The sequence below is a fragment of the Amblyomma maculatum genome, chromosome 4 (genome assembly GCF_055883805.1).
Source record: "Amblyomma maculatum isolate TAMU_Amacu chromosome 4, ASM5588380v1, whole genome shotgun sequence".
Classification (NCBI taxonomy): domain Eukaryota; kingdom Metazoa; phylum Arthropoda; class Arachnida; order Ixodida; family Ixodidae; genus Amblyomma; species Amblyomma maculatum.
In genome coordinates, this window is record NC_139347.1 from 165,494,080 (window position 1) to 165,638,258 (window position 144,179).

The window sequence follows — 144,179 nt, forward strand, 5'->3', positions numbered from 1 at the left end:
GCTGCTCGAATGCTTGATAATGCGGATGAGGAGCAAACGGCTTTATGAGCACCTGCGCAAGGAGAAGATCATGCTGCTGCCCGGCAGAACGTGTCTCCAACGGTACCTGCGCGGATTTCGAAGCGGATTCGGCTTCAACAAACGGGTGTTTGCTGCCTTGAAGGAAAAATGCATATGCATGACGGAGCAGCAACGTCATGGCGGCATCATGATGGATGAAATTAAACTTTCCGAGAACCTGACGGTCAGTCACTACGGGAAAGTGTACAGTTGGTGGACCTCGAAAAATTTTCATCTAGCTCCAGCTCAGAATTGGCGGATCACGCCCTAGTTGTTCTCTTCCAACCATTCACGGGAAAGTGGCACCAGGTGCTTGGCGTTTTCGCCTCGAAGGGGAACGTGAAAGCTGATGTGCTAGCAAAAATACGGTGGAGGGTGTGATAATGGCAGAAAACGCCTCACTTTTTGTGGATTTCATAACAACAGAGGCTGCTAGCTGGAATCGTTCCATGTGGCGTATTTTTGGAATTTCTGGGAAAGCAGGACAAGTTGTCTGCAAGTCGCCGCACCCTGTGGACAAGAACCGCTCCTTGCACTTCGTCTCCGATTTTCCCCATTTGGTGAAGAATGTAAGAAACAGCTTTCTCCAGCACCCTTTAACAACTCCTCAGGGCGTGGCATCCATCAGTCACGTTGATGCCGCATGGCAGCTAGATCAGCATAGCCATGTCGGTTTGAAGGCTTTGCCCAGGGTGCACAAAGCTGTTGTAAGGCCCGACACATTCGAGAAGATGCGCGCAAATTATGCGTTTTTCTTGTTCTCTGATGATGTCCGGCGTGGTCTTTTCACGTATAGACAGCAAATTGAGCCAGATTGAGCACAACCGCGGTTCAGTTCACGCGACCGATGAACTTGTCAAATTGATGCAGGAGATCATCAGCATCATGACTTCAAGATTTCCAGCTGCCGCCCTCCGCCCGAACTCTGCGAAAGCTCGGCGACTTCGTGACTTCCTCCCCTATCTTGATGAGTGGCAACGCTCTGCTCAGAAGGAGGGATTCTTATCAGGGAGTCACGCTGTCGAGCACTCTTTCCCTCTTGGATTATCTGTCGTCCAAAATAGGCTACAGGTACTTAATGACCGCCAGACTAAGCCAAGACATCTTGGAGCAACTGTTTGGGGTTCTGCGACCAATGACTGGAATTGTAACGACCATCCAACCCCCGTTCAGTTCTTGATCTCCATAAACACTCTGGAGTTCATGAACTTGGCCAAGTCACCTGATCATGGGAATGTTTCACCCGGTCTACTCAACAGCTTGCTTGACACCGATGATGTCATAGCAAAAGCAGAGTCCCAGCAGAGGTATGTGGACGACTTACTGGACATAGGGAATGTGCAGGCGGCACACGAAATGCTCAGCGCTGGCCAGCTTGACAACGGCCACAGCAGCCTGGCGGTAGGAAAAAGTGATTCGCGGCTGATTTTCTATTTGGCAGGATACGTGGCGCGAAAGTTTCTTTCAAAGACTAAATGTGCCGATTGTGCCACTGTTTTGCTGGCATCGCCAGAAGCTCCCCTTCCGCCTGTGGCCGCTCTCACAGCCCACGTAAGCATGGGGAACTTAATATTCCCATCTGATGCTTTGAACAGTCTCGCGACATCTCTCGAGGAGACCTTCAGTCACTGCTTCACAGTCACTGAACTGAGGCGAGAAAGTCTCGCAGGCTTCGCCTCTTTTCTGCAGCTCAAACCTCCGCCTATGATCGGTTGTGAGGAGCATAAGATTGAGATCACTAACAGCGTCGTCAAGTTTTACTCTACCATGCGCCTCCACTTCTTGGTCAAGAGCAAGAACCTGGCCCGTGAAAACGCGCGAAAAAAAAAAAAAAGAATACACCTGAAATTGAGACGCGTGCTTTGAACACATAGGCATGATTTTGGGGTGTGTTACTTCACTGACTCGAAAACACTAATGTGTGCATGTCATTTATTGCACTTTCAAAAGTTCAGCTAGAAGATACCGTTTTGCAATACAAGCTTATGCACTCGTTTTATTTTATTTATTCGCAAGGTCTGCTTACGCCCATGCACACGCATAAATCACAGCTGAGCACTGTGTTAATATATATTCGCGTTGCCTTGTGATGGCGTGGAACATTTAATGAAAAAAAAAAATTAAGAACGAGGAAGTGACATAACAGTGTTTGGAGTTGCTTGCCTGAAAAATCGGGAACGCAGCAAACACGCTGTACGTAAAAAAACAGCCTTAAACTCGGCTCCCCTGCCTTTGTAATATGTTTACATCCCTTCCCTATTCCCGTAAGACAGCTTGTTTGCAATAAACTCATTTGCACTTGGAAAAAAGTGAAGCGAGTCGCTTTCTGTCATGCGTGGCGACGGCCGGAGGAAACGGTCATGAACCGGGCTTTCGCTGGTGGCGCCACTGCGGCGTCATGAAGTAAAGGCACGCGTTACCCCCGCCGGTCGGCACACCTACCCATCTAGACACCGTATAAGTGGTGATCGCGGCAAATTCTTCACGTGCATGGAGCATTTTCCTTCCTCCATGGCTCACGTGTGTTTCCCTTATTCTAGCATAGTTTTCTTGTGGTCGCCGTGTTCTTGCCGCTGTGTTGCATTGCGGCTTCATAAGAGTTCAGCTGAAATGACGGAGGCCTGCACAGAGGATAACATCAGTGGTGAGTGATTTCTAACCTACGTTGTTGAGCTGTGACACGTGTTGCCTGGCACAAAGCCAGTAGTGCATGTGTTACCCATGCCCTTCGTGATAGTTTGGTAAAGTGCTACATTCATTGTATCATGAAGAGAGTGAAGTGTTCGCTAAGCGAAGTGTCGATCCGGCAACGACGCCGAAGAATAGCAGAAGCTGTTAACGACGACTCGAAAACTGTTCGGCAGATGTCAGTCCTGATAATGGTCGTGACAGCAGATAATGGTCGTGACAGCTGTCTATGTCTGTGTTAATAGAGCAGCGTAAAAATTTTGTAATTAGAGATGTGCCCACCAAGATGCTTAGCTTAGCAATTCGATTTTGTTTTTTTCCAGGAATGCAGCTTCACTTGTGACAACATCATGATTTGGAAGAGACCCTCATCGTGACCAGCTGGAGGCCACCAGGGCACAAGCATTTTTAGACATGCTAAATTGTTCAGTCAAATGCTGACAATACTTCTTTGTAGTTTTCCAGTGCAATGGCGCATGTCCAAAAAAGGAAGGATTAAACTAGTTGTAATGACTCTACTGTTCATAATACGTCTGCTTGTTTCTGAATACCGAACTAGGTTGTACTCCTACTTTGTATATTTGTGTCAAGTTTCTGCACAAAATAGTGCTACATTGTGCTATAGTGTTTGCGCAAATAGTTTACTGAAGTGTTTTATATTTGTAAATGCAAGTTGGGTGGTGGGTGCATTTTCATGCTATGCTTTTGTGCCCAGTAACTGTTCAAACCATTATCTCTGGTTCTTGTTCCTGAGTAGCCTGTGTGTTGTTTTGTAGCTTTGTTGCAAGTTACTTTATAAAGTAATTAAATAAAATAAATCTTGTCTGTGAAATGTAGGCCCATGTGGCACATTTTTCAATCTATGCCAATGTGCCTGTGTAAATGTTCAGTATGTTATATCTCTGCTTCCTTTTTCTGAATAGGCAGTACTGCTCTTTTATATTTTGTTGCAAGTTTCTGCAATTAATAAGTTAATAAAGTGTTATGTTTGTAAAACTTAAGTTGAGGGACATGCACATTTTAAAGCTATGCTGATGTGCTTAGTAACTGTTGACATTATTTGTGCTTCCTGTTCTTGAGTAGCCAAATCGGCTGTGTGCTATGTATGATTGTTGCAAGTTTCTGCATAAAACGATAGTCATGAAGTAAATGTCTTACATTTGTGAAACTAGCTGCTGTATGTCAAGCTAATGAGTATACTGGAATCAAGCTTGCTGTTAGGCTAATTGAATAAATTCTTGACAAATAAAATGGCACTAAAAACAAATGATGGTTATTTGTAATGCACAGGCATATACATAGATCATTTTAATTGCCAGAATAACCACTTTCAGTGCCATTTTCAGGTCACAGCAGCTTATAGCATCTAAATGAGCACTGGTACAGAGCTGATGGATATTACATTTAAGGTCTCATTCAGAGCAAGCGGCTTGAAAATTGGAGAACAGCTGTGTTGTCCAGTGCAGCCTTTTAGGTATTCGTAATCCTCTGCACCGCACTGTCGTGTGGCAACGAGTAATGTTCAGTTGCTCATTCTTGCAACATTAAGCTACCATAATCATTGTGGTACGACGATACCATTGCACATGGTTTAGCCTTTCACAAGATAAATTTATTGAACAGCAAGCATCGATAGCTAGTGGACATCAATGCGGCGGAATATTTCAGTAGCTTGGAATGCTGCCTGAAAGTTTCTGAAACATTACAATAGCTTTGCAGCAATATTGCATTAACGTTGTCATGGGAATGTTGCATGTGTGCAAATAAAAAGTTGTACCAATATTAAGAAAATGTTGCAGCCATGTTGCATTAATATCGTCTTCAGAAGTGGCTTTAACATTGACTAAAGGTTGTTGTAACATTGGTGCAATGTTGCTTCAATGTTGTCTTATGTATGCTGCATCAACGTGGCAAAAAGAGGACACTAGCCACGTTAAGGCAATGTTGAAAGCAAACATTGCGGCCACATTGAGGCAACAAAGTGTGCTACTACGACGACCCATTAAGAGTTCTCCTGATGAAAACCCTTCCACGCTGGGTGTGGCCCTGTAGGCAAGCAGCGCTTCGTGTATGTTGGAATACTTCCTCAAAAGCTGCTTTGCTGTCTGCACAGCCCTTTCAGCCATACCGTTGCTCTGCGGGTAGTAAGGGCATGAGGTTGTGTGTTAGGCTCCTCAGTGATGCACTAGTTCTTTGAACTCTGTGGAAGTGAACTGCGGCCCGTTGTCTGTGCGTATTGTCCGTGGAACACCGTACCGTGCAAACATTGGCTCCAAGACTAGGACTATGTTTTTGTAGCTGTCCTCGGCAGCTGTTCCAGCTCGAAAAATCGGGAGTAGTAGTCTACTACTATACAACATACTCTTTTCCCCTCCAGCGTGAAGAGATCCATGCTGATTGTGTCCTAAGGGTGTGCTGGCAATGGGGTTAGAAGCAGGGGTTCTGTTTCTGGCTTTCTGTGCTTTCTGCAAGTTGGACACTTTTCCACGCAGTCTTGTGCTTGCCTATGCCTGGCCACCATATGCATTCTCTTGCCCTCGCTCGGCACCTCGTTGTGCCCAAGCGGCCTGCATGGAGTTTTTCCAGAACCTGTACTCTGATGTCTGGCGGGATGATTATACTGTCGCCTTTGAATAGAGGGTTTACAAATGTACGTCTGGCAACCATGAGCGGCACCCTGATCCCGCGCTGGTCGCCATATTTTGTTCGCTCCATCCGTTCGCTTCGTGTCCGTCCGTCAGCGCTCGCCGTTCTGTTCGCGCTTTTCACGTTTTAACCTAGTGTGCTGTGCTTGGACCTCTGTTCGGTCCCTGGCTGTTTCTGTTAGAGACGCCTAGACGCGTGTTTTGACAGCCGAGACGTTGCGGGGCCCACCGGCTGCGCTACCGAGCGCAGTTACAAATTGCTCTACGAGTCGTGCATGCCCCTCCCCCCCCCCCCCCCCCCCCCGGCAATCTGCAGCGTCATTCCTATCCAGGTACAGTATCCAATCTGCAGCGTCATCCCTATCCAGGTACAGTATCCAGAGTTCTGTAATGTGGATTTTTTTTGTCTGTGCGCCTTTGCTGTTTACTTAAATGCTTATGAGAGATCATCGCGAGTTTGCTTGGTTTGCGCAATCACCGTCGCTCATTCCACTGGAAGATACTTGGTTGGTGAAATGAGCGAGGATGCATTTTATTTTATGATAAAACATCATGTCTAATTTGACGTAAGTTGGACTGGCGCTTAGCACTTTCCTTCCTATGCCGTCGACGCAGTAGTTGGCATTAGTCTCGGAAATAATCGGGGGCTGCGTAAAAAAAAAGTGCCATGGTAATTTGTGCTTCCAGTGATTGAATATTGATTGGTGTGCGATAGGCGATGGCGAGTTAATAAAATCTTTGTAATTAATTGATCAACTGATGAAATCAAGAAACAAAAAAAAAAGGAAAAATTGGAAATAAGGGTTTAAAGGTGTCAGAATGAAAAACCATTGCTTGGTGATGCTAAGGAAGAAAATTTAGAATGTGTAATTGATTAATTGAAATTATTGAAGAATGTGTTCAAAAGTGTCAAATTGCTCAGAATGGAAAGCCGATTGTTGCTGACGCATGCGTATTGGTGTATAAAAATATAAAACGTCAAATAAAAATAAATAAAGAAGTGATAGAAATATAACATACATAACAACATATAACATACTACACTTGTTTGTATTATGTTACTTTTGATGAATTCATATTTCACTGCATTGTATTCTTTTCGCCCCTCCTGCCAGGGCCCAGTTAGGGCCTGCAGTATTTGGTAAATAAAATAAATAAATAAATAAAAGAGCTAAAATATAACACGCGAAGAAAAAAACATCGTATGTGTGTGTGTATGAGAGAGAGAGACTATCGCGTTATATCTTTAACTGCGGAGCTTAAGCGACCCCCTAATTTTTCTATAACGATATGATATAATATAAATCTGATTTTATGAATACAGCCAGTTGCACAAAGCACAAACACTTCGCAGTAATGTGAGTTGACTTTTCAAATTTCTTTTCGTTTCAGCTGAGTTCTTCCTCTCCCGAGTTCCTCGAAGCTTCCAATGTCGGCGCTTTCATATGAGATTATGGCTTCAAATGTTTACTTTCTGACAGAAGAATAAACAGGAAATCGACATATTTAAAAATTCCAGTGAATTTCAGGTAGCTGTGAATTAGCGAACCATCGGGTGACTCGAAAAAAACACAAAAGTGAAGCTCACGCTTCGTTATTTTATCGGCCGCGCTGGCAGGTATAAAACCTGAGCTGCGCGCTCTGGACGTGGACCGGTTGAAACAGGCTGTACGTGAGCATGTTACAACATACTAGTGGGATGTCATCTTTTCCTGCTTTTATAGACGTCGCGGGTTTGGCAGCCGCTTGCTTTTGCAGCGTGAAACACGCTCCTCGGGCGCACTATAGACAACCGTATTGCTCTCTGCACCAAGCACTACCATTTCGTACTACTGTAAAAAGTAGTTTCGGTAATCATGCCCGTGTCTTAAATCAAATACACAATGGTAAATGTAACCTACGTACAAAATGTTTCAAAGAACGTATTTGCACAATAGCATTCGTTACACATGCATTGCTCCTTCTCCCGTGTCCTCCATCGCAGCATAAGTTTATCCTTCAAGTTCACAAGGCTCCATAGCGCGCAAAACAATTAACCTTGCTGTTTTAGGTGATAGCACATTCTGTGAGCTAGCTCCCAGTCAGAGGGACGTATAGTAATGCTTTACATGATGCAAGTGACCCTTGTAAAGCCGATTAGGATTGCAAACGAGCGGTTGCATACACGTATACCTTGATTCCGTGCGCGTCTATGACGGTGCGCTGGCTGCAGAAGGGCACACAACAACATGCTGGCACCATTCCGAATACAGCTTGAAGCTAACAGCGCCTGCTGTGATGTTAAAAAATGAAACAATTGCTTGTGAGCATTCCAATGCACATTTCGGTGCATGCACGGGTTCTACGAAGGCGCTCGTTGACAGCGTACTCGATGGGAGGCGCGGGCGGACTGAGCAAAACATGGTCGCCGCGCACAATTTCTCTCTCTTTCACTAGATGGCGCTAACTTTTGTAAAGCCTCTATAGCAGATCATCAACTAGCGAAATCTCACTAGCTACCTCGACGTACCTTTTCAGGTCAGGTGACAGCCCATGCACAGTTGGCCATGAAGTAGTGCAGAAGGTAGCCGCCCTGGAAAAAGTTTCGTCTGACTGGATGCTCGCCCTGATTCTGTCCAGCATTTGGTTTGAAGCAGGCAGCTGTTCAAGTGCTAATTCTTCAAACTCGCGCACTGCACTCTAGAGAGTCCTTTCTTTGTTCTGCTGGTTTCCCAGATGGCTTCCGGGACAGAAGGTCAGCTGTGTACAGCTTTTTGCCGGGAGTGTGAGACATGGCGTAGCCGTACTCCAAAAGGCGCATCCTGAAACGTTGAAGGCGAGGACTCAGCTCGTCAAGTCGTTTAGTCGTCAGCAGTGGTATTAACGGCTTGTGGTCCGTTTCCACGTGAAAGGTTGATCCCAGCAGGCATTTGCGAAAATGTTCGCAAGCCCATGTGATTGCCAGTGCCTCCTTTTCGATTCGGGCATATCTTTGTTCTGTATCTGTAAGGGAGCGTGATGCATATGCCACAGGTAGGAGCTTTTCGTGCGACTGCTGTAGAAGTACAACCCCAAGACCGCATGAGGAGTAATGACAAGGACAGGCGCTGTCCTTGTCATTACTCTCTCGTTGTTGTTCTCCGTCGCAGCGCTCGTAATTCGCAGCTGTTGCGTTGACTTGATGGGTACCATGACGGTTCTGTCGTACTGGTCGTGTGCGAATGCAGTCACATCCGCGCCGGTGTCGACCTTGAAGGTAAAATACAAGTTGCTCACGGTAGCAGTAATCCTCCACGGCGTGTTCGCTCCCACTTTGATTTCGCCTAGATATATATAGCTCTCCGAGATCTTTTGGTCGTTGTCGGATACTCGACGTCTCGTCCTTCGGCACATGCAGACGCGGGTGTAGTGGCCTTTTTCCCACACTGGTTGCACGTCTCGTCTATCGCGGGACACTGTGTCTTCGTGTGGTCACACACATCACTTGCAGCGTTCGTCTCCCATCTTGTGTGTACGTTGAGGGCGCGACTTGAAAGGCACCTTCGCCTCGTTCCGGCGAGTTTTGACGTTTGTCTGGCCGCGAACTTCTCCCATGTCGAGAGCTGGCTGTTCGATGGATCGAATTTCCTTGTGTTGAAGTTTCACGCTCTCTGAATTGCGGGCAGCTGTTATTGCTTTTTCGAGAGTGAGTTCTGCATCAAGCTGCAGGCTCTCGCTGAGTTTTACGTCTCGCAAGCCGACCACGAGCCTGTCCCGAATCAGTTCGTCTTTGAGTTCCGTATTCGGATCTTTCGGCCATCTTGAACAGTTCAGTCGCAAATGCGTCGACGTTTTCATGCTGCTCTTGTTTCCGAGAGTTAAATCGCGCTCTCTCATAGATGACATTCTTTAGAACTAGGAAATGCTTTTCCAAAGCACTCACCACGGCGGAGTATGATGCCATCTGTTCATCTGTCAGTTTCAAAGCAGCGAGCACGTCCTCCGCTTCTTCGCCCATGGCGTAGAGTAATGTGTTGATTTGCGTCGTCTCGTCCTGTCCTGTCAGACCGGAGATGAGTCGGTAGCGTTCCCACCTGCAGTGCCATCGTGTCCAATCTTCGGGCTTGCGGAAATCGAACTTTGTCGGCAGTTCCACGGCGTGCGGGTTGAACGTCATTCTCGGAGTGCCGCGCTCTTCGTTCGCGCCGCGAGTGTCTGGCATGACGCTGCGGCCGCTTACGTTGGGCACGCTGTCCTGGGTGTCACGCTGCGTTGGTTATCTCACCGCTGCTTCCATGTGGTAGACGTAGCCGGTATAACAAGCAAAACTGTTTATTTATACATCAGGTAATAGCGCCCGTTTTCGCTCTCCTTGGCGCGGTCGCCCATGCCGGGGTCTGCCGGCGGTCCGCCTGGTTAGCTTGCCGCTTGGGCGCGCTGTCGTCAGTGGCGCCCACAACTGTCGAGGTATGCAAATGACTAAAGCAAGGATGTTCGCTATCACCACTGTTCATGATTTATATAACGAATATGGAAAAAAATCTGCAAGAAAGCAACTTTCGTTTTAATCTCTCATATAAGCTAGGTGGAACGGACGCACACGAATCGCTTCCAGGAGTAATGTACGTGGACGACATTGTTCTATTGTCCAATAGCCAGGGAGATTTACAAGCAATGGTTAATATATGAATACGAAGGAGGTGTAGTCGGCTTTACCTTCAGCACACTTAATTCTGGTCTGATGGTATTAAACGATTTCAGTGATAAAAAGCTGGAAATACGAGGGAGTGAGATACCAAGACCAGCAGAATATATGTACCTTGGAATATGGATAAACGAAGGACAGGTATGCATGGAAAAACATGAACAGGGCAAAGGGGCGAAGGGATGCCACAATAATGAAGCACTGGGCGTTATGGGGGTACAAGAGATACGAATTAATTACTTAAAGGCATTTGGAAAGGAATAATGGTACCAGGGCTTACTTTTGGTAACGCGGGTTTGGGCTTAAAATCTAGTCGCGGTTAGAAATAACTAAGATCTGTGGGAAGGTTAGCACATGGAGCCCACGGCAAAACTACCAACGAACCGGTACAAGGAGACATAGGCTGGGCGTCTTTCGAGGCACGAGAAGCTCAGAGTGAAATATTGTATGAAGAACACCTTGGAAAAATGGATGGCAGTAGGTGGGCAGCTAAAGTATTTTTAAATACTTATATCGAAAGGGCATTGCCTCACTGTGGCGGAAAAGGACCAGAAAACTAAATGTAGGAAGGCAGGATGGAGAAATAAAACATTAAACGACAGGTAAAGAACAGAGATGCTAAAAACTGGAATACTTCAATGGAAAAGAAGCTGACCCTAGACATATATAGAAAATGGAAAAATCTGTTTAAGAAGAAAACCTATGACAACACGAGCGGCAGCGACCTTTTTGAGGCTAGATAAGGATGCCTTAGAACTCGAAGCTATACAAGGAAGTTTAATCAAGAAGTAACTTGTGCTATGTGCGGTGTATGCCCAGAAACAATTGAACATCTTATAGTGGAGTGTGGCAGTATCCATCCATATGTCGATGCGGACACGGGCACTCTAGCCGAGGAAGTAACAAAGGAAGTGTGAATGAATCGGCTGTAGACATGCTTGGCAAGAGATGTTTTGAAGATTGGTGGATAAATAGCAGGGAGGGGACGCATAGAAGCCAAATCGAAATTAAACACTGGTATTATATAAAGATAACTAGGGACTAAAAGGAAAGTGGTTAAAGTTGGCGGATTATCTAAGTTAAAGAACATAAAAAAGAAAGGTTGAGCATGGGGATGACTATCACCACCCCATTTCCAAGGAAAGCTCCAAACAACCATCCATCTATCCACCGTTGAGAGAACGGAATCACTCGGACTCGCCGCAGCAGCTGCGGCACGACTGCTGTCACCCATTAATAATTATTAGGTATTTTTAACGATGCGCCCTTAACGGTGCCCACATGCACTCCCAGACACCCTTAGATATAGTGAGTGGGGGCAGCTGTTCCGGTCGCAAAGGAGATGCCCTCGACTTGCGTGGCAAGCTCTACCGGAATTCAACTACCTTGTAGTGACAGAAGGGGGTGGCCGTTTAGTGCCCAGATGTCGCCGGTTCAAGCCAGAGTAAGGGTCGGAGTGAGAAGTAACAAGAAAACGCACTTTACACACAGCAAGAGACGATACAGAGGAATACACAAAAACACTTGAAATGCACAGACGAGAGGCTCACAAAAACAACGCTAAGCATGCAACTACAGAAGTATTCAATAACACAGAGGCTTACAACACAAAACAATACACGAGAGAGTCACAAATACAAACAACAAATTGTTCACCGGGCACTGCTGTAGTCCGGCGCCTCGAGACTCACGATGTGGCCGCCATACAAGACGAGCGCCGCTCCCTCGCAGGTCTGTGGGCTTGCCAGCGGCGGGTGATCCCCGGGAGTCCAGATGCCACACTTGCGAACACGCCGCAACCACTGACTGACTGATTACACAAGCGGCGCGGTCTCAATAAATAGGGCGCGCCGTGTCTGTCAAGGCGCGCTAAAGCTAGCGCGCACACACACTTCGTTGGTTAGAGCGCTCCCTTTTCCTCCCGTCTAACCACGCGTCGTCATTGGATAGGACCCGTAGAAAATTCTGAAGAGCTCTGGCATACTCCAGACTGATGAATCATCGTCATCGCCGGGTGATAAGAAAGAGGGTGACGGCGACGCGTACAAAGCTACGCGCGCTCTCGCGCTGGGAAGGAGGCTTTTCTCGAACTTTGTGGAAATTTCCATGCGGCGCCGCACCGGCCTCGCGCCGCGCCGGCTTAATAAAAATGTGCGCCGATTTCGTGACAACTGCTCACAGCGCACACCCGTGGCTCCGGAGCAACTATTTGCCATGGTAACGGCGCAGTAGTGGTCTCTGCCCAGCTCAACAAACGACGCTTCTGCTAGCCTAGTGTAGCTCTCGTTGCAAAATTCGGTAGAAACTCTTAGCACAGCTTGTATGTATGGATTCAAAGGTGGCTTGCGCGATGCTGCACCACAGCTGCCATTCTTTATACGGTTCCTATGGTGCGCGCCGCTACTCGACTAGTAGCACGATTGCCTTTGTAATATTTCTGCTTCTCTGACGGCGCTTGCTGCGCCAGGTCACGTGTTCTATTGAGATGAGGTGCGCATGTTGTCGGTACGAATTCCTATCGCATACTAGCCTCCAACTTGGCTAGCAGATGTACATGCTAAATGGGAAGGGAAGAGGTGTGACACCACCCTGAATGCTTCACTACGAACGATTGTATCACAATATTGGTACGAAAGAAGGGAAATCTTTGTGAAAAGGAGGTCCGTTCACTGTGGCTTATGCAGACACTATCTTTCGGGGCCTGCCGTTTGTTGACAACGCCATATGGATTTTGACGTAATGGGGCTGCTTAGGCTTTCGCCTTAAAATATGGGAATGATGTAGAGAAGCAGAGTCGCGAGCCAAAGTTTAGTCACTGCTGCAATATTCCCATGCATAACCGGGATTGCATGGTGGTCGCTTTGTGTTCATAAGATATGTTGCCATAATTACAATTAAAATCCAATCCTTGTAGATTTGCTGCTATTTTCTCCTATTTCTAGCTAATATATACCCTTCTTAGCTGTCTTTGTTTCCTCCCACTCGAATCTATTCCTGCAACCTTGCACCCTATGCTGAATTTATTGGTCCTGACTCTTCTATTGCTTCTCCAAATGGCTGTTTAAGATCGGGTCTCCTGGTTGCCTTGCAACCTATCTAGCTCAATGGTGGGCGTCGGTCTTGTACAATACCCTGAAAACTTCCATTGCACCCTAACCAAGTGTTCAGCTCAGACCCTAATGACGCAGCCAACCACCCTTCTTTACGCCATCGTCACTGCTCCTGATCCTCCGGGAATATGCATAGGTCAGTTCAATCGTTCAGGCATGTCCGACTATTCGTGACCCTATGGACCATGTCACGCCACGCTTTCCGGTCTCTCACTATCTTCCTAACATCACATAACTTCATCTGCGGTGCCTCGAGGATGCCATCTAACCATCGCGTTCGCTGCCTACCCCTTCTCCGGCGACCCTCAACCTTTCCCAACATCAAATATTTCTCCAGCGACTCCTCTCTTCTCATCAGATGACCAAAGTAGATGACCAAAGTAGCCCCTCACAGGTTCATCTGACATTATGCGCATTCCCGACCCCACATAAAACTTTCAAGCTTCTGGCTCTTTCGGATTCTACCATTTCGTCTACCTTGCATTTCCCTGAATGGGCAATGACTATGTGATTTAACTAGGCACGTTATGGACAACGAAAAGATGGTCTCTTATAGGGGAGATGCATGAAAAGGAAGATACCCAAAAACAATATATCATCCAGCATATCATATACAGCTACCCTGGTGTAAGGCCGCGAAAACAGTAGCATTTTTTGTTTATTGTGCTTTCACGCGTAACCCGCGCTGGGTCGACAGGCGGCCGGACACTGCTCGTTAAAGCCAGGATGCTGCGTTTTTCATTTTTTTTTTCTCAATTCTTCCGGTACCGGCCGCGCTCCGATCCCGCTTGGGAATGCAGGATTCTATTAGCTTTTTTTCACCTCTCCCGCGTTTTGAAGACGCGACAAAAGCTGAGCAAACCCAAATACGGAGCCCGGGAGGACCCTTTCCCCGAAAATACTCTGCAGCAGATCTTCCTTGATGGCCCCCCGCTGTGCGGCCGTTTTAAGCTTTCTCCCAAACGCAAGCGCGATCCGGCCAAGCACAAGTGCGATGACCTCAAGCTGACGAGCTTCCAGCTACTACACGTTGCAGGAAATGCATGTGCATTACATTTGAATCTGTCTCCAAGAGCACACAGCAATGATTACAATCGGATAATCCGCATCAAAGCACATGTCCAAACGAGAGGCGCCACAATTGGGTCCGTCCCCTCGCCAACTTTGTTTAGTCTTGTCATGCGCGAGCTCCAATTAGTTCAAAGCAATCTGAGGCCTAAAAACGCGCTGTACAGATGAAATCAGCATCGGAACCATGTTAGGTTCTGATTGCGCCATGCAATATGCCCTACTAACTGTAACCAATACTATCCACGAGCACGCAAGCAGAAAGGGCCTCAGCGGTTCTCCAGAGAAATCAAATCTCATTTTATTCCACCGCGAAAGACGAGGCCACCATCACCTGGCACGGGACGTCCGACTAACACTGCAGGCAGTACTCCCATCTCATACGGCACCAAGCTTATGAATCCTTGACCTCCACGTACAGCAAGACTACCCACAGCTAAGTGTTACCCACAGCTTCTCAAACAGGGCACAGCACAGGCCCTCTGGGGGATTACAAGGGTTTCCAACAGAAATCACAGACCATCATCACGATCATTCTACGTCACCGACGCCTGAAATGCCTATGAATGTCGAAGACGGGCTAGCTCGCCGACGAGGGCTGCTGCGTAGTCTGTATGTTGACATAGAGCCAACGGTGCGTTTGCGTGCCTTTCTTTTCGCTTCGCACCAACTCCGGATTGTCGGAACACCTGGCTAGGACATTTCCAAACCTAGCAAAGTACCACAAATCTGGCCCGAAAAGTTCAAAAATAACACGTGCACTACATGCGGTGAAGTCTCGGACATCCTTCACATGATATGGAACTGCAAATAGCAATTAGAGAAATATAAAGCTCGAGCGCTCGGCCAAGCGGAGTGGGAGGCAGAGCTGGCTCACAAGGGTCTCTCTGAGCAGCGCAGCCTGCTCACCAGGGCCCGGAAGACAGCCCAGGCCAATGGTATCCTGGGCTGAGGAAACCACCCGCGCTATTCCGTTAAACAATTAAAGCTTACTCTCTCTCTCTCCTACTCTTTCTGGTTTGCAGTCTTCGACGTGCTGCCCGTAAGATGACCTTGGGCGAAGGTGGCGCCAGCATATCGATATATAGCAACATAACTGAGAGGAGGGGACACTCAGGCTCGAGCTCTTCGTCGATCGAGCTCAGCGTTCCTTGACTTTGCCAAACGGCGGTGCGCCTACAAAAAATGGGACTGGGAGACAAAAAATATACTGTTGACTAGCAGAAAAAAAAATTACGGCCAATTTGCATGCGAAGTAGGTGCGTAACACTGCTTAGGCGTGAAGGTAAGCACAAGCTGCTTAACAACGCGGCGAGCGGCGCGGAGCCGAGGTCCAGGGAGCACCGCGCGTGCACGTCTGCACATGCGAGGGGAGAGATGTCGAAGTTAAGGAAGCGCCAGCAATACGCCCCTGTTCACTCCGGGGTAACACGTGCTTGTGCAACGCTGCCCTGGCTGCCCATCGACGGCCATCACGTCCGAAACTGACACGGCCCTCTCTCACCGCCCCGCCGGGGTGGTGCAGTGGTAAGACGCCCGACTACTGTGCCGGAGTTCCCGGGTTCGAACCCGACCGCGGCGGCTGCGTTTCGATGGAGGCGAAACGAAGTGGCGTCCGTGTGCTGTGCGATGTCAGCGCACGTTAAAGATCCCCAGGTGGTCGAAATTACTCCGTAGCCCTCCACTACGGCTCCTCTTTCTCTCTTTCCACTTTCATTCCCACCTTCCTCCCTTCCCTTACGGCGCGGTTCGGGTGTCCAAAGAGCAAGTGTGACAGTTACTGCGCCTTTCCCTTCCTGTGAACCAATTTAACTTTAACTCTCTCACTGTCTTACTCTCTCACCGGGGGCATCTATGGGGCCGCTCCACCCCCTCAGTGTTAAGTCGCGTGGTGCGGGCGTCGCCACTTCCCCTTCAAGTTCAAACAGAGACGGATGGACAGAGAGAGGGAGCAAGCGGCTTGTGTTGCAGTTGTGCGGCCACTCCGCCTCCTCAATGCTGAGTCGCGCAACGCGTGCGTCGTCACCTTCTCTTTCACGAAGTTCACAGACATGGGCGAAATCCGTGATTGCGGTTAGTAGTGCTACGCACTAAAATATTAGACGCGTTCAACTCGGCTGCACCGAATGTGGAGCGAAAGCTTTGGCTGCAGGCGGACGAGCGTTGCATCGAACACAGCCACCATTCCTTTCAACGCATCAAAGGTCACCGTCGTTCTAGGCAGAATTCACTTTCACGCGCTGCGCATGCAATGCCAGCAGACGCTTTTCTGCTCCACTCGGTCAGCACTCCGCGGCGGGGCACAGATGCGCAGTGCGGAATAGGGTGCCTGGATAAGCGCCCCCTTGCCCCCGATGGGGTTGGGACAAGTAGGTCACCGCCACTTGCGGCGGGGGCTAGCCTGTCACTGAATTTTTTATCTGTTGTAGGCCGTCATTGCACCCGCCACCGCTTCAGTGGTGGTGGACGACGGCTGTTCTTACGGCGCGCGTCTTTCTCTCCTTCTTTTTTTCTTTCTGCTCTATTTTCTCTTCTGTCCGCACGAGGCAGCGGAGGTGGCTCAGCTACAGAGCTAGTAGCAGGCCCGTGCATTTTCTTTTCTTCTTCCTGCAGCCACAACAACCCCCATCCGCCGCTTGCATCATTACCCTTCTCCTCTCTGCACCGGTGAGCGCATCTGCTGGGATGGCGCCAATGGCGCTACCCTCCTACTCCTCGTCGCGGCGGAGTCGGCGGCACACCACACAGATATAAACCCCGCTTTAGCTAAAGCGTATGAATGTGCCTGCGTGGTATAAGGGTAACGTGAATTCAAATGTCAGGGTAGGCTGATTCTAATATCACCCTCCCACATGAAAGGGCCCGAGGGAAAAGCTCAAGGTTAGCGTCGTGTAGCTTTCGCTACAAAAAAAAAAGTTATCTGGTTGCTGTGCCGACATGCGTCTGTATTCGAGTCATGTGACAACCATGTCGTCATTGCGCCTGTATATATTTGGCTGGAATAAACAGACGGGCTTCTTCTGCTCTGGGCTTGCACACGGGTCTTGCTGCTTGTTGATGCGTCTCCGCTCCGTTGGAACGCTAAAGCTTATATCGGCCGGACGCCGCTACGACATGGTGTCAGAAGTGTAAAAGCTGTGACCTGGGATAGAAGCGGAACATCGAACTTTGGACGGAGCCAAAATCTTCGCTGTAACGGGCCTTCAACAACCGCCATCGCTGGACTTCGACAATATATCAGAGTAACCGGTATGGATTCAGAATTTCGATGACTATCGCTTTGCGTCGGGCCTCAACGAGCGCTCAGAAGCACAGGTACGAACGCGTCTTTACACTATGGGACGGCAAGCTCGGGACATTATTGCCACCTTCGGTCTTTCGGTCAAGGACTCGAAGAAGGTCCACGTCGTCAAGCAGTTAGACGCGTATTTCGTAAAGGAGATCAAAGTCGTGTACTAGAGCGCTTGCTTTCACAAGCGGTATCAAATGCCCGGTGAGTCAGTATAACAGGGCCCGTATCGAAGTATCGCTATCTCACAGAACCTCGAGCCATCTGATTGGTTTAAATGCCGGAAAAGGGTGTTGCTGCATTTTCGGTTCCCTAGTGGCATCACCTGGTTTCGGCGTTTCGACCAATCACAATCACCAGGTCATGCGAGATAGCGACACTTCGACAACGACGCAAACTCGGAATACGGGCCCAGTTATTGACTGCGTTGCATGTCTTAGCGAACCGAAGCAACGCCTTATCAGAGACAGGGCCCGTATTCCGAGTTTGCGTCGTTATCGAATTGTCACTATCTCAGGTGACCTCGAGTCACCTGATTGGTCTAAACGCCGGAACATGGTGTTGACACCTGTGCTGGTTCCGTAGTGAAAACATTCGATTCCGGCGTTTCCACCAATCAGATGACTCGAAGTCACGTGAGATAGCGACAATTAAATAACGACGCAAACTCGGAATACGGGCCCAGGTTCGTCGTCGGACTAAGAGACGAAAAGCTCTCAGAGTCGCTATAATGATGTACTCCAAGCTGTCTCTAGCGTCCCCCTTTCAAAAGCACGCCTTTATGAAACTGTTCAGCAGCAGCAGGAAATTCTTCGCAACTCCACGGCAGACCAGGCCTCGAAGGTACCTCTTCCGTGCGAAAACGTGACAGTTGGCTCCGCAGCAATAGTCGACGCCTTGGGACGTCACAAAAAGCCTCAACGTGGGCACGCCAACTCTTCAGTGCGTCATGACAGACGCTGCATCTACTGCAGTGGTTCCCTGCATCCCCGAACAGTTTGCTTAGCGAGGACAGTTAAGTGCAGTTACTGCGTCGTAAAGGGACACTTTGCTAAAGCGTGCATCAAAAAGACTTCGAGAGGCAACGAACGCAAGGTACAAGTTTCTTCCTTGCAAGCGGACACGGGACAAGTTTTGCATGGGAGAGAGCTGGTGTTGATTTGTGTCTTATCAACAATCGCCACTATTTGGTGCTGGTCGATTATCTGTATCTGTAATTTTAAGGTCCTTAGAGTCCCCTTTCTTGTGAATGAGGATAATGTTTGCATTCTTCCATGGTTCTGGTACCGTCGATGACACCAGGCACTGCGTATACAGGGTGGCCAGTTTTTCTAGCACGATATTCCCCCCGCCCTTCAGCAAATCTGTAGTTATCTGATCCTCTCCAGCTGATTTCCCCCTTTTCATAGTTTCTTGTGCTTTCTTGACCTCGTCCTTCGTCACTGGTGGAACGACTGTTTTTCTCTAGCGCCAATCTCATTACGGTCCTGACTACTTTGGCTACTGTAGAGATCTGTATAGAACTCCTCGGCTACTTTGACTATCTTGTCCATATTAGTGATGACGTTGCCCGCCTTGTCTCTTATCGCATACATCTGGTTTTTGCCTATGCCCAATTTCTTTTTTACCGCTTTAAGGCTTCCCCCGTTCTTTACAGCATGCTCAATTTTCTCCATGTTATACTTCCTTATATCGGCCACCTTGCGCTTATTGATTAGCTTTGATATCTCGGCCAATTCGATCTGTTCTGTTGGATTGGAAGCTTTCATACTCTGGCGTTTCTTAATCAAATCTTTCGTCCCCTTAGACAGCTTACCGGTATCCTCTCTATCCTACCGCCTACTTCTACCGCGCACTCAGTAATGATATCTCTGAAATTATTGTTCCTTGCCTCTAGGGTAATGTCGCCATCCTCTGTTAGAGCTGAATACCTATTCTGTAGCGAGATCCTGAACTCTTCTGCCCTCCCCCTCACCGCTAATTCATTGATGGACTTCTTTCTTACTAATCTGTTGCGTTCCTTCTTCAGATTCAGCTTACTGTCTGTTACGTATAAGGTATTTACTAAGGTAATCGCTAATAGAATCAGGACAACCTTAGACTGCAATCAAGCTAAGGATCAAGCAGGGTTTCGGAAACGATACTCTACTATCGATCATATCCATACCATCAATCAGGTGATTGAAAAATGCTCGGAATATAACCAGCCCTTATACATAGCATTCATTGATTACGAAAAAGCATTTGACTCAGTTGAAACCTCGGCGGTGATGTAGGCATTGCGAAATCAGGGGGTAGACGAGCCGTACGTGAAAGTGCTGGAAGATATATATATATAGTGGCTGCACAGCAATCATAGTTCTGCGTAAAGAAAGTAACAAAATTCCCATAAACAAAGGTGTTCGGAAAGGAGACACAATCTCCCCAGTACTATTCACAGCTTGTTTAGAGGAAGTATTCAGAGACTTGGAATGGGAGCAGTTAGGGATAAGGGTAGATGGAGAATACCTCAGTAATCTGCGATTTGCTGATGACATTGCCTTGCTAAGCAACTCGGGGGATGAACTGCAAATAATGATTGATGACCTAGACAGAAAAAGTAGAAAGGTAGGCTTGAAAATCAATATGCAGAAGACTAAGGTAATGTTCAACAGCCTCGGGAAGGAACAGCAGTTTACATTAGGTAGCGAAATACTGGAAGTAGTAGGCGAATATGTCTACTTAGGACAGGTAGTAACCGCAGATCTGGACCATGAAAAGGAAATAACAAGAAGAATAACATTGGGATGGAGCGCATCTGGCAAGCACTCGCAGATTATGACTAGCAGCTTACCGGTATCGCTCAAGGGGAAAGTATACAACAGTTACATCTTGCCTGTACTCACCTATGGGGCTGAAACGTGGAGGCTAACTAAGAGAGTTCTACTTAAGTTGAGGACAACCCAGAGGGGTATGGAACGAAAAATGGTAGGGGTAACATTAAGAGATAGAAAGCGTGCAGAGTGGGTCAGAGAAATAACTCAAGTTACCGACATTCTAGTGGAAATTAAGAAGAATAAATGGACATGGGCAGGACATGTAGTGCGAAGAGAGGATAACCGATGGTCGCTGAGGGTAAAAAACTGGATTCCAAGGGAAGGAAAGCGTAGCAGGGGGCGGCAGAAAGTTAGGTGGGCGGATGAGATTAAGAAGTTCGCAGGGGTCAAGTGGATGCAGCTAGCACAGAACCGGGTTAAGTGGAGAAATATGGGAGAGGCCTTCGCCCTGCAGTGGGTATAATCAGGCTGATGATGATGATTATTATTATCTGTATCGCTGCCCGGAAATTGCGCTTCTTCCATCAACTACAGTTGGAACCGTTATAGAAAGAAGAGCATTTCTGATCGTCATGGAATTCCGGAGACGGTATAGTGACAGATAATGGACCACAATTTTCATGCTACGAGTTCGAACGTTTTGCTGTGTATGGTTTCAGTCACGTGACTGTAAACTCAAGGCACCCTCAAGAATGGGGAAGTGGCAAGGATGGTGCAAACATCAAGCGACTTGTACTTAAATCAAAGCACCCCTACCTTGCACTTCTCGCATACAGGCCTACACCAGGAGTGCTGGGCTACAGTTCTGCAGAAATCCTGATGGGTTGACGCGGACACGCGTTCCGATGGCACCTCAGCTGCGGGGCCCAGCACAGAGAAGAATGATGTTATAGCAGAAGGCTCGACTTTTTTACGAGGAATTGCACACCGCCAAACCATGCGACGCAGGCTCTTTCACCATCCAGAGTCCGCAAGACAAACCAAATGTGGATGGAACATGGCTTACAGAAGAACAACTGTTTGCAGCTCTCAAGTTCATGTAACCGAACAGAAGTCCAGGGACAGACGGCCTACCACCTGCCTTCTACAAACGTTTCTGGTCGCTTCTGAAGGTGCCATTCTCCAACCTACTTAACCCTGTTGGAGGAAGGAAAACTTAGCACTAGCATGAACGAGGGCCTGCTGACACTCCTCTGTAAAGACCAAAACAGAGCTATGGATCTCAAGGCATGGAGACCCATATCTCTTTTAAATACAGACTACAAAATTTTGACGAAATGCCTTGTAGAGCGCTTGACACCAGAGCTGTCTAAGATCGTCGGACCACATCAGGCGTGCTGCGTGCCTTGCCGATCAGTCGAACTTCATGGTCTCGCATTAAGCAACAGAATCACCTGGCTAAAGTCCCGTAGACTAGGAGGCATCGTGCTCTCCCTTGATCAAGAGAAAGCATTCGACAGGCTCAACTATTAATACCTGTTCAGTCAATTGCAGCACGCAGGAATCGATGTGATTTGTGCGCACAGTGCAAACATTCTATGCAGAACCGCGCTCTGAAGTGAGAAACCAGGGGAGGATTTCCACTCCCTTCATGGTCACGAGGGGTGTCAGAAAAGGGTGCCCGCTCTCCCCCCTGCTATACACAATAGCGATTGAGCCGTTGCTGCAGCGCTTTGCTACAGACCCCTTCATAAGCAAAATTCCTTTACCAGTTGGTCCACCGAGCCCACCAATTTTTTCCTATGCCGACGACGTTATCATCATAGTTCCGGATGCGCGCTCGGCCGAACGGATTCTGCCAATTACAGGCGGCTATGCAATGCAAGTGGTGCACGCCTGAATAAACGGAAGAGCTCTGTCATGCACCTCGACTACAGCATCCCCATGGTTGCAGACATCCTAGCATTCCATGAAACCAGGATGCTGGGCTTCTACTTTGAACCGTGTGGCGCCTCCACGCGCAACTGGGAAAAAAACGAAAGAGAAGGTGATCAGGAGGATACAAGATTTGAGAGCATTAAAATAGCCCCTCACCGCGCTAGCAACGATCATTCGTACCCTCCTCATCACCTTAAGCTTCACGGCAAGCATCATGGACATACCTACTGACACCAAGAAGACTCTGGACAAGCACATATTCCGCTTCCTATGGCAGGATACTCTAGATAAAGTCCGAAGATGCGTCATAAAACAGCCAAGGTACAGAGGGGGCCTCAGCATTCATAGCCTCTCCGCTCCGACTAGGGTACTGCATGTTAGGTTGACAGCGCCTGCAGTGGAATGTGATAGGCATTTGACAAAGATGCTCACCAACTTCTTCCTTTCAACCAGGCTCACAGCCTTCACACAAAGGCCCCCATCACACAGCTGCCCTCGCGCAGGGACGCTGCTAGATTTCTACCGCATGGCGGCAGAAGACTTGATGCTTCTAAGAGAAAAGTCTGCCGAAGACCCTCTCGGTATTGAATTTAAAAGTGCACTTGACTTACTGACACCAGCACTTCCGAAACACCTATAACTAATGCCCGCCCAGCGTGCCCAATGTGGAGTTTCATCACTGCTCATTTCCTCGTTGCGCGTTCCGCGTCGTTTATGTGGCGATTCGTGCGAGGCATATTTCCGACCCGCCGACGAGCATTAGTGTCAAGACTGTCGAAACAAGTCGACACCTGCCCATTCTGTGGAGTACGTGAGACTGCAGAGCACATTTTTTATGATTGCATCCGGCCAACCGCACTCCTCGATCGGCTGAGAGATTTGTTTAGGCTTCCAGGCATCCCGTACTGCACGGCGAGGTATCTCAATCCGCTGCCCAGTGAAGCACGGAAACAATTCGTCTTGGCACTCGCAGAAATTAACTACCAAATCTGGATAGCGAGATGCCGCGCTGCCTTCAGCTCCAAGACGCCGTGTCTCCTGGAAGTGAAGAATAAGATCAGAAAGGAGCTTTGGTTCCACTTTCAGCGAGAACTACGGCACCTTGGCACAAATAAATTTTACGAAGAATGGGGACGCCCAATAATAATATTCAAAGAAGAAAATCGAAAAATAGAAGTCTGCTATTAGGAGTCTTGCTCGCGTCAGGCTTCAATCTGCTGAGGCGTTGCGGAGGCGGTGCATTGGCACTGCAAACCCGCCTCGGCGGAATGAATCCAGATCGCATGAGCCCCTTGGCTGGGATAACGCCCGCTCCTCGAAACAAAAACCTCCCCACCCATGTGGTGGGGGAGGGGGGGGGGGGCTTGCCCGGGGTTGCCGTAGGATGATGATGGTTGTTGGTTGAGGTCTGTACCTTCACAGGAGGGCTGCACCCAGTGCACCCTCCCTTCCATCTGACAAGCAAGGATCATTCGAATCGAAAATCGCAAGCGCGTCATCGTGCTAGGGTTCTCGTTCGGTTGGAGGCCGGTGATCCTGTCTGGGTTCAAGACTTGAAAACCAAGGCAATTGTAGTTAGTGCTGCAGCTACTCCGCGGTCCTTCGTAGTACGCACAGAACAAGGTGCTCTGCTGCGCCGTAATCGACGAATGTTAAACCGCTTGCAAATTTTTCGGAAAGCAGAAGGAAGTTACGAGTTCTCCAATGAACATGTTCAGGAGGAGCCAGGTGAGTCAGTCAGGCACGCGCCTGCTAGTGTAACTAGCTGTCCGGCCGAGGCAAACGCCAAACACCAGGTGCTTTCGGCTCCAGTCACGGTGACCAAGTCGCGAAGAGAAATTCGCCCTCCTGTTCGCTGGGGATATGATGAGTGATCCTTTGTGTGTGTGTGTGTGTGCGGGCTGGGTCTGAGCCATGCGGATTGTTTTCTTTTTCAACAGAACAAAGCTGTCTGTTACCTGGTTGTAAAGTTTGTAAATTTTCCCGTGAAGAAGTTAGTGCCTCAAATGTGTGATAACGGGATTTCTGATCTTGTCCGAAAAGGGGGATGTGCTGACATGCGTCTGTATTCGAATCACGTGACAACCATGACGTCATTGTGCCTGCATATATACTTGGCTGGAATAAACAGACGGGCGTCTTTCGCTCTGGTCTTGCACACGGGCCTCGCTGCTCGTCAGTGCGTCTCCGCTCCTTTGGAACGCTAAAGCTGATAGCGGCCGAACGCCGCTACGACAGTTGCTAAAATGAAGAAATAATAAGAGTTATTTTAGCAGTAACGGCTTATACACCCCGAGCATTGTGGAGGTTGCGCTTCCTAGCGGCGGCGTCACAAAACTCAGGCGGGTCTTCCCGGCGGCCTTTCTCCTTGGGTTTCTATGCTGCAGTCGAAGGTTTTGGCTCACGACAATCGCGATTGTTCCGTTCAGCTAGGGCCTGAGCCATGTCTAAAAACTACAGTTGTGTAGTGTGGTGCTCTAAACTCTATAAAAGCTTCCCGGAAACGCATTTCTTCAAGTTTCTTGGCCGGCGTTACAAATAGGAGCGAAGGCAACAGTGGATTGTTCTGTGCGGAGAAAGAAGTGCTACTCACATCTCGTTGCTTTTGTTATTATTTACTACATCGCTGTTATGGTGCTGCTGTGAAATGCTAATTCTCCCGTTACGTGTACCCCGTCAAGCAGCATCAGTTCGTTATTGACTGCTTTATTTGTTAGTTGTTTGCGAAAGACAGTTGCATGCTTTTTGCCAAAACAGAGGCCGCATCATGTGCACAGTAATGTTTCTCAAAGTGAATGCAGCACGGATCGGATCATGTTTTACGCGTGGCTTTGGATCGTTTCTGAAATACTTATACACGTGCCTGCTTGTTTAACTGTGCGGGAGCTAGGAAGCTTTGCTACTGTACGCCCGCTACTCGTTTGAGGTTTGCTGCATTTCTTTATTTGCGCAAATTTTCTAGTCTCTAGCTGATATGAAGTCAGCACATTCGTGCATGTTTAACAGCATTCTAATTGTTTGATTCTGACGAGAAAATTAGGTCATGGTTGTGACATTTACTTAATGTCCCCTTGCTTTAGCGTCGCATTTGCAACTGGAAATATATACTCGCCTGGATTTATTCAGCAGAATCTGCGCTAGCATTTTGTGAATGCCGAAAAATCAAATGTCTCGAGGAGCCTATCGTATTTCCGATTGTTTACAGACGCTCGAAGGAAAGGACATCTGAGAGGTATCGAAGGTAATTCCGTTAACGTTTAGTGGCGACATGAATCGCACGTTTCACGTATGGCATTGCTTGATTTGTGAACTCATTGTGCACATCTGTGTTTGCACAGACGACGCGCGAGCCGTAAAGCATTGCTAGTGTGTGCATGCTAATCATTCTATATTTTGCACAACTGGCTTTAAGTTTTCAGTTATAAAATATGATTCGGTTCATGCACTTGCCGAATGGGTATGAGGCAGCTGTCTTATTTGTGGAAACAATGTTGTTTCTAAGAGGCATAAAGTTGGAACGTTGCCGCACATGTAATAACGCCTTTGCGACGGTTGGATGTTAACTCTACGCCGCGACGGTGACGTTTACTTGTGCTCACCTTAATTCACCTTCCCCTTTTGTATCTAAATGGGAAGAATTTGGCTGGACAGTTATTTGGCAGTTGTGATATTTCATTCGCCGGAACTCATTTCGTAACTAATAGCTCTTGCAGCTTGCTGGACGCACGCTTGCTTTGCTTTCAAATTGAGTAAACATGGGAGTTCGTGGAAAACAACAAGAACAGCAACTTGCCGCCAGCATTTCGTTAATGACTAGCAAAATGACTCGAAGAACCCAGCATACCTACCCACATTATTTTAGCAACTTACAGATGGTCTCCCCTTCATGAATCACTGCCTTGTCGTGGCGGAGGGTCTTGCGAAACTCGATGAAATCGTGAGCTCTGCTGTGTAGGGCCACCCAAGGTAGGTCACGGCAGAGAGTTCTGACAAAATGTAATTCACTGGAGAAGGTAATGGCAACCCACTCCAGTATTTCCTGCCAAGAAAACCCTGTGACCAGTCACAATAGCATTAATGATATGGCGCCGGAAGATGAGCCCCCCAGGTTGGAAGGCGTCCCACATGTTACTGGGTATGAACAAAGGGCGATTTCTAGTAGCTCCAGGACGAATGACGTGACTCGGCTAATGTCAAAAGAACGCTCAATTGTAGATGTGTCGGGAAGCGACCGGAAAGTCCGATGTTGCAAGGAGATATATCACATAGCAACATGGAATGTAAGATCTAAGACGCAAGGTAAACTGGATGTCGTCAAGCGAGAAATGAATAGATTGAACATTGATATCTTGGGTATCAGCGAGCTCAAGTGGACCGGAATGGGAGAATTTAACTCCGGCGACCATTATGTCTTTTATTGTGGGCACGAATCCAAGAGAAGGAATGGGGTCGCTCTCATAGTAAACAGAAGAATGGGCAAAGCAGTGCTAGGGTACAACCCCAAAAACGACCGAATGATTTCACTTCGGATCCAAGGTCACCCTTTCAACATAACAGTTATCCAAGTCTATGCACCGACCACTGCTGGTGAAGAAGCTGACGTTTAGAGATTTTATGCGGACCTACAATGCCTTTTAGACCGCACCCCATCATCAGACGTCGTTTTTCTCATAGGAGACTGGAATGCTAAGGTCGGGAGTGAAGAAATATCCGGAATTACAGGCAAGTTCGGTCTTGGTGAGCCAAATGAAGCTGGGCAGAGGCTAGTAGAGTTATGCCAAGAAAACAACCTGACCATAGCGAATACTCATTTTCAACAGCACAAGAGGCGCCTGTACACATGGACTTCACCGGACGGTTTGTACAGGAATCAGATTGATTATATTTTTTGTCGGCAGAGATATAGAAGCGCTATACAAGCAGTACAAACAAGGCCTGGGACCGATTGTGACCCCGATCATCAGCTTCTTGTTGCCAAATTTAAGCTTCGATTGAGGAAAACGCAGAAAACTTGAAGGCCTTTCAGGTATGATCTGGATCAAATTCGATCAGAATATGCTGAGGGAGTGAGGAATCGATTTTCAAGAATTATATCTAGAAGACAGAGAGCCTGAAGACATGTGGAGTGATGCTCGTGGTATAATACAAAAAGTTGGTACGAAGGTAGCTCCAAAGCAAAAGAAATGCAAGAAAGTAAACTGGTTATATGAAGAGGCTTTGCAAATAGCTGAGAAAGGAGGACGGCCAAAGGTATGGGGGATAGAGAAAGATACATGGTTCTCAATGCGGATTTTAGAAAATAGCAAGAAGAGATAGGAATGCCTTCCTGAACATACAGTGCCAAGCAGTTGACAACAGCCAATCGAGGAACACAAGAGCTCTTATAAGACAATCAACGATATCAAAGGAAGCTTCTGTGCTAAGCTGGGCGTGATAAAGGACCAACGAGGCAGGGACCTCCCTGAAGCCTCAGAGATAAAGAAGAGGTGGCAGGAATACACAGAAGAACTGTACACGAAGGACTCGGATGTGCAAACCCAACATAAGACGGTTGTGATTACTGATCTCGAGGCGGGCATGCTGAAGAGTGATGTTGAATGGGCCTTAGCCAGCCCTGCGATGAACAAAGCTAGCGGAATTGATGGCATTCCAGCTGAGTTGCTTCAAAACCTCAACCATGACGATGCTGTTAACATTCTGTATACATTATGACAGAAAATTTGGACAACCCTGCAGTGGCCATAGGATTGAAGGAGGACAGTTTACATCCCCATTCCAAAGAAAGGCAGTGCCAAAGATTGTTCCATCTACCGCACGATCGCGCTTATTTCGCATGCTAGCAAGGTGATGTTGAAAATCCTCCAAGGTAGGCTGCAGCAGTATGTGGATCGGGAGCTTCCGGACGTGCAAGCTGGGTTTCGCAAGGGCAGAGGAACTAGAGACTAGATTGCCCACCTTCGCTGGATCATGGAAAAAGCAAGAGAGTTCCAGAAACCCATCTACTTCTGCTTTATTGATTATGCGAAAACGTTTGACTGCGTAGATCACAGCAGATTGTGGCAAGCTCTCCAAGAATAAGGAGTTCCAATTCACCTCATTTGTCTCCTCAGGAACCTGTATGAAGGGTAAGAGGCCACAGTGAGAACTGGGCATGGTCTTACTGATTGGTTTCCGATTGAGAAATGAGTGAGACAAGGCTGCATATTGTCGCCCTGCCTATTTAACCTATATGCTGAGTGCATCATGAGGAAGGCCGGTCTGGACGAGTCTTCAGATGGAGTGAAGATTGCTGGGAAACGGATCAACAACCTTAGATATGCGGATGATACCACTTTAATGGCAGAAAGTGAAGTGGAACTCAAGAGACTTCTGATGCGCGTACAAGAAGAGAGTGAGAAGTTTGGGCTTAAACTGAACATTAAAAAGACAAAGATCATGGCGTCTTGCCCTATTAAGTCCTGGAGCATCAAGGGACAAGAAGTGGAAGCTGTGACAGAAGGAGACTGCAGCCATGAAATTAGGAGACGCCTGCTTCTGGGAAAGAGAGCCATGGCTATCCTTGACCGCCTAGTAAAGAGCAGAGACATTACACTGCCAACCAAGATCCGTATAACTCGTGCTATGGTCTTTCCATTTGTGGTTTATGGATGCGAGAGTTGGACTGTGAAGAAGGCTGACTGCCGAAGAATTGACGCGTTTGAATTGTGGTGCTGGTGGAGACTATTGAGAGTTCCTTGGACGGCCAAAAGATCAAATCAGTCGATATTGTCGACCATAAACCCTGACTGCTCATTGAAGGGTCAAATTATAAAGTTAAAGCTCAGCTGCTTTGGTCATTTGATGAGAGGACAGGAGTCGCAGGAGAAAGATTTGATGTTGGGAAAGGTTGAGGGTCACCGGAGAAGAGGTAGGCAGCGAACGCGATGGTTAGATGGCATCCTCGAGGCGCTGCAGATGAATTAGTTATGTGATGTTAGGAAGATAGTGAGAGACCGGAAAGCGTGGCGCGATATACTCTATAGGGTCACGAAGAGTCGGACACGACTGAACTGAACTGAACAGATGGTCTACTTGAGGAAGATATCTAAGAAGTAACAAGTTTAAATTTATGTTTGATGGCTTTCCAGGTTTTCATTTTAGCCTAGGCCATGCAATTTAGGTAATGGTATGGCACAAAAGTTTCAAGCGAAGCTTTTCAGCTGTCACAGATTAGGCGAAAATTCTGATTGCAGCCTTCTAAAGAAAAAACAACGAAAAGAAACCTTGCGTTGAAATACAAACTTTAGCATGTAAGTTGGAGAGGTGAAATAATTACTGAATGCAGTGTAGATATCATGTTTGATGCCAAATAGCTATAGCGTTGGGCGATACGATATGTATGATAACGTAAGAAGGTACCTCTGAGCAGCTGGGGTTGCCGCACTCGCTTCTTAAGCTTAAATTCAAAAGCAGTAGCACTTAACGCGACAATCGTGACGTCATGTGCGATTTTCATCCGCCGTGGTGGTTGTTCAGTTCAGTCCTCTCCACTACAGTATCCAACGGAGCTCGAGAGGAGACGTCATGCGTTGAAGCAGTCGCGCCAAATACTAGCGCTACTTAAATTATTCCTACTTTGAGTTACAAACGTTCCGCTCTCGCTATTTCAATGACGCATTACAATCGTATCGAATTTAATAAAGATGGTGTAAGTTATTTCAGATTAGTTGAACACGTTTTCCTGTACACAAGTGTGCCACCAAAGCGTCTATTCCGCTCACCCCTCGACGGCTGCTTGATCGGGCGCGCGAAACAGCACCATTTTGCACTCCAGGAAAACAAACTGAACTTATCAGGTTTTTCTCCAAACAGCGAAAACGTGGGTATTGATTTTAATGCGCAAAAAGAGGGATGCCCATGATATGCTTTACGGCGTAGCTGCTCTTGGTGACGCTTGTCTGCGGCCAGCATTTCGCGTGGACGCACGTCGGGTCTCCCTAATTTGGACAAAATTCCGCCTGCGACTTTGGAAAGAAGTCCACTTTCGAGCAATTGAAATCATTTTCGGACGCTGGCGCGGCAGAAATAATCGCCGCACATCTGCACAAACGGCAGATCACATGTATGAACGGCTCTTTTATGTAACGCCTGCCACGCTTGCTGCAGAATTGGGAGAGCAGGGCAATGTACTCCGCCTATGCATCCCTAACCCGCCAGTAGGTGGCTTTCAGCGCCGCCTCTACAGGCGGTGCACGGGGTGTTTAAAAGGTTTAGCCGTCGGCGCCTAGTCGGCGTCGCTGCAGCCTTCAACAGAGCCTAAGAGGCGTGCGCATCGTGAAACAAACGTGACAACTGTACTAGTTGCCCTCGCGGTCTTGTAGACCCAAATGTTACTCCAACTCTCGCTTTTAGAGGTTGAGTAAAGCGAGTGGCGTTGACATCGGTGCGTCATGCTCCTCTAAATTCAATTGGAAAATCCCAGTAATGATGAGCCATTTAAGAATTTAGACATCTTGTGTTTTATTTACCAGTTGGAATAAATGTGAGTGAAAAAGATTGATTCTACAATATTCTCTCATTGTTTCTACAAATTGCATTAACGTAATGACGCGTCTTAACGCCGTCTGGATTTTGCCATATTAATAGCGTTATAGAGGAACCGTACATAAGATGTCTTAGAAAAGCTTGAGCAAGCTTGTCCCTACGTCTATGATACATTTGAGTCATGTGGATCTGTTTCAAGCAGTTCATGAGACGTGTCGTGTTCGGGTTCCGGTCAAAACGTCCCCGGAAAAAGATCTGAAAAAAAAAAAAGCCCAGCTTCTCCGGTTGAAATGTCCCTGAAAGAAAAGTCCCCATTTGCGAAGAAGGAAATGTGACCTCAAACGGGTGCCATCAACCATACTGTGATGTCAAGCTTCGCCTCGCATGATGCCTGGATTATCAGTGGTACTGATTTTACCATCACCGGGTCTTACTGACTTTACATCTTCTATTGTTTCAGCTTGAACATAGTTTGTATTTTGTTTCACCGTTCCTTTTTATTTCCACATGCTGTAAGCTGCGACCCATTTCACTCAGAGAAAACTACGGGAAAGTAAAAAATCAACGCCTCCTCTGCTTGAGCCGGTCGGCCTTAGCTCCCTCCATATGAACTCGGCTAACCGAGCGTCCAGCTCAAAACAAGTTGCACGCTCCACCTTGATGTCCCCTTCTGGAGAGGAGGAAAACGTTAATCTCGGTATTGGCGAGGGGATTGTTGGGCGGAATTCCTAATGCGGAATCCAGTTGACTACCGCAGTCGTCTGAGGTCGGTGGTGCTCATGATATCCTCTGAGCAGGTGGTTGAAAACTTGTTGAGAACAATATGACACAAAATGGCAGCAGTCCTTTGTTAACGTGATTTCAGCCTTTTTCAAAAATCCATTATATATAGTACCAAAGCGCAGCAGTTCATTCCATTAAGATAACAGGGAAACAGTGGATTAGTAAACACTAGTACAAGAAATGAAACTGGTAATTATATAGTGTCCAATGACATTTCTATTGAACCGGCATTGAGAAAAATAGCGAGAACACTTTAGGCTGAAAGCCTAATTCGAGATGAGATGAGCGCACTACACAAATATACAATGCTTGCAGACGCGCATCCGCTACACGCATTCGCCACTCTCATGCACCATCGAAGAATAAACATTTTTCAACCGGGTTCATTTTGGTTCCTTCTCGACAGCCGTACACTGTGGCGAAAGCCTTCGAATTCTGTAACATCTTGTTACAATCCACCGAAAGAGGGTTCACTGAGCCCTTTGTCGCGCACGTCATAAAGCAAACAGTTATGAAGAACACTTTATCTTCTGGTAGTTGTGGACCAAGCGGGGCATGCTCGATACCATCACTAAGAGTCGATACCTTGAATGCGGAGAAGGCGACCTCCACGGCAGGTACTTCCGGAAATATGCTTTTGGTGCCGTTGCTACCAAAGCACCTTTCCCTTCTGCCGTACGACTGTGCGCTTGACTCCGACAAGATGGAGTGGACGATACTTTTGTTGGGCGCCCATTTTAATCCCTCGTTGTCTATTGATTGTACAAGCTGCAATGCCATCAGGAAGCCAAGTCCGCCGTAGAACATTGCGGCTGTGCCGTCGCTATAGTACGCAGGTGCGCTAGCTGCGCCAATAGCGATTTCGACATTGTTCTTCACGTAGTCGTAGGCAAAGTACAAAGGAAAGTTGCTCCCAAGTAAGCTCATGGCGTCTCTGTATTCCTGTGTTAAGTTCATTTGCACGGTCATATTCCGCGAGGCGACCCAGTACTCAAAAGTGGACGATGCATTTTCGGATATATCCGAGTAGGTCTCGTCCAGATAATTACCGATCAGCAGCGACTCCGGAGGCCACATCTGCATCTGAACGAGGGCCAGTTTCTGCGCTACCCGCGCCTTGCTCTCGATGTCCATCCAGTGGGAGTCATTGACCTTGCCTACAGCCGTGGAAACGAGGTTGCCGAATCCAGTGCTGATTAAACGGCGGTCTTCCACAGTCAGGCGAGAGATAGCGCCGAGAGATAGGACGAGCACCTTGAAGGATGCTTCCACATTATGCGCACAATATGACGGGCGCATACTGTCTGCTTTTTCCTTGCTTCCAAAGCGTGCCGTCATGAGACTGATTTCAGCGAGTGGCGAGTAGAACTGCACCAACTGCCACGCCAAGAGTGCCTTCAAATTTTGGTCTCCGTAAGCGACCGTTAAACTGTTGATAGTTTGAAGCAGAACAATATCCGTAACAAGGACCTCGTCATTCGGAGTCAACTGCGGCTGCAGCTGAAGACCTTCCTCAAAGCGCGGTAGCCAGTAGGCAGTAGAAGCGTTTGGGACACGTCTGTCGACTTCGGCTAAAGAGAAGAGAGACGGTGTTCGGCTGGGAGACCTGATGACACTGTATAGTTTGGAAAGCACCGTGTATTCCAAGACGCGCATCTCATCAACCGCCGTCACATTCACATCGCGGTCAGCGTCGCTATGCGGAGAGTAGGCTGAATAGAAACTCTTGTAGTAACTCAGGTAAGATTGCTCTACGTTCTCGTAGTACCTCCATAATACTGGCACATATTTGCCGGGACCAACAACGACGCGCCGTCTACTGGATGAGCTGTGTTCGAGGACGGTGACTACAACCCAGAAGGACACACGCCACCGGTAAGCGAGTGACAGTGCCACACTGAATGCCGAATGTGTTGTGTTGGATGGTTCCGGCCATGTGAGGTGCGCCTCTTGGAGGAAGGCACGAAGCAGAGGGAGATGGGATTCGAGGACAGGGCGGCGACCGATGCACATTTCGTACATGGCTATCGGCTTTCTCCCTGCTTCAAGTTTGGCCGTGCCTCGGCGCAGTGTATCGTCAAACGCGCGGTACCACGTGGAGCGTAGGCTGTCTATGGTGGACCTGACATCGTGATCAAACTTCGCTTGCTGCCATCTGGAGCAGACGAAAGCCGAGAAGTCGTCGCAAGGATCGATTGTCTGGTCGATGATTCTGGCGAGTAGATCTGCGTGATGGAGACAGCCGTCTGTGTCGCAGAACGTTTCGCTCATTGGGTGAGAGAGCAAGATAAAAAAGATGACGAAGAAGGCTCCTACGACCAGAATGGCTCCTGTGATGACGCGGTATGCCACAACCTTTCTTGGAGCAGCAATTTCGGCTTTCGGATCTCTCTGCGAACAAAAGAAAGTCGAAGCTGAAAGGGGCGTAAAATAACTTTGTAAGAACTCTTCTGCTTGTTTATACTTCCGAAGGTTAACTTTCGGAACTTGTAAGTAAAAATAAACTCGCATTTAGGAGCACTTTGTTCTGCAAACACCTACGCACCTCATTATCTGCGTTTTCTCAGAAAAAAACCGAGCAGAGCATTTGAAGGATGACATAACCAACCCTGGACAGCTTGCAAAACTAATAATACACTCTTAATCTGGTTCCACATACGTGTCTAAAAGTTCCATTTATAAGTGGAACTTGCATTTATATAAGTGGAAGTGCAACATATAATTATTTTACCTAAAAAAAAGGACGTCGCTCCTCATTGTAGAATTATAGAGCACGACAGTGCATCGCAGTGAACTCAATAGAATTTTCGTCCTGCTGCCACTACCGCTGCTTAGCAACCAAGAAAGGCCTTTGCCTTAAAAATGGACATAGCTGAGAACGGGTGAGAACACATTTATCAAAGCCTCGAACATCAATGGTAGTGCCTACTTGAGTGAAAATAACCCCCGTAATTTTGATACCCAAAAGTGAGGACAATGTAAAACTGGTATTGGTCGGGGGCATATCTATATATTTATTTATTTATTTATACAACATACCCCTAAAGGCCCTCAGTTCGGGGGTATTACATAGGGGGGGGGGGAGAGGGCATGGCATATAATAAAAAGTAAACAAATAAACCACAATTACAAGAAACAACAAAACAGATAAAAGCATATTGTATTTGCAAAAATACAAAACACAAATTTAGACATTGAAGCTTAAAAGGGTAAAAAAACAAATAAAAAAAAACATGAACAGAGCTGCAGAGAGTAACGTTGATATAAGTTATACAATGGTCTCACAAATAACGGCATGAAAATAAAGCGAGAATTATCATTAACAGAAATAAAGACAGAAACCTGATGCAGTGGTAAGTGAACAATGAGCACAAAAAGTTTAAGCAGAGGTAGTGGCAGAGCGTATATAAATTATATAAAATAAAATTTATCCCCATCAGTGACGCTAGCAACATGTGAAGGCAGAGCGTTCCAGTCAGTTATAGTACGTGGTGTGAATGAATGTGCATAGTTAGACGTACGACATGACAAGCGCTTAACTTTAAATGAATGGTCGCGGCGGTCAAAACTGGAAGAAGGCGAAGAAAAAAAGTCATTATGAAGCGTCGAGTGATGATACAGTTTATGAAAAAGTGATAAGCTTGCAAGTTTACGACGTAGACATAGATCCTGAAGATCGGCGCGTTTCTTCAAGGCTGTGATGCTGGTATGACGCGAATAATCAGAGAAGATAAAACGAACTGCGCGATTCTGCAATGAGTCGATGTTACTTATTAAGTATGCTTGCCATGGTGAGGGTCCCAAATAGCCGAAGCAAATTCAATTTTAGGTTTAATAAGAGTGGTGTAAGCACGTAATGGGAGGTGGGAGGGAGCATGCTTTAAGTTATGTTTTAAGAAACCTAAAGACCGATTAGCGGATGCAAGAATAAGGTTAATATGGTGGTTCCATGTTAGATCTGAAAGAAGGTGAAGACCGAGTTATTTATACGTGGTTACCGACTCTACTCGAGTGTTATTAAAAGAATACGCTGTTTGAAGTCTGGACATTAGCTTAGTAAAACACAAACTTTCTTTCAGAAAGGTCAAGTTGCATAAGCCAAGTAGAGCACCAGACTTTTACTGTGTCGAGGTCTGATTGGAGGGCTAGGCGATCGTCGTTAGCATAAATTTTGCGATAAATCTCACAATCGTCAGCAAAAAGTCTGATTTGAGAAGAGAGTGAGTTAGGTAAATCATTAATAAATATCAAGAAAAGCAAGGGGCCAAGCACGCTTCCTTGTGGAACGCCGGAATGAAGTGAGTCTTATCGTCCGATAAGGCTCACTAATTATTTAATGGAAATGATCGCCAGTAGAATGCAAATAGCTATGGACAACACCGAACGTGTGGTATTAAAAAACCATAATATTGGTGCCGAATAATGCGCACTTCGCAAGGACTGTTTTGGACCTTGCGAACCTTCCGAGTGTCACTTGAGGTTTTTTTTAGTTGTCCTGGAGTATGTAAAATTCGAATCTGTTGCGCGTTTATTGTGAATAAACTGTCAGAATGTGTGGCTGTCAGTTCTTCACTTAGGCAAGGCTGTGCGCTTCCACACCTCCTCTTTGCTATTTATATTGAGCTGTTATACCTTTTACGAATTGATCAAATCTGCAGTTTCACTATTATGTTTGCACAGGTAAAATGGCCTGCTTGCGCGCACGGCGTCACTGTTTCTTGCACAGACGACTATCGCAAAAAGACCAAGCGCGAAATTACCCCAGAGAAATACATTGGATTCGGGCACAGTGATCGGGAGACTACGCCGTCAATGCTTCCTAACACACTGTTGACGAATTTACCTATAAATTACTTGGAAGTACTCTCAGTTCTAAAACTATTTCAGAAATGCGGGACACGAATCCAAGGCTAAAAACGGACGGATGGAAAAGACGCAAAGTTTCAGTTTTTGCGCGTGCAATACTCGAGAACGTGTTTCCGACAGCCAGAATTTGGCATTGGTTGCAATTTCTGTACATCGCCCGCGGAGAAGTACTTTCTCCTAGTTCTCTAACCTGAACATGCGAGCATCAACCGCCTAGCTGAGTCTTTACGACGAAGCATAGCGGCGAAATAAGCGAACCTATGCGCATGCGCGCAATGAACACTCTAGTGGAGCTTTCCTCTGTCAGGCTGTTAAGGGAACTGGACCCAACCCCACTTTCATTTTTCTTTCGTCCGTTATCGATTGTTCTTCAGTTTTTTTGCCACACCGCTGAGAACAGATTAGGAAAGGTGGAACGGTACCGCCTTCAATCCTGTAGGAGAAGTAGGTGCGATTGAGTGAATTTATTTCACGAAGAGGGCCTGAATACCATGCGTGTAGGAATTACGGCAGTAGAGTTAGGAAAAAAGTCTTTTGTGGCCGTACTGCACATTACAGTTCGTTGTCGCTCTTCACTACACACTGTGTATCAGTAGAGCTTGCAAGCCCGGCCTGAGCAGAAATGCTGAGCGAAATAATACGGTGAGCTATTGCTATAGCGCCTCATGGCATATGACGTCTCTAACACGATTCATCAGAGCGAGCGAACAAATCCTTATTCAGGCTTTTCTTTTTATGATTGCTCTCGAGAAAAGCTTTATTGCTTTTCTGGTAAGGTATTGACAATACGTCTGTGCTATTGTTTTGCAAAATGGGAGTTAATTTTCTAAGCAGCAGGTCTGGAAGTGATATCATTAATGCGGCATGAAGAAAAAGCACGGAAAAGGAGTAAACCAATTTTGATCCGCCCGTAGCATAACAAGCGGGTATATATCGCATTCCATACAGTTCAAGAGCTAACGCTTATCGCTTCATTTGGAACTCCATGACAGCGTTCAGAAAAGAAAAATGATGAAGACGATAACGGTGCATTTCCCTCTGTGCTCCGTTGTACTGCGCATACAGACCTGGCGGTCGAAGCTCGTCCTTTCAGGTTAAAAAAATGGGGAGTGTAGACAGTTTCCCGTTTCGGTTTCGAGCTCGAATAGGAAATGAGTTAGTCGTATTAATTTGACTTTTTTTTTTCAACCTGAGGGGGCGGCTTTCGACTTTCCAGTTTGTTTCCGAGGGAGAGAGAGCTGTTGCGCCCAATATTGCCCTTACGCTGAGAAAAGGTGTTACCAAAATTTTTGGTATCTAGTTTTGCGGTCTAAAAACATGCTGTCACGAATATTATGCCAGATGTTATGTATTCTTTTTAAATACTGAGTGTGCAGCATTTGCCAACAGTTTACCGTCCAGGTGGTGGTAAGATGTTTTGCCCTACCCTCTTCAAGGGGAATTATTTCTAAGAACATTAAAGCAGCGTCACCACGCGGCTTAGAAGCAGACACCTGGCCTCAAAACTTTACATAAACCGTACATTTTAAATTCTATTCGCTAAATGCCGTACCCACCAAAAAATGTTTATACATAAGGTAAATGTCCTTATACCTGCACCTTCACTCCCATGCACTTACTGCGAGACCCGTGAGAAGATGTATTGAAATTAGTTAAGAAAGTGCCGTTAAGTCCTACGTCGAAGTCTTTCTTTGAACTTCAATCAGTCCCCTCCCGTCAAAATATGGTTGAAAGGCATATTTTTTTACCCTGAGTTATAAACTGTATACTCTAAGCAAAAAATAGCGGGTCATTGAAGAGTTTTTTGCGGACTACTAGGAATGCTTTCGGCTAGAATATTTTACAAAGTTCTTTAAGGACGTTACTCTTTACGGCATCCGGTTTTAGCCATAGAAAGTGACCAAGACATGCCCATGGTGTCAGGCCTTCAGCACTCCACAGAAACGCGTATGAGCTTAGGAACGTCAACGTAAACAAATGACCACTCAAGGAAAATTTAAAAGGTGTGTAACGTGTCAGAGATCGTCCTCCGCATTCGATCACAGCCACCACAGTGGATGGAAATCATGTATTGGTTCATGACGAAATGATTTTAGCAAGAACTTGGCTGTTGATGTTAGTTCCTGCGCCTGCTTTAATCATCAAGAAGAAGAAGAAGAAGAAGAAGACGAAGAAGAAGAAGAAGACGAAGAAGAAGAAGAAGAAGAAGAAGAAGAAGAAGAAGAAGAAGAAGAAGAAGAAGAAGAAGAAGAAGAAGAAGAAGAAGAAGAAGAAGAAGAAGAAGAAGCAGCAGCAGCAGCGGCAGCGGCAGCGGCAGCGGCAGCAGCGGCAGCAGCGGCGGCAGCGGCAGCAGCGGCAGCGGCAGCAGCGGCAGCAGCGGCGGCGGCGGCGGCGGCGGCGGCGGCGGCAGCAGCGGCAGCAGCGGCGGCAGCGGCGGCAGCGGCAGCAGCGGCAGCAGCGGCAGCGGCGGCGGCAGCGGCGGCGGCGGCGGCGGCGGCAGCAGCAGCAGCAGCAGCAGCAGCAGCAGCAGCAGCAGCAGCGGCGGCGGCGGCTGCTGCTGCTGCTGCTGCCGCCGCCGCCGCCGCCGCGCGGCGCCGGCGGCGGCGGCGGCGGCAGCGGCAGCGGCGGCAGCGGCAGCAGCAGCAGCAGCGGCGGCGGCGGCGGCGGCGGCAGCAGCAGCAGCAGCAGCAGCAGCCTGACTATACCCACTGCAGGGCGAAGGCCTCTACCATATCTCTCCACTTAACGCGGTTCTGTGCTAGCTGCATCCACTTGACCCCTGCGAACTTCTTAACCTCATCCGCCCACCTAACTTTCTGCCGCCCCCTGCTACGCTTTCCTTCCCTTGGAATCCAGTTTGTTACCCTAAGCGACCATCGGTTATCCTCTCTTCGCACTACATGTCCTGCCCTTGCCCATCTCTTCTTAATTTCCGTTAGAATGTCGGTAACTTGAGTTGTTTCTCTGACCCACTCTGCAGGCTTCCTATCTTTTAATGTTACCCCTACCATTTTTCGTTACAAATCCCTCTGCGTTTGTCCTTAACTTTATTGGCCTGCTTTATTGGCTGTCACTAAAGAGAGGAAGACATTTCTATGGAGCAATCGGTTAGTGCTCTGCTTTTGAACGCGTATGAAAGTAGCTCGAATCCCATGTCACCTTTCACTTTTCAGTTAGTTTCCTTTTTAAATTTAAAACTTGCACGTACTTAGCCTTTTATATATTACTGTGTGTTCTCTTTTAGGTTGCATTTTCAGGTACATTTAAATCAAATTTGTTCCTTAAGCACAACGGTATTTGTCGCACTTTTTTCTAACGAAAAATAATTTACAGTTTTCTTCTAGATGCGTTTACGGGTTTTCTCTCATTAGATGAGTTTTACAGCAAAAATTGTGGTTTAAATCTTTGAGATGGCCAAGTGCTTTGTAGCAATAGATTCACCATTTAAAGTTGAGAAGTATACCTGGCCTATAATTTCAATGGCCTTCGGTGTGTCTACCTTTTGTGTGCTTTCTTAAGAGGTTTAGAGTCGAAATAGCTACTACAAAAACTTTCACGCGGCTCGGGACGCCAGTGCACTCAATACTGTCGACAGCTCGAAGTGCAAGTTTCTAGTGCTTCGAACATAATTTTTAATACGCGCGAAACATCCCACTGGTTAGCGCATCGTCTTAGCCAATGTCGACGAGATAACCGGAAAAGCTATCGATGGTGACTATTTTTTGTCAGGTGATGCGAGCTATAACATTGATATTTCGGAAGGCATTAGTTCAAAATGAGCAGGAAACTTGGTGGCGAATTCTGCTTTTGGTGCATAGCCGTTGTCGTGTTTTCTACCGCCGCAAAATTTACTGTGCGTGCTCTATAACAATTCCCGCTACATCTCGATAATTGTTGCAATTACTCATCCGTATTAACAAAATTAGATCAAATTTTAGTCATTGTGACTAGCGTAGGGTTTTCTTAGACAAGGGCGAGTGTATTCCCAGCGTCCTACCCTACCGAATTCTTGCAGCACCTATGGAAAAACGGCGGCCTGCCCGTAAGAAAAAGGAGCAGACATCCAAAGCGCCGACTCTCAACTGAGAGTCTAACCACAAGACCAAAAAACGCACATATCTTCGGAAAACGTGGGCCTGGAAAAAAAAAATCTGCCAGGCACGTCCAGATACGTCGTCTCTCCTCCATGAGAGAGAACTGATGGGCCCCAACATGCCCTTGTGTTAACAAATATAGTAGGTCACTAACACCTTACGAGTCAATTACGATGCCAAAGCAGAATTGTTTGGCAAACAAAAGGCTCACACCCGCAGAATTCGCTAGACTGCTTTGCTACAGCTGAAGATTGTTTGCCCACAGATGCTGGCGTACTCTTTCTTCTCCTTGTGCTGCATTTTTTGTCAGGGGTGCATTAGAAAAACTAGCTGTTTCTATTATTCGCATAACCCCGTTAAGCACGGCATCCACCTCTAAATCACAAATCACTCGCTATGTGTTTCACGCACCCAAAGCGGAACAGTTGCTGGGTGGCTAATATCAAATGAGACATTGCAGTTGCGTCTACTCTTTTTGATCTTCACTCGCCGAAACCAATAGTTGAGACTGACTAAGTAGTTTACTGCAGTGTACATTTCTCACTGCCTCATTTCACTATCTACGTCCCCTCACTTACGCATCGAGCTGTTCAGGCTTCCGTCTAGAGAGAAATACCATGCCTCTCCTCCAGAATTAAAAACAAGTATATATATATTGCATATAATGAATGCTGAATGTAAACATAGAAGTTTGGGCTTTTTGCCACACGTGATGAAAACCGTTTAGCTCACGCCTAGGCGAGGACGGATAAAGAAAGGGGACACATGAGCGCTCGCGTGTCCACTGTTCTTCCTCGGTCCTCGTCTAGCTGTGGGCTAAACTTATTTTATGTCAATGTAAACATATGACCTTTGCGGTGCTGTTCAGAAAAGGTGCGTCTTGTGATGTTCGCACTTGTTTCTTCACAAAAGTTATAAGGCTCAGGCTGTGGCTCCCAGTTTTGAGGAAATGCAAGCTCTGATGCGATCTCCTAGCAAATTACTAAACAATGTTAAGGAGATTTGGCACAGTATTTTAAGTCATCAACTTCGTCGCCTTGAGCCGGCAAGTAAGATTCTAGAAACGGGGACTCAAACGCTTACGATGTCGATGCTTTGGAGCAAGCACTCTCTTAGCTGCGCAGATATGGGACCTGCAATTCCGGAGATCCTGGATCCTCGGGAGCGCATCGCGGGGGTCGGCTGAATGTCTGCCACTGACGACATTAGCGCTGCTTCCAGAGAGGAAGGCCGTGTGAAATTTGTCGAAGGCTGTGCGACATCCTCCTCTTTTGATAACAGAGACATCAGCTCGCCTGGTCCCTGATGTTCTACCGAAGATAATGGAGCCGACGTCAATGATAAAGATATCGCGGCTTGAGCTACGTCACATGCGGGTTGTCCGCTGTCCGTGGGAGCAGGACTTGCGTCGGCACTGGTCGAATTGAAGGCACTGCCAGAGGCGGGATTCCTCGGTGTTATAACAGCAGGGCCTGTCCAGGTTTCGTCCTTTGCTGCCCGTGTTCTTTCTTTCGTTCGCTTGGCCTGCGACGTTTAGGGTGAGATGAGAGAAAACGAGAAGATGGACGAAATGTTGCGGCTAGCGTAGCGACATTGGGAACATATAGTGCTGGAGAGGGACACCAGTGATTACTGAGAGGTCAGAGCATCACAAGGAACTTTCAAACCTCCGTGAAGCAGTCGCATGGACTGCCTGATAACACCTCGAACATCAATAATATTTAGAAGCCTACAGAAAAAGAAACGGCTATTTTGTTTTGCAGAAAACAAGGCGCCAGTTTTGCCTTGGCGAAAAGCAACGGCAGTGTGTTCAGAATTCGCAAGCATAGGACGGACTGAGAGGATGTGCAAGCTCTATGGCGGCGAAAAATGACAAGGGTTAGCATCACGGAAACATTAATGCGCCGCCTACAGGCCATGTCAAAACGAAGCACAGTGCAATCTAACCTGCAACGGTTACTATTTATTTCAGTGAAACCTGTTAAATAAATTGTAAAACTGCAGAAGCTAGATAAATTTGCTAAAAACACGACACACACGAGCGCAATCCTTCAATGCGAGTTTTTGGCGCACTTTCAATGGCTTCTGCAGACGATCACTAACTGGCCACTGTTCACTGTTCACGGTTTGGGGTAGGGATTTTGATACGAAAACTCGTAGTGCACGTTAAAAAAAGGTGCTTCAAAATTTTTAGTCTTCGCACTCAATTTCGAATTCTTCTTTTCAGGTCCGTCAACGTTAAAGGTTGGCTTCCATCTATAGAGAGAAGACGACATGTGTTATGCTTTGAGATGGATGTCTAAAGCTGCTAGTTGGTTACGAGTGACGCTTTCCTGAGCAAGTTCGACGTCTTGCGGAAATAGCGCGTTGATACCGCATAAATCAGGTGTTCGTGAATAATCTTTGTCGAAATACTGTCCCACGGCTGAGATTTGATCTCGGTACGTGATGTATGAGAGGTGGTAAACACGTCTCACCGTCGTCGTCTCCTTAAAAGTGCGCTTCTTGGTCTCTAAAGTCGTGGAAGCTGAAGACTGTTTAGCCCCGTCACTGCCGCGCTTCCTGGTCCTCGTGCGTGTGCTGAGCCGCTGTTGGGTCGAGGGCGCTGTCGCGTCCACCGTTGATGGCTGTCGGGGCACCGAAGAGGTAGACTTCGCGGCTGAACCGTGTTGAGCAGACTGCGGCGTCATAGTCGGCGACGGCTCACTAATCTGCTGACGCTGGTTTTCTGGGGCAACGTGTTGGCTAGTGGCTGGTCCTGGAACGGCACATCCCGTCGGAGGGCTTGAGATATTCCCGGTAGGGCAGAGCCCATCAGAGGGTCTGCCTGGCGAGGCCGATGTGCCTGATTCGGATGCCTCGCTTCGTTGAGGGCGCTTTTGGCAGGACTTCCCGTTGTGCGTCTTCCTCTCGTTTTGGTTCAACATGGCGAGACGCCTACGAGCGCACGAGACAAGGCGTCTACTGAAAGAACGCTCACAATAATATTTGGCCAGAGAAGCCAAGAAGAGATGCTGGATGCCTAGTTTTGATGGCGGCCACCGTTCTTCTACAGCGTGCGCTCGCGAAGCGATCACGCGAGATTCTTCTTCCTCCTTGCATCATGGCACATACCCACGAGGGGGAATGGGCCAGGGTTAACCGAAGACTGCCAAAATAATCCATATGCCATTTTTGTTTATAAATCGATGATGGACAGAATATACAAAATTTTGATTCAAGATCGTAGAATTCAGTGAAAGCAAACAAATACTGAGCGAAGGTTTGAAAGTCTGTAAATTTTGAATAGAATCAGCAAGGGAATCTGTCCGTAGCTGTGATTCAGTTGGTGAGTATTTTGAACTTTGAGACAGCGCAAATACCCAAGCACTCGCAAAGAAGGAGAGAAGAAGCGCGACCGATAAAGTTAATCCCAATTGTGTTACGGGAAGCTTCCAAATGTATAATTCTCTGAAGCGAAAACTTTCGGCAGGCGAGTATAAAATGCTCAGTCTTTTCGATTTCACCACAAGCTTCACAAATATTTGTGAGACTGAACCAAGATCTACATAAGGAAAGCTTTAAATTAGGTATCCGGCATCGCATAAGAGTCAGCGCTACCTCACACTGCCGTTTTTAACATGTCCGAGCCTTTCATGAGTGCATCAGATATTGATATTCAATGGTAGAGCTGATTTGTTACGAAGTCTGCCGTTTCGTTATGGACCCTACTACCCCTCCCCCTTGAATAGGCCTTCGTACCAGCTCTATTTATTAGCAAAAATTACTCTCATTCTGGAAACTATTGCAGTAACCAGGGATCTAGATGAAGCGTATTCTTTTCAGCTATCCAGGGATGAAATATTTAGGTGAGCGGCTCATGCGCGGCCAAAATAAAGCAGTGCCTGCTCGTGGGTTCCCGGCCTCATTTCCATCCAGTGCTTGCGCTTCATGCCGCCAGGTACGCGCTTAATGATATGTAACAGCGGTCTGTAAACCAACGTGTTTCGCGCGAATCACGAAGCGGCTAGGCAAGTGGAATGTGATATCGGGTTACCGCTAGGTTCAAAAGCAATTGCAAGTGATAGCCGATAATCGCGCGCTTCAAACACCATAGCAAATAGTGCGAGAATTGGGCCTAGTTGGCTGTTAGGTGTTTATTTTCGTCCTGTCCGTATACGGTTACGACCACGCACGTTTCAGGCGTCTCGTTTGATGGCGTCTTCTTGGGCCGAGTTATAAGCTATAAGGGACACAGCATTTTGCATCGCTATAGATATAGGAACTTGATTTCCTCCACGATGAGGTACAGTGACGATGAGTGGTGCGTATGCAGGAACGCGCATTATTCCGCTATCAGTCGCGCTTGCTTGCCTGGCCGTCTCGTTGCACTCGAGAAACACGGCGTCATCGCGACGCTCTGGGGACCGTCACAACCTCACAAATTATGGTGCCTCGATGCTGAGAGCGGGCGCGCATCGAGGCACCCTATCACAAATGCAGTCAATACCACCCTAGCGGCAAGAAAAGTGTTCGCAAGGCAGGGGTTGGATGTTGAAGTGATGAGCAGGCATCCTTCCGATTTGCCGCGCATGCGCACGGGACGCATAGCTCAAACCCAGAGCCTAACGTTAGATGTCGCTGACTTGCTCCACAGAGCCCTGTCGGCGCGCTCTAGCCAAGGCTGCTCACGACTGTACTTCATTATCATGCGGGAAAATGCATGTTGGATAAAAGGGCCGCTGCTTGAATGCCCGTCTTCGTGAACATGAAAGATCGGTACTTTCCTATGAGGGGTCGAATTTGCTAAAACACTGCCGGAAGCATAGATAAAGGCAGTTGCTTAAGGAAACCACCACTCTGGGGCTGGGTAAAACAAGGAGCCAACGCGAAATCCTGGAAGAAAATCATATAAAAAATGATGAGAATTGGGTCAGTGACACGTTTATGACCTTGTTCGATACAGAATTCCAGTTCTTAAGCTCCGTACAGCCGAAGGCATTTTATTAGAAATATATTTCTTTTTCTCTTGCGATGTGCGCATGCGTTGCTCCTTCGCTGAAGGACATACATGGATGGGTATTTCTAGAAATAAACTCAGTCGTCCTTTCGCTGGTTTCAATCTTTACCAATTTGTACTAACTGGCCCAGCTCTCCACTCATACATGGTCTTCGACTACAGAAACAGCTTAATTTTGATAAGTTCAGTTCAGTCGTGTCCGACTTTTCGCGATCCTATGGACCATGTCACGCCACATTTTCCGGTCTCTCACTATCTTTCTAACATCACATAACTTCATCTGCAGCGCCTCGAGGATGCCATTTAACCATCGCGTTCGCTGCCCACCCCTTATCCGGTGACTCTCAACCTTTCCCAACTTCAAATCTTTCTCCAGCGACTCCTCTCTTCTCATCAGATGACCAAAGTAGCTGAGCTTTAAATTTAGAATTTGACCCTCCAATGAGCAGTCAGGGTTTATGGTCGACAATATCGACTGATTTGATCCTCTGGCCGTCCAAGGAACTCTCAAGATTCTCCGCCAGCACCACAATTCAAACGCGTCAATTCATCGGCGGTAAGCCTTCTTCACAGTCCAACTCTCGCATCCATACATCACAACTGAAAATACCATAGCATGAGTTATACGGATCTTGGTTGGCAGACTAATGTCTCTGCTCTTTACTAGGCGGCCAAGGCTATCCATGGCTCTCTTTCCCAGAAGTAGGCGTCTCCTAATTTCATGGCTGCAGTCTCCTTCCGGGGTTATCTTGGAGCCCAAGAAGAGAATATATGTCACAGCTTCCACTTCTTGTCCCTTGATGCTCCAGAACTTGATGGGGCAAGACGCCATGATCTTTGCCTTTTTAATGTTCAGTTTAAGCCCAAACTTCTCACTCTCTTCTTGTACGCGCATCAGAAGTTTCTTGAGTTCCACTTCACTTTCTGCCATTAAAGTGGTATCATCCGCATATCTAAGGTTGTTGATCCGTTTCCTAGCAATCTTCACTCCATCTGAAGACTCGTCCAGACCGACCTTCCTCATGATGCACTCAGCATATAGGTTAAATAGGCAGGGCGACAATATGCAGCCTTGTCTCACTCATTTCTCAATCGGAAACCAATCAGTAACACCATGCCCAGTTCTGACTGTGGCCTCTTGCCCTTCATACATGTTACTGAGGAGATATATGAGGTGATTTGGAACTCCCATCTCTCGAAGAGCTTGCCACAATCTGCTGTGATCTACGCAGTCAAACTCTTTCGCATAATCAATAAAGCAGAAGTAGATGGGTTTCTGAAACTCTCTTGCATTTTCCATGATCCAGCGAAGGTTGGAAATCTGGTCTCTAGTTCCTCTGCCCTTGCGAAACCCAGCTTGCACGTCTGGAAGCTCCCGATCCACATACTGCTGCAGCCTACCTAGGAGGATTTTCAACATCACCTTGCTAGAATGCGAAATAAGCGCGATCGTGCGGTAGTTGGAACAATCTTTGGCACTGCCTTTCTTTGGATAGGGATGTAAACTGACCTCCTCCAATCCTGTGGCCACTGCAGAGTTGTCCAAATTTGCTAACATAATGTATACCTAACGTTAACAGCGTCGTCATGGTTGAGGTTTTGAAGCAACTCAGCATGAAGGCACTCAATTCCGCTAGCTTTGTTCTTAGCAAGGCTGGCTAAGGCCCATTCAACTTCACTCTTCAGGATGCCCGGCTCGAGATCAGTAATCACAGACGTCTTATGTTAGGTTTGCACATCCCAGTCTTTCTTGTACAGTTCTTCTGTGTATTCCTGCCACCTCTTCTTTATCTCTGAGGCTTCCGTGAGGTCCCTGCCTCGTTTGTCCTTTATCACGCCCAGCTTAGCACAGAAGCTTCCTTTGATATCGTTGATTGTCTTATACAGAGCTCTTGTGTTCCTCAATTGGCTGTTGTCCTCAACTGCTTGGCACTGTATGTTGAGGAAGGCATTCTTATCTCCTTGCGATTTTCTGAAAATCCGCATTGAGAGCCTTGTATATTTCTTTTTCCCCCATAACTTTTGCCATCCTCCTTTCCTCAGCTATTTGCAAAGCCTCTTCAGATAACCAGTTTGCTTTCTTGCATTTCTTTGGCTTTGGAGCTACCTGAGTAGCAACTTCTTGTATTATACCACTAGCATCACTCCACATGTCTTCAGGCTCTCTGTCTTCTAGATCTAATTCTTGAAATCGATTCCTGACTTCAACAGGATATTCTGATGGAATTTGATCCAGATCATACCTGAAAGGCCTTCTAGTTTTCTGCGTTTTCCTCAATCGAAGCTTAAATTTGGCAACAAGAAGCTGATGATCGGTGCAACAATCAGCCCCAGGTCGTGTTTTTACTACTTGCGCTTCTCCATCTCTGCCGGCAAAGAATATAATCAATGTGATTCCTGTACAGGCCGTCCGGTGAAGTCCATGTGTACAGGCGCCTCTTGTGCTGTTGAAAATGAGTATTCGCTATGGTCAGGTTATTTTCTTGGCAAAACTCTACTAGCCTCTGCCCAGCTTCATTTCCGTCAGCGAGACCGAACTTGTCTGTAATTCCGGATATTTCTTCACTCCCCACCTTAGCATTCCAGTCTCCAATGAGGAAAAGGACGTCTGATGAGGGAGTGTGGTCTAAAAGGCATTGCAGGTCAGCATAAAATCTCTCAACGTAAGCTTCTTCAGCAGTAGTGGTTGGTGCATAGACTTGGATAACTGTTATGTTGAAAGGCTGACCTTGGATCCGAAGTGAAATCATTCGGTCGTTTTTAGGGTTGTACCTAGCACTGCTTCGCCCATTGTTCTGTTTACTATGAGAGCGACCCCATTCCTTCTCCTGGATTCGTGACCATAATAAAAGACATAATAGTCGCCGGAATTAAATTCTCCCATTCCGGTCCACTTGAGCTCGCTGATACCCAAGATATCAATGTTCAATCTGTCCATTTCTCGCTTGACGACATCCAGTTTACCTTGCGTCATAGATCTTACATTCCATGTTGCTATGTGATATATCTCCTTGCAACATCGGACTTTCCGGTCGCTTCCCGACACATCCACAACTGAGCGTCCTTTTGGCTTTAGCCCAGCCGCTTCATTCGTCCTGGAGCTACTAGGAAGTGCCCTTTGTTCATCCCCAGTAACACGTGGGACGCCTTCCAACCTTATGATATGGCGCCTTCCGGCGCCATATCATTAATGCTATTGTGACTGGTCATAGGGTTTTCTTGGCAGGAAATACTGGAGTAGGTTGCCATTACCTTCTGCAGTGAATCACATTTTGTCAGAACTCTCTGCAGTGACCATTCCATCTTGGGTGGCCCTACACAGCAGAGCTCACGACTTCATCGAGTTTCGCAAGCCCCTCCGCCACGACAAGATAGGTTCAATATATTATTAGCGACTTTGCTTTCACAGCGAGTACCCTTGTTTACTTAATTAGGGGGGATGTTTGAATCAGACATAAACTGGCGATCACATATAAATAAGATATTTTCGAAGCTAGCTTATGAATATCACAAGTTACTAATAACTGTGAGTGTTTTGTCACAGCGGTCTTGCGCATTTTATATTTTGCATTTTTACATAGTCGTCTGAGCTACTTCATAGCATCATGGGTTAGCACAGCAAACTTATAACCTGTTAAGCACCTACAGAAGAATGCAATACGTTTAATTACATATTTAAGTATGATGGACGGCACTAAATAAATATTTCACCTGATGCACGTGCTTGCGCTTGACTCTGTTTATTATTATTATTATTTTAATTAGAAGGCTTCTTATATGGCATAGAATGAGGCTGTCTTTTAACTTAAAAGAAGTCATGCAGTCTATTTTCTTAAGGAGAGCGGAGCAAGCTCTGGCTCTTAATATTGCCCATTAGCTCCTTCATAGCCGACAGTCCACCTTCTTGTAGTCGTCTTATTCTTGACGGCTGCATTCCTGAGCATGTCTGTTAATGTATTTAGTGTTGTTCTCATGACACTTAGAATTATAACAAATAATGACCCACTTCCATTAAGCACTTTTACGCTACCTGCGCGCTACACAGGAGCTGTAGCGATAAAACTGCTTTAATTTACCTGTGGCCAGAAATGCCTACAGCCCAATAATGATATTTTCGTTCTTCTGTCATTTGGCATTCAATACTCCATATGTGAAAGTCGCACGCTATTTTTCCATGTTCCTGAATCACTTTTTACTTAGTGCATAAGCAATTTATTTGGACAAATACACACTAAGCTTTTTAAAACGTGCGCATAATCGAGCTGAAAATGGTTATTGTTATGCATTTATTGGTATTTGTTTTTTTTTCTCGTCATTGAGTTGTTAGCGCTTGCCGAATAGTTTTGGGCACTGTATATGGAACAGTTGTTCCCGCCACTAGCCTACCAGGCTATGGGACCAAACAAGTTTTTTTAGGTATTGTATATTGTGAAGATAGAATCGACAATAAAAAAAAATGGAAACAGATAAAACTACTTTACGCTTTACCGTATTCGTCGCTTTCCAGGTTAATTTCTTTGTTACTTTTTAATGGCAAACCGCAAGTCAATGTATTTTCTATCTTCGCTATCAGCCCTTGTCCCGATGTTTTCGTGACGTAAGCGATGGTATCGGCTGACGGCAGCACGATACTGCACTGATCGTTAGAGGCCGATGGAAAAGTTACGTGTATACATAGCACACGGGGTGCGGTCAGCAGAAGGAACAGCCCTGCTCTCACAATTTCCGACGCCGCCCTTGCGCTTCGCTACTAGTTCTGGACGAGGCTATCTGGCACGCGTTCGCGCGTTCTCTTTTATAAATCTCATGACTGTACCTTGATTACCGTGCACTTCCTTGTAGTGATCAAAACACTTCTGGGCCAGGGAATAATTAACCAATCTTCGCCACATATCGAATGCGCATCTCTTCAAACGTTTCGCCCACTGTGATGCCGTTATCATGCATGGATGGATTCAACATAAAAGCGCCCCGTCTCGGGTCCACACGGCTTGCTCCAGTGTTGTGTTGACGTACCTCGCGTTGTTCTCTTGATACTAAAGGTCAGTTGTTACATCGAAGAGAATCCAGGGCCTATGAAGATAAACTAGCTGGATATGATTTTAAACACTGTACCCGAAATGAAGTATACGACTAGTCACAAGTTGGTTTACAGGGTCCAAACAAGGCTTACGGAAATAGAGACAAACATTTCTTCTGTCCAGCTGTGTAATGAAAAAGCTTGCAGAATGCAGGAAGTAATTCACACTATGGCTAAGGAGCTAGATTGCTTGAGAAGTAAAGTAGAGCAGTTTGAAAACCGAATTCGTTGGAACAGTCTAATCATATACGGCTTTAAAGAGGGTCACAGAGAATGTAGGGCAACATTATAAAAACGGGTGAGGCATGACATATTTAAGGATATTCTTGAAGAGGAAGGGAAATCTATTTAAAGTATACACCGGATCGCCAAGATTAGTACTGCAAGTGAACGTCCAGTGATTCTTCGTTTCTTCGATTTTACTAAAAAAAAAACAAAAAATCCGTTCTTAGAAACCAGAAACTAGTTTAAGTTGAAAGGAAAAAGCATATCCATCTCTGAATACTCATCGCCTGCAGTGCGGGAAGCGCACCTTAAACTGGCAATCATGTAAAGAAAATAGTGATAGGGGCGATAAGGTTTCGCTAATATTTGATAAACTGAAGATAGGCAGTGATATATTGCATGGGATAGCACCGAAAATAAGAGGAGACTTGTCAAACGCGAAACGTGAAGCTGATGACGATGTCCCTTTCTTTAGCTCGTAGCAGACTACTTCAGCTCCACTCTCTTTCATGGTTCAATGCTAGGAGCATTGTCAATAAAACCGCAACTTTACAACTAATTGTACTGATATATAGCCCTGGTATAATTTTCATCACTGAAACCTGGATACATCCTCGAATTCACGATTCAGAAGTGCTCCCAAACTAATATTCTCTCCGTCAATTTGATAGTGACTTCCGCGGAGGGGCATAAATATTACTATTAAGCAAGGCTTACGATTTAAAAGAGATGAGGGAATATGCAATAACAAGAGCGTATAGCCCAGTATCAATGTTAAGGGAACTGCAGTGCATATAAGCGGTATATGTACCGACGGCCGAAAGCATCAGTCGATTATTTTGTTGAGATAAATTTTTATATAGTGAAATTAAAGAACTTTCTAAGCTTACCTTAGCTGGGGATTTTAACCTAACTGGAACTGACGGGTAAAGCTTAACAGCCGGTAGAAACGAGCGCAGTAATTGCTAAATGCTTTAGAATCTCAAGTTGAACTTTTGTTTAACCAAACCTGTTAAACAACCAGCGCGTATACCAGGGCAAGTTAGCTTGCTCTCGTTTCCAAAACACTTAGCCTCGATATCAGTATGTAGGGTGAAACCTCAGATCATAACATAGTTTTACTCCCTTTTGATAACTTGAGCTCGAGTCCCGACCAAAGCTGCCGTATATCTCACATATCGGTTAAGAACTACCGCAGGGCTGATGAGCATTATTAATTACATTGAAATAGGGCTTAACGGTATTCAGCAGCAGGCATTTGAAAATGTGAATGACTTATTGTTGAAGTTAAAACTAATGGTAACACACTGTGAAGAAAAATACATCCCAAGTATTAAAAAGCGAGTAAATAGAAAGACCGCTTGTATTTCACGCAGCATTATTCAGCTAAAACAACGGTAAAAAGAATGCATAAAAAGAAAATCGACTTCGCTCTATAGAGCTTTCTCAAATGCCCAGAGCTGAAATTTCTGTTGCAAGAAACCACTTCTTCAAGAAAACGCTGACTAAATTTATATCACCTGAGCCAAAATTCAGAGAGCACTACAGAAACTGCAGTGAAGAAATGCGAAAGCCTGAGCGTTTCTGCTGAACACGGTACAAAGCGCGCCACAACCAGCGAACCCAACCAGTGTTTCGTTGAGCGCGTCAAAATTTACCGGCGTTCGGTTTACAGGAAAGGAAAGGCGCTCTATCTACCACTAGCGGAATCCCACTACTATCATCCTCACGGTAGACAAGGAGAATTATGATGTGTGTTTCACGATCCTGGGCGTGGCGCTGTATTGAAAATAAAATTTCGTGACTAACTTTCTCCTCTGTTATTTGCCATATATATATAGAACCGTTTTGTTTGAAGGTGATTAAAAATGAAAGGGTCCGAGGATTTAGACTTATGGAAAGCGAAGTAAAGATATTGTCATATGCTGATGACATAGCCGCTTTCTGTCAAGATCAAGACAGCGTTTCAGAAGCAATCAAAGATACTAGTTAAATTTGTAGGCAAACGGCCAGCGAAGTCAACAGGGACAAATGTTTGGGGCTGTGGCATGCGGTTTGGTGCAACGCACATTCCCTTTTCGAAAATGTTTCTTGGTCTGTCACACCTGCGAGGTACCTTGGAGTGCCGCTGGAACACTACAAGGATACGAAAAATTACTGGAATGCTGAAATTGAACGTGTCCTCTCAAAACCAACAAAGTGGGGTGGCCTTGATTTATCAATGTTCGCGCGTTCAACTGTAAGCAATTTGTTCATTGTCGCGAAAGTTTGGTATGTTTTGCAAGCATTGTCTCTGTCAAGGGTTAGCGTTCAGAAATTTCTCCGATTGCTGGCGGTTTTCGTCTGGGGTTCAGTTTGGGAGAGAACAAGCTGTACAAATTTGTTTCGCTCGGTAAAAAGTGGAGGACTTGGTTGGGCCCCATTTATTTTCACGACAAATAGATCCAGGTTTATTAGACTGAGCCAAGACTTACCCGAATTTTCGGTGTCCTCTAGCAACTTTAAACACAGAAGACTGATTTTTTCGTGAGGTTGTGGCTTCCTTTAACATTTTAAAAGTGAGATTCTCAATGGAATACCTAAGCGCTGTAACCCAAAAGCAACTGTATAAGGACCTGCTTGATGTAATGATGCCAGCGCCGTTGTATCGATCATTACACTCTGGAGGGGAAAGTAAGGATGTCCTAAAAAGAGTTAAAAAGATGCCTGCACGATCGTCAGCAAAAAGTCTTTTCTTCCTATTACACAGGGGTACATTACCTGTTAAGCCGTGGACGGGGATTCTCGCTCCGCGAGGGAGTATTTCATTGAGAGTGTTGACAACCTGTCCGCCATCTATAATAAGCAAAGTGAGAAACCTGAATGGTTGCCAGTTTTCAGTGAACTGGCCAACCTGAAGCGTTTTTGAAACATTGTGAACCTTACTTTTGCTAGAGCGCTTTGTGGCATTATACTTTGACTTCGTCTCACTGTATATATCATTGTTATCAGGAAAAAAAAAAAAACCTGGGCGTGGTGCAGTTGGTAGAAGCGCTCGGTTGGGGATCCGAGGGATGCAGGTTCTATTCCCTGTGGTAACAGGATTTTTCAGAATGCTTATTTTTTTATGATGTCATCAGATTGATTGACTAGTGAAATCCTGCAGTATGCCGCGGAATCTCGCGAAGTAGGACGCTTCTCCCGGACACTCGTTGCTAACGCACGCACGGATACGCCGGCGAGTAATGAGCGATTAAATGCTTTCGCCTTAAAAACGTTCTAGCATTAGATGACAGAACAGGAAGCATCGATCGTCCAAATGGAAATAGACGGAGCTGTTGCAGACGACGCATAGAGTATCGCGAACGCCTTGAATCAATATTTGTAGTCGGTGTTCACTCGTGCCCCTCCCCCTTAATTCATTCCAGCGGGATATCATTCGAATTTGTCCGGCATTGTTGTAACCGAGCGTGGTGTTCTTAACTTGTTGTTACCAGCTTGACGAAAAGAAATCATCCGGGCCTGACGCCTTGCCTACGGCTTTTCTCAAACGATACGCGTAACAATGGTCTCTGTTTCTGCACAAAATTTTCTCCTTGTCTATACAGAAACAGCGTCCATGCCCAGCGTCTGGATCTCTGCAAAGTTGGTTGCGAGTTTTAAAAAAGAATGGGGATAGACTTTTCGTTAAAATGTAGACCCACATCACTAAGTAGCTGTTGCTGAAAATTAATGAAGCATGTAATTATTTAGACACTAATAACCTACCAGGAAAACGACAAAATCCGGGCGCCCCACCCCGGCAGCTTGTGCATTGTGTCGCGCGCGCGATCTGTCTGGGACAGGACGCTACGTGCGCGCGACTATGTATATATATCAATGGTTTTATATATATATATATATATATATATATATCTGGCCTTTGTCAAGGAATGACATTCCTTGACAAAGGCCGGACCCCGGCCGAAACGTCGGAATAAAGTGTTGTTTTTTCCACCGTGTGTCACCTACTTTAAGTTGCCCTACCGGACCCATTCGAGCTTCAACCCCCATCCTATATATATATATATATATATATATATATATATATATATATATATATATATATATATATATTATAAACGATTGCAGTGGCCGCTCGCGCGCAGGTATTTGTGGACAGTGCTCGGGCACTTGCGCGCGAGCGATGCAAACTCATTGACCGTCTGTACTTTGTAAATAATGTACAAAGCTCCCCCTGTCCTTTCAATGCCTATCGCTTCCCTGTATACTTCCCCTCGCTATCCTCTTCCTATCCCCTTTTCCTTCCCGCCGGCCGCCGCTCAAGTGCTTCAGTTTTTAGATAGCAGTTGCCGCGGCCGGCAATACTCTTTTCCTTCTTTTTGATTATTAAAAAAAATAAAAATAAATCACTACCACCAAAACGACAAACATGTATACTAAACCAGCACGGTTTCAGGGAGGATTTATCAACAGTTACTCAACTACTTGAAATTACGCCTGAATTTGCGGCTGCCATTAACTGTGATCGGCAGGTATGTTCAGCGCTTATTGATTTTGCAAAGGCGTTTTTTTATTGCGAAAGCAATACTACTTTCAATTTTCAGCCCTTCGCGTAGCGAGGCGGTGGCTACCATTGACCTTTAGCGTGACATTTTGGGCGCGCCTCCAAGCACAGCTGTGCAAAAACAGGGGCCCCAACTTGCGCCGTCAACTCGTGAGGCGGAAGCTACCAAACGCGGCCTAACTCCCGCTCCCTCCGTGAGGGAGCGCTACAGTCGGAGTGACGTCATCCCATCTGCCGCAAAAACAGGGCCCCTAACTCGCGACGTCAACTTGAGAGGCAGTAGCTACCAACCGCGGCCTAACTCCCGCTCCTACCGCAACTACCGCCGGGGGTGCAACGTTGGATACTATAGGAGATGGCCTAGCGGCAGGTGGAACAACGCAGGGGTGGAAGAACGGGCTAGTTGGTAAATCATCTTGGAGAGCAAAATAGCGCACTTCAAAACACAGACACAGGAAGGGAACGACAACACAGCGCTGTGTTGTCGTTCCCTTCCTGTGTCTGTGTTTTGAAGTGCGCTATTTTGCTCTCCAGAAACAACGCAGTCTCCCGGGATGCTTTCATTTCTGCTGGCATAAAGAATGCCGTTGCAGCCGGTGCCGGAGCGGCAGTTGTACATTCTGCTTTAGCCTCACCCACAACCAAGTATATCGTTGCAGCCACGGCACTCCTTGCCTCGCTAATAGTTATACGTAGAATAACCACGTAGTACCCCGTAATAAACAATGTAGTTGAACCATATGCCGTGGCCAGAGTGAATCACTGCATAACCATAAAACCACAAGCACCACAACCAGCTACACCACCAGCTGAACCTAGGCGTAGCCATAGCTATTGCTTTCGCAATTACCAGGCTTAACAAAGCTAAGCCACTGTAGCACACTGTACGTAGCACACTGTACGTTAATCGAGAAGCTCAGTCTTATTGGCATTAATTTAAAAATAGTTTCACACTTACCACTCAGGCCATTTTCACTATGTCGAAATAAAAAATGATAAATCAAATACCTTAGATGTTTGTTCAGGTGTTCCTAAGGGATTCATTTAGGGCGTACACAATTTCTTAAAACTATCAATGATATTTTTTCCTGTGTCACTCAGAATTTTGTATTAAGGCTGTCTGCAGATGACTGCGTTGTGTATACTACTACTGTTCGCTCACAAGATGACCATAATAATCTGAACCTAACATTGACTAACATTGCCTCCTGGTGCGACACTTGGTGTGTGAGAATAAATACCAGCAAAACATCACATGTCAACATGACAAAAAAGAATACTACCATTTATTTTACTTTTCTGCTATCAGGATCGACTGTGACGGGTAGTAAAGAAGTCAAGTAGCTGGGGATAACAATCGCCAGAAAGTTGAGTTGAGAATCTCATATAAAGAACATATTTAAAAAAGCATACTGATATCATGGATTCTTCCGACTGAAATTATCTGCTGCACCCTCATATGTAAACAAGAACGCCTATAAAGCATTAGTACGACTCATTCTCGAGTACAGCGCCATACATTCGAACCCCCATCAATCTTATTTGCACAAAAAAAAAAAGATAGGAAATAATTTAACACTTAGCACTCAGCAATTATTTATTCCCGTTACTCACGTTACGACAGTGTGACGCTGGAATTACGAAGACAGACTGCTCGCATAAAATTTCTTTTCCTCCTGCATGACGATTGTATCAATATAGATAAAGATTTACACCTACACAGCCACCTTATCGCCGATCTAAAGAATAACCATCACATGTGCATGATACCGTTTTCTGCTAAATGTGACTTGTTCAAGTTTTAATTTTTTTCCCCGTTCCATAGAAATATAGAACAATCTGCCTACCAATTTATGAGTGATGTGTCGCTTGATGCTTTTTCCACCACTGCTGAATTCTTTTTTTTTTTTTTGCAAGAAATATCGCTTTCGTAGAATTGTAGCCGCTATCCTTTTTTTGATCACTAGTATCAACTATAGCTTGCTTTTACAGAACCGCACTCTTGATATAATGATTACTGTATAGCTTTTTCCTGCTGCCTTGAAAAACTATGCATCCTGTTCGTACTTTTTTCCATTCCTGTCAGAGCCCGAGAAAGGGTCACAGTATTGTGAAATAAAATAAAATAAGATAAAATAAATACGTCCTGGCTCCATAATTTGTTTCCAAATACCCATCAGTATCTCATACCTGTTTCGTCCCCACAAAGCCATAAGCTTCATTATCCTGACATCATTTCAACCTTTAGTGATAACAATGGGATGACTATGATTGGATGGATAGATTATAAGAGCCGGAATGTTCAACTTGTGGCATCCCAGAGACTGTGGACCATATATTATTGGTGTGCCCAGCGTATGCGCGCGAAAGAAGTGTGCTAGCGGCTTCCTTGAAGCGTTTAGACAAGAGGCCTCTGTCGGAGGAACTGCTGCTGGGCGCTTGGTAGGACAAGGGAAAGGGTTTCCAGGCAGTGCGTGCTCTTTGCCGTTTTTTGTGCGCCAGCGGACTTGATTCGCGCTTGTAAAACAAGCTACTGTGCCTGTATATGTATTTCACATGCCTTCTCCCACATCGTCACCCATCATGACCTTCTTTTTTCTCTCCTTCCCTTTCTCCAGTGCAGAGTAGCAGGCCAGATTTGAATTATTCTGGCCAACCTCTCTACCTTTTCCTTTCAATAAATACATCTATCCATAAGAGTGCGCCTTTAAAACGGGGTGGTGGCAGTTTCTACCACGCCGTGCTTTTTTTCATTCCTTTTCTATGTCTTGAATACCGTTGTAAACCATACAACTATTTCCTTGTGTCAGTTATTAAATTTTTATTCCTACCGTTGCGCCGTATTTATGCTTTTCGGCTATCAACATTCTTACACCGCAGATTCACTCACCCGACCTCTGGTGTCGCTAAACCAAAAGGCCACAGGAAGGGTGACTGTGCCTCCGTCGTGGTCCGGATGGATACAATCACATTTGAGTATAAGATGTTCAGCTGTTTGTATGGATTAACTACACATTCGAGATGTGTCATCGCCGTGGGTAAATGTTATTTCTATGGCTGCGTAGGGCATTTCCTAGTGAGTTATCAAAGAAAGATTCCTTCCTGATCTGCCATTTCCAGCTTCTATATATTTCTGCACTCTGCTTCTTTTCCATAAAATTTATCCAATTTTTACCTTCTGTGTCCTTTGCCTGCTTTTTAATGCTCTTTATTTTTTCCGCCCTCCTGCCCTGCATATACTTACTAGCTAGATTCCTAGTTCTTCTCCTCCATTTTGAGTCAACGCATTTTGGGCACCGTTATTCAAGTACTCCCATAGTTGAATGTTGTGTCTATTTTCGTCAGGCATTCCTCACATAATATTTTACTCTGAGCTTCCCACGCTTCGAAACATGCCCAGTCCATATCGCTTTCTACCGTCTCCTTTGTAGCTTTTCCGTGGGCACGTAGTGCTAATCGTCGAACAGCTCGCCTCGTCGCGGCGCGCGGGGATGGATGGAATGAACTCTAATATCCACTGGGAGAACTTCTCAAAATATATATTTTCATTGCGGTGCGCGTTGAATGATATTGACGTAGAAAGTCCACCGCTCACGCAGATACAGGCGGCCGTGATGGCGTTACTATCTGCTGCCGATAAAAGCATCCACGATCATCGATGCCGTTTCGACCAACGTTACTGATTTGGACCTCGTATTTTCTTTATGTTGTGGCATGGGACACGTTGCTCGCCTGTCCGAGCTTTCGCACGTGGTTTTTCACCGAAAACTCGGCAACAAACAAACGTCATTATAGTGCCATCTTTAAGCGAAAAGTTGGGTTCGCTGCAAAGCAGACTTCATACCAGCTAGCCGGGTGAGAATTCTGCATGCATGAAAATAATGTCCACCGTCGGGGGAGGGGAGGGGGGGGGGTTGAAGGAGTAGCGTAACGAATTCTCTGCTTGCGCAGCTACGAGGGGAGGCTTCATGGTTCCGAGAAAAGGCCGAGCCGGCCGAGCCATCTCGGAGTAGAATCAGCACTGGCCGAGTTTGTGGAATGGCAGATGTCAGCAGCACTCCTAGTACACCATGAAAATAATACAAGCCAAAGCGAGAGATCTGGCAAGAGAGTGGTGCATTCCATGAAGCTAGTTCAAAGTCAGCCGCGGCTTTTTGCGGAATGTTATTAAGCCCTTTGGCTGCAGCCTCCAACGTCACGCGCCTACTTGTCAGACGCTGCCGAGCGACTGCGGGGAACATCTGATCAAATTTTAACGATTGGTCTCAGAGAAGAGACTGGAGCCCGGCCAAGCACTAGGACCCTAGGACAAATAGGAAACGCTGATACGAACTATAAACTAAAAACTAACACCAACCTATACCTAACCGGCACTGTGATTGAGCACAATTAGTTTCCGCCGTTGCAATGTTGGCAAGCACATTGAAACTCAGTGCTATTTCACTTTTCGCAGTGAGGGCGAAAATGCATCACAACAATACCCCGCCTTTAGTAGCTCTGTAGCACTGAAGTTTGTTTGTAAACACCAGAGGACAAATCTCACTAAACATAGCGTACTTAAATCCGAATCACAAATTACCAAAGCAGGTCATGCAGTACAACACACTGTGTTTAGTTAAAGGATCTCCGTGATTTAGAAAACACACCTCTGATTACAGAACGGCCATAAAGAGATGCCTGCGCAAAGAAGAAATATATTATTCGTGAGAGGTAGCAAGGATAGCAGAAGGGGTCTGATGGATGCAGTGAAAAAGAAGCGAGGAAGTGCAGCGGTTCATAACAGTACTATCTCATAGCGATGAAATGAGATAGCGCTGCTTTAATCGCTTTGCCCGAAACTCCCATTCAAGTCTCCGTTCATTGCGAATAAACACATCCAACGGACGGTTGCCCTCTTTCCTCTTTAGAGGCTATGTCTTGGCGCCACGGGTATAATCGATAAGGCAGGAATAACGAAGGTTACTGGTACCACCGTAAGTAGAGCTCTGCTGTATATAGTGTTTCGTTAGCTATATCAGTTTTCATAGTTATTTGCTGCTATCTCATACCTATCTCTACCGAATGAAGGCTAAAGGGCAACAACCTGCTCAGCCGCCAATGACGGCAGCAGTAAGCGATCTCCGGATAAGGTATGGGTTTCGGCTATGAAAACGCGCCAACTTGGTTGCGCGGTCGGATAACGTTGGCTAGACAGACTGGTTCTCTGCACTCGCTAAAACAGACAATTTTGTGATGTCAGCTCTGAGATCTGTGATATTACGTCCGAGCCAAGGACAAGCTCATATGTTGTCTATCTTGGATTTTCTCTCTGCCCCTTTGCAGATAAGTTAAGCTTGATTTATGGCCGTGCAGCCGAGTCATGGAAAATGTATTCACGTGTTATCAAAATACTATGATCTGCAGACTGAGTTCGCTTGCGCAATGCACTGGATGAGCAGTATGCCGTGGTATAAGTCTAAATCCTCTAGTATTTCTCCATTTAAACGACTTAAGATTTTGCTGAACACACAATACATGTAGTAAGTGTCAGTATTCGTTTGCTAAGGTCTAAACATATACCGGGGGCCAACAGCGTGATGAAAATGAAGTATAGCTATATTCACAACCCTTGTTTTTTAGTGAGTAAAAATAATTTTTTTGTGAGCGTGGCACCTTTCCCCTGCCGCCGATATGCCTTCATTGTTTACGTTTCACTTTATCGTATTATTAGATGCAACGCGCTTCTCAATGTTTCATTCACGCTTTTCTTCGTGTTCCTCTCAGCGAAGCAGTTTTTTCGTTGTTTCTGGCAGCATCATCCCATCGCACTCGTCATAACAATTTTGCATGGTAGCCATCCTCCGGATCCTTTCTGTGGCAGCCCCATTCCGGAAGAGCTTTTCTTCGCTCCGGCCTTCAACCCAAGCCACTAAGCCAGAGTGCTGCCTCTGACCATCTCTCCTTTACTCGCTACCTTAAAGACGGCGAAGCGAAATTCATTTTTCCATACTGCTACCCACTAGCCCCGGCAATGAGCGTGTGGTTTCGTTTTACCAGTCATCGTTGAAAGGAGGCTGATTACGCCGACAGCGCGCAATACAGAAACGGGAGCCAGAGAGCAGCGGTCTATAACGCTAATGGTAAGCACTGGAATAGTTCAAAGGAGAAAAGGTTGACTGCTGGCGTGTATCAAAATAGATAAAGCAAATCGGCAGGGAATCTATATTTGATAGCTCCCTAGCTGGGGAATATTTCTAGAGCGAGATCAGATTGTCTTAGAAAATGAAACTACTGATACAAATTTGACCAAGAATATTATATACTCGTTTGTGCATACTGCTTGACACCCAGATACATTTGGAATTTTGTAGGGTAAAAATTTTGAACATAATTTTTCACGCGTTATTTAATACCACGACAACAATCAATATATCTACAGGCCTTCCCTTGTCTGGTATTAAGTTTTTGGAATTTATTTTCAAAAACGCACACCGTTGGTTTTTCACCTGAGCCTGACGTATTTTTCAGATCGCAGGACAGACGTCCGTGGGGAAATTTTTCTGCGAGTCAGAAGCTTAGATCATTCCTGCCTATAAATTTATAAAGGTATCATACAGTTTGGCATATTCGCCACACAATTATTCAAAAACGCAATGAATTTAATAGTCTTCCTGATCACGTGTTGTCCACTACTTCTAAAGTCACCTTAAAATGAATGCTCAAATCTGCAAAGCTTTAATGCTAAATAATGCAGGGAAATTTTAAGTTCCACAGGAATATCGAAGGTCATATTTGCTCGTGAGCGCGCGGTAAATTTCGGGAGCAGAAGTTTCTCTACACCGGAAGGTTACACCATTTCTATCATTCTGTTCTGCCGTTTCTTGCTTTGTCTGTTGCTTTTTTTTTGTAGTCTTGTCCGTAACTGCCGGGCCCAGTCCCTCAAGCCTCTTGTTGGCTTTGACGGGCCTGAACCGTATTGTATCATCTAGAAAGTCGCAATGACCATTATTATTTGTTTGTTTTGTTTTGTAGGTTTTAACGTCCCAAAGCAACTCAGGCTATGAGAGACGCCGTAGTGGAGGACTATTATTATTATTATTATTATTATTATTATTATTATTATTATTATTATTATTATTATTATTATTATTATTATTATTATTATTATTATTATTATTATTTGTACAGTCACATGACTCACATTTGCACGAGATTAAGTAGCACGGCATGGTTACTGTTTACAATTAAATCTTTCCTTCCTTTATAGTTAAAAAAAGACAATCATGCATGCACTTGCATACCGTGTTATAAGATATGGCATCACAGTGTTTGCTCACTTTCGGCAAAGGTGGTATGATTGGGTAGACGCTCTTCTAAGGTATATGCTGAGAAGTACCACCTGTGACCATTCCTTTCTCCCTGAAGTAAACTTGTTTAATTTTCTTGGTCTTCCGCCCTTGAAAGTTTATATATAAGCAAACTGTTATTCTTCAGTACTTTTGGAATCTTACCTTCAAGACGAGAGCAGTTTCTGCCACAACCCTACATAATTGTCAACGCTACACGGTCGCCAGATACTCAACCAGATAAGGCAAAGCAAGACGATGTATACATGTCCCTGCAGTACTTAATAGTCTTCCTGATCAGGTGTTGTCTGCTGCTTCTAAAGTCACCTTAAAAGGAATGCTGAAATCTGGAAAATTTTAATGTTAAATAATGCTGGGAAAATTTAAGTTCCACAATGTTTTTCTCTTTTATACAATGTATCTTCTTTAGTATCTGTATTTCAGTGTGTGTGCACTTAACCTGATATCTTATTGCCTTTACTTTTCGCTCTCCGATGTTGCCGGGCGTAGTACTGCAAGCCTCCTCTTGGCTTTGACAGGCCGAGTCTGTATCTATTACAGTATGTTGTGGCAATAAAATTATTATTAATAATATTATTGTTATTATAAAGGTATCGATATTATTCTATAGTTGCGTCACGATTACTTCAAAGTGCGTTACCCTTACTTTGGGAGGTTTAATTACTTGCTGTGAGCGGTGGCAAAGTTCAAAGCACATTTTTGCCATGAGTCCGAAGCTTGGGCCTCTCCCATATACGTGAAAACCAGTAAATTATAATATGCCACACTTTGTTCGTTAATGCAATGACGTTAGGGAGAAGGGAGTAATTACTCATTGCATCCACCCAAGCGCAGCCACACGGCTACAAAGGAAAGCTATACAGCTTTCTCAGAAACTTCGTAGGTAAAGAAAAATTCGTCCTGATCCGGGAATCGAACCCGGCACCACCGCCTTTCCGGGGCAGTCGCTCTACCGACTGAGCTAACCAGGACGGTCAGCAGATCAGATGGTAGGGCGAGAGCGAATTGATCTATAACTCGAAGTGGGAATAGTGTTGCCCCGAAAATGCGGTGGTGCCGGGTTCGATTCCCGGATCAGGACGAATTTTTCTTTAACTACGAAGTTTCTGAGAAAGCTGTATAGCTTTCCTTTGTAGCCGTATGGCTGCGCTTGGGTGGATGCAATGAGTAATTACTCCCTTATTACAAATCTACTCCACCTTGGGGGATTCCCCTAAATATTTGACCAACGTTAGGGAGAACTTTTAAAACAACAACAAAATGACCTTTAATAGTCCAAACTACACTCACTATGACACTGGTCGGAGAGTGTCTCACTGAAGAATCGCACTGCACCGGAAACGCTGAGTGTCTCTCTCCCACTTGAAGGGAGCGCTCCTGCCGCGCGCCACTCACCGACTACACAACGCAACACACGCGCACACAGCCGTACCCCCGGGGAAGAATGGGCGATTCCAGTTCGTATACGTCCCTCCCCCAGAGTCAGTGGGATGGCCCAGATGTCGTGCCGTGAAGACCGCGAAGACAGCACCCAGAATATTCAACACACTTTGCTCTGAATGAAAATGTGCCCTGGACTTATGAAATCTGTAGAAAGAATGAAACTATTTCTTCTAAATGCTCCAGTCGTCCTATGCCGATGCGAGCACAGTCGCCTTCCTTGTGGTTCAGATATAAGAACAGTGATATGAGTGAATAAACTGCAGAAAATAGCAAAAAGCGATTGGAAGATGGGCGACTAAAAACAGGAATTTGGCCTGAATATACAAGTTCGCAATTACAAAGTTGTCGAAAGTAACTCATAGAGGCCATATGTAAAAATGAACAATGATTTATAGATACTATCAATATTACGTTTTTTTTTTCAGCAATACATTTATTTTGCGATATTGTACATGCAAACTTGACTGGATCCTTAAACAGTTTGGCTAGTGAAGGGTTTTTATGTATAAGATAATCATTAAAGATAAGGTAAACATTTCACATATATATATTGTCACGTACAAGGTGATTGAGGATATCAAGAATAGGGTTAGCTCCGATACAACAGCGGTGAGCAGCACAGACGCAAAACCCGCAAGCGACACTTCGTCGTCCTTCACTCAGTCATGCGCCACCTGGCAAAGCTAGGTGGCAATATATATATATATATATATATATATATATATATATATATATATATATATATATATATATATATATATATATATATATATATATATATATATATATACACATATATATAATGTAGAACGTGCAACAGCAGCCGCTAAGCGGCTGCTCATCGCGAGTCTCTTGAGCGGACTTAAGGAAGAAGTGGCCGAGTGACGTTCGTTTAGAAGAGGCTGAAGTTTGCTGCTGATTGTAATTTGGTGCTCTGGACCTGCTTTCCTGTGCCTGTTGGATCAAGGCTCCACTAAAACCCAACCTTCTGGTTATGGGCCTAAAAGGCTACGCGACACTGGTGGAGGTGCGGCCTTAAACTCCATGTTTGGGCCTCTCGCAGCCGCTCATCGAGTCCCGACCGGCTTCCGCTCGTGTTTACACCTGTCCATTGCTGCAGCCATCTCCTCCGGGGTCTGGCGCCGACATTTGCTCCTCAACCTGAACCGGCGCCATCCGACAAGCAATTCGAAGTTTCTGCAATGGCCCAGGCCATTTGCTGCTTCAGCAGTCTCGTGTGCCCCCAGTTTTCATGGCGGTACTGGGGAAGACGGCGACGACAGGATCGACCAGTTTGAGCGAATGGCGCAATTCAATCAGTGGAGCCCTGCTCAGAAGCTGCGCAATGTCTATTTTGCACTTGAGGACGGCGCTAAAACGTGGCATAATAATGGGGATGTCAGTCTTCAAAGCTGGGATTCCTTTCGATAGCAGCTGCGGGATACTTTTGCCAGCCACGACCGCCGTGATCGCGCACGCAGCCTCCTAGGAGCTCGTGTGCAACTGCCTAACGAGAGCGTGGCCATGTTCGCTGAGGACGTGACCCGTCTTTGCCGGCGGACTGATCCTGATATGACAGAATCAGCGAAGTTACGCCACGTGATACAGGGCATTAAAAGAACCCCTCTTCGCTGGTCTGGTTCGCAGTTCACCTCAAACCGTCGCGGACTTCATCAATGAAGCTTCCCTCATTGAGCGAGCCCCGCAGCAACGATGCCGGCCCACTGAGTCTGCCTGTGGTCAGCCCTTTAGCAGCGTGGCCACATTGTACGGGTCCACTGAACATCACTGTCTGCGTGAGCTGATTCGCGAGGTAATTCGCGTGGAGCTCCTCAAGTTTAATCTTGGATCGCCTAATCCGACTTCCGCTGCTGTCACCAAAGCCGTGCGCGGAGAAATCCGTCAAACATTTTTATCGCCTGAGTCGGTGTCGGAGCCACGTTCTATGGCTCTTCATTGACCTGCAGTGCCTCCTGCGCGACAGCTTCTTTTCGAATCACAGCCGTCGCCCGCTCTGCAGCCACCGTTCTACCAACCTTCCTACCAACCTTCCTACCAGTCACCATCTCAGCAGAGCGCAGTCATGCAGCCGTCCGCTCCTCAGCCACTACTCTACCAGCCTTCCTAACAGCCGCCATCCCCACAGAGTCCCGTCATGCAGCCACCGGTTCGGAAGGCAGACGTCTGGCGCACTCCTCGCCAACGGCCGCTGTGCTACCACTGCGGAGAACCCGGCTACTTGTACCGTCGTTGTCCATACCGTGAACTCGGTCTTCGGGGTTTTTCTCATGATTCCCCGCGTCTCCGGGTAGGCTAACGCCCTCCAGAAATCGAAGAATACCTAGCAACTCGTGCAACCTCTTCGAGCGACCATACACAGTCGTTTTTTCCCGTGCGCTACTCGTCAGCCAGCCGCCGGGATTTTACTGTTGCGACGAGACGTCGGTCGCCAAGCCCACGCCGGGGAAACTGAAGGCGGCGACCTCAGGGGGCAGGTTGCCGATGAACGGATGAACAAGTTGGCATGGATCTTTTGGGTCCTTTTCCAAATTCTGATTTGGGCAACAGGTGGATAATTGTCGCTACAAATTACCTCACGCGTTACGCTGAAACAAGGGCCCTCCAGCGCGGCATGGCAATCGAGGCAGCGAAACATTTCACCGAACGCATCGTCCTGAAGCACGGCGCCCCGACAGTTATAATAACGGACCGAGGCACTGCTTTCACTGCCAAGCTACTGGAATCTGTCAGTCAGCTGAGCGGCACTACCCATCGCAGGTCAACCGCCTACCATCCACAAACTAATGGATTGACAGAACGTCTGAACAAAACTCGCCGACATGACGTCCTTGTACGTGGATGTTGAAAATCGGTCTTGGGATGACGTCCTGTCGTACGTCACGCTTGCGTACAACACGGCGCAGCAGGAAACAACACAAATGGCGCCGTTTTCCTTATTGTATGGCCGCGAAGTTTCGACAATGCTGGAAGCCATGTTACCCCATGACGGCCGTGACCTCGAAGTTGGCGCCGAAGAGTTTACGCAAAGCGCAGAAGAAGCGCGACAGCTGGCAAGGGCACGCATCCGGAACTAGCAAGGTCGAGACGCCCAGCGTTCAGATCGCCGCCACCGTCGAGTGACTTTCGAATCGGTCTATAGGCTGTGGCTCTGGACTCCAATGCAACGTCGTAGACTATCCGAGAAATTTCTGAAACAGTACTTTGGCCCATACAAAGTGCTCCGTCAGCTGAGAGACGTCACGTACGAAGGGCTTTCGGACGACTTTTCTACTACTCGTCGCCAGCAGAAACCCGAGGTGGTTCACGTCGTGCGCATGAAGCAGTACTTTTCGCGAGAAAATTAGCACACAGCCTTACCGCACGTTTCTTGCTTTAATTTTTTTTTTGCTTTCGAATTCATAATATTGACGTTTTTTTATTTTTTAGAGAGGGAGGGTAATTTAGAGTGTGCAACAACAGCCGCTTAGCGGCTGCTCATCGCGAGTCTCGCGCGCTGACTTAAAGAAAAAGAAGTGGCCCTGTGACGTTCGATTAGAAGAGACTGACGTTTGCTGCTGATTGTCTCTGGGTGCTTTGGACCTGCTCTCCTGTGCCTGTTGGATCAACCCTTCATTAAAACTCAACCTTCTGGTTACGGGCCTAAACAGCTACGTGACAATATATATAAAGGATGTCACACAACTTTCCCGATTATCTTATTTTTTTATTCAGAATAAAATAAAACAATCAAGAAAGTTGTGTGACATCCTTATTGAATTTCCCTGGCCCATTCGTCAAAAGCGAACTATATATGACAAATGTCGGGTCCCGGCCGAAACGTCGGATTGAAGTATATCGTTTGTCCACTGTGTGACACCTCGTGTACGTTGACGCCCATACCGGAACCATTCGAGCTTCTACCCCCCCCCCCCCCCCACACACACACACCACCACTGCGAAATTTTGGAAACTATAGAGAAAGAATGTCGATATTCAGACCAGCACTGAGGACAAGATAAAAAATTATTGCCTTTTTTTATATTCATGCAGTCTTTATATGGGTCAGGGCTGAACGACGACGTTTTGGTAAAATCTCTTCGATTGCTTGTACTGTTTCTTGATTCGAATCCCGTGGGTATTGGCTGGCATTCAAAACCCGCTGCTGCTCTCAATCGATTTCCGATAGTTTAGTGCCACTACAGTGTGCTGCAAAACGAGCGCATAGCTCTTTTTACGACCTCTCAGTCGGGGTCTGCCTGCTAGCTGTCTTCTCCGAGCGAAAAGCAGGACCAGAACCGCCGATGGCTGCGCGGCGCGCTCTTAAATAACCAGCGCAGAATTTTCTAGGCGCGGAGGAGGAGCGGAACCGGCGCGCGCACACACACACACACACACACACACACACACACACACACACACACACACACACACACACACACACACACACACACACACACACACACACACACACACACACACACACACACACACACACACACACACACACACACACACACACACACACACACACACACACACACACACACACACACACACACACACACACACGCGCGCGCGCGCGCACACACACGCGCGCGCGCGCACACACACGCACACGCACGCACGCACGCACGCACACACACACACACACGCACACACACACACACACACACACACACACACACACACACACACACACACACACACACACACACACACACACACACACACGCACACACACACACACACACACACACACACACACACACACACACACACACACACACACACGCACACACACACACACACACACACACACACACACACACACACACACACACACACACACACACACACACACACACACACACACACACACACACACACACACACACACACACACACACACACAATCTAAAAGCACATTATTTACTGTCGAGGTTAACCTGTCCTGTGAACTAATTATTATTATTAATATTTAATTAAAGCAGCCGAAAGAACCTCAAGGCCGCTTCTCTCCATATCAATTAAAATATTAAAAATAAGTTTGTGCAAATCATCAATGAGGGTAATAGGTTTACGTTTGTCGGAAATGATAACAGCCCTCAGTGTTTGTGTACTGCGCATTACTCCCAAATTTGTTCGATCTTGGTACGAAGTCCAAAGGATCTAATATGATCCCCCAGTGAACGCGTACTGTTCACTGCGCTTACATAAGCATCGACAAGGCCTAATTTCTTCTCGACTGTGTCAGGCATGTTTTGCATTTTATCGACCGTCTTGCTTCTGGGGTGCCGTCGAAATTGCGTGTGCGCTCTCCAAGGACGTCAGGTGTAATAGCCGTCTCAGCGGTGCGCAGTCCTTTTGTTATCGATAGAAGGTTTGCTCACTGACGTTAGTCTTCAGATATCTCGTGATAACAATCGAACAGAGCGAAGTCTTGGTTCTTTTCCGGTCTGTGTATCTTCTCCGGGTTCATTCTTTGACGGTCATGCATTTTGTTGTTGACAGTGCAGCCGCAGGCCTCGCAGGGGTGCCGTCACGGCTGAGAATGCGACTGCCCCTTCGTCGCTTATCCTAACCTTGAGGTAGTCACGTCGAGGTCCCTTGATATCATCTGTAGGGTGACATTCAAAAGTTTATCTGGTGCTTCTTAAGTACCAGTGTGCGATTTAAAGGCCGCTGTGATGCTGGCTAAGCGATGCAGGGCGAAAAGAAGAGGATGAACGCACAGCCCACTTTAGTGGCACTGAACTATCGGAAATCGATTGAGAGCAGCAGCGGGTTTTAAATGCCAGCCAATACCCACGGGATGCGAATCAAGAAACAGAACAAGCAATCGAAGAGACCTTACCAAAACGTCGTCGCTCGGCAATGACCCAGCCCACGTTTGGCGCGTGCAGTGCAAGATTAAACTATAGTAGCACGTCCAGAGAGAGACAGCCATGATCAGTAGATAACTAGAAGATAGTCGGGCAAAAACAAAATTGTAAGCGCTGGACACAGCACTGTCAACACCATATCATGTAAAGTTAATAGTAAAACTTAATAGGCACAAAAATGTATTGTAAAGTTCGAGGTAATTACTCATACCAGAAACCGAAGCCTTTCCAAAGAGGGCAACGAGTCATGTTAAGGCTGTCTTTTCAGCCTCTTGAAAACTTGCTAAGAAATGTATCTTGCTGCCCAAACAAACAAACAAACAAACAAACAAACAAACAAACAAACAAACAAACAAACAAACAAACAAACAAACAAACAAACAAACAAACAAACAAACAAACAAACAAACAAAAAAGCCGTGCACAAAGAAACACGTCGGTCCTTTCACGGATGAGTAATGTCGAAATTTCGGCTAGTTGGCGATCCATTAAAACAGCGCACATAAAACACAAAAACACAGAGAAGAGCAGGACGGACAAGAGCGCTCCGTCCTGCTGTTCTCTTTGCTCTTGTCCGCCCTACTCTTCTCTGTGTTTTCATGTTTTATGTGCGCTGTTTTAGATGGACCTTTCACGGAAGGCTTCACGTGCGGCAGGGTCCTTTGTATACATCGGTCAAAAGGACAGGTATTAAACGTTACTGGAACATCGCCACAGTATAAGAAGCATGACCAGTCGCCGTTTCGGAGACCATGGCAAGACAGTGACAAATGTGAGCCACTCTACATACATACAGAAATCGAAGCATGAAATTGAAGTATTGTTTTCTAGAAGTTCGCACTTCAGGTCAGCCTTTGAGTTTTTTGTAGTCCTTCCCTCCGCATTATTTTTTCTCTCGTTGAATGAAACAGGCCAGTGTTCATCGCGTTGACAGCGCAGTTCTCTGTTGCTTGATCCATTTTGGAAATGTTTTTGTTTCTTCTGATTTTTGCATTTTAGTATGTGATACCTCCTCGTTCTAATAATTTTTAATTTGCCTTGACGTAATGTTGTTGATACTATTTTGAATACCGGTTTTAATTCTGCTCTTTTGTCATAATTTCCTAGTTATACACTGGCGTTCGTTCTTGCTTCCCGAGCATGTTGCTTGTTGAATTATTTGCTTTGTCAAAAATTTGAATTGTGCATTGATGAACAATGTTTTGATATGCATATTTTTTGTTTGGACTGCTTTTTTTTTTTTTTTCTTCTCTAGGCGCCACGTGTGCCGTGGTGGTATTTAAAAGCGATTTCTGGCTCTGAACAAGTTGTCTGAGGTTCGGTGGCTGTCCTGTAAGCTTCTTTGTTCATCCTTGTCTTTCCGCGATGCCTTCTCTAGCCACACAACCCAACCAAGATCCCAAACTACAACCCTATTACTTTGTTGATGGCTCGCTAAATTATTTGCAGGGACCTATGCCGTTTCATCGAAACAGAACCCAACATCTTCGAGGACAGGGTCTTGGTTATCCTACGGATGGTGCAGAATGAGAGGAGGTGGCTTAACAGCCTAACGACTTTTTATTTGACCTTGTTTAGAACGCTTTTGTGAAAACCTGTTTTCCGCTGCAGTATGGGTGCCGAGGGGTATTTTTGCAAACGGGGCACATTTTAAAGCTATATATGCTATTGAGAAATCGGAACTCGGCTAGTAGGAGACATTTAGCCATGTTTTAGTCAAGAAAGATAATTCTTATGTTTCACTAAAAGCGATACCTAAAAGCCTTGAAAAAATTCCTACGTCTCATTCATTGCCCAGCGGAGAATTGGAAGACCCAATCATTCTTACATAGTTAAGATACTGCAAAGATGCTCACTGACTGGCTAAGCCCTATTTTGCGAACAGTCACAGTACATGCTCAACCGGTGTTATGCGCACGCACGCACGAACGCACGCACCCACACACATTATTGATTGATTGAAAACATCTTTATTTAGAGTCTTGTAAAGCATGTGGGTGGGCCGCCTAGTCTGGTGGTCCCCTATAGAAAGCGAAAAAAGCTGAATAACATTCTACTGGCAAGAAAGCGAAACGAAAGATCCTCAGAGGCGCTAATAAAGTAGCTACAAGAGTCGACAATTTAAAGATGTATATAATATTAGCTTTGAGGGCAGCCTTCGTGTTCGTTAATATGACGGGCTGCGGCGATAGCTTGATTGCCTAATGCAGCTTTCAAGCAAGCAAGCTTGTTTGAGTCTTGTAATATTATTCGTTAGTTCAAATCAAATTCAAAGCCGCATTGTAAGTATGAAATACTTTTACAAATCGTTGTCGGCGACCTTAAGGCGACGTGGAAATAGAAGCAGAGCTAATATCTTGGGGTCGATTTCTAGTCATCCGGGCACCTAACGAGACTTAACAAGACAAGTTCGCTCTCAGCTTTCGTACAGTACCGGCATACAAATGCTACGTGCTGCCCGAACGAGGTATTGCACCACTGCGATCTTGTTTCAAGGCTCAGGGCTGAAAGGTAGAAAACTATCTGATTTCCTGTTCCCTACCTCAAACGCGCCGTGGAAGAATACTTGTGTAGTAGGAGAAACGAAACATTGTCGTGGTACGCTTTTAAATCAGCGCTGCAATATCTGCCTCACTGGCCGCATCGGAACTCCGCTTCCTGCAGTGTTTTCACGCGGCCGTCCGAGCGAACAAGCAATCAGACCAGCAGGGCACTTCACGTTGGACATGCATCTTCAACGGTGCTTTTCAGATCGATCCGCCGCGGTGCATGGCGACAATGAGCCTCCGTTAATCGCTGTCCATCTAGATGAATCCCTCCCCTCCCACCCACCTAGTCAGTATGTGCAGACGTGTCATTGTGGCTTGACTAGTTCAGGTAAATCACAAAGCATCGAGCGTAAAAAATGACGTCAACGTGACAAATGCTTGAGCCGAGCAATAGAGGCAGCCGACAGAAAAAGAAGAAAAAAAAGTCGTGGGAGACGGTAGCTGGTAGCTGACATGGCCGAGCACTAACTGGACATAGGGTTTCCTGACATTACGTTTGACAGGGACTACCAACTCGGGCCTCTCCTTTCATATGGGAGGATAGAACGTGCCACGCGGGCACATTCATACGGTTCAGTTAAATCGAGGTTTTATATGCTGGCTGGTAGCTTATGCTATCGCGTCATCCTGAAGGTGGGAATGAAAACAGAGAGAAAGAGTAGCCGTAGTGGAGGACTTCGGTCAACCGCGCAATAAAGGCTTTCGCCTCATCGCAATTTAGTGATCAAAAGTGCCCCCTATGGCATAAATAAAGCTGAAACCATAGGGTAAACTACTATGTACAAAAGCCATGTCTAATTTCAAGCCGAACCTAAACGCAGCAGATAACTCTCGCGTATAATCCAGGTTTAACTACAAGCTAAACCACAGTTAATTTATTCATTATGCACCCACCACACGGTGCATGGTGTCCGACTGTGATGACGGCAGAGTGGCTTGAGTGCCTCAGCCTTCGTTCAGACCATATGCGAAAGTGAGTTTATTTGTGCGACCGGATTAGAGCACAATAAAATCCTCAGTTTTTCCCTTGCTCCGTTTTGAGTTTCATCCAGTGATAATTTCGAGTTCCCAACGGCGACGAGCCTGGAGGAAAGAACCGAAGTTGATGAACTGCACCGTCACTCATGTGCAGATGACATTATAATGCGCCGGCAAATCTATGGCTTCATTGGCTCAGTGCTTAAGTGGTCCCCCAGGACCGCGTCCTTAAATCCTGAAATGGAGCTCCCATTGCAAAATTGCCTTGAAATTGCTTGCCCCATAAAACTCCCAAAATATCTTGATATGCAATACATTGCACATATTGCCGCAAACCTTTGAAATCTTTATTTTGATTTTCTTTCAACAGCCGCCGGCATTCGGCCTTATCACTGTGACTGTAGAGCGTGGGACGAATTCGTTCTCTTTGTTCATGCCTGCTGTTGTGAAAGACAGCTTTATAACGTTTTTTTTTTTTTTTTTTGTAGCATTGAAGGTGCCCAGATTAGTCGCGGAGGATTGCAAGCAAGCGCAACTGCTTCCGTTTATTTTAGACTTTTCCGGTATCCCCTCGCTGGTTTATCCTGATGTTACCGCGCCGACTTAAATTGAATACTGCCGAATGCAACGGGCATTCGTAGATCGATGACTACCAAGCACGCTTGCTGCTATTGCTACCGCCGGTTCGTTTAGTATTTCTTTATTTTTTTGCGGGTTCAAGTCAGCCCAATAAAGAGTTTAATCAAACGCAACTCCAGTGGTCCCATTTGTCGCCTACGGTATTGTCATCACTACGTGACAAAGCTGTTACGTGAATACTTAATTAATTGAAAGGATATTACAATATAGCTGCAACTGGCCAAGTAGCAACCTGCACCACGAAACAGTAGCACTTCGTCGTCATCTGCCTTTTCGCTTGCGAGAGGCCATGGGAGGAGAACACTTCGTCATCTTCTCGTTAGATGACCCCCGGTAGCATGAGCGACGTCCCAGCGGTAAACTGGCGAAGAAGCCATAAGTTCGTATGCCTTAAGGCGGGAAACATGTACAATGGGAGTAGCGGGGTGGAAGAGCAGGACGCGGACGCAAGAAAGGCAAGTTCATGCTTGACGCACCACACGATAATGCCCCTGTAGAAGGACAAATGTTTCGCCGAGAGGCTAACGCGGCGTGCAAGGGAGGAACTAGCGATCCAGGATCATAGGGAACATGGCAATTGCGTCTATCGGCCTATCGAAGGCAGACTTCTTAGAAGTCTGAGAGGCGAGGAGCATTCCACGGGCTACTTGACGTGCTTCAGTGGCTTGAGGAATGGCGTCAATTGCGTAGGCGGTTATGGGCTGGCCAGCAGGCGGGACCAGCCTGCCCAAAGGTAAGGCGGAGGAAAAAGGGTGAATAACATGTCGTGCCGTGCTTCGAAGAATTGTAGGCGAAGGTCACATTGACAACACGAGGTCCCAGTCATGATGATTAGGTTATACATACATAGATAACATGCCCGTTAGAGTCCGGTTGAAGCGCTCGGTATTGAGGGTAGTGCTTGAAGAGTCGGGACGAGACGAGAACGAACGGGAGCGGTCATCGTAAGTAGAAGAGGGTGGAAGGCGGGACCTTTGTGGCTAGAACCATCGTTTATGTCAATAACGGGTGATATGGCCGGTGCAGGAGCAAGCAAAACAAATAGGCTGGATGTATGACTGGAATATAGAAGCGTGCCCTTTGAAACGGGCTGGTAGCAGTATCTGTCATGCTCGTTTTTTCCCCTAAATCTTAATTATTGTTTTAGATCGGTTAACTATACCATCATTCCATTTATTGAAATTTTGTTTCTACATTACTGCCATTAAGTCACTCTTCTGCTTTTAAGTAACCTGTCTTCCAATAGTTTTTTGCTAGCTTCCATCGCAGGTTTATTGTATTGTATTGTATTGTATTGTATTGTATTGTATTGGGTTTAGTGGTGCATAAGCGGCTCAGGCTATCATGCGCCAGGCACAAGGTTGTATCGTGAGTTTAGTGGAGTATATAATAATAATAATAATAATAATAATAATAATAATAATAATAATAATAATAATAATAATAATAATAATAATAATAATAATAATAATAATAATAATAATAATAATAATAATAATAAATACCTTTATTTTCCATCAGAGTGATGGGGGAGGCAGGGAGAAAAAGCCGAGCAATCGGCTTGACGAGCTCCCACCCCCCCAAAGAAAATACAAAGTAAATATACATAGGCAGAGCAGTGTAGCGTCCACAAAAAACAGTAAAATAAAATAAACAGAAGTACATTCGACGAGACATCGCATTCGATGATAGCGCAAAAAAAAATTGATAAGAACCAGCACCTTATTGCACATGAACAGAGAGTCGGTAACAAAAAAGAAAACGAGATCGCAGTATGGTCAGGCAAAGTAAAACAACAAAAAAAAGGACCAGTTTCTTTCCATATAGCAGTAGTAATAATAGCAGTGTCAGCAATGCAGCAGTGACAGTAATAATAATAGCAGTGTCAAACTGTTGCGCACAGAAAAGAAGGAAAGACAGCAAAACATTCAAAAATTGAGTTTTTACACAAAAGAAAAACAATCGCAATCAATTCCCGTCACAAAGGTAGTACATCAAGATAACAACTTTGAAGGCTTCAAATAGCATATCAAAGACAAACAGGTTCAGTCGCTGATAAAACTACTCTGACGTCATCTTTCGATGACTGTTCGAGTTGAAAATCATGCTTATGCAGTAAGTTTAACAATTTTGGAAGGCGACATTGAATCATCTGCTCACCATAGTTTGTGCGGCATTGAAATTCGCTTCATATGTCTGAGTTACGAGTAGGGTAAGGCACTTCCTTTCTCTGCAGGCAAGCCAGTTCTCTCAAAAAGCTGACATTGTTACGTATTTCCTTTTTATAGGCTAAAGCTAAGTGATAAGCGTACATATCATGAATCGCCATTATGTTATGTGTCTGGAAAAGTGGAAGAGATGGATGGTCATAAGGAACGTTAGATATAATTCTTAACATTTTTTTCTGCAGTCGATGTATTTTATGCATGTTTCTTAGGGTTGTCGTTCCCCACACCAAATGACAATATTTTATGTGCGAGTGAAACAGTGCATTGTATATAAGAACTTTAACTTGAGTAGGGAAGGTGTGTTTGTTGATATTAGTCAAGCCAACAGCACGTGACAACTTGTGTACAATGTAATCTACCTGGGCGTCCCATGACATCTGTTCTGTGAAAACGACACCAAGTATTTTAAATGAGCTAACGATATCTACTACTGAATTATTATATCTGATATCTTCATTGATAAACACGTTTCTATTTTTCGGACGAAAGAGAATAGCTTTAGTTTTATTGGAATTCACTGTTAACTTGTTTCGTTCAGACCATTCTTCAAGCCTTATAAGCGCTCTGTTTGCCTGGTCAAATAAATGATTAGGCGAAGTCGCGGAAAAAAGTAATGTCGTGTCGTCTGCATAAATGACAAATTTGGCTTGGTCGTCTATGTCAACAATATCATTTACGTATATATTAAATAAAAATGGCCCTAGGATGCTACCCTGAGGCACGCCTGATAAGATTGACTTGGTGTCAGAAAGATAGGGCCCAAGTTGAACAAACTGTCTACGGCTAGCCAAATAAGATTTTAAAAGTGAGAGGGCAGTTCCACGGAAACCATATATTTCCAACTTTTTTAAAAGTATATTGTGATCTATGCAATCAAAAGCTTTGGAAAAATCTACGTAAATTCCTAAAGCTAACTTTTTTGCTTCGAACGCTTTCATTATAAACTCTTTTTGTGTCAATAGAGCAAGTTCCGTTGATCGATGTTTGCGAAAACCAAACTGTGCAGAGTTCAGTATCCCGTACTTATTGCTGAAATTCAACATTCTGTTTAATATTATCTTCTCCAGCCCTTTAGAAAAAACGGACAACACAGATATAGGTCTGTAGTTCGCGATATCGTTTTTATTCCCTTTTTTGTGCAAAACTGTCACTTTAGCTATCTGCATTCGCTTGGGGAATCGGCCTTGAGACAAACAGAGGTTGAAAATGTGGCTTAGGCATGGTGATATTAAATCCAGTACAAATTTCACAGGCTTGATTTTTAGACCATCGGCATCGGTGCTAGCACTGTTGTTTAACCCTGCGAAGGTTGAAATCACTTCAACGTCAATCACAGGACTCAAGAAAATGGATTCATCATTCGCTGACCCAATATAGCTCAGCGAGTGGTTATCACTATTATTTGAACCTACTTCAACAAAATAATCATTAAATGTGTTAGCTAAACAGGACCCACTTAGCTGCACATCCTTCCATTTAATTTTCATTGGTTCACTTTGGCCAGGACTAGGATTTATGAAATAAGTGAGCTTTTTCCATGTCAGGTCAGTTCTGGTTCCGCAAGAAGAGAATTGATTATAGAAGTATTGTTCTCTTGCACGTCTAATTTCTTTTGTTAATTTATTTCGAAGCGACTTGTACGACTTCAGAGTTTCAAGATCACGCGTCTTCAGGAATTGTTTGTACAGATTATCTTTAGCATTTATTCTGCTAAATAATTCAGGTGAAATCCAAGGTTTCCTAATTTTTTTTCTGTTTCGAAGAACTTTATACGGAAAAGACTCCCTGTAGGCTTTCAAGAAATGATCCATGAACACATTGTAAGCGGAATCTGCATTGCTTTCTTGACGAACGTCTTCCCAGTTTATGTCGCATATTTTTTCTCTGAAGATGCTCAAAGTGCGCTCCGAAATCTCTTGAAACAGTCGCGGTTCCGGTTTATATTTAATGTGTGCAATATTTGGAAGACACAGATATATGCCATAGTGATCGCTAATATCAGTACATACTACTCCTGCTTTATGGCCAGTCCGGTGAATGTTTGTTATAAACATATCAATTAAAGACGATGACGTGTGAGTTACCCGCGTAGGAGTTTTTATAACGTTCTCACATCCAAAAGGCTCAATTAGCTGCTCTAGTTCCTTTTTTGCTGGAGTGTCGGAAAGCATGTTTATGTTATAATCACCACCAAGGACAACACTGAGCTTATTTTTATCTGCAAAACCGAGAAGAGACTCGAGAAAACTGTAAAAACTTTTACAGTTACCATCTGGAGGACGATAAACAACTGCTATGAGTTGCCTATTGATTAGCAAAGACAGAACTTCGAAGTTTTTGTGTGAGCATGTAAACTCGGGCAGTATTTCACCAGAAAGATACTTCTTAACCATTACCGAAACGCCTCCTCCACGACCTGAAGTACGATTTAGAAAATAATTGTTGTACATTGGCAAGCTTATTATATCAGCACTTTCGGTATACCAAGTCTCCGTTAGCATAATAATATCAAACATGAAGTGAAACTGACTGAAAAGTACCTCAAGCTGGGCACACTTATTTTTTGCTGACTGGGTGTTCAGGTGAAATAATTTGAAGGATTTCTTATATTCTGCTTGATAAATATCTTTAAAATCAGCTGGAAAGATATGATCCGTGCCATCCATGACCAAGAAAGAAGAGGGGCTACACGACCGTTGCTCTGACACGCACAAAAACTACATGACATCGTCCAAGTCCTTTTCGTCGCGCACTTGCAACGCACTCGCCCCATCCCTCTTTCTGACGTATATCCTTCCGTTCCTGTGCCAAGCGTACTTGTACTGGTGTTCCCGAGCCCATTCTTTTGTCCTAGCCAGCAGTGTCCTGTTCCTCTTGGTCAAGTTTTCAAGAATGTAACAGTTGCTTTTGGAATCTCTCAATTCTGCTCTCTTTTGCAGAAACGATTCTTTCACAGCGCGCCTTGCAAATTGAACTATCACACCCGGAATCTTATCTTTCGCGGCAGGCAGCCTATGTGCCGTGACAATGTCAGCGGCGTTGAGGACAGGAAGGCTTAGTTCAGCAGCTACATCGTTGACTTTGGATAGAATATCTTCATTGTCAGACACAGGGATGCCGTGAAACTCAAGATTGAGCTTCCTGCTTTGCCACTCGAGTGCATCAATTTCTTGCCTTATCGCATCCGTATCGGTGTCTCGTGCTCGCGCTTCGATTCCGGCAACCCGTTTTGATAGGTCAATTATCTTTTGATCGTGGGTGCGCACGTTTTTCAGGATTTCATCGTACATGTCGGACATTAATTGAACGGACTGCTGCATGCTTTCAACTGTGTCCTTAAGAGCGATTAGTGTGTCCAGTTTTTCATTCATGCCTACCAGCATGTCAGCAACGTCCACATCCTGAGGCCTCAACCTGCTACTCTGGCTACCTCTAGATTTTGCCGTACGGCATGTTGGACAGCGCCAGGCTTTCCTCCATGCTTCCCCTTTGCTTTTGAACGTAGACTCGGCTACTCCAGAACAAGAACCAAAATGATAACAATAACCACACTCAACACACGGCACTCCTTCATTTGAGCATTCCTCGTTACAGGAAAAACATACGGAATCCTCGGGAGGAGGCATTTCAGTCAATCTGGGTTGGAAAAATGGTGGCAGCAGTGGCAGCGGGAAACAGAAATGTTTGAAAACAAGCAAGTGCTCAACACTAACCTGCGAAATGCAGTAACCTTTAGCGTGCGGCAAGACGCTGTCACTGCTGCCAAATGAGCCGGGGGTGGTTCAGTCCTCTTTATATCAAGGCAGATAGGAGGCCTGTGACGTGGGCTCTGCTGACGTCACTCCGAAGCTGGACACGTAGACGCCGCCAAAAAGGCCTTGCGCAGCAGAAGCAGCATAACTGTCCCACGGCGAAAGCGGTTCGTTGTCGGCTCGGCCAGCAGCACCCGCAATACGGCCACTTCGATGAAGCAAGCGTGCAGATGTGCCTGCGAAATGCAGTAACCTGCGAAATGCAGTAACCTTTAGCGTGCGGCAAGACGCTGTCACTGCTGCCTGAATGAATATGTATTCATTCTACAGTTTCTTCAAAACATTTGCTTCCTTTAGAAAGCTAAAAACGCATGACAGATCAACAAGACCATTTTAACCTAAAATCAGTGCTGGATGGAACGGAATGTGTTGATTGTAAAATCTAGCAAAATACTTTTTACTTTGTGTTTCAAGTCCTGTGCACGAGAATAAAACATGGTTTACGGTGAGTTCCTCTCCGCATTCTTGACACAATGGTTTGTTTTCTTTTCTCAACAAAACATTATGCGCCAAGTGTGTACGGCCAATGCGGAGTCGGCATAAAATCACTTCTATGAACCGTTCTTGATGATGACATGATTTCCATTCCCCCAAAATCGGCTTCACCAAATGCAGTTCGTTATTTACCTCGCTACACCATTACAACTGCCGGTAATGTATCAGTCGCGCATGCGCTCTGGCCGTTACCATGCAGCCGCTTGTAGGCTATAAATACCAGCATGCAATCTGGAATAAACGCTCTTCATCTTTTTGCTTCCACGCTGCTTGTTCGTTGTTGGACGCTGGAACAGTTTACAGCGCACTAGCTTCATGCAGTCTCTGTATGGAACATTTATCTTCTTGATTTGTTTGTCATGGGCTTTAGCAGGTCAAAAGTCTGCTCTCTCATTGCCTCCAATGCCGACATGGCTTGGGGCCTACAAAATATTATGTTATGTCCTTGAGCAGAGGCTGCTGCTATATTAAGTATGATGTCTCCAAGTAGGGGAGCAACTGCATTTTTGTGATGAACGGCTGTCAAGACACTTAGAGAGTCTGCGTAACTAATACTATTTGTGATATTCCCATTGGCTATTTTTCTTACTGCCATAGCAAGTGCATAGCACTCACCGTTAAAAATGCTCGTACCCTGAGGTAGTCATACTATTCTTTCCCATTTTCCTTTCACTACTGCACTTCCAACATGCTTGACTGTCTTGGAGCCATCTGTATAAAACTGTGCGCAGTTTGAGTACTTTTCTTTAAGAGCTAAGAATTCTTGCAAAATATGTTCATGTGGTGTTTTTTGTTTACAAAACTGAGTGAATGTGAAATCACAAACAATGGGGGGGGGGGGGGGGGGAGGGCTGTATCATTGTGGTAGTGGATCGTGACATGATACAATATCAGGGAGGGAATTTAGTATTCCCAGCTCTTGGCATTTATCCTCGAACCGGAGTAGCAAGGGTCCGATTAACTGCGGTCTATAGTTGAACAACATTCTATAGCTGCACTTTGTAACAAGAAGGCAGCATATAGGTCTTGGTAATGAGCTTATTTTGAGGAGATATGAAAATGTAACCATAGTTCTTCTGTATTCGAGGGAGGGTTCATTTGTTTCAACATAGAGACTGTTTATGGGAGAGGTTCTATATGCACCAGATGCGAGACGCAAACCAGGTTGTGCACAGGGTCCAGTCGTTTTAGGTATGACGCTCTTGTACACTACACAACCATAATCTAAACCAGACAATACAACAGAGTGATAAATGCTCAAAAGGCATGTTCTATCGGACCCCCAGTGTTTTCTTGAAAGGACCTTGAGTATATTTAGGGATTTGGTAGCTTTATTTTTAAAAGTATTGATGTGAGACAGAAAAGTGAGTTTTTTTTTTTTGTCAAAAGTGATCCCCTGGAATTTGCGCTTATTTTTAACTGGTAATTCGGTCTCGTTCCGGTGCAAAGTGGGGTCAGCTTGTATTCCACGTCTGAGTGAAAACATAACTGCCACTGTTTTCTGTGGAGAAAACTGAAATTCATTTTTGTCTGCCTCTGTCACCAGGTTATTAATTGTTAGCTGCACTTGCGTCTCGCATGTTGCTACGTTTGAGGAGGTGCAAGGCATTTGAAGATCGTCGACGTAGACCGAGTACATAGTAGATTTTGGTATTACTTTAGAAATGGAAGTCATTTTAACTATAAAGAGTATTGTGCTTAAAATACATCCCTGCGGAACACCATTTTCTTGAGTAAAGGTTTTTGACAGTGTACTACCTCGACGCACCTGAAATGTGCGTTTGGATAGTAAATCATTCAGAACTTTCGGCATTCGGCAACGAATCCTTAAGTCTACTAGGTCACGTAGGATCCCGAACCTCCTGGTTGTGTCGTATGCTTTGTCTAGGTCAAAGAAAACCGCGAGGCAATGTTGCTTGTGTATAAAAGCCTCTCTGACTGTGTTTTCGAGGCGAACCAGATGGTATGTTGTTGAATATGGTTTTCTAAAACCGCATTGGTTGATGTCTAAAAGTTAACGGGATTCAAGAGTAAACATTAATCTGATGTTGAGAACGCTTTCAAAAGATTTGGCTAGGCAGCTGGTGAGGGCAATCGGCTTGTAACTGCTTGGGGATGTCGGCGGTTTTCCTGGCTTTAGTAATGGTATAATTATCGCCTTCTTCCAAGCCTCTTGGAGTATTCCACAATCCATATTTGGTTAAAAAAGTTCAAGAGTGTTTCTTTTGAACATTCGGATAAATTGGCGAGCATTTTATAAAGTATTCGGTCAGGACCGGGTGCAGTTTGTTTACCTGCAGATAAAGTGCTTTTTAATTCCTGAATTGTGATTAAGCTATTGTACTCCTCGTCTTGGACTCCACTTGTTGGAAGTCTTTGTTTTTCAGCTGTTGTTTTGTGCTTTAAGAAAGATTTAGTGTAGTGTGTGGAACTTGAAATTGTGGAAAAATGTTCCCCTAATATATTAACTTGCTCCTCCATACTGGGTTTTACGCCTGGGGCTGTCAGCAGGGGAAGAGTGAAGGGAGAGTAGGTGCCATTTAGTTTATTTATCTGCTCCCACATTTTTTTGGATGCGACTGAAGTATTTATTGAGGATATGTAATTTTGACAGCATGTTTTTTCAGCGCTACGACAGATATGCCGAGCTTTATCTCTGAACTTTTAAAAAATGATTAGATTTTCGTATGTTGGGTATCTACGAAAGACGCTCCGTGCCTTATTTTGTTCTTTTTTTGCTGCCCTGCATTCTTGTGTGCAGCAATATTTAATTTTTCTTACCACTCCCAAACTCTGAGGAATGGCAAGATGCGCGGCAGCGAGAAAACAGGATGTAAATATATAATTGAATTCATCCACACTGAGGCTATCTGAAAATTTTTCTTCCAGACAAGCTTCTGATTTAAACAATGACCATGTGCAATTTTCAATGGCGTTGTTTAGTAGAGATGATTGTTGGGGAGGATGAAAGCCTAATAACATGGAGGAAGGAAACAACTTAGGAGAGGCCCTTGCCATTCCCAATGTATTGGAGAAAATGTGGCGGAAGTGACGTCAAAATTTAGGGTTAGCCAAGTCGGGCCATTAGCAACGGCGACGCCGTTGCTATGAAAACTCGGGCCACTAGCAACAGCATTGCTAAGGGCCCTAGGTACGTGAGCGTCGCGGAGAAAGGGTAAAGGAAGAGGAGAGACGTTGCAGCGTCCTGTCGCAGCGCGACCGCGCCGGCTTCAAAAAAATGACGTCAGGGCCTCTCCTAAGCTTTCCTTCCTCCGTGGCTAATAACCACATGCAGGTGATCGCTCCCATAAGGGTTGTCTAGAACATCCCATTTAAAATCGCTAAAAATGGAGGGTGAACAGAATGATAAGTCTAAGCAGCTCATTTCTCTGGAGCTTGGCGAGCAGTACGTTTTCTTTCCGGTGCTTAGAAGGCCCCAGATGTTGTTACATAAAATAAAATCTTCTAAAATACGACCTCTAGTATCGGTTAGTTTACTTCCCCAAAATGATGAGTGGGCATTAAAATCACCGACTATGAGATATGGTTCTGGAAGCTGTTGCAGAAGTTCTTCCAAGTCAGCAAGGGTTATGGTTAAATGTGGTGGTAGATACAAAGAGCATATTGTTAACGTTTTAAAATGAACGACAGTTACAGCCACGGCTTCGAATTTGGTTTTTAGGCTGATTTCGGTAGTTGCAACATTACTCCTGACAACAATTGCAACGCCTCCAGAGAGCCTTCCTGACTGCTCTCGGTCGCACCGAAATACTTTATAGTTTTTCATAACACCTTCTTGTTGGGATCCTAAGTTTGTCCCCTGTATACATAATGATACTGGGGAAAGTGAGCCTAAAATGTATTTTATGTCGCTGTAGTTTTTAGGAAATCCACGACAGTTCTACGGAATGAGGAACGCCATGTTTAACAAGTTATGGTGATTTGATTATAAAACTTAAGTTCGTGGTTTGTCTGGTCCAGTTATTACGTTTTTCTCTCTTTGTTTCGTTCGAAAGAGCTACTCCGCCTCTGCAGCAGTGGCGGAGGAGGGGTTGTATCCATTGCCTGCTCAGAGGCAATGGAGGTCCGCGAATGAGACGCGGATGTGGGGGTTTCTGGCTTCTCCTGTTGGGGGGAAGCCTTATGGGCTGCCGTCTGAGAGGCTGGCGGGCCCTCTTTCTGCAATGGCAGGACAGCTCTTGCTGTTCCTGCCTGGAGTGGGGATGGTCCTGCCCTAATCTGTGCCTGGGCAGAAGCGGTGCACCGTCCCCACACTCCACAACATTGGAATAGTTTGGTTTAGCAGTGAAAACGAATGTGCCCTGTGCAACAAGGTAACGCTCACGTGCCTCTTTAAATGTTAGATCTTCCTTTGCTTTTATTATTAGTATGTCCTTTTCCTTCTTCCAACAGGGGACATGACCGCGAGTACGCGGCGTGTCCACCAGCACAGTTTGCAAAGTGTAGTCTGGCATCACACTCCTGGGACTTGTAATTTGAAGCACATTTGGCACATGTTTGTGGGCCACGGCAGCTCTGGGAGCCAAGACCAAACTTTTGGCAGTTGAAGCAACGCCTAGGGTTCGGGATGTAGGGTCGGATGTCTACTTTGATATAGCCCACTTATATGAAGTCAAGGAGCTTGCTGGAATTGAAGGTTAGGGCTATGTGTTTTGTCGGCACATCTTGGTTGTCTTTTATGATTTTGGCCCTTTGCACTCTGATTACATTTTGTTCGCAAAGGCCTTCTAGTAGTTCTTCAGTGAGAGACAGAAAGTCCTTCTCTGAGATCACACCTTGAACAGTGTTCAGCAATCTGTGGGCAGTGACTGTTACTGGAATGTCCCCAAATGTGACAAGTTTATGAAGATTTGTATACTGGTCTCTACTTTGGAGTTCGAGCGGTAGATCCCATCTGGCCAGTTGCTTACTTTGTATCTGGGGCCTAAGATGTTTGTTAGAGACTTTGACACTACAAAAGGCGAAATTATCCTGGCATGTTTAACAGTCTTTTCACTTTGGATTAGACGCGGTACTTGGGGAAGATTTCTTGTTTTGCGGAAAATAATTCGGCTGTTACATCGGTCCGCCTTTCTTTAAGGCGATCATTTGGTTTTGCTGAGGATGTCATAAAAAAAGTGTGCTGTTCGGCCACAGTGCCAGCCGCCTACCATGGAGCTCAACAAGGGGACGGGACAGGAAATTGCGAACAAGTCCTGCCTCCGCGAGCCGTACACCATAACCATAACCTAATATGGGGCAACACAGGGTAGTTACTCCACACAAGGTTAACTCTTACCGCCAGGAAATAAGGAAAAACCAAGAAGACAGTAGCGGACAGGAGAGCTGTAGGGAAGAAGACAGAAAAGTGAAAGATGGAGGGGAGGACAGGAAGAGGCGACTGCCGATTTCTCCCGGGTGGGTCAGCCCGGAGGTGCCGTCTATGGGAAGCGTAGGCCAAAGAGGTGTGTTGCCTCCGCCGAGGGGCCTTAAAGGTCCAAACATTCGGCATCGGCTCAACCACCAGGATCCCCTTTTCCCCAGACACGGCGATGCCACGCACGGTTAGGCCTGGGTGCTCGGGGTCCGTGGTGTCGCACAGCACACACAAACACCTGCCTTAACAGGTGCTCCCTGCAGGGGGCAGGTTTATTTCCCCGGCCACTGTTGTCTCTAAACTCCAGGGCCTCTGGAAAGTGACTGCGCCTGCATCGACTTCCGGATAGATACCATAAGATTCGAGTATAACATGGTTAATTGTTTATGTGGATTTTAAGCATACTGCACATGTGTCATTCACATGGTTAAATTTCTTTTTTTTAGCTGCGTGTTCTAAGGTACCCTGATCTAGTTTCAAAAAGTAGGGCACTGCTTCTTGAGTTATCAAAGAGAGCTTCCTTTCTGATCTGCCTTTTCCACTTTCGGTATAGTTCTACACTTTGTTTCTTTTCCATAGCATTTTTCCAATTTGCCCCTTCTTTGTTTCTCACCTGTTGTTTAACGCTCTTTATTTTTTCATCCTTGTGACCAGCATACTAACTGGTTAGTTTCCTAGTTCTTTTACTCCATTGTGGGTCAACGTTTTTTAGGCATATATATTTAATTACCTTAGATGCCCACTTGTTACTGTCCAATTTCCTCAGGCGTTCCTCATATAATATTGTACTCTGAACTTCCCACACTCGTACAATATTTTACTCTGAGCTTCCCGTACTTGGTTGGAGTGCCTAGATGGGCGTTTGATGACTGAAACTAAGATCCTAGGTCCCTGGCCACGGCGATCGTCTGCGGTGAAGGCTTCCCAGGCACAGCTCCGCTTTATGAAAAGCACAGGACTGATCGAAAGGCTATGATTTTGCTGTTAGGTTACGTGATATGACTGTGACGTGATGTGATCTGACAACGTCTGTGATGTGACTGTACTGACATCACCCATCCCTCTCTTACCCACAACTTTAATATCTCACCCCTTTCTCCCAGTGCAGGGTAGCAGCCGGTTTCGTTTACCGATTAACCTCCCTGCCTTTCCTCCTCTTCTTCCTCCTCCTCCTCCTCCTCCTCCTCCTCCTCCTCCTCCTCCTCCTCCTCCTCCTCCTCCTCCTCCTCCTCCTCCTCCTCCTCCTCCTCCTCCTCCTCCTCCTCCTCCTCCTCCTCCTCCTCCCGTACTTCGAAAGATGCCCAGCCCATACCTAATTTGTGGTTTTGCCGTGGGCAGCCAGTGCCAATCGTACGACGGACCTTTTATTTATTTCTAATACGCAAAATCGCACTTTCGCGAGAGTAAGCACGGGCACCGTAATACTTTTCCAAATACCCCTCAGAACCTGATATCTGTTTTGTCCCCACTATACCTTATGCTTCATTTTCCCGGCATTTCTTCGCGCTTTTGCCCTAAGGGATTGCTCATGCTTTTTAATGTATTCCAATGCTTCGTTTACCCATACGCCGATATATTTATATTCTGGCACTTTCGGTATTTCGTGGCCGTGTGTTTTAAGACCCTGATCAGTTGAGTCATTGAAAATTATCAGACCCGACTTAAATGCGCTAAAATTGAAGCTTAGAGCGTCCCCTTCAACTCTGCAATACTTAACTAGAGTTTGCTAGTCTTCCTGGCTATCTGATAATAGCACAATATCATCTGCATACATTAAACCGGGGAGGCGCTGCTCTACCACCTTTCCGCCTAATCTATATGACAGGATAAAACCTAGGTTACTTTCTTGTGTCCTCCTTCCATATTTATCATATAAAGCATGAACAGCAGCAGTGATAGAGGACAACCTTGTCTTAATTCTTTGCATATCCTGACAGGGTCCGTACTTCTTATCCCTTCCCATGTAATTTCTACTTTGTTATCCCGGTATATTTCCGGTAGGAAATCTGTTATCTCATGACCAACACCTTCGTCTTTTAATATGTTCCAAAGGAGTTTCCTGTTTACGTTGTTGTACACCCCGTTTAAATCCAGGAAGGCCAAATAATAAAAAGGTCTATTTTCCACTCTACGTATTTCGATACATTGGGTAAGCACGAACAGGCTATCATCTAAGCGCCTACCATTCCTAAAGCCGTTCAGAGGTTCTCCGAGTGTCTTCTTACGTTGTTACCATGATTGCATCTTTAATTTCACCGCCTGCATGTCCAACTTCTATATACAGATGTTATGGTAATCGGTCTGTAGGATTTTATGTGCATCCTATCTCTTTTCCCTTTATAAATCAAATTCATTTTACTCTGCTGCCAGCTGTCCGGAATTTGCTTATTCGTCATGACTGTTTACAAAGCTTTTAACAACGATTCTTTACTTCTTGGACCAAGCTAATTAACCAGTTTGGCCTGCTAGCTGATGTGTGCCACTCGTCTGGATTACGTCGACGTGGGGCGACATAAGCAGGTCGTCCATGATAGACTGCGCGGACGGCGGCGGCAGTGAGTGGGCTGACGGCAGCAACGGAGTTCAGACCCAATTTGGCGAGGTCTTGGCGGACAACGGCCTGAATTAGAGGAACGTCCGGGTGGTTGCGCGACAACATTTGGCATCAAGCTAGCCGGACAGATGGCCTCGAATTCGCAGTGGACGACACGGGTCAGATTTTCGGTCGATGTCGGCTGGTGTTGGGGCGGAAAATCTTGACACGAAGATGTCGGAGCAGTATTAGGGAGGGGGGGCAACCGACTGTGCGATGCGACGGCTTTTTGCGTTTTAAAATTGATGGTATTCTTTTATGATGGTATCAACTGTGCCGCAGTCTTGGAACACAAGCAAATTGAATTCATCGTCTGGGATGCCCTTCAATACTTGACCAACGTTTTTAGACTCCGAAATTTTTGTGATCCACTTTGTGGCAAAGGGTGATCAGATCCTGAATGTAGACCACGTATGATTCGGTAAACGTCTGGGCACGGGTCTCGAGGGTGCTCTTTGCGGCAAGCTCTCGATCAACAGGTTCCTCGAGGCCAAGGGAGGAAAACTCTTCGTCATCATCTTCTCGCAACAATATATATCATTCTTGGTCAAATATTTTTACCTTCGTTTTCGAAGACACCCTCACATCTCGCTCCAGATACATGGCTCAGCCTCAGGAGCTAACGAGATCGATTTCTCAATGATTTGCTTTATCGGCTTTTAATACAAGTCTACATTGTATACGTTTTCTCCTCTGACTATGCCAGTGCCTGCTCTTGCGTTATATACCGTTTCTCCCGCTCCTGGTTAGCGCGTCGTCCGTGTAACCAGCCTCTTCCAACCAGAAAATGGGACAGCACTGCCACGCGCCGTGCCAGGGCAAGTGGATAGGTGTACGGAAAGATGGAATTCCTTTCTCCGTCTTTGTATGAGAGGGTAAAGGAGAGATGGTCAGACGCAATCTGTGGCTTAATGGCTTGGGTTGTGTGGCGAGAGCGAAGGAAAGCTCTTCCAGAATGGGGATGCCACAGGAAAGATTCTGGGTATGGCTACCATGCAAAATGGTCATGAGTGCTGAAGAATGTCCAATGTTAGAGTGATGCTCTGAGAAGCACCCTAAAAAGTACTTCCCTGCTAGGAACGCAAAAAAATGCCTCACAAAGAACCGAGAATGAAAAACGGAAGAGCGGTCTGCGACTGGAGATCGACAGGCGAAGTGGGAAAGAATTGACAGTAACCTGAAAAGTGGGGGAGGAGGGTACGTTTGAGGAGGCGGAGGAAAGGTGCTACGCTGACACAAAAATGCGGTGACTCTCTAAATACTAACACCCCGTATATTTTTAAACCTTGTCTAATGGGGCAAAAATTTTGTAGATTAAATGGAGAAATACGAACTCATGCTCAGAGTTATACAGCAGAGTTTAAATGTGGGTCAGGTGTACTTACTATAGAAATGCAAACCAGTCAAGGGACGAAGGACAGAGAAGAGACGAGGGTCACGCGTCGAGGTAAATATATAGAGGAGCACACAACGGTCGATGTGTGTGCATCGGCTCTTCTCTCCCCTTCGTCGTTCGAGTGGTTTATTTTTCAAAACCTTAGGCTTATTGCAAGCCATAAAGCTCATCCGGTTTGTTTCGCGAGTGAGCGCAGTACGTAGATCATGGTATTTTGCACTATACATGACTACACTCCACGCGGCGCGTGCGTACAGCCATTAACCAAACGGAACGACCGCTCTGCAGAGCGACAAGGAGGAGGTCCAAAATAACATGTGAGTCCGCACTAGGCTAATAGCTCGGGCATAATATCACAGATGTCAGGGCCGACATCACAAAACTGTCATGGTCAACGAGTACAGCTAACGGTTACTTAACATGTAAAGAAGTTGCCAGGTTTTCACGGCCGAAATCAGCATCTTATCCGACGATCGCTCAATGCCACCGTCTAGGGCGGCTGCGAAGGTTTTTACCCTGTAGCCGTCGTTCGGATAGAGAGAGATGTGTGATAGCAGGAAATAAACGGCAAAATTTGAAGCTGACGAAACACTACGGCAGCGGCGCAATCATTGTGCGTATCAGTAACCTTAACTATTCCTGCCTTTTTGAATCTACTCGTGGCGCCAAAACATGACCTCCAAAAAGGAAAGAGGGTGATCGCCCGTTGTGATGCCCATTCGCAATGAACGGAGACTTGAACCAAAGTGTCGGGGAGGGCGACTAAGTTAGTCATCTCACTTCATCGCTATAGGATGATGCTCTAAATTAACCACTACGGCCAAGGAGCAGCTGCACTCTGTTGCATCTTTTTCAATAAAAACATCTGACGCTTTTTTCTGCCCTTTTTACCTCTCGCTACTAATGCATTATGCACTTCGTCTGGGGCAGGAGTCCCATCGTGGCCATTTTTTCACGCAGAAGCGTGTTTTCTAAGTCGTGGAGAATGTGTAAATGAGCGCAGTGTGTTTTACACAGCGTGCTTTGGTGACTGGGGCTTTGGACTTTGACACAGTTTCTATAGTAGGGTTCGACCTCTAGTGCTTACGAACTAACGTAAGTGCTACGGAGCTGCGGAAGCCGGGGAAGGCAAGTTAGAAATTTCGCTCTAACCATCAACGTTGGATACTTCAGGGCTTTATGGCTGTTGCCGACACCACAACGAAGGTAGTTATGGAGACGGTGATTTAGTTTTCGAGAAATTATTGTTTTTGTTAGGGAATTTTTACTCTAGACTTACATCTGGTGATGCAGCGTTCGTCCCATTAATCGGCTGATGGCGACTCGAGACATCTTTGGCTGATGTATTCGACATGCAAAATTAAAGTTCAAATTCATTTCTTCAGTTTCTGAAGTTAAGGGGTCGATAAATGCGACAAATTATAGATTTAGGTGCGAGCTTTACAGTCATGTTAACCTTTTAATTTCCTGAATTGTGAGAAATAACGTTGGGCGTGGCTCGAGTAAGCCGCAAAGCATCGATATGGAGCCTGATGACCGGACAGCGCTGGTAATAAACCTATTTCAAGCATGCTTTTAGTAACAACTGCGGTAGAGGCAGTGATATCTTCTGGTATGATTTTCTTAAAGTGTATTAGAGCATAGATTTATTTATTATGCGCCCATCACTATGCGCATGACATCCCGCTGTGATGACGTAGAGTGGATTATGTTTCGCAGGAGCTCATACCAGACATTCCGCGATGCCCAAACTTTTACTTAGCGCGTGTCCAAAAAAGGGGAAATTTGTGAGCACGAATTAGAGCACGATAAAACGCCTATGTCCATTGTTATGTTTTGATTTCCGACTTCAGACGAGCGTGGCGGAAAGAACCGGAAGTTGATATACTATACCGCCGGGTATGCTCAGGACTCAAGATTGCGTACCGGCCAATGTAATGTTTCGTCATGCTGGCGAATATTATATGGGGCGCCTCGTTGCCTCTGTCGTTCACTTTTTTTTCCATTGAGAGCCCCCTTTATTCCTATGTGATGGAGCTCATGCAGCAAAAAATATAATAAGCATAACACTAAGAACTATAACGCTTTGAGATAATGCGTCGTTATCAACCGTAGCAAAAACTTTAAAGTGTTGAGCGGTCGTGTTGTGGTCTGTTTATAAATAAAAGAGATCGCTAACATATCTGACCCACTATGGTTCAAACATGATTTGACTACCTTTTTGCAGTCAGAATGGCTCTTGTTAGCCTTGTTTCAGTCAGAATAGCGTTCATTGTGTGCAGCTTCGGTTCAGTCAATTCTTCTAACTATGCTATAATCTTATACTTAATTGCTTGTATTTTTAGGGCACACTTTAATAACTGCAGTTCAAATTGTATATTACTCTGCTCTTATGTATGTCTCTCTCTAAACTATGTGCCATTTTCCCTCCAATATCCTGGAATTCTAACCACTTAAACAATGTTCCGTGTTTGAATCATGTCAGGCATTTGTACACAACTTGTTGTGGTTTAAGCATGGCTGGGACCTAGTGATAGAGGGAAAGCTTTGTGATGCAGTGATAGTGTAACACCGCCTTTTGAATCCGTAATTTTTTATATTTTTTATTTCAATTGGATCATAGGAAAGGAAAGACGCAGTATCTGCCACTCTTCTTCTGTGGACACCTGACCGCGCCGTAAAGGATAGGAGAAAGGTGGCAGTGAAAATAGAAACAGAGAAAGAAGTGTCGTAGAGGAAGGCTCCGTAGTAATTTCGACCACCTGATTTATTTATAGGAAGGGGAAGGCGCGGTAACTGTCTCACTTGTTTTCTGTGGACACCGCAACCGCGCCTTAAGCGAAGGGAGGGAGGTGGGAGTGAAAATAGAAAGAGAGAAAGAGGAGCCATAGTGGAGGGCTACAGGGTAATTTCGACCACCTGGGGATCTTTAACGTGCGCTGACATCGCATAGCACACGGACGCCACTTCGTTTCGCCTCCATCGAAACGCAGCCGCCGAGGTCGGGTTCGAACCCGGGTACTCCGGCATAGTAGTCGGGCGTCTTACCGCTGCACCACCCCGGCGGTGCTCGACCACCTGGAAGGCTTTCATAGTTGTGAGGCGAGGAGGTGGTGAAGGATGGCAGTTCCTGGCCCTACGGGGCTGGGACGGTAGGTCAAAGTCGCTTGCGGCGGGGGCTAGCCAGCCACGTAATTTCCTCTGTTGTAGGCCGTTATTGCACCCGCCACTGCTTCGGTTGTTGTTGTGGCTGTAGGAAGAAGGAAAAGAGAATGCACGGGCCTGCTACTGGCTCTGTAGCTGAGCCACCTCCGCTGCCTCGTGCAGACAGAAGAGAAAATAGAGAAGGAAGAAAAAGAAGAGGGAGAGAGACGCGCGCCGCAACAACGGCCGTCGTCCACCACCGAAACGGTGGCGGGTGCAATGACAGCCTACAACAGATAAAAATTCTGTGGCAGGCTAGCCCCCGCCGCAAGCGTGATGGACGACGGCTGTTGTTGCGGCGCGCGTCTTTCTCTCTTCTTTTCCTTTCTTCTCTATTTTCTCTTCTGTCCGCACGAGGCAGCGGAGGTGGCTCAGCTACAGAGCCAGTAGCAGGGCCGTGCATTTTCTTTTACTGCTTCCTACAACCACAACAACAACAACTGTTGTTGAAAGATCGTGTTGAAAGATCTAGATAAAATCGCGAACGGTGACTAGCACAATCTAGAACATTGCAGAAATATACGCGAGTGGCCGGAATCTTCGAGAAACCGCTCGGAGCATCTTGCGCGACAAAGAAACTGATAAAGCTACGTCTCGCGACAACGCGTATGACCAAAAAAAAGAAACCAGAATTGATACGCGTGCCAGAATCAGTGATAAAGCCGCATGCCAACGGCTGTCGAAAAAAGAACAACAAATACATATTTGAATGGTTTGCGGCAAGATGTTGAAATGTCTTGAAGCTCTTATCATGGCACTCTTTATTTCGGAAGCTTATATGTAAAGAATATATTTGTGGTTTCAAAATAAATAGGTCAGTATTCGTTTTCGAAAGGAGCTGTCCAACAGTATCAATAGTTCGTGAATTGACATCATTTGTGCTTGTAAGCGCTGCGAACTTCGCCATATGTAACTTGTCTCTCTATCACCGTGGTGGTGCAGTAATTAGGGCGCTGGACTGCGCTGCCCACGAACGCCACACTCCCCTGATGGGGCTGGGACAGGTAGGTCACTGCCGCTTGCGGCGGGGGCTAGCCTGTCCGAATTTTTACCTGTTGTAGGCCGTCATTGCACCCGCCACCTCTTCGGTGGTGGACGACGGCTGTTGTTGCGGCGCGCGTCTTTCTCTCCCGCTTCCTTGTCTTTCTTTTCTATTTTCTCTTCTGTCTGCACGAGGCCGCGGAGGTGGCTCAGCTACAGAGCCAGTAGCAGGTCCCTGCATTTTCTTTTCCTTCTTCCTACAGCCACAATAACAACAACAACGAAAACAACCGGACAAGGAGGCCGCTTTTGGATGGAAGCGAAAACAAGGCGCCCATTGTCTGTGCGATGTCAGTTCACGTTAAAGAACTCTCGATTGTCGAACTTACGCTACCGCGTCTTTTATAGCCTCAGTCGCTTTGGTACACCAGAAATCAAACCTGCATTTTTGCTTTTTTTTCAGCAAAGTACGGTTTTGTTGTCTGCACTTGCATTTACTCGATTGCCAATGTCGGTTTGTGTTAGCGAGTGTTTTGTGCCCTTATTTGTTTTCCGGACGTGTCACTTGTGTCTGGACTTCATTTACCCCACTCCTACTCAGAGCCTCACCGTAAGGGTAGCAGTATTGTATAAATAAATAAATTTATATCATGAATGAACGAATAAATAAATTAAAAAATATTTTGCGTTATGTAAAGCCCACCAAAGGCTAATGATGTGATTACGTCAATGGCTGCCGCTGGTGGCTTCCATTGCGGGCCCTCGTTTGCGTACCTACAGGGTCGTCCACACTTAGTGCGGACACTCAGCTCAGGCGGTCGCTCTCTTGAAACCGCCACTGCCTTCTACCGGGCCGCACAGCAAAGCACATGACCAGCTCAGACGGAGCCTGCAGTAGTGCTTCACATGACTTGCTACTTGGTTTGAATGTGCGGCAGGGTCGTATGTAATGGCGGTTTAAAGAGAGCGATCTCCAATTCGAGTGTTCGCACTAAGAGTGGACGAACGTGTGCATGCATCTCGCTCATCTCTTGAGGAATATACGCGAGGCTTCTGCATCTTATGTCACACATGCAGATTAGAATGTTTTTGTGAGCTACAATGTTATGTCAAACACTTCATAGATATAAAGCTCCACTTTAACCAAGCTGTATGAACGTTGTGTCAAGCTGTGTGTCAACTACCACCTGTCCGTTGCAGGGTTTTTCACTTTTATCGCCGACGCAATGAACGCCGACACTGACAAAGGATAGTTATGAAACTGGACGTTTAAAGCTAACGCACTAGGTTCTTCTAGTTTAAAACTGTGAAGCCCGCATTCAACCCGCTATGCTTTGCTGCTGCCACAACTCGCGTCGTCCTGAGGGGCGGCCTAGTGCCGTTATTACTCTTATCCGGCCTGTGTGCTATATGTATGCTTAAAAGCTGAAATTTCGCTGTTTACGGAACTGTACAAATATATATTGTAGCCGAAGAAGAGAAGGTGCGAGCATTCCATGAAGAAAGAAGACGCTGATGCGGCCAATCTTTGCGGTGTTCTGGGTATCCCCGCCGTCGCGCTCGTTCCTGCTGCCGCCCTGCTAGCCTGTGGTCACTGTCATGGTCCCGTGCGTTGGCTAGGGCGTGACATTTGGTGGAGGTGCGGGGTGCGAATCCCATGCAGCGCAGCTCTCCACGTAATTGGAGCCCGGTCTTAAGTCCAGGCCGTCAAATTTTCTTAGTGTCTGCTACGGCACCTGAAATCCGCGCCAGTCGACGTCAACAAGGACACGCTACGGAATTCGGATTCTTACCCGAGGGGAAGAACGCCAGGGCTAACGTCAGTATGGCTTTCCAGCCGCAGCAAACTGACAATGCGGCTGCTGCGCGGATCATCTACGTGCCGGTGGCCCCAAGGACTGTCACCCCGTTTCGTGGCGATGGCCTGGACGATGTTGAAGATTGGGTTCAACACTACCAGCGGGTTGCGCGCCACAACGGGTGGACCCCCGATCAGTGCCTTCAGAATATCTACTTCTATTTTTAGGCAACGACACGGTACTGGTTCGAGAACCACGAGGCCTCGTTGAGCTCTTGGGAGCTCTGCAAGAACAAATTAGTGCTCACGTTTGCGAAGCAGCACCAGCGACAGCACGCCGATGATCTCTTCGAAGCTCGAATTCAGGGCCCTGCCGAAAATGTGAGAAGCTTTGTAGAGGACGTGCTGCGCTTAAGTGCTCGCGCGGACCCACCGGTTACGGAGGAAAAAAGAGTGCGCGCCTTGGTGATGGGCGTCCGAAACGAGATCTTTGGCGGACTTATGCGCGATCCGCCGATTACAGTAGCCAGTTTTGTGGCCGAAGCGACTAACATTGATCGCGCATTGACCACGCGAACAAACTACTATCAGCGACTGGGAACCTATCCCAACGTCTCGAGCCTTGCTTCGTCTCGACCTAGTGGTGCTGGCTGGCCTCACCGAAATTCGCGCAATCATTCGCGAAGTTATGCGCGAAGAGCTCAGGAGGTTTTTCCCATCTCCTGAGCAGCCTTCCCCAGTATTCATCGTTACAGCCGTTCGTGAGGAAGTGCGACAGGCGCTTACACCGGAAGCCATCTATACTGGGCCAATGGTTGCTGCTGCAGAACAACAGCCGGCTGAAAGTTATGCTGCCGTTCTCCGTCGGCCTCCGTCCGTACCTCACCAGTACCAACGGGTTACGGATTCTGGGCCTCGACGCCGTGAATTCCTGACGCAGCATGACACATACTCGGAACCGCGGATACGACGAAAAGCCGACATCTGGAGAACTGCGGACAGCTGACCGTAGTGTTTCCACTGTAGTGAACCTGACCATATGTACCGCCGCTGCCCATACCAAGATCACGACCGGCGAGGATTCAGCCGGAGTGATCGGCTACCTCGTTACGGTGAACAACCGTAACATTTTGGACATTTTCCGGATCTTTTTTCCGCAGGCTTCGAGTTTTTGCTGATGGCTGTGGAGCATTGTAAAATGGTTTCAGGGACATAATGAGAGAAATGGTCGACGCTACTGGTGCATCGCAAAGTATTGTTGAAGTTTATTCTGTGCATTGAAAACTTTGTTTCGTGCTTCAAAAATTAACTAAATCCTGGCCTCAGCAGCAGCTTTTCGGTGGAGGTGAAAAGCTAGGCGCTCGTGTACTCTGCGATGTCATTCACTTTGAAGAACCCCACGTGGTCGAAATTCTCGAAGCCCTCCACTACGGCGTCTTTCATAGCCTGCTTCGCTTTGGAATGTTAAACCCCAAAATCGAATAAAAAAATCATCATGATCATCAGCCTGACTATACCACCTGCAGGACGAATGTCTCTCCCATATTCCTCCAATTCACGCGGGCCTGTGCTAGCTGCATCCATTTGATCCCTGCGAACTTCTTAATCTCATCCGCCCACCTAACTTTCTGTCGTCCTCTACTATGCTTTTCTTCCCTTGATATCCAGTTTGTTACCGTAAGCGACCGTCGGTTACTTCGCACTACATATCTTCCTTATGTCCATTTCTTCTTGATTTCCACTAGAATATCAGTAACATGAGTTATTTTTCTTAGCCACTTTGCCCGCTTCCTATCTCTTAACGTTTTCCCACCATTTTTCGTTCCATAGCCCTCTGAGTTGTCCTCAACTTAAGTAGACCCCTCTTAGTGTCCACGTTTCAGCCCTATAGGTGAGTACAGGTAAGATGCAACTGTTGTATACTTTCCTCTTGAGCGATACCGGTAAGCTGTTAGTCATATTCTGCGAGTGCTTGCCAAATGCGCTCCATCCCATTCTTATTCTCCTTGTTATTTCTCTTTCATGGTCCGTATCTGCGGTTACTATTTGTCCTAAGTAGACATATTCGCCTACTACTTCCAGTGCTTCGCTGCCTAACGTAAATTGCTGTTTCTTCCCGAGGCTGTTGAAAATTACCTTAGTCTTCTGCATATTGATTTCAAGCCTACCTTTCTACTTTTCCTGTCTAGGTCACCAATAATTCTTTGCAGTTCATTCCCCGAGTTACTTAGCAAGGAAATGTCATCAGCAAATCGCGATTACAGAGGTATTCTCCATCTGTCATTACCCTTAACATGCCTGTAAATTCACTGTTTTTATACTTCGAGAAACCTTTTAAGAAAGTTCCATATAATCGACTTTTATTGAAACTTTAAACCCCGTAGTCTTTAATTGGTTACACAGTTTCTTCTTCGGACGCCATCAGTTAGTTTTTGCAAATAGCTCCTCCTCCTCTTTGGCTCCTGTGATACTAGTTTACCGCAAGATTTCGTCCTGGATCCCCTTCTCTTCCTAATCTACATCAATGTCCTCCCTAGTGATATATCTTCTTATATAGCCTCTTCAACCTTCAACGCGACTTATAAGCAGATGAAAATTGGCATAAAACGTGGCAAACTAAACATGCTAGGATTGTTTGAAAACAGAAAGTAGTTCCAGGGTAGCCGGCTACTTTTGGATAAGGACCTTGATATATCGGCTGTAGAATTAAGGCACGGAAGTGGAGAGTGATGAGCAAGTGAGACGTGCTGAGACGTATGTGCTTTTTATTCTTGCTACTACATTTGTGTGTGCCATGCAGCTGGTATCGTGAGGGCTTGTGCACTGTTTCCGTGCAATTTGTTGAGTATTGTTGGAGAGGCAGTAAGAGTGATACGCAAAGGCTGTTTAGTTTTATACAATATATTTGGACAGGTGTGCAGTGTCCCGTCATTTGCTTTTATGTGAGTGAGTGAAAAACTTTAATATGTATATATAAAGCTGGGACACAATGCATCACGCATCAGAAGCTTCAGATGCGCTAATAGACGTGATGCTAAATTTTAACCTACATCAAGTGGTTTCTCATCCCACTCGCACTCAAGGTACAACGAAAAACATCCTCGACCTCATACTTCTCAGCAACCATTATCAATTCAACCAAATAGAATTGGACATTCTCGAAGGTATATCTGACCACAGTATACCTATGTGCACATTCCCACTCAGTGACTCCATTACTAGCCTTCCTACAGTTCAAAGTTTCATTAATTTTAATAAAGCAGATGACGTAAGCATACTAAACTATCTAGCTCATGAATTTCCATCCTTCCAAGAAAAAGCCACTCATGTATACAGCGATGTGAATTCATTGTGGCTTCATTTTAAGAACATTGTGCTAAACTGTGTAAATAATTACATTCCAATGAAACGGAGTAAACAACACCTGAAAAATCCCTGGATCACGCGCGAAGTTATCCATGCTAAGCGACGTGTAAAACGGCTTTGCAAGGCCAACAAAAACAACCCGACACCCTCTACGACTTCCAAGTTGAAATCTGCATTACAAGAATTCAAGGAAAAACTAAAACACTCAAAACAACATTACTACAGTGTAAAATTTCCCAACTTCCTTAAAAATAGCCCACAAAGATTCTGGAAACATCTACGCAATACCCAGCCTACAACAAACTTAACAAAAGAAGAGAGAGCTACAATGGCTAATAGATACAATACATTTTTTCAGTCAGTCTTTACGAAAGACAACGGTACACTTCCTCCTCTCCCATCACCTAATACCTCGGTACTTGATCCATTAATAATAACAGATGCCGGAATCCTCAATCTTCTTCTCAACATTAACCCTAAAAAATCCAACGGCCCTGATGGAATTTCGAACGAATTCCTTAAAAGATATGCTGAATGGTGTAGCAAATACCTGGGACAGATCTTTCGTAAGTCGCTGTCAACTGGTAACGTACCGCATGACTGGAAAATGGCTAAAATAATACCGATTCACAAGACAGGAGACAAAATGAATGTTGCTAACTTCAGACCAATATCATTGACAAGCACTTCATGTAAAATACTAGAGCATATCATTTTCAAACATATAACCACATTTCTAGAACGTGAAAACATACTATCTCCTCACCAACATGGTTTTCGGGCTGGGTTATCAACCATCACACAACTAACAGAAGTAGTTCATGACCTTACCCTTTGCATTAACAACCGTTCACAAGTTGACATGATTCTACTTGATTTATCTAAAGCTTTTGACTGCGTGAGTCATAACAAGTTAACTGCAAAATTAGAGAACATTATTGGAAAGGGAGAAGTTTCTGCTTGGATAACAAATTTTTTAACAAATCGTTCACAGTTCGTTATAGTCGATCATACGCCATCTGATACCGTCTCTGTCACATCTGGGGTTCCACAAGGCTCAGTTCTCGGCCCACTTCTATTTTTGATCTATATCAATGACATAACGAATAATATAGGGTGCAAAATTAAACTCTTCGCGGATGATTGCGTTATATACAAAGAAATTAAAAGCCACAATGACCATCTCATCCTTTCCGAATCCCTCAGCAGGGTATCCGAGTGGTGCTCCCTCTGGCAAATGTCTATTAATGTTAAAAAATCAGTAGCCATGACAATTACAAGAAAAAAGCAATCCTCTCTCTTCACCTACAGCGTTAATGGTACACCACTTTTAAAGGTTGATGAATATAAATACTTGGGAATAACACTGACATCAAATATGAATTGGGAGGCACACATAAATAATATTACGACTACAGCACTACAATAATTATTTTATTTAATAAGACGCCTTAAGACCCCACCTATGAATATTAAGCTTCTGGCCTATAAAACATTTGTCAGACCAATTTTAGAATACGCTAACACAATTTGGTTTCCTTATACAGCAACTAACATAGCTAAACTCGAACGCGTGCAAAGAAAAGCAGCAAGGTTTATTCACAGCAAATACAGGCGTACAGACTCACCCTCCCTTCTCTTAGCTCGTTCAGATTTAAACACATTATCGACTAGAGCAAAACAAGCCCGACTAAAATTTCTTTATCAACTACTACACGGCCAGTACAAAATTGATACAACTACGTACATATCGCATTCACTGTCTAGAATAACACGGCACCACCACGAGCATGCGCTAACGGAATACTCTTTTTCTAACGACGCATTCAGGTACTCTTTCTTTCCTCGCGCGATAAGAGAATGGAATCAGCTAAGCTCATCTCTAAAAAACACAAATTCATTGTCGCAGTTCGTAACCCAACTAGAGTTAATCACAAGAGACCATTAATGCTTCTTACTTTTATTCCCGGTTGCCTTTACACGTTACTAACAATTCATAGGAATAATATGGGGTACACCGACTATTGATATCTTTTTATTTTGTTTGTTTGTTTTTTATGAAATGCTGTCATACTGTTGCGAGTATTGTTCGGTTGTTTTTCCCAAAAATTGTATACTTTGTTGTCCGCATTTATTGGAACTGTTTAGAATTCTTTCATTTCTTTTATATTGTATGCTTGTAACATAACATGTGTTTTGCCCGTCTGCTAGGCTCTCGATTGAGAGCGGCAGTATTGTTAAATAAATAAAATAAATAAATAAGGGAGGGGGATGTGTAGGTGGGGTCCCTAGTCCGGGACTCCAGCGGCTGCCGCTGCTACCCGCGCACGTGTCACGAGGGCCCGTTGGGCCTCTAGTAGGGCAGCTGCCCACCCCTCAATTGTTGGCACTGCATTCGGATCATCTGGAGGATTGTGTGGGCAGGTCCACACCATGTGGACCTGCCTTTGCATTTGGGGTCGCAGAACCCGGGGTGTATTGTGTTCAAACGGGCTGGTGTGTTATATGTACCTGTCTGTAGGCGTCGCCATCTAACTTCCTCCGCTTTGGAGAGCCCCTTGGCTGGGGGTGGATATTTTCTGCGAGAGAGTCTGCAGTGCTGTAACCTCTCCGCATACGTCGCCAGAGGGCCGGGATAGGGCGGTGTGGAGGATGGAGGGGTCGAGTCCCGGGGGAGGAGAGCTCGGGCAGCGGCATGGGCGCACTCGTTCCCTTCCACGCCTTGATGTCCCGGTGTCCAGACGAGGCATTTGTCTTGTTCGGGGTGTCCATAATTTTTCAATATTCTGGCAGCCTGGGGACATATTTGCCCTTTGATGTAGTTGCGGTAGGCAGCCATAGAGTTTGTTATTATATAGGCGCAGGTGGTATGCGTGGCGGCTAAAGCAATGGCCACCTTCTCCGCCATTTCTATATTGTCATCGCAGATGGTGAGGGCATCAACCAGTTGTTGTTGGTGAATCACAACCGCTACCGTGTACCCCGCTTCTGACTTTGCTGCGTCTACGTAGTAGGATTCAGTGTCCGTCCCGTACTTCTCCTGGATGTATTTGGCCCGTGCCTTCCGGCGCCCTTGGTGGAACAGAGGATGCATATTGCGGGGTAGGGGATTGGCTATGATCGAGTTTGACCACCCGGGCGGTATAGCCTGTTTTTGTACGATACCTTGCGGGCTAGTCAGGTTAAGGTCCATAAGAACGGTCTGGCCCGTGCGGGTTGCTGCTAGTCGATTTATCTGGGTGGCGCGTTGGGCGGCAAGGAGTTCTTCGGCTGTATTGTGCACCCCTAATTGCAAAAGACGTTCTGTGGAAGTGCTTTGGGGCAGACCCAGCGCCTTTTTAACAGCGTTGCGTATAATGAAGTCGATTTGCTTATAGTCTCCCGTTTTGAGGTGCAGATACGGTGTCGAATACACAATTCTATTAATGATGAATGCTTGAACCAGGCGCAGGGTGTCTTGTTCGAACATACCCCTGTCGTTGGTAGTGACCCTGGCTATCATACGCGCAACCTGCAGACTGGTGTTTTTGAGCCGATTGAGGGCATATACAATTCTGGCCTTGTCGTTGATGTAAAGCCCTAGAAGCCTGATGGTGTCCTTCTGTGGTATTGGGTTTCCATTGAGGTTGACTTCAACAGTGGGTCTGCGTTGGCGGGAGCTGTGTAGTACCAGCAACTCCGACTTTTCGGGGGAGCAAGTAAGGCCGCAGTAAGCGGCGTAGGGTTGCACGATGGTTACGGCCTCTTGAAGGCGGTCTTCGATTTCCGTGGTAGAATAGGCCGTGGTCCAAATAGTGATGTCATCCGCGTAGAAGGCGTACCGTAGATGCGATACCTGATTTAGCTGGGTTGGGAGTTTGATTAAAGCAATATTGAAAAGTAAGGGTGATAGAACAGCACCCTGTTGCGTGCCGCATGTGCCTAGTTGTATTTGGATGGGTTCTGCCAGACCGAGGTCGCCGTAGACGGTACGACCGTGAAGTAAATCTTTAACATATGCATAGGTCCTTGCACCACAATTGATGCGGCTCATATTTTTCAAAATAGAGTGGTGCTTTACGTTATCAAACGCCCCTTTGAGGTCAAGAGCGAGAATTGTCCTGAAGAAAGGCTTGTTAGGGGGGTTTATGACTTCTTCCTTAAGCTGGAGGAGTATATCTTGGGTGGATAGGCCAGGCCGGAATCCGAACATGGTGTGTGTGTACAAGTTGTTTTCTTCAAGATATCGGGTAAGCCTGATGTGTACCGCCTTCTCCATAACTTTCCCTACGCAGGAGGTGAGAGAGATGGGCCGTAGATTGTTAATATTTATGGGTTTGCCCGGTTTGGGGATGAAGTGCACCTCCGCAGTCTTCCACTCGTTTGGCAGCCGGCCCATGCGCCAACAGTTGTTAATGTAATTCGCGAGCTGCGCGAGGGCTGCGTCGTAGAGATTGGCGAGGAGTCCCACTGTGATCTTGTCCTTCCCAGGAGCTGTGCCTCTGCGCATGGCTAGGATGGCGGCCTGTATTTCTTTGACAGTGAATTCCGCATCTAGTTCCTCGTTTGATTGCCCATTATAGGGAGGGAGGGGGTCCGTGTCGACTGTGGTGCAGAAGTACTTTTGTTTGATGGTTTGTATGAGATCTCTATTGGAGCCGCGGTAACCATGTAGAGCCTTAGCAAGGTTCTTGCGCTGGTCGCTTTTGGAGTTGTTGGGGTCAATGAGGCATCTGAGTAAGCTCCAAGTTTGTTTCGAGCTAAGGTTACCACTCAGGGAATCACATCTTGTCAGCCAATTTGATTGAGCAAGGTTCCATGCATAGTCCTCTGCAGCTTGCGTTAGGGTTGCGATGCGGTGTTTGAGCGTTCTGTTGTGGCGCTGGTGGCGCCAACGTTTCACCAGGCCTCTGCGGGCGTCCCACAGGTGCAGGAGATGGGAGTCAATAGCAGGGCGGTCTAAAGATATTTTCAGGGTTCGGGTGTACTTAGAGGACAGGTGCCTAAGGTCCGATGCCCAGGAAGCGTAATCAGTGATATCTGGGTGATGAAGGTCAGCTTGCTCTTTTCGAAACGCGGTCCAATCAGTGATTTTGGCAGTACCGCGCATATGTCGATGCGTTTTGCTTGCAAGATGGATGATCAGAATGAAATGGTCACTGCCTAAAGTTTCCAGTGTGTTTTCCCATAGGCAAGCTTTACCGCCGTGGGTTAGTGTGAGATCGGGGCTGGTGTCACGCGTGACACTGTTGCCAAGTCGAGTAGGTTGGGTCGGGTCGTTCAACATGGTAAGCATGAGGTTTGATATGGTGTCTGCTAGGATGCGGCCTTTCTTGTTTGCTTTCGGGTAGCCCCAGGATGGGTTTTGAGCATTGAAATCGCCCAAAATAAGGAGCGGAGCTCCTTGGGCGACAGTGAGTGCCTTTGTGAACACCCTGGCGCAAGGGAAGGCAATTTGGGTGGGTTTACTGTAAATGTTGAGAATGTAGGTGCCCGTACCGTTGCGGTGTCTAGGTAGGATTTGTACAAAGTCGTACACTGCATCATCTTCTTCTTCTAGATCTAAAGCAAGTGCAGTATAATCCTTGTGAACCATAATGCAAGTTGCTTGAGTGTGTTGGTGTGTGGAGTAATTAATGAGTTTTGCGGAGTTGTTAACCTCCTGTAAAGCGATGACATCTGGTTGGTTTGGGAGAGAATCTATGTATTGTTGAGTGAGGCTCTCTTACGGTGGAAGCTGCGGCAGTTCCACTGTAGGACGCTTAAGTTGTGGGTGGTTGCTGTCCGGGCGGTACAGGTGGAGAAGATTCTTCGGAAATGGAACGCATAGGTTCGAGGGTGGGTTCGAGGCAGGATTCCAAGTCTTCGTCCGCGACAGCGTGTCGGCGACGGAAGCCTTTCAATCGTGGGGAGGCAGACCGCATGAGTTCCGCCACCTGTTGTTGTAGCCGCGCTATCTTAGCGTCGTGAACTCGTTGGTTTTGAAACATAGGTTCTAGTAAGAGCTTAATTTCTTCCTTCATCTTTGGCACGACTGGTTGCATAGCCTCCTCTGCCGCATACTTTGAAAAAGCTCTGTCCTTAGGTTATGTATAGCCTGGGTTACCCACGTTTTAATTTCGGTATACTGCTCGGGTTCCCCTGTGGCTTCAGATCGGATGGTAGGGGGGTTGGGTGCGAGTGGAGAGGCGCTAGTGTCAGTGGAGGGTAGTGGGCTGGTTTGCGTGGGTGATGTGTTGTTTTGGGGTTGAGATAGGAGCTGTTCTAACCGGCGGTTTTCGGCTTCGAGCGTGTTGAGCTTATCTTGCATTTTGGTTTGTGCCAACAACTGAGGGGAAGTAATGGCTACCCTAGCCCAGCTCACCTTTTGTGCGGAGCCATCTCGCTTGTCTTCTCTTTGCGAGATCTATCTATCTATCTAGAAAAAAAATCAGAGTCTCATCATTCTCAAAGGCTTCAACTGTGTTTGCTTTGTAAAGGATAAATCAAGCATCATGACAGTTCGAGAGACAAAACTGCATATAGTTATGTTGATGTAAGATTGCGAGATAGAAGACGATGAGGACGTTTTATGTAACGCCGGTTCCCGCAGTTTATACACTTATAGCCTTCAAGTCAGGCGGGACTTAACAGGGCTTGCGTTCTTTTTACTTTGCTACCGATGTGCACGAATTATGAAGAGTAGCATGTATCCTTCAGCGATCATAGGCTTGTAGCATTTAACATTGGAACAAAGCAAATGAACTCAAATACTTGTTCAGATCTATGGAAATTTAATTTTACGCTTCTTGTTAAAGACATCATTGACAGCAACATAAAAAAGCTAAAGCGATTATTAAACTCTGAGATTTTAGATTGGGAACTTTTGAAGTAAGGCAATAAGATAAGTGTGCTTTAGAAAAGAATAATGTCCTAGGGATAACCAAAAGAGAAAATGATAAGAACTGTTACTCCAGTTAAATTTTGCTTTATGCTTTAAATGTGTGCAACCTGGAAAGGACGCCACGTTGATTAAAGGACTCAAGAGGCAGTCGAACGTTTCGAAAAATACACCGCTGAAAAGATAAGAGCACGAGAAGAGCAGTTGTTGCTCGGGGAAGTGCTGACAAAGCGTTCGCTAAGTGACAAAAAGAAATATGCGAGCTTAAAAGAAATAGATGGATTTATTGAAAGGAAAGGCAGACAGGGCCTGAATGATTAAAACCTGGCTTGCTACTCTGGACTGGGGAAGGGGAGAAGAAAGAGAATCGTGATGGGTGACGATGTAGAAGAAGGCATATGAAATATATATGCAGACCTGGCAGCTTGCTTTACAAGCGCGAATCAAGTCCGGCGACACACACACACACACACACACACACACACACACACACACACACACACACACACACACACACACACACACACACACACACACACACACACACACACACACACACACACACACACACACACACACACACACACACACACACACACACACACACACACACACACACACACACACACACACACACACACACACACACACGCAACGGCAAAGAGATGAAATGAAATCAGAGACAAGGTGCTAGGAAAAGTAAATGGTGACCATGCAGTAGAATTTGTCTTCTTTCTTGCCAGGTTTGCGAGAAAATAGCTATATCATCTAGATATGCCGTAGCGTAGGCTTGATGCTTAGCGAGGAGCGTATTAATCATTCTTTGGAAGGTCGCTGCCGAGTTTTTTAGCCCAAAGGGCATCATTGACCCTCATGGGTTACAAATGCGGTGAGTACCTGGCTGTGCGGGTCCATCGGTACCTGCCAGTAGCCACGCCTCAGATCGACCAAAGTGATGAACTGCGCTCGACCGACTCTAAAAATTAGCTCCTGTGAGTTAGTCATTGGAAATGCGTCTGCACGGGTTCCTGCATTCAAAGTTCGGTAGTCAATACACATTCGCACTGACCCGTCTTTCTTCCCCACACACACAACAGGGTGCGCAAATTCCCTCTCTACAGGATAGATTAATCCTAAATCAAGTAGCTCATTCACTTGGCGGCTTACTTCTTTCTTGAGCAGTTCAGGCACTCGGTAAGGAAAAGCTTTCTTCGGTTTAAACCCTTCTTCTAGCCTTCGGTGCCTTCCTACTTTCGCCAATCCCGGCCTGCCATCGAAGAGTGCACGATGTTTTCGGAACGACCGTCGTATTTCATTCTGCTCCATCTCACTGAGGTGGGCTAATTTCTCTAACGGTATTAGCTCCTCATCTTTTAGAGGGGGTGCGACTTGTGGTGCACACTCCACTTCTCCAAACTCATGATCGTCATCAAACACTACACCAAAACTCGGCGTAGTACGGTCTCATTCGCGTGGACCACAGATCTTTTTCCCTGTTGCGTTTCTACTCTGCACGAATGTTGCCTCTCACAACCAATTACTGTGAAAGGACCGAGCCACTTAGGAGCCATCTTGGTTGTGCGGTCTGTGTCAAAAACGAGAACCTGATCCCCCACATTAAAGACTTTATTTCGCGTCCTTCTATTGTATGCTTCTGCGTAGCTAGCTTGTCGCGCCGTGCTTGTGAGTCCTTCCACATTGGCCGCTAGCTAAAACTTCTCCCGTAGCTGTGTAAAGTACCTCGCAGGTTCCTCTCGAAGCGTCGCTGGTACACTAACTTCTCCTGCCCACGTCTGGCGAAGAATTGTAAGTGGACCTGTCGGATTTCTGCCGTACAAAAGCCTAAAGGGTGCTACCCCGGTAGTGTCGTGGGGAACTTCGCAGTAAGCCCACAACACAAATGGGATCAACTTATCCCAATTTTTAGGGTCTTTCTATTACATGAAAGAGCATGTTCTTTAGTACCCGATTCCATCTTTCCACGGCCCCGTTGCTTTCAGGGTGTTCCGGAGTGGAAGATCTACGGGAACAGCCTAATTTCTTTAGCATCAGCTGAGTGAGTTGTGCATTGAAATTTGTTCCCTGATCCGAACAGATAGTCTGTGGGACCCCTGTTCGACTGAAGATTTCTAATAGAGCATCACGGTAGCCCTTGCCGTTAAGGAACGAAGACATACTACTTCCGGCCATCTCGTGCATAAGTCAACATGGCACAAAGCATATTTGTGACCCCTACCAAATGGCGTATCAAGAGGCCCTATAACATCTACATTAACAACCTGAAAGGCATGTTCAGGCCTTGCTATTGGCGTGATGGGTATATTGTCAGTTTGCCGTCTGTCTGAGCGGATCTTGCACCCATGGCAAGACTGGCAGTACTCTGAAATTTCTTTTTCCATGCCAGGCCAATAGAAGTAGTACTTTATGCGGGCTTTGGTCTTTCTTAGACCCAGGTGTCCACCCCACAGTGATGCATGCGCCAAGGACAGAACTTACTTTCGTTTTTCTCGGGGAAGCACCAGCTGTCGCACTTTAGTACCTGCTATTGAGTCCCAGTGGTGAAGCAAACCCTCGCTAACGAACATGCCCGCCTTTCCGTGTTTAGAGTCCTCCCATGCCTTTCTCAAGTTCTCATCAGCGAGCTGTGCTGCTCGAAATATTTCCCGCTGGCTAGACAGCGAAACTCTTCTTTCTCGTCTGACTGTGCTTCCTCTTGTGAATATTCGGCATTCAGTGCCGTGTTGACCTCGCATGTCAGTGCCTCATAGTGCCGATTTTCTGCGTTTTCTAGTTCCTTGTTAGATACCCTGACTGCACCCAAACTTGTGTGCTCAAAATCACTGTGATCTTTAAGCAGCTGCCAGTCCTCTAATGAAAGCAAACAGTTCACACCTTCGGTCAGCTCATTGGTGAGGGCACATACTATGCCTATCTTTTGATCTTCTGCAACTGTTCCCGGCCTAGATATTTTTACAGGGATTGTCGCCAACTTCACCTGAATGGAGCTGCCGAAAGCAGACACTAATTTCACTGCCCCAGATGGTTCCGTCAGCGCTTGCGGTAGTATGCTTTCTCGTATTACTGTTTTTCACTACCAGTATCAAGCACTGCCTCTGTGCAAACATCTCCGCACACAAGATCTACAAAGTGGAGCTTCGATGTGGCTGCCCTCAAACTTTGCATCGGTACCTTAACTTTAGCAGTTAAACCCGTACTTTGGTTTGAAACTGGTTCCTTTGCTTCCGTCTCACCGACCCGCGCGACCTTCTGCACCCTCTTTTGGTACCCATTTCCTTGTTTCAGGCGCGGTTCATTTCCTGTTGCTTGCGGGCAATTCCTGGCAATGTGCCCCTGCTCATGGCATAGATGGCACTCCACTATGGGCTTTTCGGAATTTATCTGTTTTTGGCCCATTTGCTGCACTGGCGCCGTAAGCTGCCTTGTAGCTCGGCCTTTACCTTTTGCTTGCTTAAAGATCTGTAGAGCCTTTCATAGCTCTTTAGGCTTCAGCCAACTCTCTCCTTCCCGCAGGCGCACACATTCCATGCCCTCTGAGCTGAGACCTGCCTTAATGCGATCAGACACCATTAGGTCAGTCAGCGCCCCTACTGAGTCCACCTCTCTAGCCTGGATGTAGTATGCTAGGTACGTTTTCACGCGTGATGCAAACTGAGCCCATGTCTCCTCCTTCCTTTTTTCTGCTTTTTCAAATCTTTCCAGGTACTCAGTTGGGGTGAGTTTTAGCTCAGTTAGAACCGCTGCTTTCACAGCCTCATAGTCCGTGCATTCCGCTCCATCGAGGTTACGAAGCAAGTATCGGACTTGCTCTGTCAGTGCTGGCATAATTAAATGCACTCGGTTGCTGTACGGCACACTGAAAGTGACAAACAACTTCTCCACCTCATCAAACCACAGTGGCACATCAGCATCGCATGACATTTTGTAGCCTTTTAGCCTTTTAGGACTTTTGCACACTGTGTTATTGAATCTGAGCCTATACTTCGCTCATCACTCCGTCCCGACCCAAGCGGTGACAGTCTACTACTCTACAGCCCAAGCTCCATCTGCTTTAAGGCTAGTCGCTCCCGAGATTCAATTTCACGCATTCGTAGCTCCATTTCCAACTCCATACGGCGAATAGCCATCCTCTCTGTCTCGGCTCCTGTCGCTTCTAGTGACAATGGTGGTCGCTGGTCGCCGGCCTGTAACCTGCTCTCCACATTGTAATCACCCTCCATAGTCACTACCTCACTCTGATCAGTTATCATTTCTACTCCGCCCCCTAGCGATTGCTGCTCCTGTTGAGGATTTGACCTCGATTCACTCTCAGGATTAGATTCGCTTTCGTTAGCGGCTAGCATTCTCCTCGTCTCAACCATAAGCGTCACAAACCAACCACCATGCCATCTTCAACAAACCCAAGGAATACCACTCATCCGGCGCAGATCTTTTGCTGTCTGCCGCCCAGAGCCCGGATGATGCGTCCGCTCCAACAGCGTCGGTGGCAGCCGAGGTAGAGTCGTCCCTTGACGGTTCCTCGCTGCTCCGTGTCGAATGGCCTGTGGTTGCCGGTGCGATACTTGACCTTGTAGGTGAGACGTGCCGAACCCTGTCGAGCTGCGCCAGTAGAATTTATGTCGTTCGTTCCTTTTCGGAAGGTTCTTTAAACCCTTCCTGTTATGTAGTTCGGCGTAAAGAAGACCAGGAGGCGTACTTGAAGGTGATGATGGTAGAGCATATATTTACAGCATAACATATATATATATATATATACAGAGTAAAACTGGAACATGAGCTGAATTTACAAAAAACAACACTCTGCGCTACTTTACTCTTCGACCTAGCTAGTTAGAGCCTAAGCAAAACAGCCGCGTTACATGCCTACACATGGAGCCCCAGCTCAGACTGGACCGAACTCTCTTGGATCACGTCCCATTTTACATCATCACAAAACAAAGAAATAGGGGCGGTCATTTTCAGAGGCCAGCCCCACACATCAACTGTCCAATGAGAAAATATGCTAGATGGGCCCGGCCCCATGGGTTGGCCTTAGCCTCTAACCCAGGGCCCCACTAGCAATACAAATTACAACAAACAAAGCACAGCGAAAACTCTTTCCCCAGTGGGGGTGTCGAACCTTCTCCTCTCGGGAGACTTTCTTCCCACTTGTCTCCCGCACACCGCCGCCTCATCCACGCTGCCGCTGCTGGCTGAATCCTTTCCACAGTGCACTGCCCCGCGCCACCTGTGTTTACTACTACGAGCAACGACATGGAAAGGGAAAGATCAACCAGCTGCCATTCTGCAGGTGGCACCGGATTAAAGGGGAGCTTCTGGCTTGCCCGCTCTGAGCACAATACTCGAGTCAACTCGTGAATGCTTCTTCGGGCGCTCTTTTGTCGCATCTGCAGACAGGATAAAATTCCTTTCGCACTGCTCAAAGTTGCAGTGTAAAAAAAAAAGGGCCGAAAGGTCATTTGGGTGCTCGCTACCGGCCAGTACGAAGGGTGCCATACATGCGTGCACCTGGCAGCACGTTCCGCTACGCATGTTCCATGAATGACCTTCGGCGCCGACGGTCCGGTCGGCTCCCCCTACCCGCAGCACGCTTGTAGAAGGGGAACCGCTTTTACAATACCAGAAGCAGACAGTCGGGTGACGGCGCCGTGCAGAGACGCGCACCTGCAAGTGATTATCCTTGGGCGCGGCGCGCACCTGCAAGTAATCATCCTTGGGCGCGGCCCTACACATGCCATGATAGGGAGAGCTCTTGTGAAACATCCCAGCTTGCTGGGCGGTAAGCAACCGGTGGAGGAGGGGTACGAGGTGGAATTTTTTTCACTGAGGGCGGCACTAGACTGGAATGTTCGCGCCATACTGAAAGAACCTAGAGCCGCGAAAGAAATAAAAAAATAGTCATTGACGATCTTAGCCCTACAAAACGCCTGATCCAGATGACATTGGTGTGGCTTTAAATCAAGGTGTTGAAAATTGATATCGCAGTTGCTCTGTTGAGCATCGTGTGTCAGGCGCACAAGGCAAATTGCACGGCCTCGTCCTTCAGATGGAAGCATACCGTACTGGTGCCTACCACAAACAATCCATCAAAATAGCTGTCAGTGAATTCACACCGTTCTATCCTGAATAGTAAAGTCGAATGGGCATTAGTTAGCCTTGCTAAGAACAAAGCTAGCGGAATTGATGGCATTCCAGCTAAGTTGCTTCAAAACCTCAACCATGACGGCGCTGTTAACGTTCTGTATACATTATGTCAGCAAATTTGGACAACCCTGCAGTGGCCACAGGATTGGAGGAATTCAGTTTACATCCCCATTCCAAAGAAAGGTAGTGCCAAAGATTGTTCCAACTACCGCACGATCGCGCTTATTTTGCATGCTAGCAAGGTGATGTTGAAAATCCACAAAGGTAGGCTGCAGCAATATGTGGATCGGGAGCTTCCGACGTGCAAGCTGGGTTTCGTAAGGGGAGAGTAACTAGAGACCAGATTGCCAACCTTCATTGGATCATCTAAAAAACAAGAAAGTTCCAGAAACCCATCTACTTCTGCTTTATTGATTATGCAAAAGCATTTGACTGCGTAGATCACAGCAGATTGTGGCAAGCTCTCCAAGAGACGGGAGTTCCAATTCACCTCATTTGTCTCCTCAGGAACCTGTATGAAGGGCGAGAGGCCACAGTCAAAACTGGGCATGGTCTTACTGATTGGTTTCCGATTGAGAAAGGAGTGAGTCAAGACTGCATACTGTCGCCCTGCCTATTTAACCTATATGCTGAGTGCATCATGAGGAAGGCCATCTGGACAAGTCAACTGGAGTGAAGATTGCTGGAAAACGTATCAACAACCTTAGATATGCGTATGATACCACTTTAATGGCAGAAAGTGAAGTGGAACTCAAGAGACTTCTGATACGCGTACAAGAAGAGAGTGAGAAATTTGGGCTTAAACTGAACATTAAAAAAACAAAGATCATGGCGCCTTGACCGCCTAGTAAAGAGCAGAGACATTAGACTGCCAACCAAGATCCGTATAACTCGTGCTATGATCTTTCCAGTTGTGATGTATGGATGCGAGAGTTGGACTGTGAAGAAGGCTGACCGCCGAAGAATTGACGCGTTTGAATTGTGGTGCTGGCGAAGACTCTTGAGAGTTCCTTGGACTGCCAGAAGATCAAATCAGTCGATATTGTCGACCATAAACCCTGACTGCTCATTAGAGGGTCAAATTCTAAAGTTAAAGCTCAGCTACTTTGGTCATTTGATGAGAAGAGAGGAGTTGCTGGAGAAAGATTTGATGTTGGGAAAGGTTGAGGGTCGCCGGAGAAGGGGTAGGCAGCGAACGCGATGGTTAGATGGCATCCTCGAGGCGCTGCAGATGAAGTTATGTGATGTTAGGAAGATAGTGAGAGACCGGAAAGTGTGGCGTGATATGGTCCATAGGGTCAGGAAGAGTCGGACACGACTGAACGACTGAACTGAATCAGCATGACTAAAGTGGATTAGAAAATATTTTTGATGTTTTTGGCAGAAGGCTGCAGAGAGCCATGGAAAGATCTCGAAACCATATTAATGATGTTGAAATGATGGTAGAACAAGATTTACAATTAGCCATGTAGCAGGAGTATCTTGATATATGGCGGGATCCCTGAGCAATGCTAAACATTGACATCCAGAAGGCCTGTGATGTCCTGGTTAATAAAGCGCTATTTCAAATATTAGAAATTATATAGAACGGAATAAAATGTCTTATAAAGAATGCGTGTGTAGTAGTATTATTTATAAGAACGCTTTTTCATGAAGCACTTTTTCAAATATTGGAAGTCATGAAAGTCAGATGATGATGGTGGATTTTAATGGCGCAAGGGCGTATGAGGCCAAAGAGCGCAAAACACAAGTTCTGATTTATTAGAATGGAATAAAATGGTGTTATAAAGAATCCGCTGGTGGTATTATTGTTATTGAGAAAATTTGTTCATGAAGTGACTTTTTCAAATATTAGAACTCAGCAAAGTTGGTTCTGTTCTACTAGAAAGAAATGAGTTTTCTTATAATGAATGCACTGTTGCTATTATTGTTGATACTAATGCGCGTGCAAGTTTCAAGTTGGATCATCAGTGAGGCAAGGTTACCCTCTGCCACCTTTACTGTCCGTGATTTATCTTGAGCTACTTGTTGGACGATTATCAAGTGTGAACAAATGTGTAGGTTAAGGTTCTTGGGGACCTGAGTTAAAGTTTTGTCTCTTTGTCGATGATATTGCAGTTTTTTGTGAAGCCCTAGAAATCGTTAGACAGCCAAGATGCTTATTTCAGATGTTTTTTTCATGTGTCTGGTTGTTTAATAAATGGGGAACATGTATAGTACTTCGGCACGGCTTTTCGAATTCTACCCTTGGGGTGTCCGAGGTGGTGCAGTGGTAAGGCGACCGACTACTGTGCCATAGTACCCGGGATAATAATAATAATAATAATTGGTTCATAGGAAGGGAAAAGCGCAGTATCTGTCACACTTAATTCTGTTGACACCTGAACCGCATCGTAGGGGAAGGGAGGAAGAATGAGAGTTAAAGTGGAAAGAGAGAAAGAGAAGCCGCAGTGGAAGGCTACGGAGTAATTTCGACCACCTGGGTCTCTTTAACGTGCGCTGACATCGCACAGCACACCAACGCCTCTTCGTTTCGCCTCCATCGAAACGCAGCCACCGAGGTCGGGATCGAACCCGGGTACTTCGGCACAGTAGTCGGGTGTCTTACCACTGCACCACCCCGGCGGGAAAAGAGTACCCAGGATAGATCCAGACCTCGGCGGCTGCGTTTCGATGGAGGTGAAACGAAGAGGCGTCCGTGTGCTTCAGCGCACGTTAAAAATCCCCAGGTGGTTGAAATTACTTCTTAGCCCTCCACTATGACTCCCTTTTCTGTCTGTCCACTTTCACTCTCACCTTCCTCCCTTCCTTAACGACGCGGTACAGGTGTCCACAGAGCAAGTTTGACAGATCCTGTGCCTTTCCTTTCCCGTGAACCAATTATTATGATTATTACCCTCGGAGTGTCCCAAAACAGTTTTCCACTTTGCCTGCAGAGTATTGGTGTCCCTCTAGAGCACTGCAACCCCGTCGAGGTGGATACATAGCTCCCACTGCTGCCAAACCTTCATATTTTTTCGTGGGTCTATTTTTGCTATTTCTTCTTTTAATGCTCCACTGTACAATTTGTCCTTAAGTAGCTTATTGTTTGTGTTCCACATTTCCCACGAAAAACCATTTTCACGCTTAACAATACCAGAGTCCCTCAATATTTTTTTTCTGGTCACGAAATTCCTCCGTTGGACGGGCATGCACTGGGTTGGTGATAATGTAGACAACGGAGCTTGGACTGGAACTGGGCGTCGGAGAATGTCAGCGTAAGTCGGACGAGGATAGTCAGGAATAGGGGAACTTTGAGCTTCAGCAACATGCAGAGATGGCTGCGTGACTTGCTGAATCTCTTCGCGGATTATATATGCGAGAGAATCGCCCTGGGTTGGAACGTGGCACACACCTTCTGGAGTTGCTCGCGTACAATCGCACGAATAAGATCTCAGAGGTGGTCAGTATTGCTTACAGCACCTGTAAGAGGCTCGGTAGCAGTCGTAGCGAGGATTGGGTTGTCGTAGACAGCCGAGCGCTGGTGTAGGATCGTTTCCATCGTGACCGCATCTGTTAAAAGTGAGGTATCTGTAGTGAGGATAGGATAGGAAATACGTTAGTTTCTCTACGAGGGTCTTGTGCTAGTAGCGGAAGAGTTCCATCTTCCGTCTTCTCACAGGGTCGGTGCCCCTATTCCAGGGCTCCGCTGAGCTTCGCTGCTCGCTGGGCGTGCTGGATTAAACCTAGTTGGCAATCCAAATCGCCGCTGGAGAGCCGACTCTCCCACTGTTCCGCACTCGGGTCTTTACGAAAGCTGTCGTTATTTTTACATTGCCACGTGATGTGGTATAGCGAAGGTTTGCTACCACACCATGGGCAGGTGTCTCGATATTGTGACGGGTAAATTTTGCTCAGGGTATCTGTAGTTGATGCGCTACGCACAAGACCGGCAAAAAGCTGTTTTTTAACCCCACCAAGCATCAGGTGGCGCAGCTTTCCGTCTTCAGACATGTTGGGATTCGCACGTCGAAATAGTTTCGTCATGTCCTCAACATACATCATGACGGACTCGTTTGGCATCTGTATCCGAGATTGTAGAGCATGTTCTGCTCGGTCGCGCATATCCAGGCTGACATACACCTCTGTGATAAGACGGCGGAACTGAGGCCATGTTGTTAATGTGCCTTCTCGGTTCTCATATCATGTCAAAGCATGGTCTTCCCTGCAGAAAATGTGCTCCGATTTCATGACACAGACCATCATGCTTTGTGTGGGCTGGCTTGTCTCCGAGACCCATCAGGACGTCTTGCACGGTGGAGTCTTCGTATGCAGGAATTTGATTAGTCTATCGTTTATAAATCTGGACGTGAACGTAAAGATGCTGACGCACTGTCTCGATCACCCGTGGAGTTGGTCCATGACAGTACGGACGAAGACGCCCATTCTCTTGGCATTATCAGTTCCTCTGATTTAAAGGCGCGGCAACGGGCTGATACAGACCTCAAAACAGTGATCGATCATCTGGAGGGTTCTGATTCTACAGTATCGCGACTGTTTGCTAAGAACTTGTCATCCTTCTGTACGCGCGACGGAATCCTCTACAAGAAAAGCGCCGGCAACATTGACCGAGCTTATCTTCTGGTCATCCCTGCAGATCTCCACGATGAAATCATTCATGCTTGTCATGATGAATCCACCGCTGGACATTTGGGCTTTGCACGTACTCTTACCAGAGTCAGCCAGGCGCACTACTGGCCCAAACTTGCCGCCACTGTTCATCGTTACGTTAGAGGTTGCCGCGAGTGCCAGCGACGCAAGACACCGCCATTGAAGCCAGCGGGTATCCTGCAGTCTATTACCCAACCGCTAGTACCATTCGACCAAATTGGTATGGTCTTTCTCGGCCCTTTTCTTCTATCGTCAGCTGGCAATAAGTGGATTGTCGTGGCTACAGATTATCTGACACGCTACGCGGAAACTATGGCGGTGCCACGTGCGACATCCTCCGAAGTGGCACAATTTTTCATGACACAAATTTCCTCCGCCATGGCGCCCCTTCATACGTCATAACTGATCGTGGCAAGGCATTTACAGCGCGTCTTCTTTAAGAAGTTTTGCAACTAAGCCAGATACATCACCGAAAGACTACTGCCTACCATCCCCAGTCTAACGGCCTTACCAAGCGAATAAACAAAACAATCGCGGACATGCTCACCCTGTACGTAGATGTGCGGCGTAAAACATGAGACGAGCCATTGCCTTATGTAACATTTGCATATAACGCGGCCGTCCAAGAAACAGCTCAATTCACTCTGTTTCGCCTAGTGAACGGACGCGATGTACAGACCATGCTCTACGCTATGCTGCCATGTGCGGCTGACGACCAGCTGCTTACCGCTGACGCAGAATTCACCGACTACGCTGAGAAAGCGCGCCAACTCGCCCGTAATCACATTACAAAACAGCAAGCAATAGATGCACTTCATATAACGACCGACATCGCTACGTCCTGCTCCAGCCTGGTGACAAAGTCTGGGTGTGGACACCTGTCCGGCGCCCAGGCCTGTCAGAAAAACTTCTCAATCGTTACTTTGGACCCTGCATAGTGTTGCTTGGATCACCTTTCAGAATTTACGTACGAGGTTATTCCAGACGGAACTGTACCGAGGTCTAGTCGTCAGTGCTCGTCAGACCTAGTGCACGTGCTTTGCATGAAGCCGTATTTCACCCGCTGAAAGCCGTATTTCCATCCGGAATAGCTTTTTCTTTGTGAGCTCGCGGTTTTTTTTTTCGAGGGGGGGGGGGGGGGGATCAATGCCACCAGGCGGATTGAGGTAGCGCTTGAAAGACGAAGAAGTTGTAGACTCTCGTGCGCTGCGGCTAGCTAGGACTGTGGACTCTTGAGCCTTTGTCTCTGTGTTACCGCTTCCTTGTGAACCCTTGTCTTGACTGTGCGTCTCTGCCCCTGTTGCTGTTTCCCATAAATCCCTGTCCTCGTGACAACATATATATATATATATATATATATATATATATATATATATATATATATATATATATATATATATATATATATATATATATATATATATATATATATATACACGAAGGGGAAGCGAGGGGCTCGTTATGATAAAAGAAGGAAAGAAGCCAGCAGTCGGCGAGGACAAGGAAATCTGTATTTCAGAACTGCATAACTGCTCAAATTTCACAATCTTTTATGTGATTCATCTTATGTGCGCTTTCAGGCACAGCAGAACATGGCTTTCAGAATACAATCCGCATATCTTGTTGTCTCTAGCACGTAATTTTTTTAGTGTGTGCAGCCATTTCAGTATAGGTTATCTTTCATAAGTTATAGGAACTGCTCATGTGTATTCATATCAGTTTTATTTTCTTAAATTGTTCCATGTAGATGAAAATGTTTTGTGCGAAATGTATGATTTGGAGATAAAAACTTTTGTACCGCCCTCTCAGTAGGTTGTTTTCCATAAGTTATAGGAACTGTTCATGTGTATTCATATCAGTTTTACTTTCTTATATTGTTCCATGTAGATGAAAATGTTTTGTGCGAAATGTATGATTTTGAGATGAAAATTTTTTTGTGTAATTAGTGTATGGTAGAAGGAATTGTGACCATTTTTAACTGTCGGTATTATGTGCGTTTTTATCCTAACAGTGTGTGGAATGCCAAACTGTTACTGATACATGTTTTTAATTTTTAATGCCAGAATCTGTGTGGGGAGCAGATACCTCCGTCAGGCTTTCACATAGCCTTTAGTCCCTGCCTCCTCTCGCTTCTACGAGGAATCAATAAAGCAATTCCAATATATATATATATATATATATATATATATATATATTGTAGTGTGGTAATCTTCATCGATATAACCACTGACATGCGTCGCGTGCTGCCGCTCTCAAGGATGAAGAAGTTGTTCGCTGCCTTGCTCTTCCGCTGCGAGTCCCTCCTGAGCGGCTGGATCCATCTGGGTTTACCGAATAAGCACACCCCTACAATTGGTGCAGGTGCTGCTGGGTACGTTCCCGTCCACCCTGGAACTAAGAAGCCGCACATTACCCTCTGCTTCCAGCATGCCGGACGACACTGCCTCGACATCGTCGCCCCTCCCAACCACCGTGCTGTGTTCTGGAGCTCTACGGCAGCGTGATCCGTGCCTCTTCAGTAGCACAGCCGACCAGGACGTCGACGATTGGTTGTCGGCATATGAGCGCGTCAGTAGCTACAACAGATGGGACGACGCTATCAAGCTAAGCAATGTAATCTTTTATCTGACTGACGTGGCGAACCTCTGGTTTCGCAACCATGAGGCAGACCTGCCATCTTGGTCTGCATTTAAAAAGAATTTTCAGAAGTGTTCGGCCGCCCTGCAGTTCGCAAGCTCCGGGCAGAACAACGCTTGCGTGAGCGCACTCAGCAAGTTGAAGAGTCGTTCACTAGTTATATAGAGGACATCGTGGACCTATGCAAGCGTGTCGATCCGCTAATGACCGAAGCGGATAAGATCGAAAACATCATGAAAGGCATCTCTGACGACGCGTGCCAAATGCTCTGGGTAAAAAATCCTGCCACGGTGAGTGACGTGATCAAGCTTTGCCAGAGCTACGACGTGCTTCGTAAGAAGCGCGCTTCTACCCGGCGGTCCGGTGTTAGAGACGACGCCATCTCTACACTAGCGCTGGGCGGTTCTACCCCATCAGAGGACAGCCCTTTACTTCAGCAAATCAAAGCATTCGTTCGAGAAGAGGTCGCCCGCCAGCTATCGCTGGTCCCTCAGTTACAGGATACTGGCCGCCTTGCTCCTGACATGGCTCCGTCTTTGGCCCCTACCATACGGCGTGCCGTTCAAGATCACATCGCTGATGTCCTTCCGCCCAGCTCCATGCTCCCGCCCAGCCCTGTGCTGCCGCCCAGCCCCGTGCCGGCGCAAGTAACGGCACCACTGACTTACGCCCAAGTTGCGGCCAGGCCGCTCATGCCATCAGCATCTCTTTCCTACCAGGCCGCTCCTTCCAACCTTCCTTCGCCTTTGCCTGGGTCTGCATTCCATGTCCCTATTCCAAGGGTACGCCAACGCCCTACGAACCCTTGGCGTACCGCGGACAACCGGCCAATCTGCTACTCTTGCGGGCTGCCGGGCCATGTCGCACGCCTTTGCCGCCAACGCCTTCCACCTTCTCGACCTGAACTATGGAACTACTCCTACAATACAGACCAGCCCTCGCCGAGAAATCCGCCCAGTTCCGACTTTGTATCTCGTGACAATCAAACGTACACAACTCGCCGATCACCTTCTCCTCGTCGCCGTTCCCCGTCCCCACTCCGACGTTCTACCGGCACTGTTGAGGGAAACTAACAGTCGCAGTTCCCGGGGCAAGAACTGCGCTTGGTTCGAACTCTTCAAGTCCTCGGTGTTCTCCCACTAACGTAATTCAAGTGTTTGTCGACGGCGTCGCAGTACTCGCTCTTGTCGACACGGGCGCTGCCGTATCCGTCATCAGTGAAGCTCTTTGCCGTCGTCTTCGTAAGGTGACCACCGCACTTTCCGACTTTTCGCTTCGCACCGCCTCATCACAGCGCATTCATCCCTCAGCGGCGTGCACGGCCCGTGTTCTCATCGAAGACGTCTTATACACCATCGAGTTTATTGTACTGTCTCGCTGCTCACACGACATCATCCTGGGCTACGATTTCCTTTCCACTCATCATGCCGTTATTGACTGCGCCCGCGCGGAAGTTTCATTTATACCTCTTTGTGATACCGTCTTGTGTGACGTCCCTACCCGGCCTGCAAAACTCCTTGTCGCCAATGACACAGATATTCCTCCATTTTCTGCTGCCCTCGTTCCACTCTCCTGTGAAAGCGTTATTAGTTCGACTGTCTTCTTCAGACCTTCCGACGCCGCTTCACGCCATCCCTGCCTCCTGCTTCCATTTGCTGTCCTCAAGTTCGAAGATGGCCTTAGTGCAATGTACGTCTCAAATCCATTTTCGTGCCCGCCTGTCCTGCTACGCGGCGAGTGTCTCGGTCGTATTGAAGAACTTGATCCCGCGCTTGTAAATACTCTTCCTGCAACACCTACTTCATTAGACGTTAATGTGCTCAGCTCTTGCGATACAGCGACCGCTTCGACACCACCCGATCTTCTTCAACAAGCTATTGACGCAGATCTTCCACCCTCACAACGCGATCAACTCGCTGCTCTTCTACAGAACTTCACTTCTGCCTTCGACCTTCCTCACACTGCTCTGGGTCGCACGTCTGTCGTTGCGCACGCAATCGACACTGGTACAAACGCACCGTTACGACAGCGTCCTTATCGCGTGTCGGCCTCTGAGCGCCAAGTCATTGCTGACAACGTGGACGACATGCTTCGCCGGGGCGTCATACAGCCATCTAACAGTCCATGGGCTTCTCCGGTTGTTTTGGTCACCAAGAAAGATGGTTCCATCCGGTTTTGCGTCGATTACCGTAGGCTTAACAAAATCACGCGCAAAGATGTCTATCCTTTGCCGCGAATCGACGACGCCTTGGACTTTTTACAGGGAGCCGAGTATTTCACCTCTTTGGATTTGCTCTCCGGCTGCTGGCAGGTACCGATGGCTGATAATGACCGCTCGAAAACTGCCTTTATAACACCGGATGAATTATACGAGTTCAACGTTATGCCCTTTGGCCTCTGCAATGCCCCAGCTACTTTCGAGCACCTGATGGACACTGTTCTTCGTGGACTGAAGTGGCAGACCTGTCTTTGTTACCTGGATGACATCGTAGTTTTTTCTACCGAATTTTCTTCTCACCTTCTCCGCCTAAAGCATTTCCTCACGTGTCTCGCCGACGCTGGGCTTCAGTTGAATTTGAAGAAGTGCCACTTTGCCGCTCGAAAACTCACAATTTTAGGCCACGTAGTCTCTAAGGAAGGCATTCTTCCTGACCCCACCAAACTTCGCGCAGTTGCAGAGTTCCCGAAGCCAACCTCCCTGAAGCAGCTTCGGAGCTTATCGGCCTCTGCTCCTACTTTCGACGTTTCATCTTGAACTTCGCCTCTATCATCGCTCCTCTGACCCAGCTCCTTGCCAGCAGCTCCGACCTTTCCGCCTGGACTCCAGCCTGCGATAAAGCCTTCGACACTTTAGGCCGCCTTTTGGTTTCGCCGCCCATTCTACGCCACTTTGATCCGGCTGCGCCTACGGAGATCCACACTGATGCCAGCGGTATTAGGCTTGGTGCCGTCCTTACCCAACGTAAGCCTGGTTACAGTGAGTATGTTGTGGCATACGCCAGCCGAACATTGACAAAGGCAGAATCTAATTATTCAGTCACAGAAAGGGAATGTTTGGCCATTATTTGGGCCATCGGAAAATTTCGTCCTTATGTGTATGGTCGACCGTTTTACGTTGTGACCGATTACCACGCTTTGTGCTGGCTTGCCTCTCTGAAAGACCCATCCGGTCGCCTTGCTCGCTGGGCTCTTCGTCTCCAGGAGTTTGACATTCATGTCATTTATCGATCAGGCCTGAAGCATACGGACGCGGATGCTCTTTCCCGTTCGCCATTGCCTAGAGATACTTCGTCTGACCACGTCTGTGCCTACGATTTGTCGACTCTTACCACTATCGACATGGCTACCGAGCAGCGGAATGACCCCTGGATCAATGCACTTTTGGATTTTCTCTCAAGTCCTACTCCCGGTCATTCATCCAAAGCGCTCGTCCGCCAAGCCCACCACTTCTCCATTCGTGACAGTCTTCTCTATCGCCGCAATTATTTGCTTGATGGACGGAACTGGCTTCTAGTCATCCCGCGTCATCTCCGTGCCGACATTTGTGCTGCGTACCATGGTGACCCACAATGTGCTCACGGTGGCGTATTGAAAACCTACACGCGCCTACGTCTACGATTTTACTGGCGTGGAATGTACCGCTTCGTACGACATTTCGTGCGCGCTTGCGAATCTTGTCAACGCCGAAAAACTCCTCAGAAGTCCTCTGTTTCGTTGCAGCCGTTACCCTGCCCTGCTCGTCCGTTTGACCGCGTTGGCATAGATCTCTACGGCCCTCTTCCTACTACTCCTGCTGGAAACCGGTGGATTATTGTGGCAGTAGACCTTTTGACTCGATACACTGAAACATCACCGTTACCCTCTGCCTCTGCAAGAGACGTTGCTTTGTTCATTCTCAACAACTTGATTCTTCGCCACGGGACTCCGAAGGAACTGCTCAGTGACCGCGGACGCGTTTTCTTGTGCGACGCTCTCGAGGCCCTACTGAAAGAATGTCGCATCATTCATCGCACCGCTACTTCTTACCACCCTCAGACGAATGGCCTGACAGAACGCTTCAACCGTACTCTGAGTGACATGCTGGCCATGTACGTCAACGACGCTCATTCCAACTAGGACCACGTTCTTCCCTTCGTAACTTACGCGTACAACAATGCGATACAGACCACCACTGGATTCTCTCCCTTCTTTCTTCTTTACGGGCGTGAGCCAACCTGCACTATGGGCGCGCGCTTTTTCCCTACCGCCCTGATGTTTCTGAATCGACACCACTCTCGGACGCCGCCGAGTACGCAGAAGAATGCCGTCAGCTCGCTCGTTCGCTTACAAAGGAAAATCAGTGGACACAAAAACACCATCGTGACACTGGTGAGGCGCCTTCATATGCGCCCAACTCCCTGGTGTGGCTCTGGGTTCCTGCCACAACCGCCGGCCTGTCAAAGAAGCTTCTTGCTCGGTATCACGGTCCATACCGAGTCCTTCAAAAAACATCTCCTGTCAACTACGTAGTTGAGCCCGTTACGCCATCTGCGGACTTGCGTCGCCGTGGAGGCGAAATAGTTCATGTGGACCGAATCAAGCCCTACTACGATCCGTCTGTTCTTTCGGCACCATGAGTCGCCAGGATGGCTCCTTCTCTGCCCGGGGGGAAACTGTATTGTGGTAATCTTCATCGATATAACCACTGACATGCGTCGCGTGCTGCCGCTCTCAAGGACGAAGAAGTTGTTCGCTGCCTTGCTCTTTCGCCATGCCTGACGCTCCGCTGCGAGTCCCACCTGAGCGGCTGGATTCATCTGGGTTTACCGAATAAGCACACCCCTACAATATATATATATATATATATATATATATATATATATATATATATATATATATATATATATATATATATGAAGGAAAGAAGCAAACAGTCGGCGATGCCAAAGAAAGCGTTGGGGATGGTACTTTGTCTTTTTTTTTTAATGTTTACTTGGATAATCACAGAAATTAGTAGTGTAATCTGTTTAGGGTAAAGATATTTAAACACAACGTAGAAGAAAAAACAACGTGCCGATGGTGGGAGCCGAACCCACGACCTCCGAATATCACGTCCGGTGCTCTACCAATTGAGCTACATCGGCCGCTGTCCCTCCTGCTACTTGCTTGGGTATTTATGTTGTCTGTATACGAACCTTGAGAGTGTTCACCAGCGCCACCCTCAGCCAAAGCGGCGGACGTGGAACGTCCTTTGTTACCGCCAGCGTCACGTAGAACGTGATCAAGAGCGAGGGCGAAAGCTGTGCTAGAACCCTCTTACGCTACCTATGGCTTCAAGACTGCCAGAAACGAGACCATCGTAAGCTACAAGCAGATCAATTAAGGGGAAATGAGGGTGCTCGTTATAATACATGAAGGAAAGAAGCCAACAGTCGGCGATGCCAAAGAAAGCGTTGGGGATGGTACTTTATGTCTTTTTTTTAATGTTTACTTGGATAATCACAGAAATTAGTAGTGTAATCTGTTTAGGGTAAAGATATTTAAACACAACGTAGAAGAAAAAACAACGTGCCGATGGTGGGAGCCGAACCCACGACCTCCGAATATCGCGTCCGGTGCTCTACCAATTGAGCTACATCGGCCGCTGTCCCTGCTGCTACTTGCTTGGGTATTTATGTTGTCTGTATACGAACCTTGAGAGTGTTCACCAGCGCCACCCTCAGCCAAAGCGGCGGACGTGGAACGTCCTTTGTTACCGCCAGCGTCACGTAGAACGTGATCAAGAGCGAGGGCGAAAGCTGTGCTAGAACCCTCTTACGCTACCTATGGCTTCAAGACTGCCAGAAACGAGACCCTCGTAAGCTACAAGCAGATCAATTAAGGGGAAATGAGGGTGCTCGTTATAATACATGAAGGAAAGAAGCCAACAGTCGGCGATGCCAAAGAAAGCGTTGGGGATGGTACTTTATGTCTTTTTTTTAATGTTTACTTGGATAATCACAGAAATTAGTAGTGTAATCTGTTTAGGGTAAAGATATTTAAACACAACGTAGAAGAAAAAACAACGTGCCGATGGTGGGAGCCGAACCCACGACCTCCGAATATCGCGTCCGGTGCTCTACCAATTGAGCTACATCGGCCGCGGTCCCTCCTGCTACTTGCTTGGGTATTTATGTTGTCTGTATACGAACCTTGAGAGTGTTCACCAGCGCCACCCTCAGCCAAAGCGGCGGACGTGGAACGTCCTTTGTTACCGCCAGCGTCACGTAGAACGTGATCAAGAGCGAGGGCGAAAGCTGTGCTAGAACCCTCTTACGCTACCTATGGCTTCAAGACTGCCAGAAACGAGACCCTCGTAAGCTACAAGCAGATAAATTAAGGGGAAATGAGGGTGCTCGTTATAATACATGAAGGAAAGAAGCCAACAGTCGGCGATGCCAAAGAAAGCGTTGGGGATGGTACTTTATGTCTTTTTTTTTAATGTTTACTTGGATAATCACAGAAATTAGTAGTGTAATCTGTTTAGGGTAAAGATATTTAAACACAACGTAGAAGAAAAAACAACGTGCCGATGGTGGGAGCCGAACCCACGACCTCCGAATATCGCGTCCGGTGCTCTACCAATTGAGCTACATCGGCCGCGGTCCCTCCTGCTACTTGCTTGGGTATTTATGTTGTCTGTATACGAACCTTGAGAGTGTTCACCAGCGCCACCCTCAGCCAAAGCGGCGGACGTGGAACGTCCTTTGTTACCGCCAGCGTCACGTAGAACGTGATCAAGAGCGAGGGCGAAAGCTGTGCTAGAACCCTCTTACGCTACCTATGGCTTCAAGACTGCCAGAAACGAGACCCTCGTAAGCTACAAGCAGATAAATTAAGGGGAAATGAGGGTGCTCGTTATAATACATGAAGGAAAGAAGCCAACAGTCGGCGATGCCAAAGAAAGCGTTGGGGATGGTACTTTGTCTTTTTTTTTTAATGTTTACTTGGATAATCACAGAAATTAGTAGTGTAATCTGTTTAGGGTAAAGATATTTAAACACAACGTAGAAGAAAAAACAACGTGCCGATGGTGGGAGCCGAACCCACGACCTCCGAATATCGCGTCCGGTGCTCTACCAATTGAGCTACATCGGCCGCTGTCCCTCCTGCTACTTGCTTGGGTATTGTTACGTTTGGGGCTTGCGGGCGCCTGGGTTAGTGTACCGCTGCCACCAGTTGTTAGGTTTGGCGCGCGGCCCCTCGGTAGCGTTGGCCTGGCGGCTCCGTGGACGGCGGACGGCATCAAAGGTGCCAGCAAAGACGAGGCGTCTTTTAACGAAACAACCTTTACTGTAACATCAGGAAGAAACGGGCAGTGAAGCTGACCCGGAGAGATTACAGACACTCTCACACAGCTGGTGTCTAGCGTCGTGCCAACGGCGCGTCAAAGTAGTCTCTGTCTCAGCGTAGTAGGCCGCTGCTTTTTATAGTTTTTCCAGTTCACAGGGAAAGGGTAAACCCTCACAGGAAAGGGAGAGCCAAACATGTTGGTTCACGACGAATGACTCAATCGCAGGTGTTCCGACCTCATCTCCTCCACCTCCTGCAGACAGGAGAGGGCGACGCTCTCTCCCTCGAGCTCCAGGCTTGGCCAGCTTTTGCACACACACAGGCACGCACACACATTTGGCGCGTGGCAGGAACACGCTGAGACTTGTCGACGGGAGGAAGCGTTGCGCGGCCGATGAACGGCGTCGAAATGGCCGATCCGCTCGCGGTTCTGCCTGTTGCTATGCGGTGGCCGCGTCAGCTGTCCCATTTGTCGGTGGAGAAACGTAACAGACTGCCCCGCCGGGGAAGGGAGATCTCGAAGGGCAGGGGACTGCATCCGCTGTCCGGAGGGATCAGGATGTTGCTGCTAGCCGGGTTCATCCGACTCTGTTTCTCTTGAGCCAGTCAGCCTGAAGAATTCTTTGGCAAGTCCGGGTTTCCAAGGAACTCTGCAACTTGTCTTCAGGAGAGATTTCTGACAACCTACAGCATCACAACCACGCTAAAAACTCAACCGGTCAGCCAGCAAGCACGGCACAAACTTCACTAAGTTTTGCCAGACTATTTCCGTCTTATGCCCCCATCTACATTAAAGGGCAGCTCAGCAGCACTTGGAACGCGTCCACAAGTTTGAAAATTGCGCTTTCAAAAGCATCACTTCAAACAAAGGTAATCAATACAAATGTTCAAAATCCTATGTCAGGAAGAAAAACACCAACTAGTGAATAAAGGCTTCTTCTCACGTTATAGGCTTCGACTTAAGCCATCGGCATTACTGTTGAGATCACCTTTTTCACTAAAGCTTCGGCTGTCCGTTTCCCGGAACAACCGTACCTTCCTGTTTCTGTGCAAAGAAACGCATGAGCATAAGTCACTAGCTTTGCTAAACAACCTATCCCTCTCCTTACGCTTGGCGCACCAGTCACGCATTTTCTGGGCACGGGCGCATTTCTGCCTTTGGGATAGTCGCTTTCTTTTGAGCGATAGCTTCCACTTGCTCCATTCTTTCTCGCGCCTGCCTTTCCGTTTTTTTCTACGGCAGCACTGAAACACATGCTTTGCGCTTTCTTTTCGCAATCTTTGGAGTTTGCTCTCCTTACGATGGCAGCATTCTTTCTCGCGCCTGCCCTTTCGCGCTTTTCGTCGGCAGCGCTGGAATACTAGCCTTCTGCTTTCTTTTTGAAACCGTTCGAGTTTGCTCTGCTTACGATGGCAGCATTCTTTCTCGTGCCTGCCCTTTCGCGTTTTTCGGCGGCAGCACTGGAATTCTAGCCTTCTGCTTCCTTTCTGCAATCGTTTGCGTTTGCTCTCCTTACGATGGCAGCATTCTTTCTCGCATCTGCCTTTCCGCGTTTTTTGGTGGCAGCACCTGAACACTCTAGTCCCACTTTCTTTCGGCGCGAGCTCTGGCAAGCTAGCGGTAACCGGAGCTAGTAGGACACCGGTGTCGTCTGAGTGGTCAAAGTGCGGCGCCGCGTCTGCATCGCGGCCAGCAGCGCATGACTCACTTTCCGTCAAGTCCGAACGACAACTGCTCACGCCAGCCCTCAAGCTAGGCATTTCCTCTGGCGGCGCCGCGGCTGCATCGCATGACTCACTTTCAGTCAAATCCGAACAACCGCTTATGCCAGCCCTCAAGCTAGGCATTTCCACTGGCTTGCCACTCACGTTACACGGGTCCTCCGATGAGCCGCATCGCTCAGCGTTAACCGGCGCACGATCAAGCTCCGTCGACAGCTGGGGCGCTTCGGATTGCGTGAGGGTCATGTGTGCCACGTCCGCGTTCGCACTGGGGTTGCTTTCGCGAATACAACCTAGCGTGGTTTCGGAGCACGAACTATTCTGACTCTGCTCTGGTCGTTCGCTGTCGCCTTCGCAAGTCTCGCCCTCTACAGCCGACGCGCACTCCTCGTCGGTCCGTCCTGGCTGATCACAACTCGCGGGCTGCGCAGTTTCCCTGATCGGCTCTTCGTTTTTCTGCGTGCCCTGCTCTACTACACAGCTGATTTCGAAAACTGAAAGTTTCTCCTTTTCTAGCTCATTTCCATCTCCGCCATGCTCTACACAAGCTTCTGTTTTCGACTCGAGAGACGCTTTAGTTACTACCAGTTCCCCACTCTCATTTGATGGAACTGTATCTCCTACAGCTACTTGGGTTGGCATGCAGTTCACCTCGCTTAACGGCGTCACTTCGGACTTCTCGCCGATTAAGCCTGTGCTAACCGCCTCAGCTAGTGGCTCGACCAAGGTAACACGATGCTCTTCTGTTAGAGGCTCGGTCGGCTCGCTACTGCGGTCACATTGCTCGGCCGCTTCCCCAAGCTGTTTCTCACAGTCTGGTACCGTTGACTTTTCAGGCTCACTTGTGTCTACGGCGTACGTGGTCTTATTCTCAGTGTGCTGTTCTTCACACTCCGGTGCAAGTTCGATTTGCTCCGAAACTTCCGCACTGTCTAGCCATTTGCTTACAGCGGCTTTCAACTGGTACGCCAAATCAAAGTACGACTTGTAACACTTTTTCTCGCTCTCATATCTTTTCCGAAGATCATGAGGCGTTATCTGATATCGTATCAGCAATGACTCTTTTAGTTCAGCATAATTTTTCAAGCGGTCGCCAACCAATCGCTTGATTTCTTCCGACGCTTCAGCGGAGAGAAGAGCTACCAACATCTGCGCCCAACTATCTCGCTGAAAACGTTTACTTCTGCAGACACTTTCGAAGTCTGCCAAATACTTTGCCATATCCTCGGCGATGAGGAACGGTGGCGGACCGTCTCGCGATATTGAACTGTTACAATGAATGGCATTAAAAGCTTTAATCTTTTCCACGCTCATTCCATGTGCTGAAATCTCCAGCTGTATCAGTTTGCATACGCGGGCGTCCTCTTTCTCGTAACGTTCCCTACGTTCACGATCCTCTTTCTCGTAACGTTCCCTACGTTCACGATCCTCTTTCTCGTAACGTTCCCTACGTTCACGACCCTCTTTCTCGTGACGTTCTCTACGTTCACGAATCTCTTTCTCGTGACGTTCTCTACGTTCACGTTCCTCATGACGTTCACGTTCCTCTTTCTCGTGACGTTCTCTACGTTCACGTTCCTCTTGACGTTCGTCAATGATCTCAAGGCATTCCAAAAGCTCGTCATCTTCAGCTTCCAACGCAATAGCCTTTAACACTTCTGGTTTTCTGAGTCTGTCTGACAAATTCAGACCCAACTCCTCCGCAAGCTCCAGCAATTTCGGTTTGCGCAACGACTTCAAATCCAAATTCATGGCTGTTCCGAGTGCTGCCTTCTCTACTGCCCACTATTGCCTTGCTGCAATTAACCCAGCAACAACGACAACACAATTACCAGCTCTGTTCTCTACTTACCAAAAGCCTGGCAAAACTCAGTAGAAGAAAGTCCCGCACTCACCAAACCTCGCAGCCAAGAATCCAACGCAGTCGTTCCGCTGCAGGCAACCAGTCATCACACAGGGCTCGTTGCACTGCTCCCGACTTTCCGCTGAGCTGCTTTGATTCACGGGTCACGCCTTGGACATCTCCGCTCTTCCCATCAGATGTTGCACCTCGGTCAGGCCTGTCTCGTTTCACCGACCACGGTCACTGCTTGGTCGTCCTCGTCTCTCCGCTGTTCACCAGTTGTTGGACGACGGTATCGCCTGGCTCGTCCCTCCAACCACGGTTACGTGTTGGTCGTCGTCATCCCACCGCTGTTCACCAATTGTTACGTTTGGGGTCGCGAGTGCCGGGGTAGCGTACCGCTGCGGCGCGCGGCCCCTCGGTAGCGTTGGCCTGGCGGCTCCGTGGATGGCGGACGGCATCAAAGGTGCCAGCAAAGACGAAGCGTTTACTAACGAAACAACCTTTACTGTAACATCAGGAAGAAACGGGCAGTGAAGCTGACCCGGAGAGATTACAGACACTCTCACACAGCTGGTGTCTAGCGTCGTGCCAACGGCGCGTCAAAGTAGTCTCTGTCTCAGCGGAGTAGGCCGCTGCTTTTTATAGTTTTTCCAGTTCACAGGGAAAGGGTAAACCCTCACAGGAAAGGGAGAGCCAAACATGTTGGTTCACGACGAATGACTCAATCGCAGGTGTTCCGACCTCATCTCCTCCACCTCCTGCAGACAGGAGAGGGCGACGCTCTCTCCCTCGAGCTCCAGGCTTGGCCAGCTTTTGCACACACACAGGCACGCACACACATTTGGCGCGTGGCAGGAACACGCTGAGACTTGTCGACGGGAGGAAGCGTTGCGCGGCCGATGAACGGCGTCGAAATGGCCGATCCGCTCGCGGTTCTGCCTGTTGCTATGCGGTGGCCGCGTCAGCTGTCCCATTTGTCGGTGGAGAAACGTAACAGTATTTATGTTGTCTGTATACGAACCTTGAGAGTGTTCACCAGCGCCACCCTCAGCCAAAGCGGCGGACGTGGAACGTCCTTTGTTACCGCCAGCGTCACGTAGAACGTGATCAAGAGCGAGGGCGAAAGCTGTGCTAGAACCCTCTTACGCTACCTATGGCTTCAAGACTGCCAGAAACGAGACCCTCGTAAGCTACAAGCAGATCAATTAAGGGGAAATGAGGGTGCTTGTTATAATACATGAAGGAAAGAAGCCAACAGTCGGCGATGCCAAAGAAAGCGTTGGGGATGGTACTTTATGTCTTTTTTTTTAATGTTTACTTGGATAATCACAGAAATTAGTAGTGTAATCTGTTTAGGGTAAAGATATTTAAACACAACGTAGAAGAAAAAACAACGTGCCGATGGTGGGAGCCGAACCCACGACCTCCGAATATCGCGTCCGGTGCTCTACCAATTGAGCTACATCGGCCGCTGTCCCTGCTGCTACTTGCTTGGGTATTTATGTTGTCTGTATACGAACCTTGAGAGTGTTCACCAGCGCCACCCTCAGCCAAAGCGGCGGACGTGGAACGTCCTTTGTTACCGCCAGCGTCACGTAGAACGTGATCAAGAGCGAGGGCGAAAGCTGTGCTAGAACCCTCTTGGTAGAGCACCGGACGCGATATTCGGAGGTCGTGGGTTGGGCTCCCACCATCGGCACGTTGTTTTTTCTTCTACGTTGTGTTTAAATATCTTTACCCTAAACAGATTACACTACTAATTTCTGTGATTATCCAAGTAAACATTAAAAAAAAGACATAAAGTACCATCCCCAACGCTTTCTTTGGCATCGCCGACTGTTGGCTTCTTTCCTTCATGTATTATAACGAGCACCCTCATTTCCCCTTAATTGATCTGTATATATATATATATATATATATATATATATATATATATATATATATATATATATATATATATATATATATATATATATATATATATTGTTAAGTTTCGCCACCGACTAGTGGGACAGTTGACGCGGCCCCCGCATAGCAACAGGCAGAACCGCGAGCGGACCGGCCATTTCGGCGCCGTCTATCGGCCGCCTAATGATTCCTCCCGCGGGCAAGTCTCGACGTGATCTTGCCACGCGCCAAATGTGTGTGCGTGCGTGTGTGTGCAAACGCCGGCCAAGCTCGGAGCTCGAGGGAGAGTGCGTCGCCCTCACCCGTCTGCAGGAGGTGGAGGAGATGCGGTCGGGCCACCTGCGATTGAGGCATCCCGTCTTGTCCAAACGTGTTGACCGCTCTCTTCCCTGTGAGGGCTCCCCCTTTCCCTGCGAACTGGAAAACGTATAAAAAGCAGCGGCCGGCTGCACGAGGCGGCGGAGGTGGCTCAGCTACAGAGCCAGTAGCAGGCCCGTGCATTTTCTTTTCTTTCTTCCTACAGCCACAACAACAACAACGCTGAGACAGAGACTACTTTGACGCGCCGTTGGCACGACGCTAGACACCAGCTGTGTGAGAGTGTCTGTATTCTCTCCGGGCCAGCTTCTCTGCCCGTTTCTTCATGATGTTGTAGTAGAGGTTGTTTCGTTAGAAGACGCCTCGTCTTTACTGGGACCGTTGATGCCGTCCGCCGAGCCACGGAGCCGCCAGGTCAACGCTACCGAGGGGCCGCGAGCCGCATGTATTAACTGCTGGCAGCGGTGCGATACCCGGCGCGCGCGCCAAGTCTAATAATAGACATGCTTTGCTTGTTACTAATGGGCCAGAGTTAAATTCAAACAGGATGTCGCACAACTTTCCCGATTATCTAATTATTCAAACAGTTTCGGACGGTGGACCATTCTTCTTCATGGTGTATATATATATATATATATATATATATATAAATATATATATATATATATATATCTGTAAAAGAAGCGGAAGCAAGGGGCTCGTTATAATAGGAGAAGGAAAGAAGCCAACAGTCGGCGAGGACAAGGAAAGCGTTAGGAATTTAATTTTTTTTTAATATTTTTTACTCCAGAATTTACCTCTAATAGCAATGTAATCACTTTTGGGGAAAATATAATTAAATAACAAGAAAGAACAACGCGTCGATGGTGGGAAGCGAACCCACCACCTCCGAATATTGCGTCTGGTGCTCTTGCCAATTGAGCTACATCGACGTTTTTTTCTTTATTACCTGTTAACAATGATATTTACAGTGGGGCAAAGTGAAAGTATAATGCCCCAAAGCGCTCTAGCAAAAGTAAGGGTTCACAAAGTTTCAAAAATGCTTTAGGTTGGCCAGTTCGCACAAAACTGGCATGTTAATACTTTCAATGAAATAATCCCTCGCTGAGCGACCATCCACGTCCGCATGTCCCACAGTCATTCTCGTTTTCCATACACTGTGGAGGCAAAGCAACATGATTAAGTCATATGGCACTACCCCTTGATTATGGACCGGCAGGAACCGTATACCATAAGGTGTAATGGGCAAGTCCTTTTTTAAAGTCCTCTGCAAGATATCCCACAGAAAGACTGCATCCCAGCAGTCAAGAAAAATTCTGTTTATGGTTTCCGGCTTATGACAAATCAAGCAGTCCACCGACCACGGAACACAGACACCTTTTCCCTCCAACCACGGTTTAACAGGTGATGTACCACTTTGTAATAGAAAGAAAAACCTTTTGCTGACGACAGTGCTGGCATCTTTTTAACTCTTTTTAGGACATCCTTACCTTCCTCTCCACAGTGCAATGATCGATATAACGGCACTGGCATCATTACATCAAGCAGGTCCTTATACAGTTGCTATTGGGTTACAGCGCTTAGGTATTCCATTGAGAATCTCACTTTTAAACTGCTGAAGGAAGCCACAACTTCACGCAAAAGAACACTCAGTCTACTGTGTTTAATGTTGCTATAGGACACCAAAAATTCTGGTAAATTTTGGCTCAGTCTAACTTGAGAAACCGTATGCAGAAAAGGATCGGTTTGGTTCCTTAAGAACATAAACCTGGATATATTTGTCGTAAACATAAATGGGGCCAAACCAAGTCCATCACTTTTTTATCTAGCGAAACAAATTTGACTTGTTCTCTCCCAAACTGAACCCCAGACGAAAACCGCCAGCAATCGGTGAAATTTCTGAACGCTAACCCTTGACATAGACATTGCTTGCAAAACATATCAGACTTTCGCGACAATGAACAAATTGCATACAGCTTAACGCGCGAACGTTGACAAATCAAGGCCACCACTGGACACGTTCACGTTCAGCATTCCGGTAATCTTTCCTATCCTTGTAGTGTTCCAGCGGCACTCCAAGGTACCTCTAAAGTGTGACATACCAAGAAATATTTTCGAAAAGGGCAGGTGCGTTGCACCAAACCCCATGCCATAGCCCCAGACAATTGTCCCAGTTGACTTTTCTGGCTGTTTGCCTACAAAATCAACTAGCGTCTTTCATTGCTTCTAAAACGCTGTCTCGATCTTCAGAGAAAACGACTATGTCGTCAGCATAAGACAATATCTTTACTTCGCTTTCCATAAATCTAAATCCTTGGACCCTTTCATTTTTAATCCCCTTTAAGCAAAACGGTTCTATACATAAGGAAAATAACAGAGGAGAACATGGACGTCCTTGTCTTACGGACGGTGTTAACTGTAAGCTTTATGTGACTTTCTTATTTACAATAATGCTAGTGAAACAATTTGCACATGCCATTTTAACTCCGTCTAATATGACTGAGCCTACATTTACATAATCCAGTATTGAAAATAAAATTTCGTGACTAACCCGGTCAAAAGCTTTCTCCAGGTCTAGTTGCAACATTGCAACGTGATCTGCAAACGCGTCATAACATTCCGAAATGCTTCTAGCTATGTGAATATTTGTATATATGCTTCTTCGTTTAATTCAACATATTTGATGTGGCCAAACAATATATTTAATTACGTTCTGCAACTGTTTCGCTGGGACCTTCATGAAGATTTTATAATCCACATGGGCAAAGGTTATAGGCCGGTATGACTTCACTCAGAGCAATTTGACGGGGTCATCAATCTTTGGTATCAACACCACGTGCGTCCTTCTAAATGGCGGTGGCGTTTCTTCTTTATCATATGCCTGGCTCAAAACTCGATGCAATGCCGGCGCTACTTCCCCCTTAAAGGCTTTAAAAAAAGCTGCGCCCAATCCATCAAGACCAGGGCCCGCTAGCACAAAACAATCTTAAGACTGTCTTAGCTAAGTCCAGACTTAACTGGAGTCTAAAGAATAGGCCACTAGCATGCCCGCTTAAGACTGGAGTCAAGACTGGGCTTCAGTCCTGACTTGAATAAGTCGCTTGTATGATTACGACTCTAGTGTTGTCTTGGTTAAGACACAAGGACGCCAGGTGTCTAAGTAGAGAAATTAGGGAAATACAGGGATGCGCTGGCACTGTCCCTGCTGTAAGATGTACACATTCCGTCAATTTTGCGTTGTGTAAAATCCGTGCCATTGCTTTTTGCGGCTTAAGATTGTGTTACGAGGAAAAATGCCCTAAGTGGTTGCTGAGGCCGTTCTGGGAAGCCACTCTGGTGAACATGAACCCGAAGCGTTCGACGTTCGGAACACGAGCCGTCTTAAATAAGCTTGGTCTTTCTAAAGACACCATTTAAGTCTGGACTTAGCTCGGACTTTATCGTGCAAGCCGGCCCAGGCGATTTTTTAGCGGTCAGGTCATCTATAGCAATTTCTATCTCTCGCATGCCGATGGGCTTCCCCAAGCTTGCTTTCACGGTGTCATCGAGTCTTGGCATCAGTGTCAAATTGTATTTTTAAAATCCTACCACCACTCGCCTTGAGTGGCCTAGCAAGAAGCGAAAATATTCTACGAACGCTTGTTGTATCTCCACCCTGTCGCTTGTGACCCCATTGCTGGTGTTGATCACTTTTATTTCATTCTTCATCGCGTACCGTTTTTTCCTCTCCTATTGCACGCTTGGCGGGCGCTTCTTGAGAAAATGAAGTGGCTGATTTATAGTTTGTTACTTTACCTTCTCTGGTTCACAGTGGAGGGTTGTTTGTGTGCATGCGCCGAACAGAGAGCAGGAACGCAAAGATTTCTTCGAGCGGATTGCTCCTTATGTGAGGATTGATCGGAATGTGATCTGCCTGGGAGATTTCAATTGTGTGTGTGCGTCGGAGGATCGAGTTAAAAAAACAACCTATTCGCGACAGCAGTGCTCTTTTTTAAAACGAGCTTGTCCAAGAGTGTTACTTCGAGGATGTTGCTATTTTATTGTCGAATTCTGATGTTCCTCAATTGACACATTACCAGAGAAACTGTCACGCAAGGCAAGATAGAGCGTATGTGTCTGCTCAACTTGCGCCTCTCTGCAACAACTAAATGGTAAAGCCTGTTTCGTTTGATGACCATAGCCTGGTTGTGTGCACCATTGGATCCAAAGAAGCGAAGCCGTGGTTTTAACTGGGAGTTATGGAAGCTTAATGACAATCTACTCACAGATCAAAGTTTTGTAATACTGTGCAGCGACGCATAAACACCTTGTTAGAAGTAGAACCTCAAACAGTACTTTATTCCTGGGAGCATTTTTAGGAGGATGTTAAGATACACGCAATTGAGCAATCGGGTTGCTTATGTAGAGAACAAAGGAGTAGAGAGAAAGAATTGCAAGTAGAGCTTGACCTTTTGTTAAGCTTAGAAAGTGCATAATCAGGGCAATATAAGAAGGAAATCAGAATGGTTAAAAACCACCTAGAGGCTATCGATATACACAAGTACAAAGGGGCTGTCGTCCGAGCACGTGCAGAAAGATTATTTTCCCAAGGAATTGAGCTACATCGACAGCTGTACAACCTGCTACTATCTTGGATATTAAAGTTGCCTGTAAACGTACCTTGATAGTGTTCTCCAGCGCCAACCTCAACCATATATAGTGACGTTCTGTGTTAGCACCAGCGTCACGCAGAGCGTGGTCAAGAGGGACGGCGAAAGTTGTGCTAGAACCCTCTTACGCCGCCTATGGCTTGAAGACTGCCAGAACCGAGCGCGCCTTAGAACATAGGCGATCCTTCAGCAACGGCACTGGCAGCACTTTGCCCTTGCATTGTAAGAGCTGCGACACCAAAAATTGTTCTCTTTTTCTGGAAAAAATAAAGTTCTTTTCTAAGGCTAAAACAAAAACTAAAAGAGAAGTTATCGATTTTTTTTTGATCTCAAAAATGGGCGATAAGTGCGTTAGCGAGCCATCTTTACTCTTTCGAGGCAAGAGATTAACTTCGAAGTGGTCACATCCGAGCTTTCCATGGGTCGTAACCACATGTGGTCTTGTTGACACTGTCATTGCCGTGCGCAGGTTGCTTTTTCTTGTCTCTTTGTTTTTTCTTTTTTTTTGTGATAACCTTTATAAGCATTCTGCTTTCGCTAAATAAAGTCAGTTGGAAGTCAGCGCTTTGTTTGTGTGTATTCGTGCCTTCTTGTCCCGTTGCCTTCACGCAGTTCTGTTTTGTTGTAACCCTCATAAGCTATTATGAAGATAAATGAAGGGGAAACGAGGGGCTCGCGTAATACATTAAATATAAAAGCCAATAGTCGGCGAGGCCAAAGAAAAAGTTGGAAATTTTATTTTATTTCTTTATTTGTACTTTAGTATTGATCTCAATTAGTAATGTAATCTGTTAGGAGAATTATAATTATATACAAAGTAGAGGAAAAACAACGCGCCAATGATGGGAACCGAACCCACGACCTTTGAATATCGCACCCAGTGCTCTTACCAACTGAGTCTTTCTTGGGTATTAAAGTTGCCTGTAAACGAACCTTGAGATTGTTCACCAGCGTCATCCTCAAACATAGCTGCGGCGATGGCTCGCAGCGGCAGGCTGATATGTCTGCGGTGGGTTTTTCGCCCGCGTGAACCAGTCGGTGCATGTGGCGGTGTAAGCTGCAGATAGCGCAGTTAGCGGGCTGCAGCCATCGCCAACGTATCAGCCTAACGCTGCAATTAAGCCAGGGAGACATGGCAGCAGTTTTGGTTCGCTCAATTCACGATTGAGTGCAGGGCAATCGTAGCGCGCGAATGCGCGTGTCACGTGATTGTTTTTGTAATTCGCGGGCTTTTGAGCTCGGAAAAAGATATATGTGCGTCTTTCTCTATCGCAGATACTTGTAAGGGGGTTTCTCTAGGCGCTCTCCAACATTTATGATCACATTTAGGGTCTAATGTCAATAGTAAATATATTACAAAAATTACCGAATTAACTAATTATATATTTGCAGAGCAAAACAAAATTGCCTGTCATGCGCAAGACGGCTGGTAGCTGTATACAATTGATTTCCCTGAACTATCTCAATTATTTAATTTTTGAATCCTTGTGCCAAGTTAGCTGGGACACCCGGCATATATTACACGCCAACAGCAGTGAGAAACGATCGATCGTTCATTTTTGGTTGTTGTAATTTTGTAACCATATATATATATATATATATATATATATATATATATATATATATATATATATATATATATATATATATATATATTCGCAGTGAAAAGGCATTGGATCCAGGGTAAGCAAATAACTGAAGGTGGTCACGGCGGAAAACACTTTAATACTGACGTTTCGGCCGGGGTCCGGCCTTCATCGGAGTGAACAAATCTGAAGCTGTAGTTGGGATGAGGCTTTCAAGCCAGCATCTATGAAGAAATATGACTAGTAGCAGAGCACAGAACACACTTGGCTATTTTTATACAATCAGAAATGATAATAAAAGCCAGAATCCATCAAGAATTATGATTTGTAAGAGAGCACAAAACACACTTCGCTGTTTGGATACAATCAGTAATTAAAATGAAAGGCACAAAAGAAAAACTCAAAAGATGGGAAATGCGAGCACACATGCCAAAAGCCAATTAGTCAGCGCGGCAAAAAGAACAGCGCACCGGGACTTTCGTTTAAACCTACGGAGATGTATTATCAAATGTATATATTAAATATGACTCACAGTTTTCTCTGTCATGATGAGTCCTAATACCTTACTGTAAAATGGTTACTCTGATTTTATCGAATGAGTGGCCGGAAATGCTGACGTGTTTGGAAAGCGGAAGGTTGGGGAGAGATGTGCAATGAGCCTTATGGTTGTTGAAGCGTAAACGGAAGGAAGTTTCAGCTTGCCCTATGTATTGCTTATTGCATACTGAGCCCTCAAACAGATAGATTACGTTTGAAGCATCGCAACAGAAGGTACCATTTATTTTAATCTGATACTTAGAGGCGGTGCTAGCCGCTGTTACTGAGGTAGTAATCTGTGCACAGATTTTACACCTTGGCTTATTACACGGGCGGCAGCCATCCAAGATGTGTGAAAGTTTAGAAGTCAGCATGTCACGTAAATTATTTGATCGCCTATAGATTACCCTGGGCGGATTAGGGAATACCAATTTAAGTCGTTCGCTTTGTCCGATGATGTTGTGATGCTTGCGAAGGACGCCAGTGACATAGGAATAGAAGCTGAATGCGTCGGTATCAAGTTTGTTTGTCGGAATGAGTTAGGGCGATGTGATGTGTCCAAGAATGCTCTTCGCTCAAGCTGATGCGCACGTTCAAACGCGTCGTCAATTAGTGAAGCGGGGCACTTTTATTCAATTAGTGCCTCTTTCAGGGTCAAACAGTTACGATTGAAATCAGACTGATCAGAGCAGATTCGTTTGTAGCTGAGTGTTTGGCCGTAGGAAATACTCGTCTTGCAGTGTTTTACGTGGCTGCTATGGAAGTGAAGATACCGGTGTCTATCTGTGGGTTTCCTGTAAAGCGTCGTAACTAGCTTACCATCTTGTAAGAGCACAGTCACGTTCAGAAAGTTAATACGATCAGATTAGTAAGCGTGCGAAAACGATATCGACCTGTGTTCGTTATTAAAAGCAGCAATGATAGAGAGAAGTTCAGCGCCTCACATTGCTCCCATATGAAGAATATGCCGTCTATATAGCGTTTGTAATAAAAAGGAGAGGCGAATGTCCTACCGCTACGCCACCGCTGCAGCCAACAAGAGGACCGCATGCAAGAGGACCGGGGTTCAAATCCCGGTGCCGCGCAATTCTCCACCGGATTAAAAAAAAAATCCGCGTGTCGATGGAATTGCATAAACAGGTTTGGGGGGCGACCTGATGCCGGTGAACACCTCCGGCAACGCACTCCCTCATCAGAACAGGAGTTGGCCACCCTGGTGCAGTAATTGGCCGCAACCTTTCATGATAAGCTCCACAAAACCCCGGCCCTCAGTCACCAGCTGCTGCGGAACAACTGACCACGGCGGCGGTCAGACCTGTGACCCAGCAGGGGGTGCTAAGAAAGCCTGGCTCCGCTGGACAGGCCGCCATTGGAAACTGACCATGACAACGTTTAATGCTAGAACCCTAGCTAGTGAAGCTAGTTTAGAGTGCTCTTACAGGAACTAGAAGGTATGAAATGGGATGTCATAGGGCTTAGTGAGGTTAGGAGGCCGAATGAGGCATATACTGTACTAAAGGATGGGCATGTACTGTGTCATCGAGGTTTACCAGAGAGGCGAGAACTAGGAGTAGGTTTCCTTGTCAATAAGTATATAGCGGGTAATATTGATGAATTCTATAGTATTAATGAGAGGGTGGCAAGCATCGTAATTAGGCTTAATAAGCGGTATAAACTGAAGGCTGTACAGGCCTATGCACCTACATGTAGTTATGATGACCAGGCAGTTGAAAGCTTCTACGAAGATGTAGAATCGGCAATGAGAAAAGTAAAGGCGCAGTATACTGTACTAATGGGCGACTTCAATGCCAAGGTAGGGAAAAAGCAGGCAGGAGACAAGGCAGTAGGTGACTATGGCATTGGTTCTAGGAACAGCAGGAGGGAGTTACTAGTTGAGTTTGCAGAACGCAATAACTTACGAATCATGAATACCTTCTTCAGCAAACGGAAGAAACGGAAATGGACATGAAAAAGTCCGAACGAGGATACTAAAAATGAAATCAACTTCATAATGTGTTCAACCCCCGCCATTATGCAAGATGTAGAGGTAATCGGGAAAGTGCGATGCAGTGACCACAGGACGGTGAGGTCCCGAATTAGCCTAAATCTGAAAAAAGAACGCAACAGATTAGTAAGAAAGAAACTCATCAACGAATTAGCGGTGAGGGGGAGGGCAGAAGGGTTCAGGATCTCGCTACAGAATAGGTATTGAGCTCTAACCGAGGATGGCGACATTACCCTAGAAGCAAGGAACAATACTTTCAGAGATATCATTACTGAGTGCACGGTAGAAGTAGGCGGTAGGATAGTTAGAGAGGATACCGGTAAGCTGGCTAAGGAGACGAAAGATTTGATTAAGAAACGCCAAAGTATGAAAGCTTCCTATCCAACAGACCAGATCAGCTTAGCCGAGATATCAAAGCTAATCAACAAGTGCAAGGTGGCCGATATAAGGAAGTATAACATGGAGAAAACTGAGGATGCTGTAACGAACGGGGGAAGCCTTAAAGCGGTAAAGAAGAAATTGGGCATAGGCAAAAACCAGATGTATGCGATAAGGGACAAGGCGGGCAACGTCATCACGAATATGGATAAGATAGTCAAAGTAGCCGAGGAGTTCTAAACAAATCTTTACAGTAGCCAAAGTAGCCAGGACCGTAATGAGATTGGCGGTAGGGAAAAACAGTCAGACGTTCCACCAGTGACGAAGGACGAGGTCAAGAAAGCATTAGAAACTATGAAAAGGGGGAAATCAGCTGGAGAGGATCAGATAACTACGGATTTGCTGAAGGACGGGGGGGGGGGGGGATATCGTGTTAGAAAAACTGGCCACCTTGTATACGCAGTGCCTGGTGTCATCGACGGTACCGAAACCATGGAAGAATGCAAACGTTATCCTCATTCATAAGAAAGGGGACTCTAAGGACCTTAAAAATTACAGACCAATCAGCTTACTCTCTGTTACGTATAAGGTATTTAGTAAGGTAATCGCTAATAGAATCAGGCCAACCTGAGACTTCAATCAAGCAAAGGATCCAGCAGGTTTTGGGAAACGGTTCTCTACTATCGATCATGTCCATACCATCAATCAGGTGATAGAAAAATGCTCGGAATATAACCAGCCCTTATACATAGCATTCAATGATTACGAAAAAGCATTTGACTCAGTTTAAACATCGGCGGTGATGCAGGCATTGCGAAATCAGGGGGTAGATGAGCCGTACATGAAAGTGCTGGAAGATATATATAGTGGCTGCACAGCAACCACAGTTCTGCATACAGGAAGTAACAAAATTCCCATAAAGAAAGGTGTTAGGCAAGGAGACACAATCTCCCCAGTACTATTCACAGCTTGCTTAGAGGAAGTATTCAGAGACTTGGAATGGGGAGCAGTTAAGGATAAGGGCAGATGCAGAATACCACAGTAATCTGCGATTTGCTAAAGACATTGCCTTGCTAAGCACCTCGGGGGATGAACTGGAAATAATGAATGATGACCTAGACAGGAAAAGTAGAAAGGTAGGCTTGAAAATCAATATGCAGAACACTAAGGTAATGTTGAACAGCCTCGGGAAGGAACAGCAGTTTACATTAGGTAGCAAAGTACTGTGGTTGTAGGCGATTATGTCTACTTAGGAGAGGTAGTTAAAGCGGATCGGGACCATAAAAAAAAAATAATAAGAAGAATAAGATTGGGATGCAGCGCATTTGGCAAGCACTCGCAGAATATGACTAGCAGCTTACCAGTATCGCTCAAGAGGAAAGTGTACAGCAGTTGCATCTTACCTGTACTCACCTATGGGGCTGAAACGTGGATGCTAACCAAGAGAGTTCTACTTAAGTTGAGGACAACCCAGAGGGTTATGGAACGAAAAATGGTAGGGGTAACATTAAGAGATAGAAAGTGTGCAGAGTGGGTCAGAGAAATAACTCAAGTTACCGACATTCTAGTGGAAATTAAGAAGAAGAAATGGACATGGGCAGGACATGTAGTGCGAAGAGAGGATAACCGATGGTCGCTTAGGGTAACAAACTGGATTCCAAGGGAAGGAAAGCGTAGCAGGGGGCGGCAGAAAGTTAGGTGGGCGGATGAGATTAAGAAGTTCGCAGGGGTCAAATGGATGCAGCTAGCACAGAACCGGGTTAAGTCGAGAAATAAGGGAGAGGCCTTCGCCCTGCAGTGGGCATAGTCAGGCTGATGATGATGATGAATAAAAAGGCTTGAGTGAGGACCGGACAAGAATTTATTTTCTAATACGCTCATGAAGATGTTTGCATGCTTAGGCCCGATTCTTGTGCCCTTCGACGTACCGATGATTTGAAAGTAATTGTCGTTGTTAAATTCAAAATTGTTCAGCTCAAGAATTAATTTCACATAAGCAGCAAGGGTTAAAGCATCGACACAATCGTTAGAGCATGAAGATTCATAGATATACTGTACGGATTGAATACCATCTTCGTGGGTTATGTTTGTGTATAGCGAACACACGTCTAAAGTAACGAGGAAAGAGCCACTAGGGATGTTATTAAGATCAGTAATGTCGCGCAAAAAGTGGTTGGTGTCTTTATTGTAA

The 144,179-nt window shown here is 46.4% G+C and overlaps 1 non-coding gene and 2 pseudogenes across 1 annotated transcript; 1 reads left to right on the forward strand and 2 right to left on the reverse strand.

Moving 5' to 3' along the window:
- The first annotated feature begins 16,168 nt into the window (after positions 1 to 16,168).
- LOC146193418 (uncharacterized) lies at positions 16,169 to 25,573 on the forward strand (annotated as a pseudogene).
- Positions 25,574 to 31,868: 6,295 nt separating this feature from the next.
- On the reverse strand, positions 31,869 to 110,517 carry LOC146193419 (uncharacterized; annotated as a pseudogene).
- Positions 110,518 to 124,778: 14,261 nt separating this feature from the next.
- Positions 124,779 to 124,851, reverse strand: TRNAS-UGA (transfer RNA serine (anticodon UGA)). The gene has a single exon. It is a non-coding gene; the product is annotated as a tRNA-Ser (tRNA).
- Between the last annotated feature and the right edge of the window lie 19,328 nt (positions 124,852 to 144,179).